Source organism: Megalops cyprinoides, chromosome 5, assembly GCF_013368585.1.
Source record: "Megalops cyprinoides isolate fMegCyp1 chromosome 5, fMegCyp1.pri, whole genome shotgun sequence".
In the NCBI taxonomy this organism is placed as follows: domain Eukaryota; kingdom Metazoa; phylum Chordata; class Actinopteri; order Elopiformes; family Megalopidae; genus Megalops; species Megalops cyprinoides.
In genome coordinates, this window is record NC_050587.1 from 19,818,523 (window position 1) to 19,962,701 (window position 144,179).

At 39.2% G+C, this 144,179-nt stretch overlaps 1 protein-coding gene across 3 annotated transcripts; it reads left to right on the forward strand.

The window, feature by feature from the left end:
* The first annotated feature begins 4,488 nt into the window (after positions 1-4,488).
* edil3b (EGF-like repeats and discoidin I-like domains 3b) lies at positions 4,489-114,036 on the forward strand. Of its 3 annotated transcripts, none has more exons than XM_036529006.1 (11): positions 4,489-4,941; positions 27,965-28,093; positions 36,669-36,698; positions 47,349-47,477; positions 64,027-64,140; positions 72,768-72,949; positions 79,462-79,617; positions 79,989-80,133; positions 80,343-80,527; positions 100,957-101,112; positions 112,893-114,036. In XM_036529006.1, exons 1-11 carry the CDS (start codon positions 4,851-4,853, stop codon positions 113,040-113,042), a joined length of 1,467 nt encoding a protein of 488 aa, XP_036384899.1. In that variant the 5' UTR covers positions 4,489-4,850; the 3' UTR covers positions 113,043-114,036. The 3 variants fall into 3 exon arrangements, with proteins under 3 accessions (XP_036384899.1, XP_036384901.1, XP_036384900.1); XM_036529008.1 differs by having other exon boundaries at positions 27,965-28,039; positions 36,672-36,698; positions 112,893-114,035; XM_036529007.1 differs by having other exon boundaries at positions 27,965-28,039; positions 112,893-114,034.
* Positions 114,037-144,179: the final 30,143 nt, after the last annotated feature.

A 144,179-nucleotide genomic window follows, 5' to 3' on the forward strand; every position in this document is an offset into this window, starting at 1 on the left:
GATGAGTCACCTCCTTGTGTTAGCAAGAACATGTGCTGTATTTATTTATAGCATGCATCCAATGGTATTATTCCTGTCTTATTCCCTTACATAGATAACCAGGCCTTTCAAATTACCAGAAAAATGTTAACTAAGCGTGAAATATTATGAAACATGATTATATAACTTTCATTCAAATGTTCATTTGAGAGTGATTATATAGTTCTGTACCATGGAACATAAGCTAATCACGTTAAGTTAATTCATCATATCAAACTGGAAACAATGCTATATAATGATACAGAACACAAAGCTAAGAACAGATTGCATGCATATGCTAAGTTGAAAGTGCATATTTTCCATTTTAATGGCTGTTAGATTTATTTGAGCTACATGTATGCAATATTACAAAATGAAATTATAGTATGTAATGCTCTTATTGCCATCATGCAAAGGCAAAGGTCAACAAGGTGAGTTAAAACTTCAAGGTTATGATCAGGAGCTCGCAACAGGGCCAGCAGAGTTTAAGTGCTTCAGATATGAATGTTCTAAGTGCCTGGTAGTTGGGTTAAGCATAATCTTTAATTGGTATTGGTCTGAGGAACTGGGTCTTGGTAGATTGATGGAAAAATACATCAATGGCATTCCGCCCCCATTCCCACATGCCCAGTGAAGCATGCCAAAGAGAGGAATATATTTTAATGTTTCCCTCGTCTTCATCCATCCGCAAGCGAGGCTATTCTCTCAGAGGGAGATTTGAAGGAGGGTGTCACTTCCATGGCATCTCCTACATGCATCTTCAGAAGATTTCTCAGACAGCTTTGCTTGTGCTGTGCTCAAGCCATAAAAGCCTGTCCCATTCTCTTATTTAGGCCTTACTTTCCATTTTTACCAGAAAACTTTACTTAATCATGTAGCTTCTGAATATGTGACAGGGCTTCTACACTAATAGGTCAATGTGCAAGATATACATTAATGCCTTAAAAGACACTATCTGACTTCATTTTGCCTCTCAATAAATTATTCACAGCATTCATTGTATATATCAGCTTCTGCTGTGTTTAAGTGACACTTGTATTTGTACTGGAAAAGTGACTCAGATAAAATGTTTCATTGGATGCATTCAAAAAGGACAATTCAATGAGGACAAAATCACCTGCAATGGGCCCTGTATGGGCAAATGAGTTAAGTAAGGTGTCCGCTTCAATGTATTCACTCAGCTGAGCTTGAAGTGAGGAACAGCTGTTGGAACCGTTTCAAACAAACTGATTTGATCTCTGGCAGGTTTTTATTAAAGAACAGCAAGGGAGTAAGTTCTCCATCATTGGCAACCGGTGTCTTCACACATTGAGAAGATGGCTGGGGAGGGAGAGGAAGATTTTTTTCAATATAGCTTCTAAACAACATCTTCTGGTGAGTTCTGTGAGGGAAATGTGCAAAATAAATAAACCCATTATACTTGTCACTTTCAGATTCACACCCATATAAATACATATAATAAAATATACAATATAAAAATATAAAAATATAAAAAATATATAACATATAATACAATATAAAATAGTAATAATAAAAAAGACTTTAAGCGAGACAAGTCTAAATTACAATTTATTTAACTTATTTTATAGCCACTGCATGTTCAGAGGACTGGGATAGCAACACAAGTAAATTGAGAAAGGAGCATTTAGCAAAATACTTTGCACTGACTGAAAGAGATTCACAGGGCCTTGGGAGGGCAGGTAAGAATGAACCCTCTTACTGCAAAGGGACGTGCATATAATGCTCTCTTTGGAATTAATTCAGTGTCTGTTCTTCTAGATTCTTTCATTTACTTTCACATGCCCTCTCTCTTCACCTCGGGCTTTTGTCAAAGTGGTGTTACTTAATGAAAATTGCTAAGGGGAGCCTTGAAATAAATTCAAAACAGCCTGATGAGAGATATGGTACAATAATCTGTGGACAAATGAGATGATATGGGATGGGTGGCTTCCAAAGAAGTCCCCCTGGCAAACACTGAACAGAAGCATTCCCCAGGAACCATTGTAGATAATTGACTAAGAACTTCTGCTGCTATAACCTGAACTATTGGTATTCATTTGAGCTTCTAGTAAAAAGGGACAAAGGCAAAGATGTGTAGATTCACAGATCATTAAATAGCCTGGATGGCTCATGTCATGCTTTTTCTACTCTCACTCCTTCCAGATAAGATAGAGATGTGGCGACCCACTGAAGATACAAACATTAGGAGAAGGGGGTCTTGGTGTACATAGGAAAGGTTGTTTCATGAACATGGTATGAACTGTAAAATGTCAGCTAAAGCTAAAGTCTTTAATGTTTCATGCCTTCCTAACAAATGCATTGGTGTGTCATGGATAAAGAAATGTAGGAACTTTTGTAATATTTGTTACCAACAATCTCAAAGACTCTATGTTTTGTAATTGGTTCAGATCTTTCGTCTTGACAATGCACAAAGGTAATGTGAGAGAGATGCAAATCTGGATCACTGTCCTTTGTCTCATCAAATTGCTTAGAAATGTTCCTATCTAGTTGCATTATTATTGAAATGAAAACGGATATAATTTATTACATTCCAGTTCAGCAAATGCATCAAGAAATGTTAGAACAAGACCTCCTACTGTACCTACGTAGAGCAGGGATGCCAGCGACCCAGCGAATCCAAGGAAATCATCCCTGACATACCAAGAGTGTGAGTCATTACAGTATTTCTGAGAGTAACCACAGTGTTACAGAAAGGCGGTGTGCTGTGAACATCAAATGGTAAAAGCTGCTGCTGTAAAAGTCTGTGGGTCAGTCTCCCTATCTTACAAGTGCAGGGGTCCCTAGTACTCCCTTAAAAATGTCCATGCTCTGGAGTAAAATATCTTCCAGTTTGAAAACAAAAAAGGGAAAAAGAAAGACAAACTCACAAAGGATGATCAGTTTAAATATATAATTCAAATACCACCACTGCACTTCCCAGCACCGGATCTGTTCCCTCATTTTCAAACTATGGCAATATTGAAATTACACATTAGGCTATAGAGCTGGACTAGGGACAGAAGCTTGAGAAAGAAACACAAAAATTATCCAGCTATCTGAAGTAGACATCTAAATACATTTAGTTGCAGGTCTAAATCACTAGGTAGAACAGTGCTGTTTTACCCTTGATAAAGGTACTTAACCTGACTTCTCTCAGAAATGATCAGGATGTTTCAATGGAAAATGAAAACATATGTGTTGTGTCCTTAGACAGTGGCATCTATTAAGAAAAGAACATACCATACATGTAATTTTAAAGGTAAACTGAAGGTACTGCTATGGCAGTCACGTAAAGCAGCCACCTCTTTACGGACCAAAATGCCCGCACCCACTGGTGCAGTGCTCATTGAAGGCTTGTTGGATCTCACATCACGTACAGTAAACCTTTTGCTAAGGTCATATGTCACTTATCATTTTAATGTCAATTGCAAATAATTACGAGCTTGCAATCACAAAGACCGTTACAGCTCAAAGGTCTGATAACGAGACACCTCATCATCTTTGACATTTTTGGCAGAGGATGATATCCTGAGAAATTTGCAAAACAGTGTCAACAATGGACACATGCTGTACACTGTATCACAAAATAGTACAAGTGAGATTTTAGGATGAGAATTTTCAAGACAGAGAAGGCAAATTATTGGGTGGTGACTGGTCAATGTTAGAGCTGGCAAGGTAAACATAATTAGCTTGTTCATTAATACAGCTGTTGACCCCTTGTAATTATTTATGAAAACATACTGTACCTATAATTGGGTTAATTTGGTTATGAAAGAGATTCATCACAAAAAAAAAATAACCTTCACCTTAACACTCTCAAAAGAGTATGAGTCTCCATTTCAATTGCTACAGACCCATTTCCCACTGCTTTTTTTATTATCTTGTTCTTGTGAAAAGGCAGTTTTAAGAATGGATAAGTTTTATGATACCTGCCATCTACGATGTCTTGCTCTGGGGTTTTCACCATCTGTTTGCTGTTTCTGCTAAATTCTTTGGCTTGGAAACAGCCTTTTAATATCCGATTATTTGTTCTTTCGTTGCGAATGAGTCTTTAACCCCTTCTCCCCCACCCACCACCACCCTCCTGCACGCGCACACACACACACACACACATGCACGCACACACACAAGCAAAGCTAAATAGGACTGAGCCATGTCCAAAATCTCAAAGGAAATAAAGCCTAAACACACACCAAACCAAAATGAGCCTTTTACACTGGATAAAGGTTCAAGTATTAAAGTGGTATTAGACAATTGAGTCATTAAAAATTCCACACTTCTCCTCAAGATTCTCCAATTTTTTACACCATTTATTCATCCCTGAAAGGAATGTGACCCCCATTTTATCTTCCAATTGACTTAATGTTCCGTCCATTTCCCCTAAATCCCAGATGGTGTCTCTGAATTAAAGCTGAGTAGATAAGATAATTTAAGCTCCGCCCAGCTATAGATTTAGCGTTGCCTTGTACTGGCAGCACCAGCACGTGTAGGGAGGAGCAGGGGTTATCTCTATCAGTGAGACAGCGCTTTAGTTGCACAGCGCTGTCTGCTGCATACGCTGCCCTGTATGTACACAGCGCGCGGTCTAATCAGGATTTACACGATTCCTCTCTTTATTGCTTTGTGCACCACTGCAGCAAAGGGGAACAGTAGGCATACGAGCAGTATCACTTCTAACAACAGTCAGTGTAGCAGGTAGCGTCCGCATCCCCGGGAAGGACTTACAGAGTGTGTTGAGGAAATACTTACTGCCGTAGAAGCATCGTCGACGAAAGGAAACCGAAAAGTTTCCATCCGTTTGATTTTTTTTATTTGTCTTTATGTGACTGTGGATGAGACACCTACTGTTACATGACAGAATGGGACCGTTACTTGTTTCCCTCGTCCTCTGCATAAGCGTCTCTGTCCCGCAGCACGCGAAAGGTGAGTCGCAAGCAATTGCTGATTTCAGAGATCGTCCTGCGCGCCTTCTACTGCCCTTCTGATTTCTGAAACACTGGAAACCTTACAGTAACAATGACAGGCGGTGTGGATGTGCGTCTTTACAGCATTTATTAAAGATCCTGTGTGATGGGCTACTAATGGGCTACTTATGCAGGCTGGTGCTATCGTGAAATAAACTAGATGCTGTAATTCGTGAGGGTATTTCTTGTTCACTATCGCGCTGCTTCTTTGTTGATTATCGTACCTAATTCATGGATTGCAAAGTTGATTATGTAACAAGATATTGTTTTATCAAAATAAGAAACCCATGCGTATCCCAGGAACACTGTCCGAATGAAGAAAGATCTGAGAAATGCCCGCGTCTCCAATTTCCAAGGATTAAATAGGATTGATGTCGTATTTCGGGGGAAATATTTCTGCAGCCCTTCAATTCAAAATTGGCATAAGTCCATGGGATGTTAGTTCTTCGTTAATGCAAAAGAGGTGATTAATAGTTATAATGATTCCCAGACTTTATCACTCTGTTATAAAATGCATTGCTTTGATAGCAGGTTCCAGTGAATATTCGCTGCATGCGTAGTGCGACGGTGAATAGCTCACTATGCAGTTTATGAATTCCGTTTTTTTTTTTTTTTTGGTTATTTCGCATCTATGAAAATATTTTCAATATAGATCCGCAGTTAAGTGATAGCCAGTTATTTATTCAGTAGTACTTCGGTTCACGCATGTAACCCGAATTAGCCATATGCAGACATTGCAAAGATTTTCGTGTATATTTGGTGTTACTTTTGAACTCCCTTTGCTGACTTGACGCTTCAGCCAGTTATACTCTTACAGATCAATGCGTCTTGTGTTTTTGGAATAATGAAGCGGTAATCCACACGTGCAAATAATTCTGCCAAGTTTCTAGAACACCTACAGTACTATTCAGTGTTATGTTCACAACGGTTCTGACGAATGCAAAGGTAGTTTTATTTTTACCTTCTGCCTGCTCTTACATCCTATATCATAGTTACACATATCACATTTATTTATTTGGGTCCAAAACAATATGTTAAAATGTTGCCATTTTAAAGTGCCACTCCTTAGCACGAGACGTTCATTTAAACACCCTCTACTACAGACGTGCATTCACAAGTATCCAAACCTGTCCTCGTAGCTGCACCAGATATAGTCAGTGCATTGCAACTGGGAGTGCGAGTCATCTCTTGGTGGATCATTGAGCTGGCTTGAGGAACTTGTCCGTTAGTGCCTTGTGTAGCGTACTTTTTAAATATCACGGAAACGTTCCCTGGTTGTAGAGTTGTTTCAAGAGCAGTTTAAAAATTGATGACGTCTACTTAACATCATTTGTGTTTGAGGCTGTAGACATTTAGTCCCCGTTTTGATTCTTTGCTAGGTTCAAAATCACTGTCGACAGTAAAGTGCCGTTCCGTTCTTTTCTGATGAAACATGACCATTTTGATTGATGTAGACTGAACAAGATGCTTGCTGCAAATAAGAGTGATACATCGAAGAAGTTCCAGAAAAAGATATAGAATCCATAAACACTGTTAATTTGTCATTTTATTGATCATTTGTCTGAAATTTAGTTAGATATGGCTCAGGCTTTCAATGTTATCCAAGACGGTCACGGTATTTGGATGTTGAAAGACGAGCTGGCTTTCTGGATGCTGTCTTCACGAGCATGCCTTGTGAGTGCATTTGCTGAATCAAAATGCTGTTTTGTAAAAGTAAATATTGTGATTTAAAAAGTATTCATAAAAATAATTAAATGATATACAAGGGAAAAGAACGATTCTAAACGCCCAGCCAGGTTAATAAAACAGAAAAAAACAAGCTAAACAAATTAGAAAAAATACTGTAAAAGAGACCTGTTTTGGTGAAGATATTGTAGTAATGTTACAAATACAGGGATGTAGTGCTGTTGTCAAATCAAATTATATTTCTATTTGTACCCCAAGAATCTTCTATTTATATAAAGATGATATTCAGCATTCAAATCACATATAATCCATCCTCATGCAGGAGAACATGGGTTATGTATGTTTTGGGGAGATGATGAACTAAAATATACATTGATAGCACTTCACTCTGTTTTGCAGCAGTATTGGTGGTGTGAATCTCTTTGCTTGTGTGTGGGTTTATTGCTTACTGATTGGAGATGATCATAAATTGCAAATTCCAAATCTATTGGCATTTTTTTGCCATTGAGACAGTAAGTAAGTCCTGCCTGTGTATTTTCCCTTAGTTCTCTGGTTGGTGTTGCCTGCTTAGGAGTGCCAGAGGCATTATGAGCTGGGAATGTCTTAATATGCCCTCTGGGTGTAGTCTGGCAGTGTGGACCATAGTGTCAGCACGTGTAGTCACACTCAAGCCTAAATAGTGTTGACTCTGTGCACAGAAACGACACAGTCCTTCCTCTGCACTACAATGACAGCTTGTCAGTGACACTTTAATTGTGCATGACAACAGGAAGTACTTGGAACTTGATGGTTTATGGGTGATCTCAGTTTCAGACCTGCAATTTCATGACTATATGTTTCCTTGCACAATAGACAGCACAACTTGGGTAAGTGGAAGTCAAGTGAGAATAATTATCATGAAGTGCAGTTTAATATAATTTTAATAAGTATTTGACTGTGTTTCTAGATGTCAGCGAACCCATGCTGAGAACCCTAATAGCTCCATATGCTCTAAATGAGTAATCCCTCTCCAATTTGACTGAGAGGCTGTAGGGGAACATTGACAGGGTAAAGTCCCTAAGCGTAGGGCTGTCTGTCAAAAATTAGTGGTTGTCCACAGTAATTGAAATGTGTAAATATGCAAGTAAATACATTTTGCACTTGGATCCCAGTGCTACAGTATATTCATAATCTTGTCACCAGGTTAAATTTAAACAGTGTTCTCAAACATAGGTGAAAACATCGCATCCAGCAATGTTCAGAGTCTTTTCATCTCCACTTCCTCCTAAATACTGCTTAGATTACATTTGGTAACATCAGCCATTACAGGCACCAGTCAACAGTGTCTTGTTCCAAAAGACCAGTAGCAAATAGAATGCTTTCTGTAATATTCCTGTCTCATTCAGATAAAATTACAGTACTCCTCTGTGTGGGTGTGCAATAAATCACTACCAGTTAGACCAATTTTTTTTAACCTATGTCATAGATTTTTCACATTATGACTTATTTCACTTGTTACCTACCCTGTGAGGTAGGTGACTTGACACTGTCTGATGGCTGTGATTTTTGTCTGAATGCAAGGTACGTTGCTCAGAGACAGTGCCTCCACTTTTGAATTCCCTGAGATGGCCGTTCACAGTGCTACATTCTTAACGCTTTTTCACATACGGTCAAACCGGTGTGATTAGAGCACTAGATTGGAAAAATTCTAGCTAACATTAGTTTTGAGGAAACAGTGATTTAACATTAAACAAAGTATAGCAAATGTGGCAGTGAAAACTATGAGAAGCTTAATAAAAAGCTTAATAAAAACATAACGGACCATGTAACATAGCAAGCACGCTACATAGCATTATGTAAGTCATGTATGAAAGGGTTAATGCAATTCTACTTTGTTTTCCTCAGTAACCTGGCAATGAATCATGGTTTACATGTTTGGAATCTTTATTTCTGTAAACTGTACACATCGACACGGAGTGAAGCGTTTACCTGATCCAGCGGGATTCACAAAATGGATGAAAGATAGAATTCCTTGTGTAATTACATTTGAAAACATTTCTGTGAATGTATGAGAAGCAAAGATGAACAGAGAGTGAAGGAGTAAATATAATAAATTCAAGTGTTTACTCTGCCGAGCTGAGCGATTTGTAAATTATGGAACATCTCCATCTCCTTCCCTTGTTTGTTTATACTCAATAATATTAGCTTTAGCTACTAGGCAATTCACCTTGTGAATAAGCTCATTTGTAAATATTGGTAAGGGGAAGATTAAGGAGATTTGTAAGGCTTGTCAGCAATTCTGATGAGGCTGCCTGTGCACAGTGACTCTACAGGTGTATCAGGTGGCAGTGGGCAATGGTTTAGGTTTTATATGAGCTTGCATCTAAAACTGATTTAAACTGATTTAAAATCTTTTCACACCTTTTTGACCATTATCACAGTTTTGTCCCCCTGCACGGCCAAGCAAGGTAATTTACTGATGTGTAGAGAAATGACCAAACTTTACTACACCTTAGTTTTTTTTTAAACCAAACCAAAATCTAATGTGTAGAATGCATTGGTACCAGATTGGGCTGAATATAAATGCTGCCAGTCTGAAGATAGCTAGCATCATTTCTGAGTAGAAAATCAATGCTATTCCACAACTGCTGTTACAAATTATACAAAGTAATATACAGAAAATATGTAATTTAATCTGATTCTGCCTCCTCCTTGGTTCCCTAAAATTATGGGGTGAATTTCCCATTGTGACCCAAGGAGATCACTTTGCATAATAACAACACAATAGCTGGAGTGTGATTAGCTAAAACGGTATTCAACCTGAAGGTTGTGAGCATGGGTAAGGCCATGGATACTCTATTTAAGCATATTTGACTTGTGTTCCCTCTTTCTGTTCTTACTACTGTTAGGTTGGCAGGTATGTCAGATGTTGTTTTGATATAGGGGAGGGTCGCTGACAGAGATTTTGCAGGCCTTTTCTTAAAAAAGTACTGAAAATGTAAGTATATTGCACAGCTATGACTATACTGAGATTGTATTTACTGGGATTTGTATTTATCTCCACCATTCTTCAGCTGTGATTTTGACCTTTGACCTGTGTACCTCTGGCACAACGGGCCCTTCAGTTAATGAACATCCTTTCTCCTTATCTTCAGTGTTTCCCTTTGTGAAGCAGACCTTGCAAAGAGGAACTACTATGTTACAGTTTTCCCACTCAGAATGAAAGCTGAAAAATACAGGATAGATCAGCCAGGCCATAGTTCCCAGAGGATACATAGCTAATATCAGAGATGATATTATCGCTCTTAGTCCTGTTCATTTGTAAGACAATTGTGGAAACAGAGGCAAGGATACTTCATAGTTTCCTTTGTACCACTGGCACATTTATTTTCTTCCTTGATGAAACTGAGCAAATAGTGAACCCCTTGCAAGAACTGTTTGGGTCCACATTAAAGATGGCATTTTTCCTCTTCCCTCCCTCTACAGTTTTAATCTGACAAAAAAGAAGGAAGCTGTTGCCATTTACAGTCATTCAGATATCCCCACAGTCATTGTCAAGTGTATTGAACAGAATGGCAAGTCACATTTATTCAGTCAAAATAGTGTATAACACTTTTTTAATGGAAAGTAATTGTGTCATGTACCCTGTGATGCTGTAATGATGGTGATTTTAACTGTATAATTCAGACCCTTAAAGCTGCATTTCCTTGCTTTTAATATTTGACATATTTATGGACAGAGGTTGTGCAACTGTTTTTTTTTTTTTTTTCTTAGGTCTGTTGTGAAGGTTAATGATAAGCTTGAGGTCATTTGCAAGATGCACAAGACAAATCTATGGCAGTCTGCTCCCCTGCTCTTGACTTTGGCTTTAAATTATATCATTCACAGTTATTGTCAAGGTGGTGTATGTGTTTTTTTTCTCATAGAGGATTTAAGAATCAGTAAATAGGAATTCATCATCCCTTGATGCTTTAATGAAATGCCGTCTCTACTCCTTTGTTATAACTTGACATGGAACACGAGTCTTTGTTGAAGCTATTTAATTGCACTGATATTCTATGAAAGCTGCATTGTTGCGTTGACAGGCTAATTGCCCTATTTGTCTTTGGTGTGAGGTGAGTTAGCTAACTGTCCAAGAAAGTTCGGTTTTGAGTTGGATGAAAAAAAGAGAATTTCTGTACAGTTGGTGATTCTCGTTAAACTGCAGCAACATACAGGAAGCAGCAATTGTCACTGTTTTATGTAGATGAAGTTTATTTTGGAAAATTTTATATGTTCTTAAATGAAAACTGAATATTTGGATTCCATGAGGGCTTCAACGTTTAACACTGAGTCGCTATTATATATAATAGCATTTGCCCCTTGTTTCTTTGGACTTGGGACTAGTAGATCAGAGAAAAGCCTGAAAGTGAAATCAGACACAGGAACTGACCCAGATTAATGCAAATATCCACCCACATCTGCACACACAATGATGACAAATATCAGACATGACACCAAGTGCCAAACATTATGTGTTATTGTAGAGTGCAACAATCAATGTACAGTTATGCATACATGCCACTGCATACGCAATATAAGATTAGATGAATGCTGGAGTGCTATAATAGTAATGATATGGTGCATTGATGTGTCAGGAATCTTCAGGATGTCACTGTTAGACAAGAGGAGAGTCTGGGTGCAGGGAACCAAGCTGCACATCTGAAGAGGTGCGTTTTTTATAGCTAGTGACCCTGCTGTTCTGACTGATATAGGTAGCTTGTTACACCTGCTGGGAGGCAAGAATTGAAAAGAGCCATTTTCTAGGCTTGTAAAAACTGCTATGGAGTGCTGAAAACACTGCTAAGACTGAAGTTAAGGTTGTGGTGCATCTTTTTGGGGTGTGGCCAGTGTAGCATAGTAAGGTACGCTTCATAACAGCACTTTCCACCTTTAAATATTAAGTCAGAAAGAGGACAAATTGTAAACCTGAACTTTTAATTCAAATTAGACAAATTAAATGCTGCATGAAGTGAAGACTGAAAGGGGGCATCAAGGTGGATATGATCAATGCCACAAATTTATTAAAATCAGTCATTCCAGAATCTTTTTGTTTCTCTCTAGGGCAGTTTTTGATTAAAAGTACTTAAAGGCACCATTCTCCCAAAGGCATTTCTTTCAAGATTGGCACTTTCTATTATACACTGAATTATAGGAAGGATGCTTTGAGGCACAGCCCTGAAGACAAAGAGGCTGATAACAAGTTAAAGAGCTTATTTATTTTTTCACTTGTTAGACCTCTGTGGGTCAAACTGAAGATGGATTCAACTTCAGAAAACCAAAGGCAATATGGTTCTGTTCTTTGCAGTTCTACCAGCTGGAAGGTGTATATATAAGATTCACTCAGCATTCTGTCTAATATATTCATTCTGAAGCTTAACAGTGCTCAGCTTGGCAAAGTGTCAATTAGTGAGCTGTCGACCCCAATCTGTGATTATAGCTGGCCTGGAAAATTTTGCCCTCTCATCTCTGTTCCTCTCTGCTTTCCAGTAATGGACAAGCATCTTAAATGTCAAGCTGAAAGCAAGTGAAGTCACAAAATGCAGCCCCCCTACTAAAGGATTCTATCCAGGAAGATAAGCTGTCTCAAAGCCAGTGCTTGGAACCAAGAGGTTGTCAGCTAACACATTAGGTACAACAGGCACAGAAAACAGCCATCATGCTGTTGCACACATTTAGCATTTTCCATAGCTATTTACAGTTCTCTGTTCTTTTTAATGTGAAATGACAAATGCAACCACATGCTATGCCAGTTTGCCTTAACAATAGAGGAGTTTCTGTAGGAGGCTGGTACAGCTTATGTGCGTTCATAATTGGCAGGGCCATACACACAGTGCCAAATGGACAGGAGGTTGGGACCCAAAAACATTATGAAAAATGGCTTCATTGTTGAAGCATGAATTAGTTCTACATTACTACAAACGTAATGAGCATGTCTCCATTTGTTGACAAAAGCACAATTATAAGGTTATAAGGTAAAAATGTATACAGTTATACTGGCACAAGAAACTAAAGTTACCAAAAAGACTACATTTAACAGCAGCAAACTCCTTAACAATGGCACAGATTACACCTATATGAGCCATGCTACTGGTGTTTCATGCAACAGATGTCTGTCCTTCACCCTCCACACGTTGCATATTGTGCCGTTCCTTGTCTCTGTTCAGTGGCCACATTGAGGTACAGTGGTTAAGAAAAGACACAGCAGAACTCATCCCCACCCCCTTTTAAATATTAACTTTTCAGCTAACTATGATTCAGTCTTTATCGATAATGGTTTTTGTTCCCCTGCAGTAAGTTAGCTTCAAATCCCATCATTTTTATATGGCAGTGACTAACTGTGAACTTCCTATCTTAAATCTCTTAAGTCAGCTGTTCAGAAATCACCTCAGCACTTAATTTCACTTCACCTGATTGAGGAGTCTCATTCAGAGCACTTTCACATATACCATAAGAATCTGGATGAGCCTCCATTTGCGGTAGGGAGTGTAGATGCTAGGGATAATGGGAAACCTAAGCAAACTGGAAGTAGGCATGAGAAGATGTATCTTAATTTTGAATTTTGCTAATTCAGAAAATGAAAATGTTTCATGGTCCTGAGAACACACCATAAAATCAGATTTCCATGTGATCTATATCAAAAATGGCAAGAATGTAATATGCAATTTTTATTTCCAAAAACTGCCCGTTAGTCCTCATAAGTGTTGTGACAAAATATACTTTATAAAATTATTGGGTCCTACCATTGTTCCTGTTGGTCAGTTTGTGCTAAAGTATTCACTAGTATACCCCGGCTAAAGGGCACTTTCATACATTGTTTTAGTATCATTGCACATTGACAAAATAAAAATAATAACAGAACTACTCCATATCCCAAAAAGCTAAATTAAGTTACCAAAGATGGAAACATTTACTGTCAGTAAGTCAGTAGAACTTGCAGTAAGCCAGCAACTGAACTTTAGTGTGCAACTTTAATATGAAATATATCTCAAAAACCAGCTTGTTAGCAAGCAAATTCAGCTCCAAATAATATTAGGTTACTTATTTATTTAAGTTACTTCTTATAATAATAAGTTACTATAAGTGTTGAAACAAACTAGGCACTACGTTCATTATTTGTTCCATTTAGTCAATACAACCTATTAATTTCAGTCTCTCTTCTTACTGTATGTAGCTAAGTAGAATTCATCCAATTATGCATCTGTTTTATAAAAGCAGTATGGCACACATATTGGTGGGATCATTCATTATCATGAATATTGCCATGGCTAGTGGTTTTGTATCCGAAGAAAGGACCAAAAAGAAAAATTATTCAATCATGTTATGTTTTTATTTTATTAAAAGCGTGGTTTTGTAATTTACTACCTTGAACTCCACTTCATATTGTATTGTGAGCTTCTTCTTATGCCTAATTGGAAGCATTCTCTTTCCAGCCCTCTTCTGGAGGGGTGCATTGCAATGCAAATCCCATTGCAAACATACTCTGAGCAAGCTGTGTAGTAGCCTACAGTATTCTCCTCCTAGTGGGTGGTGAGTTTACATTTCAGATCCTTATGAAGTAAAAAAAAGTTCCCATGGTTTCAGTGTCCCCAATACCAATGTGTTACTGTTAAAATACAATGTTTTGTGTTTCAGAAAATAGTGTTTGCTAACATAATTCTTGTGAATACGTGTATATGGAAATCTATAGTTCAACATGGAAACTAGGTTTTACACTTTGAGGGCAGCCAGCAAACGTTAATCTGAATCTGCAAAATCAAACACTTTTTTTTTCTCCAACTAAGAGATATATCAGGAGGCATATGGTGAAATCCCTCTCATTCTGTCTGTTCCCAAATTTTAAATGGGACCTAAATAATGACCTTTTTCGCTGAAACACAGATAAATTTTGTGTATTAGTAGGGGTAAATTAAAATTTTGTTCTTTTCAACATTCCCAAATTCAACGTTATTAGAGGAGCTGTATATAATTAAAATGCATTGACTGAAATATTCATCTGATTCTTTAGACAAGGTAGCTAAACAAGATGTCCAACCAAAAAAAGTTTTTGCTAACTGGGGTGGGGTATTCAGTATGGAAAGATGTCTACTGGTTGAAATAATTTTAACACAAATATCCAACTGAAGGTAGCTAAAAAATAAAACATAAAAGGAAATGTTTGTATATGTATTAGAAGCACTGCACAGTAAATCCTTCACAACTTCAGACATGCCTGTTTTCCTTTGAGTGAAGATCTTAACTCATCTTAAATGGAATATCGTTAACACAGATGGTCCTCCATGCTGATAATAAGGTACTCCATTCAAAAGTACAGGCAGGGAGATAAAAAACAGCTGGCTGATGTAACCGGGTATGGTTCTGAAAGAATGGCACACCAACACATATTGCTTTGCGCTCCCTTCAAAATCCCATCATAGTGGAAATATATTTTAAATGTTCTTATCTTATTGTGCAGTTGCTCTGCTTACTCACAGAGTATATACTTGCAGATTCTTTTGCCAGTATGATAATTCGAACCTTTTTTTCTGGGAGGGGAGGTTTTAAGACCGTTGTCTTGAAAGAATTCTTTGAGATCACCTCTTGCCTTCTGAAGTGCACATGTTCTCAGCTGTTAGCATATTTTATGTGTTAAAAGAAAGCGTGATTGTTCTCTTCCCAGATACAAATGTTTGGTTATGCGTCAGTGTTAGGAGCTTATTTTCTTATCGTGCACAACCTGTTCTGGGGTTCTGAATTGCTTCACAGATGTATTGCATCTGAGCACTCTCTCTCTAATTTGCAGAGAGCGGATCAAGGTTCTCCTTTGTCTGCGTGTTGGTGTATTTTAGAGGTGTAAAGTGACTTTGAGACAACAGCCGCCTGCAGTAATGTTTTAAAGCGCTAATTAAAACTATTGTGGTGTCTGCTGGGAGCTGGCTGTGGAGAAGGAAAGGAGGCGCATGGATGGGGTTGGATCTCCATAGCAGTGAGTTCTTTCATTGCCGTGCAAATTCCCACACCTAAGCCGACCTAGTTTGTGATTGTGCAGAAATAAATCACTTTTAACAGCACTAGTCCTTTTCCCTTCACAAACGTTCCCCATGTGATCCCTTGTTAGCTACATGTGCCTTTGTACAGCATAATTAATTATTCATTTGTATAAGCGTGTTCATCCAACCAAAATCTGCTTTAAGGATACATCACTCCTGTAAAATATCTCATCGATACAGACATCTTGATGTCTCAGAGAGAAACTGAAAAAATAATTTTGATGGTTGCTCACTTTCCCTTTATGTGAATGAACTTATCACAGTTGCATGCATATTTGGTTACATGCGTTTTTGAGCTTTTCTCTAGTTAGCCTAGTTAATCCTCTCTGTTTGAACCTGAGTACCAACATTATTCTCATTGTTGTATTGTGTTTTGTAATTCCCTTGCTGATATGTGTTTTCAGCATTCAGTGCTAACCTTATCCTGTTGGCTGAAAGGTATTTTTACAGCATAATGGTGTGTCAATGTTTGCCTGTATAAGTAAGAAAAACATTGCTTAGGGTGTCTGTCCTATGTAAGTTTGCTCCATGTTTTTCCACATTATTTCTTTAAAATGATATTTTAAAAATCAGCTTTCTGTTAAATCTTTAAGTAAAAGAGAAATTTAAAAGTTTAGGGTGGTGCCTTACTTTGCCACTCTTATTGGACTTGTGCTTTTAAGGAAATAGTAGAAATTTATGGAAATCGGTCTCCACTGCAACAGCATTTCCATGACCTTTTGATGGTCCCCCTGTTTAAAAGAGCAGATGTCCCGGCAAGAAAGGAGTACATTGTAAAATGAGTCATGGATGACTTCTGAGACTTTTGGACACCCAGCTTGCTCCCTTAATTCTTTGGAATTTTCTCTTAGATGTTAAGACCATAGTAAAATCCACATAATATACAACTCTGTCTCCAAGGTCTCTGATGCAGTAGCACAGGGGGAAGGTGCGCAAAGAATGTAGAGAGAATGCATTTTCCTAAAATGATGGTTCCTGCACACTGCAGCTCTGTCCAGAGCTACTTATGTCCACACAATTCATAACCCAATGATGCGGCCTGATTAATTTGAACGTTTGAAGCTACGCTGTGTGCAGGCTGTATACAAAGGCTTTGGAATATGATGGGTATCACATTTCCATGCACCACTGGGGATCCTTGAAGTTGTTTTTTGGAGACCAGCATTATGAAAAAGCAGTGCAAATTAAGAGCGTGCTTCCACGCTTAAATACCCAAACTACTCATGCGTGTGTACATCTGCGTACGTCCATTATTATGAATGGGTCTGTTTTAAGCATCATCATTATCAGAGTGAATTTTCAACCCATTATATGATGCAATTGTCATATATTGGAAAATATGTTTCTATAAATGATCTTTAATGCGTTAAAAATCATGTGACAATGAATATGCCAGATGAAGTGAATAGATGGATGATAAAGAAGATAATGTGTCAAATAAAGACAACTTATGTGAAGTTTTCTGATCAGGTGGGTTACAGTGATAAACTAGCTGGTATGGTCTAAAATATATTTTAATAATACTAATTATATGTTAATCTAGTTAGAGTTAGGGGATACCAAAGACCGAACAAAAGCTCATAATTCAAAAACCGTCACAGCGCTCAACAGACAACATTGTGAGAATCTGCACAAGTGTAGATCTGTTTTGATGTATAATTTATGCTTGTAGAGCCAGAATTCATGGAGATACGGCAGTTTGAATTTTTTTGTGTTGTATTTGTATTGTATGAGATATATATGTTTAAATACTGTATATAATATATATAATTTAATATTGTTAATAACTCTGACACTGTACTGTACATAATGGTGTGTATAATATGTATGACTGTTATAGCTTGACATCACTGAAACTGCCATATACTGCCATCTGCCAGTATAAGTATAATTGAACTTCCCTGTGCTAGTGATTCTGAATCTGACAACAGTCTAATGAAAAGTTTAGGTATTTGTAGATGTTTTCTGACAAGAAATAAAAATATTGAAAACTAATTCTGTCAGAGGAATTCTGAGTCAGTGTTTTAGAGAGTCTGAACAGGATTCTGCACATGGTGTTTACCTTGATTGAAGTCATGTGACTTCACTGGGCTAGCTAATGCAGATAATTTGGTGTTGTTTGAATGAGCTGAACTGATCAGGATTTCCTTATCTTTTGTATGTCTTCCTAATTCTGACAATGCTGTACATGTTGGCTCAGCTGTCCGTTTGAAATCATAAATCTTGGTTCCACATCTTGGGAAGGTTTGTTGGCGGACAGTATGCCATGCTTTAATACCTTGTTTAATTGGTGGGGTCTCCATCTTCAGCCGGGCCTCTTGGAACCTTCAAACCAACTTGTGTTGCTGTTCCCAGCTTTGCCAGAGACTGCTCAAGTGAACCCCTTGTGTAATACTTTTAAGTGCTGTCCTTTCCCAAAGGCATGGAAGTGCAGATTTTAACATGCACTCCCACTCGTAGGTTTCGGTCGAATTCAATTTGCTCAGTGACAAACATACATTTGCAGCAGAAGGCAAACAAGACAAACATGTCCCCCTTTGCCAGTGATCTGAAATCCATGCCTTTTAACAGGCGCTAAGGGTGGTTCCAAGGGAAAATAAAAATCTAGGGAAACTGGTCAGATAGATGTGTCTTGCATTTGTAAAGACCATTGGATTGCTTTGTACTGGGTGCCCCCCCATAAAAGCATTTTCCAGTCCTTTTTTTTAAACACTGTTTCTAGTATTTTCATGCACAAAATATGTAAACAACTTAAACAATAATTGTAATGTAAATTATTAGCGCAAATGATTTTCAGAGAATGAACAAAATAGTACTTTGAGACTGATTTCAGCCAGTGATGTTGAATGGAGTAGTCTTGCACCTTTTGTATCTTTTTGTGTTATTGGGTATTGATAGAGCAAGATAATGGGGTCTCACACTTCCCTGTTGCAACCAAATTTTATTTTGGAGGTGTACTCCACAACCCTTCTTCCCCATCCTGAAGCAATGTTAATGGTAAGTTTTAAAGGAGCGTCAAAACATACTTGCTAACACATTTTTTTATTGTTAAAACATCACAGTATAACCTGTATCTTGGTCACGTGCTAAATTCAACAAGGCTCTGCATGTGGTAAAGAGTGAATCCCAGTACTCTATCCTTGCCCTTACATCATTAAATCAAAGTAGTTAGCCTCAGCTTATGATGATGAACTATGCAACCATTTTCTTGTGATGATCCCTTTTTGTGTTTTGGGCAGTGGTAGTGCAGTGGTGTCAGCTTTATGAGTGATTTGGAGGTCAGGTCAGTTTTTTTTTTTATATTTCCTTCAAAGTGAAGATGGTATTTTTGATTTCACATGAAATTCTTTGTCTGTTCAGATTTTTACTCTTAAATGTAGGACCGGGCACTGTTTGTTTGTTTTTTTTTGCATACTACATGGGTCTAAAGTGGCATGCATACTTTGGAAGAGTGTATTGCTTAAATATCACAGTGCTATTGCATATTCCAAAGACAGCTGTTAGGATTATCTTTATGTGCATTCCCTATATTGAAACAATTTCTGAGTGTCTGCCAAATCTCAACAGGCCTCCCATTGTTCAGAATTTTACGTAAACAGGTTATTGAATGAATAGCCAAGTTTGTCTTGTTTACCCCTTTAAATCTTATGTCTTAACCAAATGAAAATTGAGAGCATACCTTTGCTATGAAAGAAATATTGCCAAAGGTAAAAATGTAAAAAAAAAAAAAAAGGTTTGACATTTTTAGTACGGCCTGGAAGGCCCCTCAAAGGTTAATCCTACTTGTCTCAAGGTGCCAGAGATTTTAATACTCTAAGACATCAACTTGCCTTTTCCCAGGGGCTGGGAGCAGTCTCTCTTCTAGTTTTAAGATATTTTCTTTTCTGATTAGATGTTTGCACAATGCTTTTGGTTAGAGTTCCTATGATAGGTTAGTCATATTGAAGCACTGAGTGAGGACATTTTACTGATCACCTGCTCAATATATTCTTTCTCCACTAAAGATTAACATTAAAACAAATCTTAATTCATGATCAGAGTATTAGCAGTGATTGAAGTTAAACATGAGATGTCTTATATACAGACCTCATGTTACCACTAAACATTACATTTACATTTATATTTACATTTACTCATTTAGCAGACGCTTTAATCCAAAGCGACTTACAGTACAAGGAATACATTCAAGCTACAGTATGAAAGGAGGCCTTGTAGTAGGAGCTGTAAGGGATAAAGCAAGACAATGCAAACAGAAAGGTGAATCGATAAGTGCTATAAGATAAAGTGCAACAGAATAAGGTGAGGGTTAGAAATATTAGTATGTTAGGCGAGAAGGTGAGTTTGGAAGAGGTGAGTCTTCAAGAGATTCTTTGAGATAGAGAGGGACGCCCCTGCTCTTATAGCCTTTGGTAGCTCATTCCACCAATGGAGAACTGCCTGCGAAAACTGTCTGGACTGGGCTTGCCTTGTGCATAGGGAAGGCAATGCCAGGCGATGTTCATGCGAGGAACGCAGTGATCGATTGGGAGTATAAGTCATTAAGATGGAGTTCAAGTAGATGGGAGTGGAGCTGGCAAACACTCTATAAGACAGCATTAGTGACTTGAACTTTATATGGGCGGCTACTGGTAGCCAATGGAGCTCGATGAGTAGCGGTGTGACACGAGCCTTTTTGGGTTCGTTAAAAACCAGACATGCCGCTGCGTTCTGGATCATCTGTAAGGGTTTCACGACACATGCTAGTAGGCCAGCGAGGAGAACGTTGCAGTAGTCGAGGCGAGAAATAACCATGGCCTGTACCAAGAGTTGGGTGGCATACTGAGTTAGGTAAGGCCTGATTTTTCGTATGTTGTAGAGCGCAAAGCGGCATGAGTGAGAGATCGCAGCAATATGGTCGCTGAAGGATAGCTGATCATCAGTCATGACACCCAAGTTCCTCACCACCCTAGTTGGGGTGAGAGATTAAGAGTCAGTATTGATTTCAAGATCATGATGGACAGACTGGTTGGCTGGGATGACCAAGAGTTCAGTCGTAGAGAGGTTTAGCTGAAGATGGCGTTCCTTCATCCAAGAGGAGATATCAGCAAGGCAAGCAGTGATCCGAGTCGAGACCGTGGAGTCATCTGGTGGGAGCGATATGGATAGTAGGGTATCGTCAGCATAGCAATGGTATGAGAAACCATGTGAGCGGATAATTGAGCCCAGGGCAGTGGTGTATGTGCAACATACCAAACACTCTCCTGGGGTGTAGTATATTAGTAGTGGTATAGGAATGGGGGCTGCACTGTTTTACTGTATGAACAAAGCACTGTGGATGTGTTAGACCATCTATGGTAGCAGCTCCTTTTTTATCACATGAGAGATATTTGCCTCCGACAAGCTCATCCATCTATGAAATAACGGCTTCAGCTCTAATTGTATTTGTTGTTAATCTGACCTTTAACCTGAGCAGTTATGGGATAGTCATTGACTCTTTTTTGGCTATTAAATAACATCCCTTTTCTGTAACAATGTATACATTCATTTTATTCAATATGCAAAAGACTTTACCAAAACAGCCCTAAATTACATTCACTACTTGCACAAAAATGATTAACATTATCAGGTAAATAGTCTTGAGTCATGAGACACTTCAGCACAGCACCCTTATTTCAAACTAGGAGTTCTGAGCTTTCAAGATACAAATAATATATAAGACTGCTTGATTATATGTCCTGCAGTGTGAAAAGGGCTTCCTAGGAGACCAAACCCAGTTGTTACAGGTACCAGAGAAATGCAACTGTGGGAGCAAATGGTCAGAAAAAAAAAAAAAAAAACTATTTGGAACAGTTTACACATTCATTATATATGCAAAGTAAATAGGTAATGTATTGACCAGCAATACTTATATGGCTTAAATTATAAATGCAACAATTCACTCTTGCCCTAACTGAGAGATATTTTGTGATCTTGCCCTTGCCATGACTGGGAGCTCCTTGGTGACCTCACCCTTGCCCTAGTTCGGAGATTTTTTCTCTCTCACATTCAGGGCTCACTTTTGCCCTGAATGGGAGATCCTATGCAACAGCAAGCTAGCCTTGCCTTTGTGACCTCCCCCTTGACATGGCTGTGAGCTTGACATTATACAAATCTGTCACTAATCGCGCTGAAGCTTGCAAGTCTGTCTGATGCCAGTACACATAACTGGAAGCACATAACAGACCAACAGGATTTTCTACCAAAGATTCCACACAAATACCTTATCAGAATCATATTAAAGACACCCTGCAGAATAAGCAGTTTTGTGTTTTTTTCCCATCCAATAAATTTAGTCTGGTTTCATTTACAATTTCCACTTAATTTATCAGGCTGCTTGCATATTGTTTTGGCTACAGCTCTTTTGGTTTTAGTTCTAAAATTGTTATGCGAGCAAATTTATTTCTAAGTCCAGAAATGTATCATAATGAAGAGAATTTAATTCCTTAATGAACAGTATAGTCTCTTGTGATTAATGTGTGTGGGTGGAATTAATTAATGGACCATCCATTTCTTCACTAAATATATTATATGGTCCATTCTACAAATAGACCAATTAACCCACTGGACTTCACATTATAGAATCACATTATAGAATTATTTTTATGGTAATTGATCATATAAACACACCACAGTATTTATAAGGATATTTAGATGAGAAATTGTTATTGTGTTGCAGTTTTATGGCTGCTGTGAGGGCATCTATGCAGAGACAAAAGTACCACTGTTGAATTATTAACTACAAACTGGACTGGAAATAACTGCTATAACTTAAAATAAAACCCAGAGCATAAAGCATCCAGACTCTCTGACAATACATTTTACTGCTTTGGACACACTGGCCTTTGGACCCTGTCCTTACTTAACTAAGATTATCCATGTGTCCCTGCAGGGATGTACAGTAAGAGACAGTTTGTGTATATGTGTGTGTGTGCGTGTGTGTGTGAATTGTTGTATGATCGTAAAATGTGTTAATAAATAAATAAAATAAATACCCATAATACATCAAGGCATTATGCACTGTAAAGTTGTACATTGCTTGTGGCAGAGAACAAAACATTCTAGGTCTCAGTGTATCCTGGTTAACCGTAATGGAGCAGGAAAAAAATGCTAATTTTGGCTACATACGTCTTATCAGTCTCAGGAGTCTGAAATAGTTTTGGTCACATGATATTACTTGTATAGAGCAGATTTCTGCAGCTTCATTTTTATTTGACCCTTGTATTTGCGAGCATTTTCCAAACAGTTTGAATACTATTACTGACTGAAAAAAAAAAAAAAACTTTCAATACCTGTTCTTAATACACTCTAAGCACCTTAAGGTTTACATCAATCATGTGTGTTTATAGCTAGATGGGGTGATGTCAGGAAATGTATTTCCCTGTCTGCTGTGGTACATCTTGTTCCACCAGATAAAATAGTCAAAAACAGCACATCCTCAGTGGCTTTTAAAGCGGACTGAGAGTGAATACATCTCCCAGAGAGTGGTGAACAGCGTAGGCCAACAGTCAATGATGGCCATGAGATAGGGCTTGACAGCATGGTTCTTTCCTGCTGCAGGCAAGGTAGTTAAAAGGGGAGAGTTGGAAACACTGGAAAAGTCAAGGCCATGAACAACTGTCTAACCACATTTCAACATTTCTTCCATTGTCACACTGGAAAGTGAACAAAATTACTTACTTTTAAAATGATGAATGTACAAACTGTATAATGTACAATAGCAAGTGATTAATCCACTTCCCTCATTTTTACAAGCAGTTTGTGTAAAATGAAGGTATCTATTTCTTGTCTGCACACATTAATGTTGAAAGCTCCAGTGTTACAGTCTTTTGTTAGATAATAATGTGCAACTCATGAAATTCTTCCTTGTAAAAGCACTTGAGAACCCTATGGGTCAGTTCACGTTGAATGAGTTTCATTTAAAATCACACAAAGACCTCACAAGGCACATAAGCATATAAACATGTTTGATTTTCAATGCCTGTATTTTCATGTGTAGCACATTCTCAGAGTGAATTGTATCAACTGAAGAGAAAAGATCATTGCCATCATTCAGAACAAGACTTCTTTTTTATTGGGTGTTTCATACATCATGTAAGCTTAGGTACAAGAGCTAAAGATAAAATGCAGTGTCTTCCCTACATCAAATGTAGATTTTTTTGTAAGTTACATCACTTCTAATTAGATGCTAAAGTGGGTCATACATCAGCTCAGTCTCTGGTATGGCCATTTACAGCCAGCGAACCATAGAGCAGTCCTTCAGTCCTTTAAAACCCTGGGGTGTCCTATAATCAGAGACAGTGCACATTAGCTGTCCTCTGCAAGTCAGCCCAGCATTACACTAGCATGCTTAATATTTCACATAAAGCCCAAAGAGGGTTTAAGAGCACATTTTAAGGACCCATGTTCTTTCAAATGTCCTTTTTTATCTTTAGGTACAAATGAAGTTGCCCATCTTGCCCTTGATAATGTGGCCTTTTTCTCTGTCAAGATTTGACTTAAATACCCCTGCTGGACAGCATGAAAGTTATAATATACCCCTGAATCCTGAATCCTGACTTTACGAAGGTACTCATGTATAACAGAATGCAACATATCTGTTAAATTTTTAGCATTTCAGCTGAAACGTGAAAATACCAATAATAATGGGTCACTGTAAAGCACCATGCTGTTCCGCTGTGCTACATGCCAATGTGATTTTTAAAAAAAAAATGATTTTGTTGCAGAAATGAAGAGACCATTCAGTTTAATGGTAAAAAGGATCTATCAGCTCCCTGTTTCCCTGCAATGCCTTTTTTCTTTATCCTAACCAGACATACTAGATTACCCACTTGACAGTTTTGTTGTAGATACAGAAAAAGCAATGCATTCTTTTAAGGAGTAGCCTGATACATCTTGCTTTGACAACAGATTTGAATCCTTGACTTAAATTAATTCTCAAGTTCTGTATACATGATAGAGAAATTCCGCCCAGAGACAGCTTATCCACAAAGGAAACCAAGCGCTGTTTGTTCCTACCTCATCCACCTAAGGAGTTCCTGTGGCTATTTAAATACAGTCTTTATGTTGAGCAATGCAGGGACAAATCTTTCAGTGTGAAGTGTTGTGTGTCTCTAATATCTAGTGTATCTGAATTTTTTACATTATTATTGTATTCCCCATAGCTGAATTTGCTGGAGCCCTGAATTATAAAAAAAAAATCTGCCTCAGTGTTAAAAGCAGTTGGAGTTGGCTGATGATATCATTGTGTGGACACAGACTGCCTGCCTGCTGTGCTGTGGAGAAGTACCAGAGGGATAGTATGACTCAGAGGGCACATTGATTAGAGTGTTAATAACCCCTTTCTACAGTGGACCTTGGAATGGACATGATGGTTTGGTTTAGGTTCTGGGTGGTTTTATGTTATCTTTTGTTGTTGTTGTTGTGCCACTCCATGTCAGGTCAACCTGCTAGCATCTGCTGCTGGCCTACTTTCAAGCGAGCTGTGGGTGAAGTTGCCAAGCTGCGTAACAGTGTTGCTTCTTCTGGCATTGACATTAACAACTGTGAAGATAAATAAAGAAGGGGTAAAGGAGCACACTGCCGTCACCGATCACAGTAAATAGGCAGAGGTGGAAAGAAGTAAATTGGGGTCCTTTTTTCCTGAAATGCATTCAAGTCCATAGTCATCTCTGTCTGGGCAAATGCCAGCATTTAGTGTGACTCTGTGTGCTCTGGTTTTGGGTAATGCAGTGGAAAAGCAGTCAGGATGTTTTGACCTCAGTTTGTGCCCCTCACTGACCTAAAGACACAGTAATTATAGGCCAGAATTTTCTGAAGTCATCATGATTACAGAGGTTTAATACTTCAACAGGACAGAGCACATCAGGCACTGTGCAATGAGCAGCACATTTGGCAGTCTCAAAGGAAAAGTCACTGAAAATTGATACCAATTGCAGATGCAGGACTTGAATTGGAATTTAGACTTTGAACTGGAGGTGAATTAGAATTTAGACATTTGAAACTTTAATTCTATTAGAATTGTGAACATTGCATACTTTGGAATTAGATTTGGAGTTTTCAGTTTGGAATGGAATTAATGCACTAATAGAATTAATGCACTTTATATTTAAAATTGTGTACTGCCAAATGCATAATGGTTTTAAATATAACTGGGCTGCTTGAAGTAACATTACTTGCACAGTATACTGTAAGTTTAATCAAACAAAATCATTTTTGCTATTAGTTAGTGGCTTCAATCGCAATTTCCTTCTTCCAAATCAGTTTTGTAAAAGGTGTAGTAGGTGTTTGTGGGATCTGCTTATGGGTTTGAGTTCATGGACATAATAGAATTTAAGGAAGAACTGAATTTATCTTGGGGGAACTGAATATTGAATTGGGAATATTTTGTATTTATTTAAATTTGGAATTGAGAGGAATTGAATTGACTCTGAATTAAAACAGCTGGGCTGGAATTGGAATTGAAGTGATGGAATTTACCTGAGAGATAGAACTGAATTGAATTTAATTTTGTGGAAATGAGGATGAAAGGACTGACTGGATATTAGGACTGCTTCAACTAGACTGGCTGTGGCACTCTCTTCACTCTCTTCCTAGTGCTTCCCTTTACACTGCAGTGCCTCCATAATGATTTACTGTTCACAGGGGCGGAGCCGATGGCTCATTGCAGAAGGGGCAAGGACCTGTAGTGGGCCCTTATACAGTCTATTATAGGCTGTATGGAGATGCAAGACAGATCCAAGGGAAAACTTATGGATACAGAATGGCAGAACAGAGAGAAATGTGGATTACAACGAAGTGTGCTATTTCAGCACACCTTATTGCGTGAGACCATTTTTAAATGCCACAGCTCCGTCAGCAGTGACAGCGATGGAAAATAAAACAAGATAGCCAGCGATTGCCTAGTTCCTACTTTGGGACTCGAACAGAGGGTGTCATTTTTCTGCTTGTACACTTACACAATGATACTGTAACTCTGTTGTGTCTCTGCTCATTCAAAATAAATATCGATGCGAGAAACTTAGCTGGGTTCGGTCGAAACCATTACACTCTCAGTCTGACTTTGACTCAGTCTGATTTTTTGTGGCAATCAAGACACAAACAAACTTCATTAAAAATATTCAACTAAACGACAAAAATGCATGTTCAGTCAGATTTGTTCAGTCAGATTGGGCCCAAGATGGGTCCCTTTGTAACTGGAAGAACCATGGGCCCGGGTCAGACGTGCCCCCCCCCCCCCAGCTCACTCTGCTTCCGACTCTACAGTAACAAAGTACTGACAAGGCAAGTTTTAAGGACAGCTCTTTTTGTAATCTGGTTCATAAGAAGTTAAAGCTCCTTAGCAGCTTCAGCATTGACACATGAATTCATTCTGTGGGAATTTTTCTCTGAATAACTGGAGATTCCATTTGGGGTAGTTTTACCCACTGAGGTGTCTTTGGATTTGGATCCACACTCAGGTCTGCATGGTAGAAGGTATTGATGTGTCTAGAAGAGGTTGTTGATAAACCTGTACTGAACAGGTGAATATGAATACAAAAATGCTATGAGTGAATAGTACTCAAGAGTACTATTTTCTCTTAAACCTCACCTCTCACGCTTCTCTGTCTGTGGCTGCATCCTGCTTTGTTTGCTTTATTGATTTATTGTGAATTTTAATGTCCTTTTAATGCTTTTTTCCCTCCAAATTTCTCCCAGTCTGGAATGCCGAAGTGCGTGCTTCAACATGCAGCCCCTTTTATTACTGCAACCATGGATGTCAATGTGGGAGGGCACAGCCAAATGTGTGCTCACCTCCAAACATGTTATTCCATTGCCACATCATTTACATACTGCATTTCTCTTGCCTAGATTGTCAGAAGAAGATACTACATACACATCCTTAACACTTGGGCGCTGGATTTGAACCCAGGCTGTAGTGGTCCACCTTGCAATTATGACAGCAAACCCTTGAACTGGTTGGGCCACTGTTGTGCCCTGCATCCTGCTTTATTAGAGAAAGGGTGTGACTCCTATATATAAGCAAGCTCATGCTGACAAATCACATTAGATGACGGTTGCAAGTTGTGGTAAAATCTTCTGTTCTCTGCTAGTCATGGCATTAAAGGCCACCTCCGTCTTTGTTCATCCTGTGCTGGGTCTCGAAAAAGCTAAATCTAGTGATGCTCTGTGGTGTGTTATTGTGCCACTCAAACACAGCAATTCTCACTGCTCCTCTCCTCTTGTCTTCCACAGGGGAGGTGTGTGAGCCAAACCCATGTGAGAACGGGGGCGCCTGCTTCACGGCGCTAGCCGACGAGGCCTTCTCATGTGAGTGTCGCTCTGGCTTCTCAGGTCCCAAGTGTGCTAGTGTTGTGGAGGTCGGTAAGTGAAACCAAAAAAATAAATAAATAAAAATAGCTCGGATCACAGTGACACCTTCGTGCTGCATGGGTCATGTTTCCTTTGCTCCTTGTTCCCCACGAGCGATGCCCTGGCCTGTCACAGCCTGGGTGAACTCGGCCCCTGTCTGAACCTGGTCCTGTGGTGTTCCCCCTCGCGGTTGGTGTGTCACTTGTGACTGCCTTGCGGTGTGCCTTGTGGTCCTGTGTCTGTGTCAGTCGATGGTCGCGTGAGTGTCAGGCGTGGGGAGGCGGTGGGACAGTAATCGCTCTCCTCTGGGAAGGCGAGAGGCCTACAGGCCTGGTTCCTGTCTGATCATGATGAAGCAGGTGGATGCAGGCAGTGACATATGGCATGCCATCGTGGCCTTGTCAGTTCGCGCCACGTCTCGCCAGCTTGCCGCCCAAATCATGTGCTGCATGACAGCTTGTCCCTGATCCCTGTTTATTCACAAATATCACACGCATAGTTCTGTCAAAAAGAGCAGATTTTCTCTACCTGTTTTTCTCTCTCTCTTGCTCACAAAGATCCATTGCTTGTTGTTTTGATATTTATGAAAAACCAATGGGTTCTCAGACTTAACCACATATGATCAGCTGGATCACATTTGCATGGTCGTGTGATCTCTGTTGGAACAGCAATCCGTTCCATTTCCTGGAATATTCTTGTCTTTGTTGTCTTTGTTGAGTGCTTGAGTGCCCTCAGTCACTCCATCTATGATCTCTGATGGAGGGCAATGGTATAATTTTCTTGATCAAGTGTTACAAAACATGGATACACAACATGTACTGCACATATCCTCTTATATGGATACAAAGAGTTCCATAGAACATTGTTACTATATAAAAAGGAAAAACCTGAAGTGAAGTTTGCATCACTTGATTTTCAAGGTTTGATATTGAATGGATAACAAGTACAGAGATGCATCTATCATTGACAAAGTGAAGAGTAGAAACAAGCTAAACAAGCTTTCTAAGAGGGATGCACACTACTTGAAGATAATATCTTTAAGAAAATAGAAAAAAAGTGCTGAATTTACAACAGAACCGGCAGGAGGCTCAGGTATTGTTGTCCATCCATCAACAGTATGAAGGTCACTTTTTAAATCCGGACTTAAAGCATATGTTGCAATAAGAAAACTTCTGAGAACACGGGCAACAAGGCGAACTAAAAGCCAAAATCATGCACTAAGAAGGTTGAAGATTAATTATGCATTTGAGTATTAAAAAAGCATTTCTTGCATCCCGCAAGTGCATCCATTCTTTGTAGGTGATAATGATTTCAGGTTTTACCTGTGATGATAAAGGGAGAGTTTTTGCCATGAAACCCATTGACTACATGGCTTTGATGGACATTAGATAACAATTGTGAAACCAAAGTGTCAGTGATGCACCCTAAAATGTACATGTATATTGTGTACATTGTGTATATTGTATAAATTGTTACTGTAGCTGGCAAGGCAGGAATACATAGACTTCTCTTTGGGGGAGCAATGGGGGAACCCCCCCCCCCCATGATAAGGAACCATGCAGCTCTCTCCTGTCCATTATTCAATTTGTGCATTGACAACAGCCAGTCCCAAATTTTTATTGTGTCTTGAATTCACAGAGTATGACAGATAGGGGTGGGTCGTCTCCAGGGAATCCTTTATCTGTGCATTTTCCTTTCCTGTACTTTGTGTGCAAACAAATATTGTGTTATCACTGCTATATAATTTTCAATTTTATTCACATTGTGGACACTGCCACATCATACAATATATGATGCACCATCATCCAAGAGACTCTGTGACGAATATGCAGAATTTTAAATTTTTTAATTAAATTGCTTTTATTTCTTGTTTTTGTGTGTGAAGGCAGCGTTTCCCAAACCTCTCCTGGAGGACCCCTTGTCCTCCATTTTTTAGATCTCTCCCAACATAGGTGATTCAATGATCAACTCGTTATAAACTCCTGAAGCTGCTTAATAACAAACTGATCATTTAAATGAGCTGTGTTGGAGCAGGGAGATATCTAAAACATGCAGGACAAGGGGTCCTCCACGAGAGGACTGGGAAACATTGGTGTAGGGTACATGCCGATGCACCAGATGAAATCCCCTGATTGAATGGCCTCTGGGTGGAAACCGTTGATTACCAAAACAGGAGGGGCCCACAGACACATGCCAGGCAGCTTTAATCAATGTGCTGTTAGGTGAAAAATGTCACAGTTGCCGGGCACGGTTAAGGGTCACAGCAGGCCACTTGTAATTAAATCGCATTCTTTAATCACCTGTAAAGTCGCGCAGCCCTGAATGAAAGGTGCATGTGTGTTCAAGGTACAAATCCATTACTTAAATTAATCTTGCCATGGTAAATCGGTAACAAGTTTCAGAGTAGGATGTTTGCGTGAGTTCCACTGTCCTCGTGGACATCCTTTCTGAGGACACCAGTGACAAAGGTAAGGTTGACTTTTCATTGCTTGAGAGAAGGATAATCACTCCATTCATCCCACTAAAAATCTCAGGACAACCGAGCTTCATTCTCTGATGTATTTGAAGCTGTAGTCTTGCGGCAGGTGTTAATCATTTACTAAACAAATCAGTTTCCAGTGAGTGCAATTCACACTGTCATACTGCGCTTCAGGCACAAAAAGAAGAAAGGTTTTCTTTGCTTTACAAGGATTCATTGATTCAAATGATATTGCTCATTTAAACCGGCACTGGGTGGACATATGACCTGTTATTTTAGAGTTGTTCTTGTTGTGAGAATTCACACAAAATTGTCTCTAAAACACCTTCTAAATTTGAACAGAAAATTCCTCTACAGAGGCAGTTTTAATCCAGAATATAACAGAAGATTAATGGAGAGGCAGGACAATAGTGAGTCTTGCAAGTCAAAAGGACACATCTTTGGGACCTTAAAACCACCATAATGTTCCTTTAATTGCAGACCAGAACAAGCATTTTCTCATTAAAAACTGATATGAAAATTGCACATTAATCGTGTAACTTAATAATGTACATTTTAACAAGAAATCTCTTATTAGGTGTTTGCACAGTTACTACAAATACTCTCCCAACAACATTGACTGTAATTTGCTTCCAAATAGAAAGCATATTTGTAAAAATGGCATTGTGTAGGTTACATTTTTGGGTACTCTAATTGTATGTATTGGTGATGCACCACGTTCACCCCAGTTTGCTGCACAAATTCATATTTACTGGCCAATGCAGGCTCTCTGTTTTTATTTATTAATTCCTTTTTTAAGTGCACATATTTTACATTGAAAGTCACACTTATTAAATTAAAAAAATATATCTGCAAACTCCATGACACTCTAAGTATTTCAGGTAGAACACTGTTTAGTACCCTACTACATGTGGCATTACAATGCAGTGTTTGTTTCAACTCATGTTGCTTTCAGGAAACTAAGTTTTTTTTTTTCATTAAGATACAGATGAACATACAGATCAAAATACAGATGATGGAATTTGAAACCCTTTGTATGTGATATGTAGAGTATTCTTTCTCATTAGTGCCACACAGCACAAACACTATGACCACCAAATGAAACACTATTTCTTTCTCTTTTGTCATAAATCTAAAACTTTGAATTGATAATGGTTTTGGGCCATCACAGACAACGCAGGAACATGAGACCACAATTCTGTTTATATTAGGTATTTCTTCTCTCTACAAACCAGGAAGTTCACACAGAAATACAAACAATCCTGCTTAACGGGAAGATCGAATCTGTTACTGTGAGTACATAAAGTATATAAAACTATATATTCTTAGCTGTGTTCTCAGACGGTAGCTCATCAATTTAATATCAGATTCTGAAATTGAGTCAAATGAAACTGAAGTGCTTGGTGGTTCCTTACAGTGCATGCTTCTGAATATTCAAATTGAACAAATATAATATTGATAAAAGTCAACTTCACGGGACATTGTCACAGTAATGTTAGATTATTGTCGTCTGCATCATTCTCTCACAGACTCCCAGGAGTTTTTTAAGACAGGAATTCTCACACAGAAAACCTTGCCACTGCATTAATCCAAAACCTAGCTAATGTCATTATTTTCATTTCCTTTGCTCCATCGCTATGGTGTAGATTTCCTCATATTGACATCTCAAAGAAAAAGGTTGTAGAGGACAGTGTCTGTCATTTATTTAAATGTCAATCGCACATACTGATGTTTTTCACCAATGTGTGTATTGCATCATGCGTTATATTGCATTACTTTCAGGGCAGATATGAGAATGTGTGACAAGGGTGTGACTGAATTGGCAACAGATATATGTGATTGCAGTCCCCTTTGCACTGAGTTTACCAAGGTAGTCCAGAATTACTGCTTTTAAGTGGTCTCTTTATCCCCAGAGGAGAGGAATATTAATATACATGTTTTAAGTAGTTGAAAATTAATAAGTAAGGCACAAGTCAGTTAATTAATTCAGCTGGTCTCAGCAGGGTCACTGGGAAGCCAAGCTGGGAGTTGGCAAGATCTGTTATTTAGTCACACTGACAAAGAAAATGACCACTTACCAAGCTGTCCGTTTACTTAATACCCACGGCATGGAAGGTCTCATTATGCCAGTACAATCCTCCTACGCACAGTGAGTTGATTGATTAGCCCACCACAATTTTAGAGACCAAAATGGAGTCGCATTAGCAGGCAGCAAAATTATGTTACAGAACCTGGGTTGGAAAGGTGCTGTGTGTGGTCATTGATTCCCACCCCAGAAGAAAGGGTTCTTTGGTTATGAAAGACATATGTATTAAGTAGGCAGACGTTTTTAACTTTGAAGGCTCACTTGGTTACAAACAATCTCAAAGGCATCTAAAGTAGAATGCTTAGTCCTTAACATTGAGCTGTGTATTTTAAGCATTCTAGTCTCACATACCATTTTATGTCTACTTTGATTGATTGGATAGATTATTATTGTGTCATTGCATGTCATCATGTGACACTATTGTACCTGTAGCTTTCAGCCCCAAGCTGTACTTGCCCCAAGCTGGTGTTCTCCCACCTCTATCAGCAGTTTTTCAGTGACACTGAGCAAAAAGTAGGTCCAACAATGACTATATTTGGTCATTTTTCAAAATTCTTGGTAATTATGTTTATAATTGGATAAAGTATAAAGTCATAATGAGAAAACTGACCAAGTGATACTTATGCAGAAAATCTGCTTGTGACTGCAGCCTAAAACAAAAAAGCAATATAACAATAATTAAATTATTTGTAAGTTGTTTTCCATTTCATTGCCATTGGCATTCATTACATTAATTTTCAGTACAGCTACTTTTGGGATATTGCAGTCCATTTCTGATTGGTGTTCATTCAAGGGTTAGGCTTTTTAAATGGTTTGGTTCCTTGGAAGTGCTCTCTTCAACACCCCGTCTGCTGTGTCTCCTTGGTAAGCACATTACCCTGCTTGGCCCTGACTGGATGACTCTTGCCTGTGTTTGTCTATCCTGCCAGCTGTCTCATTATGTTGCATGCCTCTTTGGGGTGGTGTTGCTTGGCTACCGTTTCTGCTTTGTTTTCAAACATTGTCTACCTGTTTTCTTTTGTTTTTGTATGATAATATTCCTCTAGAAATGTATCCCACGCATTTTATAGACAAATTCACATGAAACATTTGCGCTTGCATCTGTTGAATTCTGGGAATGGTATTCAATGAGAATCACATCTCTGAAGGCCCCCCTGTTGGTTATTGTGGAGGCATTTCTGTATTTTGCTCCCTATAGCCATTTTACAGTGCCCATATGCATACATTTTATTTTGAGATCATTGGTGCACAGCTTCTCTACAGTGTCCAATATGTGTGTGTATGAGTCACATGGAGACCTTCACTGCTCAGTTAACCTCTGGGTCTTGCAGCTTCTTGTCTCAGACATGTTCAGTACTCATTGATTTTGGTAGTTTTTTGCTGGGATAGAGAAGCCACATGTATTGCCTTGTGTTGAAAAGAGACCACCTGGAATTACTGGCTCATTGTGGCAACATAAATCAACAGAAAGGATTGCATTGTCTCCCATTTCTCCCACACCTTTCCCCATGGTACTTCTTCAGCTGTCATTTATCTTCCTAATCTTTGCTTTCAGGTCACCCGTAGTACTCTGGTAACCCTCTTTTCCCCCACTGTAGACCTGAAATCAGAGTGATTCCATAAGTTCAGGTTCCAGATGGTTTTCCATTGTCTTTTGATTTATTATTACTTATTTATTTTTCTTTTTGGATGAGAAATAACCACAGCCTCACCAGTGCTGGCCTGGTTTGTCAAAAAGTCATTCTTGTTCTCTCTAATAATAACAGCCAGGACATTACAGTGGAAAACCAACCAAGCCTTGCCCTCAAAGCACAAGCAGGTCCTGCATGTCATGATGTAGCACTGTTTCATCCATGGAAAATGGGGGTACCCATGTCTGTCTTTAGTGCTTTCTGAATAACACAGCATTCCTGTTAGTGACAGGAATGCTCTTGCACATCCTATAAGGATTGGTTTGAGTGCCACTGAAATTGGCTGTGCTGATATGTTTGTTTCCATGACTAAATCAGGCAGATGGTCTGACTGCTTTGTCTAATCTCTCTTGAAGCAAAAAGCTATAGTTATATTGTAGTTATATCTTCTAGGAATGATATCCTCCTCTATTGCTCTTGAGATCCCGTAAGTGCCCAACCAGCCTTAACTCAGCAAGATGACCGTCAGAAGGGAGCAAAGGAAAGGAAAAACACAATGATAGTATCAAGGTTGTGAAGTATGAGACATATCAAATGCTGCTGTACACACTGTCTCCCCTCAGCAAACAGGAATTACAAGCTTCAGAAGTTGTGCATTCTGTGGAAGAGGGTATAGACTGAATTTTCCATTCACTGCAGAACATATAAGGGTGTTTTTGTTCTTCTAACATAAACTGTCACCGCTGCAACCTGATGATAAATGTTCATATCATGCACTGTGTAATACTAGCAGTTTTGTTGTGGTTGTTTTGATTCTGTCTCAGCATTCCATCATTCTACCCAAAAAAGTCAGAGAACTACAGCTCTTTCAAACATGTGTTCACAAGTTCACACAGTGAACCTGTCACACATACGTGACCGTCACATGCTTTGCTTACTCTAGTGGCGTTGTGTGTCGAATCTATCCCCTTGTGCGACTTTAATATCTGTTTATGATAAACACGTTTGTCACTATGTAACTGATCAAAAATTCAGCACCATGTTCATATAAAAGGATGAAATAAACAACAGAAAAAACAATTATGGTTTTGACCTTAGTCACTATTTTGCATTATTCATTTGTTGAAGGAAAATCTCCACAATGCTTGTGCTGATTTCTATGCCATTGTTTCATTAATTGTGTGAAGGAGAGCCTTGACCACCTCTACCTTGAATCTAATTGTTAATTCTGGCAATCATTTGTTAATTGTATGCACTTGTGTTAATTTGTGTGGAGTACTGGCCTATTGGGTAACGAGCCACACCCTACTAATGGAAGCTCGATTAAATACAGGTGTGGCTGGGGAGCAGGAGAAGGCTCATTGTGTCCCTGCAGTTGGTGCTTATAGGCTGGTTTCCTTTGTTTTGTTCGTTCTATCTTAGGATAAATTATTGTTTGTTTTAAACTTTTGTTCTTTTTGGGCTCGTTAATGAGAGAGGTGTTGGCCAGTTTCACTACAAAATGTCAGTTTATGTTTTTGATCATGTTATATTATTCAATAACATTTCTTCAATGACTCTTAAGTCATTGAAATTAACATACAAATATGAACTAGCCTTAAGTTATGTTAATAATCGTTAGTAATATATTAATTAATTATAAATAACACAGTAATTATTTTGTTCTAGATTTATTCAGTCGTGACACCAACCCCCCCCCCCAAAAAAAAAAAAAAAACACACACACAAGTGTGTTTAATCAAAGGTATTATGTTGAATGGAATGTATGAAACCAGCTCACAGTGTGGAACATTGGGACTAAAAGGTTTGTGTCCACTGGTCTGTTCTTTCTAGTTAGCCAGTCCCTGCACAGTTTTGCCACTGGATCAATATAGCTGTTCCAGAGATTTGCCATACACAACTCTCAACTGATGATTCCAGTTTTGATAGAGCTCAATGTGAAATACGTATTAATGGCACATCGAAAGGATTTCAATGAATAATTAAAGAGTGAGAATTACTCAATTAGATAATGCAATCGAAATTAGTGTGCTTGAAGAGCAATTTATTGGCACTTCAGTTGTTTCGGTTAAGAGGGTGGGCTTACTGTAATGAAAGCAATATTCTGTATTCCTTGCATGCAGTCAATTGTTCACAAAGTAAACTGATGATATAATGTGGTATAATATATTGTAAACGTGCTCATTCATTTTTATGTACATCTAAATGTAACCCAAGTCACCCCTATGTAATATGTGTTTGTGTAGATGCTGTGATGTTTTAGTCTAGATTGTAGTGCAGACAATTACAATAACTGATCTTTCTCTCCTCTCTCTTCCTCCCACCCTCCCTCCTCCCTCTCTGTCCTTCTTCTCTCTCTCTCTCTCTCTCCCCCTCTCTCTTGTTCCACAGCAGCGGATGGCGAGGATCCTACTTCAGCAGGTGGGTTTTTTTTTTGTAGACCGTGTAATTGCCGTTTCCCCTCATCTCACATCCGCACGCTTTGTTTTACGATTCTGTCATGAATGTAAGCCTGCATTTGCTTTCCAGTCCATGTGTTCCCAGCCTGTTTTCTGAGCCTACTTTAATAAAGTCCTCCCGTTCTTTTCTCCATAATTTTTTTTCTTTATCTTTATCACATTTTACGTTCACTCTGCACAGGCTTTGAAGACTGTGCTAAGGAGGTGACTGTTTTCCTGGTTAACGTTTTTGCATACCAGTGCTGAATATTTCAGAATTGTATGTGGCACTTCAACGGTAGCTCAGCCTTTGCTCACTGGCTGTGGCACAAAGGCCTTTGAAAGTTTTTTGGTTGAGAGGTCCAGCTGAGACCGGTTATTGCTAAATTACCAGTATCCGAGATTAGTATCCCAGTTATTATTTGGAATGAAATTTGGCAGGGGTCATTGTTCAGTGATGAGTGATCAACTTATTTCAGTACTGTAGGTATGTATGTTCATGGTTGTACAGTACATTGTGATCTCCCATTGCTTATCATTCCCAGCGTGCAACAGTCCATCTTTGTGAAGTGTTTCACAGAATCCAGGCTTTATCTCCCCATCTGTAATTCTCAGTTGTATAGGCTCTTGTTGTCCATGAGTGCTGCAGTTGTAGTCAATCATTTCCTTGTACTTTGTTTCCTCAATATTTAGAAATGGCATAGACAGAAAACTGTCTCAAAATCCTCATTGGATGTTCATGTTGTTCATCTGATTGGGCACTGTGTGCTCCCCTTGCAACTGGACTTGTGCATAATGCAGCTCTGCTTCCACTCTACTGTTGCCAACACTATGTGGACTACTACATTTCAAAATATGAATCCATGTACAGAATACTATGATTCATATCAGGTTAATGTGCTCTTGAAGAGTGGCTTATGGAGGATTAAGGTTATATAGTGACACATTAAATTACATTTCATTTTCAGTAGAGAGTGTTCCTTCTTCCGGATGGTCTTTTCTGTAATGGAAGGCACATTTGTCCCAACAAAACCTGTTGTCAATAATTTGCAGAAAGACGTCTGTTCCTCCAAAATTACGCCCAAAATTAGGTAATGGCTTAATTCCAGCCATCCGTGATCATAACAGTTAAAAGATTTAAGCAGTATAGGATTGCTATGTTCCTCTTCACTACCTAATGAATGCTGTGTCACCTGAATGTTGAACGAAATGTAGCCCAGAGTACGACCAAAGAAGTAAATGGAGTATACATAGCATATTTAAAATTATACATGCCACATGGATTTAGGAAAAAGACTGCTTTGTATATTCAAAGAGCACCTCCTAGAAGATTGTCCCATCTTTCACCCTGGTCTCAAGCCTTCCTTCGGGACCTGAAAACACCCATATCTGCACGCGTAAGGCACCTCTACACAGACAGAGATGCTTTTATGTCAGTTACAGGTTGTGAACTCAAAAAAGAGGAGGCAGAAGTTTTCCCTTAAAAGCTACAGCTTCTCTCAGCCTGTTTTCAACTGCATGACTCAATTAACATTTAAGCAATTATTTATCTGAATAATTGGTCGGCATCTTTATTTTCTCTTGTGGTAGCCTTCCTTTTGTTTTATGGAACCATAATGGCATTTGCATATACCCATCTGTGTCCAGATTTATTCTGCCATGTGGATATATTTAATCCATCCCCACGGACAAAACATGTTGACAATGCAAAGATCATTTAATCCATGCATGCATCCCACAGTGTATATTCATAAAAGTACAGATTTTGTTCATTTTAGTTTTTTTCACTAATGTTTTTAGCTTTCCGTTCAGAGATGGTGTGGCATGCGGCTAGATGGTGATTTACCTTTTTAACATTAATAACGTTGCCTAACGGTTTAACTGATTGTGCTAAATTGAACTATGCATTATCATTGAAACGGTCTAACATGACAAGTAGAAAAAGAACACTCCCACATGAGATAAGATCAGAGGAAAGGAAATTGCCTGCCAATTAGTATGAATCATTCAGTTAATTGGCAAGCTTGTTAATCAAGTAAAACAAAAGGAAGCTTGCTGAGAGTAATGGTCAGGTTAAAAGTAAACTTTATGCCACCTTTAAGGTCATGAGCCACTTCCGTTGTAGACAGACCTCCCAAAGGTGCCGTTCTTCAGGTTTAAATCCAGCAACACAGCAAACACTGCAATATAGTGTAAAGGCAGGGAATTGTACAAGCACTATGCCTACAGACTAGATGTAGACTAGATGTACTTTTGATGTTGAAAGAATATCATACAGAAGGTTGTATTCATAAACACTGAATGTGTTTGTGTCATTAGAACTGTCATGTTTGATGTGTATATATGTTATATATCTGATTGTAATGCAGATAGAAAGCAATTGTCAAAAGATAGATAGGTGATTGTGTAGAATATTATTTTGGAAAATGTGTAGTTGTTTCTGAAATTATTTGAATTAATAATCTGCAACTTTTTTGTCTATTTTATATTAGATATGTTTTTAAGCTTAATTAAATACTTAAATGTTTTCAGAGTGAATTCAACAACAATGGATTTTATTCCAGAAAACACAAGAGTCACACTTATTCAATTCCCTGTAAAACAGAAAATTTTTCCACTTATTCATTTCCCATGTAATTAATATTTAATTTATATCCTCTTCTGGCATGGGTGACACTGACAAGTCAGGTCATGTAGTGTTTTAGAAGGTTCCGGCACTTCTGAGTGGGATATCTGACATTACCCTCAAGAGGAGGTCCTTCAGATCTTTTGTTTTGGTTTGGTTGCTTGTGAACTGCTTTCTTGAACTCAAACCACAGATGTTTTATAGGAGTGAGGTCTGGACAGTTTTGAACATTTATTCTGAGAATTATTATTATGAAATATCCATTTTCAGAGAAGTGTGAACTGGTTCCAGGTTAAGCATGGTAGCAAAAAAAGAAAAGCAACCACAAAACATAATAAACCCCTTTCCATATTTGACTTTGGGAATGTTTTTTTTTTCAACATACACTAAGCTTCACCATTTTATGCCAAACATAAAGTTGATGAGCATGTCCTGAAAGCTCAATTATCATTTTTTCTCACCATGACACATGCTTCCAGTTGTCATTCATATGTGGTCTGGCAAATTCAAGTTGCCTAATTTTGTGGGTTTCCTTCAAAACAGGCTTCTTCCCTCCAACCCTCCAGCCTGATTCATGCATGCCAATTTGACAACCTGAAAGTGCTAGTTTGTTTTCCAGCTCTTGCCTTTGGATTTACAGTTTCCTCCTTAACCATTTGTCTTACAGCCTGTGGTAGAAAGATATTCATGAATTCTACTTGTGGGGTTGCCACTGTACCAGTAGTCTTACACTACTGAATAATGTACACAGGTGAAGCAGTATAGTGGAAAGTTGATGATTCAGGTTTTTCTGAATTCCTTATGTATTTAAACTTGTACACATCAATGACCACATGCCCATATGCAGACTACTCCCTTGCCTTACCCATGATAATGAGTTGTTACTGATGAATCTCTTCTCTTTTACCTTGTGTTTAAACCACAGGAAATCAGGATGCCTGTGGATGCCTCTAAATAGTTCCAAAAGCTTCTACTGAACTTCCAATAAGCATAATGTTTGTGCAGATTTGTTTCCTCAGGTTTTATTTTAAAGATCATTTGAAAGTGTGAGTTAATGTGACCCTCGTGTTTTCTGAATTTAAATGAATTAACTGAATTTGCTCCATGTGATACTATTAAGATTAAAGCACAACATATTTAAAGCTTTTAAAGAGAAAAAAGGTTACAGTGTTGTGCTTTTTTTTTGCTTAGGGATACAAATAAATGTAGAGGCAGATATAGCCCAAAATCCTAAATAGCAAAGCTAGACATCTTATGTTTACTATTGCATAACCATGTGTAGACCCTGAATCGGGCTAAATGCAGCTTCCCTCAGACACAAACACATAGACTTTCAGTTGAATTTACCACTCACCATTGATTTCTCTTGGAGATAATAAAAACAGATCAGAAAATTGCCTACCTGAAACATTTGCTTCAGTTATTGCTTTGTAGGCCTGACAAGCATTGCTGAGCCATTACAGATAACAAATAATTGAGGATTGAATACTTCAGTTGCATTTCCGATTTGACACTTCTGCACACAGCATTATAGAGTAAAGGGATTCTCCTGTCCACATATATAGACAGATATAGGACTGTGTTCTTATGAGTGAAATGCTTTCAAGTTCGTTCTTATTTCACCTCTTAAAAGCATGTGCATATCTATCGGACTTGCACTGTAAGCATAGCTGTGCTGAAATGCTTATCTGCGCAGCAGGATAAGGTACAGACAGGTGAATGCTGATAACATTCAGTGATTGATTTCTGTTCCGTCAGACTAGCTGCAGTGCTGAAAATGTACACTTCCACAGGCATTAGAAACCAGGTCTCATTTCTACTGTGCTGAAAGGCGCTGCACAATAGCCCTCTAAAGAGCACTCCTGAGATGCAGATGTGAATTAAGATGCGGCGTTCCGCTAATAACGCAGAAGGCACAGGGGCAAATGCATCCTTCCAATTAGTGGCTGCAGTTGATGTGAGGATTGATGGCAGTGGGAGAGGCCCTTTGTATTGAGTTATCTGCCTATGGTGCATCATTTCACGCATAATACGACTGAATGAGACAATCATAGGAGTGCTCGTTTTTGAATCCTCTGCATTATCGTCGTGTTTCAGTAGGTCTGTATCAGAGAAGCGGAATATCTCACCAATGGCTTATATGGTATATCATGAAAAGGAGCCAAAGTGACTTCTGTCACGTTAGAAAACGTGTTCCAGCATCCCCAATATAACTTTTGAATGCACAGGGCTGGTCGTGTTTGAATCTAATCCACCGTTGGTGGCCTGTCGCAGAGTCAGGGAGCAGCACGCACGTAACGCTTCCTAAGAGCACGCTGCCATTGCAGTGACATTTCCATGCTGTTTCATTACACGTCTGACCGTCTCTTCAAGGTGATATTGGGCTTTATTCAGTTTACCCTCCTCGTTTCAATACTGTCGATGGATTTTATTACTTTTTGATTTATGTGGTCATCTTTCTAACTGAGATAAATGTCAACATGTTCTGGTCTTGATAGAGTAAATCTATTCTATACATGCGTATTATATACTATGCACACACACACGCACACACACACACACAATTTCTCATTCTGTGTTAAGTGCATTTTTTTAAGCATTGAAGTTGAAGTGGAAGCGACCTAAAAACCAGTGGATGAATTCTTCACCAGAATATGCAAAAAATTAACAAAGGTTATTCATTAGGTTTCCAAAAACATCTTAAAATCGCAGTGGAATTGTGGAGAGTTTATTTTGAGATTTTTGTTAAGATCTAAAAAGACTAAGTCATTAAACCATTAGTAGGTCACCCATTCAAATTTTTTTGCATCACACTTGTAATGATGCTTAAAAACAACAGGGTTCCACCAGCCTCTCTCAAATGTAGATTGTTCACAAACTTTAGTAATGAAGGTTTGCGTGGAGGTTGTGTGGAGGAAGCAGAGTCATAACGGCTAACATTTAATTTACTAATTAATCACTGCCTAGAAGACCTTCAATCTGTGCAATTATGGGTATGCCATTTTCTGCACCCTAAATGACACTAGCTGAAGTGTATTCTTCACATAATTACTCATCAGCCAGCGTATCACTGCTGTTTTGTTATTTAATGCGTTAATGAGGGGATTGCCTAAATCCCTGGCTTGCTTTTGTTAGTGAGACAATAAGCCACTTACCGAGGTTTGTCAGTTAACAGCAAATCACCGTTGCTGAAAATCAGCCACCCGCGGCGTTGTTTGTTTTTTTTTTTTTTTTCAAATATTATAGATGTGCAAGATTTACAGTTCACTGATTTCTCAATGTGAGCTGACCTTTTACCGTTTGTGTAGGATCCCTGGAGAGAGGGTTACTGTTGCAAAATGCCCCAAGAGGAAAAAAAAAAAATACTACAACCCAGAGCAACTATGGCACAGTTTCAAGTTTTCAGTCTTTTGACACATTTTCTGTGTGTATGCATGCTCATCCATTGAACTTGTACAAATCCTCTTTTTCACACAAGATAAAACACCTTGAGGGATTTATCTATTTTTGCAGGGAACACCTTTCATACGTTTCATTGGTTTTATCTTTGGCTGTGTGAATGTGATGGAGATGGTGCAGATTGTTCAGCTAAAGCTTGTTGCTGGATAATTTCAAACTCATTAGTCAGGGCTTTGTTAAAGTTTTTACATTTTTGACTCATCTCATGCTGGCCTTGTCATAATCTGCTTTATGTATTTATTATTTCTAGTGTAGAATGAAATGTGTACTCTTTGATAATTTTAAACTGAAATACAGAAATAGAGGTGTCTGGCTACCTTCTTAGCCTGGGCTCCTTTGGAAAAAGAGATTTTAATTTCATAGAACTCTTCCCTTGTTAAATAAAGGTTAAAAGAACAAATAAATAAATACATCTCTCACTTCATAATTCAGTAACAAAGGAGTGCCTGACCTTTACTTCATACCAAACAAATCAATAAGGGACTGGATGCTCATTTCTTTATTAAAAAGCTTTGCATCTGCACATGCGTCCCTGAGAACGCTGTACAAATTTCCAGCACATTAGGTATTGTAGGTATCCTTAGGTATTGTAGGGGAATGTGCTCGTCTTGTCAGTGAGCTATTGTGCCATTATTGCTCATCACATCAAAATGCTCAGCCTGCTGTCACTTTGTCCCTCGGTGTGGAAGCCTCCCGTAATGGAGGAACACAAAGCTGTTACTCTTATTCTAATTAGCGCCAAGACGCTTCTTATTGCACATCGAGACTTGCACACAAATGGCCTGACTTCAAAAGGGTGAAACGGTTCAAGTTCCTGGGGCTGTAATGAATGTTTAATACCATGATTTTTTGCGCAGAATGTCTAGAGCAAGAACATATTTAAGTGCAGCCTATACGCTGTATACATTAAACACTGTATACATTAAAAGGGGTAGATATAATGTCTAAATTTTGAGTAGCTCGTGTTATGCTGCTTGTTGATCTTGTTGATCAGTTTTGCCAGTTTGTCCTTGCAGTGCTGGTTCCAATGCTTCCTTGCCTTGCCATATCCTCCCCAAAAATTCTAGTTTCCCCACGTTGTGGGGAAATGGTAATGTGAATGGTCTTCACATTACCAGTATTACTATAATTACAAATAGCTCTTGATTCCCCTTACACGAGTGCATCTAGCAAGTGCATCATGTAGTGTGCAAGTAGTCAAGTATGTTTTTAGCTGAGAACCTTTGAACTATTGTACGTTCTTAGTAAAACAATACTCAACTCAGTGGGGGAGCTTTAGGCCTCTCATTGGCCAATGCTATATAATGTGGTTTCTAATTTTGCAGATGGAAGGTTGGAAGCATTTCTGAATATCAAAGTGAGCCAGTGGACAATCTAAATGGAAGGTGTATACATAAAGGACTCAATCTGATAAGAAGAATATGTTTTCCAGCACGCATTGGAACAGAACAACTCTTACAACAACTGTTACATTCAGTAAAAAGTACTGTATTCCACAATGTGAAACAGTGTGCATACACACACACGCGCGCGCGCGCACGCAGGCCACGCACGCACACACACACACGCGCACACACACACACACACACACACACAGACACAATGCTTAGTTCTAATAATGTAGTGTAGAGAGGTATGTGACAGCTGTATGAGAATGAAGAACGAAAGAGAAGGCCAGTCTGAAGAAAATATGTTAATATTAATTGAGATAATGCATGTTTTTTCTTGGTGAAAGTAACAATATTAAGGTTCCATGGGTTTTCCTACCCATGATGCAGAATCCCTCATAGTCACGTCATTTCAGCATTGAAAAAGTGAGCTGTAATTGACTGTCACTGCACTGTCTCAGAGCTTATCTTTATTGAATAATCTGTTTTCAACAGGATAGGGCATGCACGTGGTTGACTGTAGCAGAGCATAATTATATTATAAATCTTAGTTACATAAAGTAGTAGTTAAAGTATTATTGGATAATTTGAAATTTTATATGGAATAAAAGTATGAATGTCCCCATCTACAGGATGCCAATTATCAACAAGAAGATATAAACTGATTCTGCAGTCACTTATCAAATAATGCAGAAACCTGAATGCTTTCTGCAGCCTGAAAAATGTTTATCCTTAAATAAGCCTGAATATTGGTAATGTACAGTACAGCAGAAACTGCAGCTCTAGGATAGCCTAGTATACTGCGCGCCTGTCTGTTTGTGTGGACAGTTTCATTTAGACCACTGCCTGAGGCTCATTAGCCCTACCGTGCCACCAGCAGCCTCTAGCATTCAGTGGAAAAGCTCAGGATATCTCTATCTCCGGGGCCGAGCTGTCGACCTCTGTGTATGTCTGTGGAGTGAACAGAACCTGTTCCTCTTAAATAAGATCCCAAAACTCGTTATGCTTGGATTTGTGATTTGATTTGAGTCGTCAGCTGCACAATTATCGGGGCACCGGTGTTACTAGGAGTTAGAGACCCACAATCCCACTGATTCCCGATGAGCTGCTTATCCACATCTCAAGAGGTCCCCATCCTCTTCTGATAGTTCTCCGTCCTTCTCTAATGAAAACGAGTCCTCTTGTTTCTTCCTGTGTATGTTCTTCTTGCTCAGACTGATGATTATGAGCCAGTGCGGACTTTGTCTCAGAGGACCCTGGACATGTTCTTTTATATTTTGTCAGAAATTGCACCACAGTATCTTAACATATTGCTTGTTTAACAGACTAAAACCAGTCACCAACACAAAATATAAATAGTCATATTCAATTTGTCAAATTAATGTATTTGCACATAAAGTACCTACTGCCATTTTTGTATCCTTTAATACAGGGGTCAGCAACCTATCGCTATGAATCTCTCCCTTTAGTGATACCATTGTGTCACTCATAATGGTTACTCACCATTATTATTGACTGAAGTTATAATTTACATTTACTTTTTGTCCTTTAGCAGATGCACTTATTCAGGATGACTGCAAAAATGCTAGTAAAAAGTAGCATGTAGAAACAAAATAGCATGAAATGTTGTATAAGCAAGGATACAACTAATTTAATTAATTGAGGTAGTATAAATAAACTGCTGGTAAACATGGTGGCCATACCATTGAATAGAATGAGGGGTTATATAAATCCCATTACAAGCATGGATGAATGACTGCTATTGTAAATGGTAAACAGTCACAATGAAGCATTTGTTCAGCATTTCAGTGTCACCCCCAAAAAACCTTGTGCATACAAACAAGCATTAAACATTTTGGCAAAAAATCCAGATGCAATCTTGAATGCATAAGCATCCTAGGAAAGCTGGAGAAATGCAGACTAACTGATTTTGGTCTACATGTAATGGCACCTTTTATTTCAGTGTCAGACCCTAATGTGTGTTGTACATCTTTGTAAAATGGTTATACACAGTGTGGTCTTGAAGAAAGTTCGCAGCTATAGAGAGATGAGCGCAGCGGTGCTGTCTGGTCCCATTGTGTGATTCAGCCAGACACATAAGCATCTTAACACACTGAATGTCCTTTACCAGCTGTAGCTACTGACTGGAATTGCAGTCTGACCCAAACTGAATTACTTGAACATAAGGGGTCTAAAAGTTTATATAAGCTTTTCATGTCAGGAGTCTCGTTTTTCCTGTGGAACAAGTTTTTATTGCAATGACCTTTTTCGGGTTATGGCTGCTTTTTAAGTTTTTTGAAAGTTTGGTTATATTTTCGAGTATATTTCAACTAGGAGTTTCTGAGATCCTTGTACAGTGTGTGTCGCTCTTTTCTTCAGTTTTGATGCCAGAGAGAAGTGCTGATTAAGTTTGGTCGGCATCTGGTACAAACACAGAAATAAAAAACCGTTTATCCCGAAATGCTGTGACTCACTGAAGTCCTTACCTGTGCAAAAGGAAGATTTGCACTATTAAAAATCATCATCTTATATCCTTTAAGTCATCAGCTTTTAACATAAATGTCACTGTTTTCTTCTGCTTTGCCTGATTGACGTCTAGTATTTTTAAAACGTTTTTATTTTTAACTGGAAGGCAAAAAACCATAGACTTGCTGCACACAGGGATAGTTAAATGGATGCTGAACAAAGATGAGCTTTACGAGTGCAAGTTGCAAAGAAAGTACCGCACTATTGATTGTGCGTATTTAAGATAAACCGGGCAACTGGCACAACAGTCAGGATGTATTTGTCATAGCACATTTTTATGGCTTATTTCCCAAAGTGGCATACAGTGCACATTTTCCAGAAGGAATCAAAAAACTTAAAAACACCAACTCGTTGGGGAAAAACTGGAATATTATTTCGTGGTCCTGGGATAAGTCAGCTGCTGGATATTCACATATAGAAAATGTGTGGTTTTGTGATAGAATTTTTAGTGTAAATGACTTTTTCCATCAAAGTGTTCTGTGCAGGTTAAATGCGAGCCTTCTAGCTGCTGCTACAGAAAACAGCAAAATGAAACCAACATGCACTGAAGGAGCACCTGCCCTCATTCTGTTGCTCCCCCCTAAACTTACTAGACCTTTACCATATATCACCATTGTTCTCTTGTCGTTTTTAGGACCTTGTCACCCAAACCCCTGCCATAACGGAGGTGTTTGTGAAATTAGTGAGACGTACAGAGGTGACACCTTCATCGGGTATGTGTGCAAGTGCCCTCCTGGCTTCAACGGAATCCGCTGCCAACACAGTAAGTTCATCATTCTTATTGTTGTGCCCTCATTTCGTTTATTATTATGCCATGTTGATAAAATAAGAGGCGTGCAAATATTTCAGAGGATTATAATGTCGGTTTTCGGATTGTCTTGGTGTTGAAGAAGAGCAGGATTCAGTATGAATGGGAGATAATGTTAGGTACTGTAATCACTAAATGAAATGAAAGTAAATTTTTGAATTGTTCTGTCATTTGTCTCACAGGACTGAGACTGTAAACAGGTTCAGCTGTGTGCAAGTGGTGGAATTCATCTGAATTTCGTAGCTGGCTGACAGTTTTGGCATCCATCAAGAGTAGCCATGAAAAATATTGACAAAAGAATGCACCATGCAATGTGCCCTAGACCAGACTGTCTGCAGAGATCAGTAATTGTTTCCATTCTTTTTCCTCAGTGAAAGAAACTCCTGCTTTGTTAGAGCCCGTCTTCACAGCAAGCTACCATTTCCTTACCCCCAGTACATGAAAGACATTTTGACATTATTTGGCTGCCAAAATGCCTGTAGTCTGGCCCTCGCCTGCTGGAACAGACCCATGCCAGCATTACAAAGGAAGAATGATGCTTCCAAGAACCCTGAAATGCTTCCTCTCTCAGGTCAAAACAGGGTTGAATATGCGGGTAAACTCAGAGCTTGACATGTGAATATACATCCCTGTTGCTGAACTGGTTAAGAGATAATCCTAAGAAGGTGTATAAAAAAGCACGCTTGGTCATAGGTACTAAAATATCAATAGAATAAATATGTGTGAAATAATCCTTTGAGGTTGCAAAAATAGCCCATATGAAGTCTTCAGTGTGGTAAAGGAGCTTTCTTTTTGCCATGTTTAATGACATTCGTTCTACATTTTAGTCAGATCTGACCTGGTTAATATGGCAGGTGCTTGATGTATCACAAACTCTGCATGGAAAGAACCCGATGTTCCCTCCAAATTCCAGTGCAGCTTTAGTTTTCATTGCAACAATGTGCGATATCATAAAAACTCTACCAACGACTAAAAGAATATGTTTTGTGTGAGTGTGTGTGCGTGTGTGTGTGTGTGTGTGTGTGTGTGTGTGTGTGTGTGTGTGTGTGTGTGTGTGTGTGTGTGTGTGTGTGTGTGTGTGTGCACGTGTGTGTGTGGTTCATAACTTTACAGGCCCAGTATGGAAATCGATGAATGAACAAGCAAAGTTCACAGCTTCTGTTTCTTTCTGGTGGAGGAGAAATTCTCTAAATGAAAATGAGAAGCACTCTCAGAGCACAGCCACCCAAAGGGCAGGAAATGTGACTTTGTGAATCAGTGTGTTTGGAGTGTGTGACATCGTGACATCCATTTTCAGAGGGTGTCATACTCATCCTGGGCTACTTTGAAGTGCTGTCTGAGTCAATGTTTTATTTTTCCCATCATTCCCTAGGGTACTTGCTTTTTCATGTTACTGTGATTGTTTTTCCCATTCTTTCCTAAGTGTGGGAGAGGTCCCGGAATGAACATCTGACTCGCTACTGTGAGAATATAAAAAAGACAATCATGACCCTGCCATTACAGGTATACCTGCGTACATGGAAAATTCAATAAGGGACACCAGGTGGCATAATTTCAGCAATTACATGATAAAGGTGGTAATTGTCCTTCAAATTACAGCTGTCTGTAGTGGCAGATGCTGACTTTAATTCCCATGCCAGAAGAAGAACAGTAGAAAAGATTCAGGGATGATAATGTCATACTGTGATTAAAAAAAAAAAAAAAAAAAACTTGGTTGAAAATATCTACTGTTCATTACATTCGAAGAATACATACAGTTAAAAGTGGGGATGCTGCTATAACATGGAGCAACAAGAAACCTCTCACATTCAGAGAGTACATAGGACATGATCATTTTTCTTATCTTTCTATCTTTCTTTCTTTGTTGCCGTTTTTTTATTTTGTGTTGCTTTTCATCAGTGCCCTCAATTTCCACTGATACAGAAGCTGCTGGGTGGTGTCCCTCCCTGGGTCTGACACTATAATTAATGCAGTGTTGCCCAAACAGCAGAGCGAAGCTTCAAAGCCTAGCTGTCAGACAGATTGAACAACGGCTCTCCAAATCCAAGGACCTGAGATTAGGGGTAATATCGCCATCTACGTATCTCTGTGCCCGCCTCAGCCGGGCTGACACTCGGTCTAATTTAGTGCATTCTCATCAGCCAGATGTCCAGCTGAGCTTTTGTCAGGGGGATTAGCATCACATAAGATGTCGAACACCGGTGCGTAGCCCCGTGAATCCAAGTGAGTCAGTGACATGCTATTCTTCAACCAAACTGCATTTGCCTCCATTTCTGGAGGAGGCTATATTGTTTTAAGGTACAATAGCTGAATGCTTAAAAGGTTTTTGTATTAAAACCATCTTACAGTATGTCAGAATGGCTTTTGCAGTGGTTAGCATATAGATGTTGTTATGCTTTATCTTTCTTCAGTTATATGTCAAACACCTCAATCAGGTGCTTGACATATAACTGGAATCAAAATTGTGATCGTCTGTTCAATCAAGCGGGTCAATCAATGACAGATTCACCAAAGGCTAACAATATGCAAGTAATTTCTCAGAATTTCTTTTTTGGGTGTTTTAAGAACCTTAACAGCAGATCAAATAATTGTAACATGAAACATCTGACACAATGGCAGCAGCTAAAATAACCATTGTTTTGCCAAGGGGCCAATTCAATCCACTGCAGGGCTGAGCTGCAGTGATACCTTTTAAAAAATCAATAAGGAGGCAGTAGTACTTTTTGTTGAAACTTACACAACATTTATTTCAGTTCTGTTCACAGCAGATTGAAGTTGCCCTCAAGTTCTTCTCAATTGTAGTCAGTGCACAATGGACGGTAATAGATTTTCTGGGAGTCCTTGAAGATATTGTATTTTGCGATCTGTAGTCTTCTTAGGTTAGTTTGATAAAGCACAGTTTTGTTATATGTTTGTTGTGTGCAGGGAGAAAGATAATATAACATTTCCGGTGAAATTTAAGAGCACCACAAAAGTAATTGAAATGTGTGAAAATAAATTTCACATATTTATCACTAAAGATACATACATGATGAACTGCTTGAAGAAAAATGCATTTATTTATTCATTTAATCATTCATTTCATTTTTTGAATGTGCTCATCTTTTTCTGTGTCATGCTGATTCTGTTCTGTCCCATGCCGTAATGTCAGAATGCACCACAAAGGGTGTGAAAAGTCACACAACAGCATAGGATGAATAGAGAATATTTTAATGAGTCTATCCTGTTAGAGGGACACCTTTTTAGCTTTGTGGGGTTTAATGCGAAAAGATGAACACATCTTAACCAATGCAGACAGCACGCCTGATGTTACTGTGTGGTTGAAAGTGATTCCAATTTCCCATATGAGTTACAGAACTGGGTCACAGAGAGGCATAGATTTTCTTATCCCTGCTTGCACCCACTTATTATGTGTTACACTGTATATGGCCTTATTTGTTTGCCTCTATAGGTGAAGCATACTGCATTTTAGTATCAATACTATTATATCATGTGATTAATACTATAGATCATTTACCCACATTTTTGGTGTAGTTGTCCAACGATCTCCAGTAGTTACTTAACGATCTTGAAATAAATATTAAATTTACATTTAGAATTGTGAAACATCCAGAATTCCAGCTGTATCCATTTGAAAAGTTTTATTTACATGTGAAAGTACTCTCAAAAGCAATACAGCAGGTCTTGGCTGATACTTGTGACACTATTGTCCTTGTGTCTCCAAGACGGGGATTCTGTGGAGCACAGGCTATTGTCAGTATTATTCTAAGAAATCTCCACAGCGGTGGTGTCATTATTTAAATGATAAATTGCCGTGTTCCAACCACGCAGTGAGGCGGATTGGCAGACCACTTGATGCGAAAATAGGCAATTATTGTAATGAAGTGTCATGCTGATGATTGCAGTGATTGCCCTGTGGGCACGTGGGCAGAGGGGAGGTGCATGCAGTCTCCTAGAAGCATTGAGCTTTATTTCTGGCTTCTCACAGTGGAGATGGACAGTCTTCCAAAAAGTAGTCTCACACAGGAAGATCAACCTGGCCTGGTAAAACTAGACTGGGACGGAGCACAGGTCTGTCGTCTAGTCTAATCAGCAAAGTCCTTTTTTAGCTGCAATTTTAAGTGAAATTATTTTGAAGACTTGTTTGGGCTTTGAGTGGCTCAACCAGTGAAGGTGTTCGTTGTCTCAAGTGCAAGGTGGAGCACTATGGTCTGAGCTCAATCCCAGCTGTGTCATTAACCAGTCATTGTGGTGGAATAAATTGGCTTGTTCACCCAGGAGTATAAGGGAGGGCAGGTCAGGTTGCCTCACAACTTGCTCAATCGCTTGTTTTGCCAAAGAGATTTCTAGAATGTTAGGATTCCGGTCACACATAGGTATACCACAGCATTGCTGTAAATTGCTATAATTACTAATAATTAAATGTAATTACTAGGTTGGGGTTTAAATTAAGTTTGAATTCACATGTTTTGTAGTATGATGCAAGCAAACCTCTTCTAAACTTTTGGCAGAAATTGTGACAATCCCGTCAGCTTCAGAACCTTATTTGAGAGAATTTCAAAGAGCTTGGTCCTCTGTTGTCAGTTGTTCTCATATTGGGGGGGGGGGGGGGGGGGGGGGGGTCACTCACTCCAATGAGTCCTTCAATATCTTTCTTGAAACTGAAAGATGTGTGAAGAATGGCTGACTTATTTAGGGGAGGACTGCTAATTTAGGCTCTGCTTTTCCATGCCCGTAAGGCAGGCAGGAGTTATTGCAAATGAACAAAAATGTTTCTTGCCAAATTAAAGCCATTTATGTGGGCAGATGTGTGGTTCAGGTTTGGCCATTAATAAAAAACGGTTTCTTTGTATTTGAGTTTCTGGAACCATGGCTTTTTCCCCTCTTACAATGATAAGCAACACTGACTGACTGACCATGTCTGCCATTATGTCTTTGACTTAGTAGATCACAGAATCCAAAACAGCGCAATATTACATGTAAAATAAACAAAATATTACAAGTAGCCGGTATTAGGGGGTGGGGACTGAGGTGGAACTGAGATGCAGTCTGAAGACCTGGGTCTTCAGTCTGCATCAGAAGATGGCCAGTGGTTCTGCTGCCCTGACCCCCATGGAGAGTCCATTCCACCACTAAAGGACCAGTACAGGCAGGGATCGTGTCTGAAAGTGACCCAGTTGGGATGGGACAGTCAGTTGCTTTATGGTTGAAGACTGTATTTATCTAAATCTAGTTATTTGCACATTTTCACAAGGCGTTATAAAGGGAGGGTTAATTTTATTTCTTCTTTGCAGGGTGCAGGGTTGCAGGTACCTCCATTGAAGTCTTTTCTCTCATTAATTTCCCTTCACAAGCAAAAATGACATTCTTCCACACCAAGCACATGGTAGTCAGATGGAGTAAAGTGACTCAGTATACCCTGACTTCTTATTTAAAGGTACAGGTAAAATGAGAGCTAGTTTGAAATTTCTCATCCTGCATATTGTGAGTAACAGACTCCCTGAAGTAAAATTGTAAGCCTTTCCCTGAAGGGTAAAGAGATTTTGTTAGAGGCTAGAATGAAACAATGAAACTAAGCTTCTTATTTGAAAAATGAAGAAAAAGACAAAACAAAATAAACAAACAGAGGACACTATTAAAGATGCAGGAACGTGTTTTGGGAAGAACAAATTATTGAGTGGATGGTTTGATATGGATGCAATAAAAAAGTTAACAGTTAATTGAAAGAGAAGTTAGGTGTTCTTATAGGGTTTACTGTGGGTCACTGCTCATTTGTTTTTGGAGAGCCTGTGGTTTCCTGTCTATAATTTTTTTTTTAACCTTTAGAACTAATCAGAGAAATTTGTCAGAATATTGTTTTCTGGTCTCATGAAAGTTTAATCTTTTTGCTGAACATAGTTCTAGAAAGAAAGTTGTCATTATTTTAATGTCACCTAAAACAGCACACTATCTGGCCTGATACCAATACACCTAGGTTGGGAAGAGGACCATGTGCCTCAAACATTCCCCTGTACTCCACCTGAAAGCCCCACGTATTTTGAATGTGTAGCAAATCATACATAAAATGAAAATAATATATGAAATAAATATATGAAAATAAAAATGCCCCCTTAAACGAGTTAATCACATTTCTGAAATGGGGATCAAGTCCTTATGATAGTATTGTATAGTAAGTGTATAGCCTATGGAAGACTTAACTTCACATAAGAAGTCAACATGGTGCATGCATGCATTTTATTGAAGTAATGCAAACATCTCTTGTCGGAAGGCTGTGAATGTCCATATGGAGAAAATCCACAGGCACCACAGACTAATTAATCAGATGGTACACTCTTCCTTCCATCCATTCTGACATTTATATTCAATGGCATTGGTTTGCATGCATCAGAAAGAGTACTATGTGCCTTCAGCTTGAAAAAATGTATTTGGAGGACCTATGTGTGGATACATGTGTGTGATGTATTAATTATTCTGAGCTGGCTTTAGCTTCGCTCAAAATAGATTCCTAGTTTGCCTGTGTTGAGTATGTGTGCATACTGAAGAGAAAAATCACAGAAAGCATAAATCCCAAAGGTATCAGTCTCTCCTTAGCTCTCAGTTCTACTCCCAATGTTGAAATGTAGACCTATTTACGATCAGCGTATATTGACCTGTAGCCTGTGACCTGTAGCCAATATGCATGTACCAAAACCCTATCTTTAGCAGTTCATAGTATGCATGTAATCATTGAGGTTTATGGCATGCATGTAACCATTGAGGTTTATGGCGTACATGTAATCATTGATGTTTAACTATCTGTGCAGTTACTATGAAATATTTGATGGAACACAAATTTTGGCTTGAACAAATTGCTTTAAGATGTCATATCTGTTGGTGTTATGTCAAAGACCACTTTGTTATCCTTGCCTGTCACGCTTTGATGTGTACTGTACAATGTGTGTCTTTATATGTAGTAGAATGATTCCTTTTTATCAAAAAAAACCTGGAGACCAAAATATTTTTCATGCTATAATAAGATATTCCATCTAATGAAGGCACTTTTAATTGGACTGAATGTAGCTTACAGCAGTAGTGTGATACACCCTGGTTGAGATATGTACAGTACTTATTTTCATTCCCCAGGAGCTGTGCACATAAATTATTCACCATTGTCTTAAGAAAAGTGGCAGTGTGGAAAGCAAGAGGCGTTAGGAATAAGTGTCAGGGCTGTAGATTGATTACTGAGATTCGTACAACATACAGTTGCCAGCAGAATGAAAACAGCCTCATTGACTTGCATCTCAGTTGCAGACATTGTCTGCATTTGTTTGTTTGAGACCGTTGTGAAGAAGTGGCCAATGAAGTGTGTGTGTGTGTGTGTGTGTGTGTGTGTGTGTGTGTGTGTGTGTGTGTGTATGAAAGAGAGAGAGAGAGATAGAGAGAGAGAGAGAGAGACAAAAAGAGAGTGAGAATGACCTAAATGAATGGGATAGTAGATGAAAATATAAAATAAAAGATACCCCTTCATGAAGATGGTCATACTGGCTTTAAATTTTAAAAATTCCTAATTTTCCTGTCAATTTAATGTGCTGAGATAGAGACAGAAACAGAGAGAGAGAGAGAGAGAGAGAGAGAGAGAGAGTCTAGTCTAGCCAGTAGCCATACCATTGTGTAGTCTTCACATGCTTTTTTATAATTAAACAGTACACCTCCAAAGCAGGTTACTACTGGAAGAAGTGTTGCTGTCATGGGCAGCCTTCAGTGTTCGTCAAGCTGACACCAATGCCCAGTGTGCCATTGGAGTGTGTGATTTTTGTGTGAGATACTCTCTGTAAAACCATTATATGGTTAATTATTCTTGCTGGACCTTGCTGGAAGAGTTTCTTGAGCCACACTATACTGATTCTCTTTAGGGAGATGTAGTATAGTTATGCATTATATTAAGCAGACGGATACACATGAGCACACTAAGCAATGACCTCTGGATTTTAAAAAAATAATAATAAAGTTGCAAATATTGTATCATTAAATCCACATTGTCAATTGCATATCTGCTTTTTTATGTGTTCAAGCCATGAATATTGTAATTGAATTTAGATATATGAAGTTGTAGCAAGGCCTGACTGACCTTGAGCAGCAGAGGGAAGGAGGTCAGCTGTATATAACTGTCAGTCTTTGACAACTTATGAATGACTTAATTTCTTAGTGTTTCTTATTGGCTGCAATTAATTTGACAGCAGGGTAAGTGACCTTAAAGATGTTGGCAATGGTGCCAGAACATGACTCAAAGTATGGAACAGGCTGGATTCAAAATGAGTCCTGCTGGTTTTGAATGAGGCCCAAGGACAGAGTCTGCCACAACATTGAGCTTGCCACAATGAAAAAGAATGGGGAATCATGACTAATTTATCCTCTGTCTGTATGAATGATTCACTCTCTTTTTGTCTAGTTATTAACGTATTTAAAGGTTATGTAAGTCTAATTAAATTAAATTCTAATGCCGAATTGCGCATTCCTGGCTTTCACACTTGCATATTGCAAGTTGTTAGGGTCATTTTTTCAGATGTAGGTTTGTATGCTCCTGCCTGAATATGACCATACAGCCTGAATGTGACCATACAGCCTGAATGTATTTTGATCTGATCATGTTTTTTTGTCTGGAATGAGAGTCCTGTTTAATTTTTGAATTGGTCTTGAGTTCATTTCTTCTTCAGCTATTCTGCCTCTCGGATGGCAAAACAAAATTGCTGAAACCAATATATTGTTGCATAACTGATTGAAACAAAAGACATATCTAGTGGAATGTCAAATGTCAGTGGTTGGTACTGGTCTTGGTTAATTCATTACAGTAAGGATCGGGTGAGCCCCTAGGAGGCAGTAGTGATCTAGTTTGTGACACCATAATTTGCAGGGTAGGACAGTTGGTTGCCTGGGCCCGGAGCTCAGAGCTGGGAGTGTGGAGGCAGCAGCGCACAATGGACCGTTTCTTTGCACACAGTCGTACATTGACTCCATGCTGCATATCCAAACCAGCTGGGACATGCTGCCACTGAGCAGGAGCCTCCAAATAAAGATTGACAGCCGTCAAAGCCATTATAAATCCTCTGACCGGCCTAACAGCAGGGCTGCCTGCACTTTAGCCTTGCCGAGGGAAAATACGGCAGACGGGATGACAACGCACACATCATTCGGAACACCGTGCTCTGACAGCCGTCACATTCAAGGTTGAATTCCAAAGGCGGATGCTGAGATGGGTGGATGTCGGGAGGGAAAGGCACAAACTGCCCTTCCTCATGAGAAAGGGGACCAGCAGTTCTCCTTTCCAGTACTCCCACTCCTGTTGGTATGAATATTGGCCATAATTATAATATTACATTCCAATGCATGCTTAACTATGCACTATTATCTATTTGCGAATCTGTAATGACATACAGTTCGGCAGATATGAATTTCAATATGATAAGAGGCATGTTGATGAAGATGTGGGAGTATAGTTCTTTGTCCTAAGAAGGGGTTGCACCTTGCCGTCGCCCAAAGTTGTTGAACTCCCGGTATGGACATTATACACAGGAATGGCAAAAAGGAAGAGATGGGGTTGAGGAGGGATGCTATGAACAGCTGAGATGAAAAGGATGTGGTAAGTATACTTTAGGATGGGACAGGTTTGTTCATTGCATAGGGGATGTCTAAAATTCTCCCATATTTTTGTCTGGAACTCCAGTTTTGCATACTAATTTATATGTTATGTCTTTTTGATAAATAGTGCTGTGCTTATTTTATAATTCTGAGCTTTTTTAGCTTTTGGTTTTTTGAGTTTGAATTGGGATTAAGTGTCTCTTACCCTTTGAATCACATGCAAACCACACCATTTTCAAGGTTACTGTAATTATTTATTTGTATCCATTATTGCTATTTTAATCTAATGAACCTCTAAGTAATTTGATCCCATTTTATGAATTGGAGTAATTAACTTAATTAGTCAGAATACAGCAGAACATCTGTGTATGGTGGCTGAGAAGGGTCATATCCAGGGGAGGTCCCCAGTTCTTGGCTGTTTCTCAAAGTCAAGGATGCTTTCTTGATAGGATGGGTCCTTCTGAGGCTAGGCAAGACTCCTTCCTAGCATTCGGAGAACAGATAATGGCACAGTCTAGAGAGTCTACAGGTGTGCGTCATTGAAAAGATCCTGCCTTCAATTCCGCGACTGTTGTATGTGTGCATAGGATTGTGGGTGCTTTAAGGACACTGAGGATATATGCTATGCATCCTTGAAAATTGAACAAAGGACTCAGTCCTTGGTAGAATTCAAAAGATCCTTGATATCGGAACAGTCCTTCGGCAGGATTCGATGACGTTGCATCCTTGAAATGTAGCCGTTAAGGATCCTTCCTTGACTTTGAGAAACAGCCCCTGTTTCGAAATGTGGTACTGTCCAAGTACTTTATATGTGGCTACAGATTGTTGTGCAATTCTTTCTATATTAGGTGTGGTAGGTCTAATTCAGCATGACTCTAGTTTATTATGTATGAACCTGTGTGGAGATGGATGTAGGTGTAATCTGTGCTTAAAATACATTACAGATATGGGTTGTTGCCAGGGTGATGTATGCGATGAGGTCGCCCTGTGCTCATTGGCTCCCCTGTGTAGGACACTTGTGATGGTGTCTTATTAATGACAGGACATCACCTTCAGAGGTGAGCATTAGCCTGGAGAGATCAACCCTTCCCCTCTCACATGATGTCTGATATGTCAGACTGATGCAGGGGTTCAGCCTTGGCTTTAAATAAACACACAGGTTGACATGCATATGTACAAAAAGCCTTCTGCAAAAGTGTATTTGGTACATATTTGGGCAGAAAGTGTGTGTGTGTGTGTGTGTGTGTGTGCGTGTGCGCGCGTGTGTGTGTGTGAGACATGAATCTAGCTTATGCAAGATGTGCCTTTAATCAGTTCAGCACTCCGTGTCCTCATAAATACATTCTTGAGTTTGCGGAGAGATTCAGGGGAGCGTTGTTTTGAATCCGTGCTCCCTAGGGAACGAGGCGTTTCCTTTGAGAAAGTTCACTGTGGCCTCAGCGTGGCAGAGAAGCAGTGGAATCAAAATTCACGTGTGCATTTCAGTATTATTTCAGCGATAACGTTCTTTTGAACTGACGTTCTTTTGACATTGAGACCCATGGAAGAGCTGGACTGTATCTGCCAAGTGTCTGTCATGGATTGTGGTCCAGAACACAGAACAACTGATGGTATGGGACTCCCTTATATATCAAGTGCTGTGCAGGGAATCACCATGGCTTGAGCACACTAGACAGAAATACATGTCAGTACCCTTCAGTGCCCTAACATACATAATTAATATCTGCTATTTTGCCTTTACTGTATACTGTAGACATCTTTAAATCTCTCATAGTATTTGCATCAGCAAAAATGAAAGAGTGGTGCCTTTAATTTGGGGGGAGCCGGGAATGAAAAGGCGTGTCTTTATTAGATAGATTTATTAGGGGAGCTGGAAGGAGGAGGGGCTATATATTGCAGGGTCAGATTACAAGGCTGATGAAAACACCCCTTGCAGGTAATTTGTTGAGTGGGCCCTATGAAGCCCCTGATCTTTTTTAATGATAATTGCTGCCAGTGAGGCGAGGTGAGCCCAATCATCCGAGGGGCGGGAGTGAAAAGCAGGTTTCTCCTGTCAGTTTCAAGCCCCTCCATCAAAGCTCAAACGTCTTCATGAAGGGTTCAGCTGGCGAAAAAGGACATTTCTCTATTTTCCTTTCTCTCGCTCACATCTCTTTCTTTATCTCTTTCTCCTACATCACCCACAAATCCACGAAAGGGCCTTGCTTTTAGAAAAATGTTATTGAAAGTCTCGCAGCTGAGGGCAACATTTTGAAGAGATTACCTTTCATTCTGCTAATTAATTTGGGGAGTTTACAAATTTGACAGGGCTACAACCTATTAGCACAGATTTATTTTAATTAAGGTCAGCTGAAAGGGCTTTTTGGTGCTCAGACTGACAGGTTAATGAATATTAATTCTACAATACCCCCAAACTTTCAAGAGGAATTATAAATAGAAAAACAGTGTTTTTATTATTTAAAGAGGATGCAGTTAACTGCTGTATCTCCTCATTTTTATTCAGCTGTTGTACTGTAATGTCTAACAATGCAACTTGTTTTCTCCTAATGCCCAGTGAATGTAATTAAATATATTAAAAAAACCTTATTTACTCTTCTCTACATTTTCATCTTGAAGTCAAAACCTGGACAAAGAATCTGATCATCATGGTACATGTTAGTCATTCATGTAGACTTAATTAATAGTTAAAAAAAAAAAAAAAATATATATATATATATATATATATATATATATATATATTAATTTTTTCCACGTCACATTCTTGTCTGCATTGAACTTGTGTGTGCATAGTGTGTCTTCAGTGGGTGAGCTCTCATAATTACACAGCTCAGAGTGAGGAATGACAGTGAGTTCCCAGTTGAATTCGTAAGTGCTCATGAAAATAAGTAGATTCACTGGTCAGCACAGTTCCTGGATGCTCACTCAATCATCCAATCAAATTATTTCACCACGCTCTGAGCACTTCATTCCAAGTGCATCCATGCTCACTTATTGCTTGGAGCACTCCTCAAGCTTACTTATTACTATACTGCTCACTCTTTGCTTCACATGACAGTACATCAAATTCAGTCATGCTCAACACTTTTGATGAGCCTTTCTCTTTGAATGCTGAGCAACATAACTCGCTCACAACTGTATGCTGCTCTGTCTCCTCTGTGATTCATTGTGATTGGGGGCTTGTAGCACAAAAGAAGTTCAATTAACTTGAAAAAGCACAAGTTCAGGGACAAAAGAATGACACTTGCCATTGACAATTCTGCAGTCCAAGAGTTTGATTGATGATTCTTCAAGCTCTACGCACACGTGATCTTTATTATGACCAGCTATTCACTTGTTGCAATCCTTCTGCCCTCTTTACTTCCTTGTCTTGAATGTTCCAGTTGGCAGCAGGAGGTTCTGGTGCTGTCTGTGTTCCTATGCCAGATACGAATATTCTGTTAGACCACACCCACTGGAGAATATTCATAACAAGCCAGAAAATCAGCAATGGCAGAGGCAGAACTTCCAATGGGAAGCGCACAGACCTGAATATCTGGTCCACGTATACAACATACAGAACACCTTTGTACTAGGGACAAACAAATCCCGATTTTACTGTAGATCCACACTGCAGGACCTACAGGAGAGCGTTTGGAGGATCTGTGGAGCGAACAGCCACGGTCGCGTCTGGAAGTGGGCGTTTTGTTTACACGTCCCACAGATGTGACTCATCCCCTCCTCCTGCCCCCTGTGGATTAGCTGCATCTGGGGTAATCCGTTTCCGTGCACTCGGTCTTACTCGCACACTGCTTTCTCTCCTCACCCCGTCCAACTTCCCACTTTCTTGTCTCCGAGGGATGCCTCTGAGAGAAGGCTTTTCAGAAAAGAACAAACCAGTTAGTGCGTTATGGCATGGTCTTTGTGGCATGCCTGATCAGAGAAAATGGTAATGGTGGAATTATTGTTCAAAATAAATAGGAAATCAGTAAATATTAAAGTGAGCTAAAGTACTGGTGATTGAGCTTTAAATGTCCTGCAGACTCTGTTAAACTAAAAGAGTATTGATAAAAACACACTGGTTATTATGCTTAGTATGTTTTCATAGGTGTATGATATGCTGTAGTTGGAGAATGTATTGTAGCAGTGTCAATCATTCAGGAAGTGCATGAGCTCTTTTGCACCAGGGTGCCTACCACACATTAGTTTGGTTGAAAGGGAGTGATATAGTGAACCACTTATGTTAAGGGATAATTAAATTAGTGTTGTCAGGGTCATGGGGTGCCCCCGCATTTTTGCAGCAAGTGCCACTGGATCTTTAAGGATCATAGTGATTCAGGGCCTCAGTTAAGCATGTCATATGAAGCATGGTATTTTTACTGCACATTGTCCCTGAGGCACTGGCTTACAGCATGGTCCAGAGAGACAACTTCCCCCTCCTGGCCCACCAGTAAGACATCTCACAAAAACCTAGTTTTCTCAGGAGGGCTACCAATAAATCCAAACCCCACTTAACTTCAACCATTGGGCAGGTAAAATCTACATAGTGGTAAGGGTTAAAATAAGAAGAAACATAGTTTTTTTTTTCTTCAATATTTTCTCAGCATGAGAAAAATTCTGTGGCTGCTCTTTTTCTCTGACATTATTTAAAAAATATTTTTGTAAGAAAAAGTGTATGAGATAAATTATAAGTGATGGATACTTGATTAAAATGCAGTCACGTTAGTAGCTTTTAAAGACCTCATTAGTCCACTTGACATGTTTATTAATTAAAACTCCCCTCATTTTGATTGTTCGTGCCTCTCACAATTATACAAGGGTGCTCCTACTGATAAGCACTTGTAGACTAACATATACATTGTGTGTGTGTCATTGGGGGATATTTTGTCTTATAGTTCTTTAAAATTTCATTTGCTCTTATGAATCCTTACTGTTAAAACTGCCCAGTCTCAAATGACTTTGCATATTCTTGGTGCACTAGGGACTCCCCAACAAAGTGACAGTCGACTGAAACTGAAATTTTACAGTCTCCTTCCAACACAGGCACTGAAGGATTAGCGGTTAAGGGTTAGGGATATAGTACTGGAAAGACAAAACTCCATCCATTGGTTATATGCATTCGTTGCTGTTATACACAACAAAGTGCCACAACATTAAGAAAAAATGTTATTTGTGCTGTTTGTGGTCTGTTTGTGGTGAGCAACTACTCAACTACTCATTCAGACAAGAAGAATGCTCTCAGCAGTTTAATTGTTTGATTTGTTTATTTTTATTTTGTGACTACTGAAAAACATAAAGCCAAAGCAAAATTGCAAAACAACATATGGTTTATTATGAAGAAATCGCATTTTTGACAGGATGCGTCTATTGTGAAGAAAACATTCTTGCTGACATTCCTCATGTGATAATATATGCAACTAGTTGTGTACTTCTTTTACAAATATATAATGGATTAAATAACAGTTGGCTTTTTTAATCCAAGCTTCTGGTATGAATTTCATATTTCTTCTTATTAATTCTTCACAGCTGCTTTCTGTTGAAAGAGCTGAGTTTATACAGTGGAAAATGTGGTGTCCACACCTTGCTTATGTAGAGCTCCATCTGGTATGTTATGAACCTCTGTCCAGTTAAACACAGCCATCATGTTAACATCTGGACCCAGTCATCCAATCAATAAAATGTCCAGGTACACCTCATACATGTCTTCTGTTTATTTATGTGCATTCTTTTGTGCCTGCTCTAATTTAATATGCCACAAAATTTTTAGCACACAGTTATGCTTGGAGAAAGGTTATAGAACTTGGGGAAGTTGTGGTTTGGGATAAGGTAGGGAAATGAGGCAGCAGTGGGGACAGGGATCCCAGTAGAGGGCACGTGGTTGGCCGAGTTTTTTGCAAGGCATGAAACAGACAGCAGAATTTTTTTGGCTTCTCTCGGTCCAGCGGCTGCTTGATTCTGCTCAGGCGCCCGTAGGAGTGGGGCGGGCACTAACAAACCCTCAGAGTACTGACACGGCCAGGCTGCACGCACGCTCTCGGCTTTCATCGCAGTTCTGAAGTGAAGCGTGGAGTGAACTTGGCCACACATCTTTCGGAGTTTAACTCTCCGGCTGCGGCGCTGAGTGAATGTGTGCAGGAACCATTTGAAGCGTGATATCGAAAGGAAACCACGAGATGTCCCACTGAAGCCTCAGGGGCCTCTGAGGATCCATGGAGGCCATTTGATGAGAAATAATATATGAGGAATCATTAGACCAATGAGTGGAGAGAAAGAGAGAGCTAAGTGCCAAACAGAAACACTTGTTGGTCATTGGAAAAAATTTCAATGATTAATGGAACACAATAATAGAAACGGACATATCCATGAAGCTTTAGTCCATACTTGATTGTGGTGCAGTTACACTGGTGCGATGTTGTAAAACTATTGCACCCAGTGTGTTGAATAGTACATGGTTAGTTGGCCACAGCCTAGGTTTGACCTGTTTTGAAAAATTTAGATTGGCAAAGATGAGGTGTGTGTGCCCATGCGGAACCTACTGTACTCCAGATCCATGGAAGGCAGCTGAAACCTAGTCTACACACAGTTGGCCATGATCATGTGCACCTGAGGCTTTGCTTGCAGTTTCTTTCAAATATTTGACCTTCACCACAGCTTACAGTAGAATTTTTGACATGTTCCCGTGGCTCTACAGGGCACATTCAAAGTTCTGTGAAGTTTAATAAAAAATACATTTGTTGTTCCATTGTAGCTATTTGAAATATCATCTCCACAAATCAAATGCACAGATTTTTCAGTATATCCAAGAGAGGTGGAAAACAATCATCAATAGCGTGTTTTAGTTATTTGTGTCCTGCTAATCCCTGTCACAACATTGCGTAGGTCAACGTATATGCTTTGTTTCCCTGTATTACAGATGTCAACGAATGTGAAAAAGAGCCATGTAAAAATGGAGGAATCTGCACTGACTTGGTTGCCAACTACTCATGTGAATGCCCTGGGGAATTCATGGGAAAGAACTGTCAGTACAGTAAGTATGTCTTTCTTGGCTATTTCTCCCTTGCATATTCTAAGACTACTGTACCCGCTGGTGTTGAAAGGATTTGTTAAGGTTTTTTTTTTTTTTCAAAGGTCCTATTTTGTCGCTATGTCCATCTTTTAGTCTGTCTGTCTCTTTCTGTTCATCTTTCATCAATCTAATTGCACAGAGCCTTTGAGAAATGAGTTGCAGTGGCAATATATGGCTCAGAAGGACACGTGATAGAGCTTCACTCAGCCATGCAGCACTCACAACCTGACGCATGAGAGGGGCAAAGGAATCCTCAGACCTGATTGTGATGCTTCCAGTCACCCTCGGTTCTCCTTCACTCACAGATCCATTTGTTTTGCACAACATGGAGGATAATCGCACTGCATTGTGTGTTGGTGATTCAGCTACGCTTTAATAACCAACCACAGAGGCTTCAGTGGTTTTCAGGGCCACCAACTCTAGCTTTCATTTCAATCTTCTTCATTCCCTACCTGAATGTATTAAATACAATAAATATGGTCTTGAACAGCAGAGTTTTTCATACTGTTCAACCATGCAGTTCCTTATTTTGTTGCAACATTGAACTGAGCTCTGTACAATCTCTATTGCTCGGTTCACTTGCGTGCATGCATGGCATGTTTGTATTTTGTTCTCCATTTCAATATATCATTTCCTGTTGCTCTTACTCACCTATATGGAAGTGCAGATAGTTATTATGCATCTGTTGTACAAAACATCTCTGCTCTGTTAGATCCACTTATACAACTGTTGAACAATAAACAGCTTTAGTGAGATGCAGAACACAGTGGTAAGCTAGAAATGTGAGGCATTAATACAAAAGAGGCAGGTGTGTAACGTCCATGAATCAGACTTATTTGGTGCTCAAAAGCATAGTTTTGTGATTTGTGATTTATTATCAGGTCATTTCCAGTGAATGAGGAAGATTTGACAATTTATATGTTTACAGATTCTGAATAATAATCACAGATTCAAATGACAGTGAAAACAGACATTGAAGAGAAGTGTTACAAAAGCGTCTAAGTAGCTGTGTTGAGTTAAAGAAGACGAAGGGACACACGCGATCCTCTCACATTTAGGTTTGCCCTTAACTTTGACTCGAGTTTTAGCTTTTATTAGTTTTTAATGTGTTTCTTTCTTTTTGAAAAAAAAAGCTTTAGTAAACTTGCAGCCAGTTACAGTGTGTCCATTTTTAGTTACTCCACACTGTGAATACATATTCAATAAGCAATCTAGACATAGAAATAACTACACTCTCCCATTCTTCCCTGTTTGCCGGGTCCTTTATTTTACTGTCATGAATCAAGCACAAATTCACACAATCATTCTCCAAGACAAGTCCAGGATGTAGCTGATGTTATGTTATAGTATAGCTTATAAAAAAGACTAGAGACTACAAATATTCCTATATGCAGCAATAAAGATAACATTTTAAGTATAATGTGTTAAAAATTCACTTGCAGCCTCATCCGGGAGATTCTCTTAATTAAGAAATTTAACTATTTGATTAATTGAAAAAAGTGCATTACCAAACGGATATCACTAGAGATGTAAATACCTGGTGTGATATGCATAACTATGATAAAAGATTATTTGCCATTAGTATGCTGAAGATAGTAACACCTGGAAAGAGCTTCGTATTAGCAGAACATGCTGGTGACCTATGCACCTGGGAGGATAGGGCATAAATATTTTAGAAAAACAGGAGTGCAAAGGTGTACCATGTTATGTTTTGACATTCAGCAGATGGCCTTATCCAACCTGAAGGATTGAAAGTTGCTTCTAATAAAGTCATAACAAAGATGATGCCAATGCATGATGGCAGTTATGTATTTCATAGTCAACCCCATTTATTGGTTATATTTTAACAATTTCAGTAATATATTGGCATCGTAAATAATAAATTACCACAAAGCTGTAATATTAGTCCTTGGGAAAAAATTCTAAGTACTTGTTCCAATTAGAAGTGTGTTGGTAAGTCACACCAAAAAGAGAAGGGCAAAGAGTATGATGATATCTGGATGAGCAGTGCCACAAGGCTGCCAGGGAGCTGCTTTTGACTGCAGTTCTGTTGTCAGTCCCAGAGAACAGACAACTGTTGGCTGAATAATGAATTAATGTAAAACATACCTGATGGCAACCTTTCTCACAAAGCCATGTCGGGATAATTTGATCTGACATTTGCAATCTGCTCACATCTCACTGTCGGGACCTATGACTGGCATAATCATAATAAGCCAACAACAGCCCAGGCAGGAAGCATACAGTATGAAGGCAAATGTGTCACCCAAAGGAAATACAATGATGGTATGTAACACTGATATGCAACATGACACATCTTTGCTCATGTATTGATTGTAACTATCTTATTTAAGGTCCTGGTTAAGCTTACAATATAGCTTCTCTTAAAGGTCAAATTTTAGGCTTATTCATACAATGTGAGCTACATAGAAACAGCAGTAAACAAGATACAGAGAAGTTATTCAGATTTATTGTAAGGTTCTGTGAAACATTTTTTTCATTGTCATTGTTTTTTACTCTGTAAAGGACATACACTGGACCGAGAAAGAATTAAACACTGTAAAAGAAAAAAAGTATACATTTCCAAGGGCAGTCTTCTCTGTGAAGTGAATTAAAATCTTGACACAGATCCATGCAAAAGCTATCACTTTCTATAATTCTGTTACTATCATATTAAAGGCTAGTCCCATGTCTGTAAACAGCTGGAGCTGTTGACAGTTTAAACCTGTGCCATTGACCTTATGTTCATGACAGACACCAGAGAAGTTTTAAAAATCCACACAGAAAAAAATGAAATATTAAATTAATCCTTTTGGCTTCAAACTGTCTTTTGTTGTTTTAATTCCATAGTCTGAATAGGTTTTGTTGAAAAGTTCATTGCAAAGTATCTGATCTGATTTAAAGATATAGATAGCACTTGGAACACAGAATGTTTAGTTTCTGTAACAACCTGTATGGCAAGAGAAGTCAATGCAATTTGGATAGAAGTCACTTTGCTGGTAAACTAATAGTTGCCATTAGTCCTTGCGCACAAATGAACACTTAATGGTGGCATTAACACAGTGTAGTTGGTTGTATAGAAGGAAATGACACCACCCCCTAGTGTGTTTTCTTGACCTACCCTCCACAAAGTTGTTGACAAGTTACTGTCTCTGCTTAAGCTCAGTCATTGTGGACTTTTTTTTAACAACAGTTCGGGGTTCCCATGGAAACAGAGGCCCTTTTTCTCTCTCTTTGCTACTCAGCACATAGAGTGGGCCTAATCTTCCGCTGTGAGGCACAGCAAAAAAACGCTGTATAGCATCGTTGCCCCTTTGCTGAACTGTCACACTTTCTCCATGAGCCCCTGACACAGTGTGTACAGGCTATCCAAGCACACCCCGCACCAGTCTCTCTCTTTCAGTGGTCAGCTGTTGCGTTTTATTTTTATTATTTTCCAATTGTTTCCTTGCTTGTGATGTTTTTCTAGGCCATGGAAACAAGAGTACCATGTTATGGATGAGGGGTGTGTTTCCTGAGCCAGGTGGAAGCTGAGGCTTAAACCCGCAAAATGATGTGGTTTGTAGGTTGTTTCAACAAGAGCAAAATGTACTGTGTGGTCCTGTGATATCTCTGGTGCATTGTAGATCCTGGCCTAATCTAAATGGGTAAATGTTTAGTACTTCTAGTCCTGTCTGGTTGAGAAATTAATTTATCTGTATTTCAAGATACCGTAATGGGTTACATTACAGTGCTGAACATACCGTAAAACTTTAAAACTTTAAAAGCCTCAGTGTTTATTTCCTTAGAACCAAAATTAGCTGAGGTGTGTGGAAGTGACTCACTACTGTTAGAGAAAGGCTTTAATGCCTCATGTTAAAAATGAGGGGAATAATAAATTAAAAAGAGAAATAATGACTGTACTGCTGGTAGGCTTATCCTTTACTGAGAAGAAAGAATGACGTTTCAGTCATTAGAGCAGTTCAGCTCACGCAGCTCATGCTACGCTACTCCTTGTATTTTTTCATCTAAAATAGAACCACACCTCAGTTGTTCTAGCACAAATTCACCAAAAACTGGTAGGTTACCAATTAGTCAAATAAAAGTTTGACTGTTGAGTATTTTTATAACTGTTGTGAGATCATAGTGTGCTGAGTGAGAGAGAGCATGAGCACCCCATCTTTTTTGCTTTGAGTTTTCTGTAATTTGTTTTAGAGATTAGGTGGTGTAACAAGGATGTTGCACTTTTGTGCAAACCGTGTGTCCACCGTTCTTTCACAACAATGTGTCAACAGACTTAGAAAAAAGTAAAATGATCACTTCACAGAGGATGATGGCTTTTAAAACCTTAGCTTGGTCATGTAGGATTTCACCCAGTTTTAAGATCAGAGAGAAGGCCCCATCTCTTTTTCTTTGTATATAGAAAAAGATATAAAGATAAGGCCCTTTAAATATATTTTATAATTTATGCAAGCAGCAACATGTCATTTGTCTATAAGCGTATTTTTTCCAACTTGTTGAAGGTCTTAAGTCTGATACCACGTTGCATTATTATGCAAGCTACTTGTCCACTCCCCTATCACCACAAGAGGTTAGAAGGTAGGGTGAATAAGTGATTATGCAGACTGCTACTTGCAGCTTCTTTGTTGTCAATATTATTAGCCAATACAAAATGATCTACCATAACATCATAAGATTAATCATCACTACCACTACTTGTTGTATTGGCTGTTTCCTAATTGGAGCAAATAAGAATGTAGGTGTAAGATTCAACAATTTTAATATTGGACAGATAAAATCAAAAACTGTTGAAAATTTCAATAAAACAGATACTATCAATAGCCAGCATTACTTCACTACAATGTAGTTTTATCCCTGGCCACTAAAGGGACCCTTGTTAGGGACTGCCTCTTAGGGACTACCCTTTTCATATTCACCAAAGCAATAGTTTGCTCTCGAATATAATATGACTTCATAAAATTGATTTTATCAGGATTATTTAGCTCATGGATCACCACATAAGGCTGCATTCCAATTGGATCATTAAACATGAGGGCCTTGTAATGTTTTCTTTGAGTATATTGCCAGATGTTACCACTGGAATGTGAATCTGCAGAAACTGTAGTGTTTTGCTCTACAACATTGGGACCTGTTGGATTAGCTGAGCATTCTGTGATGGCACTGTCACATCTGTTGCCTTTTCCCCAGTTTTGAATATTGCATGAAGATTAATAATACACTCGAATGCCGTGAAGCAACATCATAAACTGGTGAATCGTTGTTGTCACCATTTCATTGTCAGCTGAAAAAATGGAAGATGTCGATACTTTTTGTATGCTCATATTTTACAGCTGCCAAATGGGATATTTGATTTATTGAATGGTTACGTGTAGATATCACAGTCAGAAGCAGGGGTGGGTTCCTGGTCCTCATTAAATATTTGGGCTTTTTGTGTTCTCATTTGAGTCATTTGTTCTTTTCTGTCGAGCTACCAAAGGCTATAAGAGCAGGGGCGTCCCTCTCTATCTTCAAGAATCTCTTGAAGACTCACCTCTTCCGAACTCACCTTCCCGCCTAACATACTAACATTTCTAACCCTCACCTTATTCTGTTCGACTTTATGTTATAGCACTTATCGGTTCACCTTTCTGTCTGCATTGTCTTGCTTTATCCCTTACAGCTCCCTTAGCACTTCGCGCCTACTACAAGGCCTCCTTTCATACTGTAGCTTGAAAATATTCCTCGTATTGTAAGTCGCTTTGGATAAAAGCGTCTGCTAAATGAGTAAATGTAAAATGTAAATGTAAATGTTGTGTTTTACCACTGGAGCCACAAGCATTAGTCTAACATTACACTGCTCTCATAACATGTATGGGGCAAGGCTTAAAATACAAGTGGTTCCATTAGAAGTTCTTTAGACGGCACTGAGAGAATATACCTTTGGAACAAAATGTCTGGAAAATCATAAACACTATATTGAATCTTCTTGACAAATGACTCCACAATGATCAGCCAAATACCCCTCAAAAATGACACAATCTCAGGAAGTATTTATGCATTTTTGTCCACAATGACCACCTTGCCAAACTGATGCATTGCCATCCAGTATTATGTTTTCTGTGTTTTTACTTTCATATGATTATATAAAAACCCACAATATTGTTACGTGCTCATGGTAACATCACAACTTCACTCGATTCATGTATTTTTGTATACTAGAATAGCATTCTCAGTAATGAGTATGACGAAAACCAACACCTAATTCTGTTACTTCAGTAGTCTGTTTGTCTGCTTTTACTGAAGTGCATTTGTGCTGAGGTTTAAACATTCTCTGTGAGTACTGCATTCATCTCTCATTTGCATGCAAGAGAAAAGCAAAACTACAGCCATAACACCCTGTTTCCCTCTCTTGACAACTGGCTGAGGCTAAGTGGCTATGGGTTTGGTTAGTGCTAGGTAGTGTTGTTAAGACAGTAGGGGACAGGCTTCCATTTAGACAAAGTCAAAACCAATTCCTAGGTGCGCTGACAGTACGCAATTGTTGGTTCAGTTTTTTTTAAATGAGGAAGAAGTAGAAAACCAGTGCCCTGTGCTTTGAGGTGATGCTTCTGTAGAAGACGTCATCTTCTAAATTAGATGTTAAACCAAGACTGTGACTTAACCTGACTAACCCCCACCATAAAGTAAATCTCATTGGCATCCATAACGGGGCGGCAGTATAGCATAGTGGTTAAGGAGCAGGACTCGTAACCAAAAGGTTGCCGGTTCGATCCCTGCTGGGTCACTGCTGCTGTACCCTTGGGCAAGGTACTTAACCCACAGTTGCCTCACTAAATATTCAGCTGTATAAATGGATTACATTGTAACCTATGTAAGTCGCTTTGGATAAAAGCGTCTGCCAAATGAATAAATGTAAATGTAACATAACATAAATGCAATTTAGCATCAAAACCACCACAAATCATCACAGAATCAGCCAAACGTACACCACATTTAATTATATAAGTGAAAATGCAATACAGTGAATGAAAAATGTAACTAAGATCACTATTGATGGATTAACAAGTAGCTGTATCACCAGAGAACATATATTGTGCATACCACATCTTTTATTGTAGAAATTTAATCTGACACTTTATGTAAATTACCTCTTAAATGCTAAGTGTATATGTTTTCTCCAAAAATACAAGATCCTACAGAAAGAATTTATGTATAATAAGGTATCAATTTATATTATATGGTTGTGGTTTGTCAGAATGATTGATTATGGATTCCATAGTCCATATTGGGACTGTCGGTGATTTTGTGTTATAATCTGAATAAATCTCTAATCTTTTATAGCAGTCTATTAAAGCGTAATGTTCAAAGAACCTGCCATATGACATAAAAAGAATCACCATTCCTCAAATGTAAATAAATGTCAAAATGTTCAACTGGATTTCAAACACTGAATAATGGATCAGAAGTACTTTTTTCTCTTTTTTTCCTACAAACTGTCAATATGTGGCAATCTACCTCAATGTAGCGATGAAGGTCAGATCATCAGAGGTCATTTTTAAGCACTCAAGGCAGACTTTTTGAGGAGATTTACATGTGACATTTCTCGCTTTGTTATGCTCTATGCATGTTATTTAGGAGTTTAACAAGACTTTCTTAGAAGGATACTTCTAAGACCTGATTCAATTGTGTGTTTTCACTAAATGAAATCATCCCATTTAAGATCTGCATACTTAGGAGGTCCAAAAATTGCCAACAATCATGACAAGGATCTTTGTCTTTGATTTTGTAAGACTTGCATAGTGACTAATGTGTGCACTGAAAAATGTTGCCTCTGAATGATTTTTAAGGAAGAGAGAGAAGGTTATTTTTTTAATGTTGCTAACACTTTCTAGGGCACACTATTGGATTAGACAGTAATTGGTGTCATGCTTTTTCAGTTTAGAGTGTTTCTAGGGAGGGTATTTAAAGGTGCTGTAATTGTCAACATTTGTGGTGATGCTGTCCAAACATGGTAGTCGGAGCTCCTTGAGGGCAAGCTTTAGAGCCCTTTTTGTTCCTGAAGATGCACAAGAGAAATCCCTGCATCCTTTAGCAGATGCAGGTGACAATGGGGCCCAGGAAGGCTCTCCTATTAAGAATTATAATCAGAATGGATTTTTGGAAAACGAACACAAGGATAATGTTTCGATAGCTGAAAGCAAGGTTGAAGAGTCGATCAATGAAAAGAAGGATGATGCATCTTTGTACGAACATAAGAATGCAATTTCTGTCAGTGAAGACAAGGATTCCATTTCGATCAGTGAAACTAAGGATACAATATCGATGAGTGAAACTCTGCCTGATATATGGGAAGGCGAAACATCCAAAGATTACATATCAGAAGCAGAAACGATCAAAGATAGCAATTCAGAGACCGGGACATTAAAAGAGAGCATCTTTGAGGGTGAAGCCCAGAATGAGGATACTCTGCAAACCAAGACCAAGGAATGCTGCCAATTGGGTACTTTCTATATATGTATGTTCGAGATGTATGTTTATTTGTACTGTGCATGGTAGAATGATTATGTGCTAATCTTCTGTGTGTGTGTGGGTCTTTGTTCTTCTTCCAGAATGTTCCGGACCCTTGGGAATGGAAGGGGGAATTATCTCCAACCAACAGATCACTGCATCATCTACGCATCGAGCGCTGTTTGGGCTGCAGAAATGGTATCCGTACTTCGCCAGGCTGAACAAGAAGGGCCTGGTGAATGCCTGGAGTGCTGCAGAGAACGACAGATGGCCCTGGATTCAGGTACCAGATGGAGACCAGGAAATGGGTGGAAAGAGATAAGGGACAGGCAACATAAGTCAGTACATTTAATAAAACACGAACACCAGGTTTAACTGTGTTTTAACTGATATACATATATGGAGACAACAATGCAAAAGTTCAAGTACCCCAATGATGTTTTGAAACTGTAGAAGTTAAAATACAGGAAATTACTGTGCCACCGTATGTTAACCTTAGTATAGTTTGCAGCATTCAGATCCCTTTACAAGTAAGTCGCCCATACCAAATGTGTTAAATAAAAATAGGTTGGATGTCAAGTTGTATGGATTTAAATGGTAATTTGGTAGTAATATATGTTAATATGTTAAAAAGTGTTTTTATTGGTTTTTGTAGTAACAGCAATGATTTCTTTTTACAGTTAAGATTAATTCCTAGTTTTGGCCCTGCCAGTGTGGCTTAAGTCAACATAGCTGGTTGCTGAGCTAGATGAAAGGATTGAGAACCTTTAGAATGTGCTCAGACACCCTATGGACCGGAACCCCCTTCCTACTATTGAACTGTTTCTACTGTCTCAAATAAAAATCTTATCATCACCCTCTGCGGTTCACCATTTTTAGAAAATGAGTTGCAAAAGTAAAATAAGGAGTGTATATTGCAAAACTCAGGTTTGGAGATGAATTGCATTGCAGGTTTGGATTATCTTGTGATTAGACAGTCGCAGAAGGGGAGATAAAGACTGGAAAAAGACTGGGATTAGTGTCTTGCAGTAACAGGTGCTGGGACTGTTGGTAAGCAGTAATATCACAATCTGCAGCTAGTTAAAATAACATGAGAAATAGCTAGTCTTGGTAATGCTTGTCTGTGTGAGTACAGACACAGCTAGTTGCTTGCTACATTACAACATAACAACAACTATGTGACATTTGGTAATACAGTGTAGAAATGAATGGATATAACAGGTCACTAATGATATTAGACAGCTTCTAGCAGTACACTGCTGTACAACTGCTGTATGGGGAGACATGACAGTTTGTATTGTGTTTATACATGATTAATTGCCTGAATAGTGACTGGAGATGATTATTTTACTGCGTGATTGCTTAAAATGATGATGACAACAACAGTAATAATAAGGCCACTGTCATGAATTGTCAAAATCCTGAAAGGAAAAAAAATAAAGGGACACCACCCTAAATATATTCTCAAGCAATTAACATTTCTTGTAGGTGTAGTTTTACTGATGTTAATTAATGTGACATGGTGCTGTAGTGGCTGGAAAACCTCAAAATCAGAATATCCTTTTATGCATCACTAAATAGTATTTGTCTTTCAGTCAGGTTTAGCAAGACACTAAATTTTTACACATACACCACAATATTGCCCAAATATTTTAAAAGAAAAATATAGACTGTATGCAGAGCAAAACTATTGTTCTGGTTACAAACATTGGACTGAGCAGATACAAGAAACCTATTACTATTTTAAATTGATCTGATCTATTCTGTAGTGGTGTCTGTGAATGCCTTGCCAAATTTTAAGCACTTTCATAAAGAAACCAATGCTTTGGATCCACAGAGCAAAGACTGGCTTTCTTTATTGACCCTTCAAAAAAATCTGACTCATTAAATAGTCAGCCCAGATTGGCTCCAGATTGTCCCCAGCTAATGATAAATTACAATCCCTCCAACACACAAACACTCACATTTGCTAACAGATAACTGTGGAGCTTTCCTGCTTCACTGCTAGATTGTGGTATAACAAATGCGTATAAGAAGTAAGTGTGCTTTGTATGTTTGCATAAGAGCTTGCTACTGGTTAAAACCAGCACGCTTTTCCATAGAATCATTGAAACATTAGCAATTTTGGTCATTCATTACAAAATTACACGCCACCTGTACGATACTGTGACCATGCTAGAAGAAGGGTTGTATTATGCAGCAAGAGGAGGAGAAATGTGTCATTCTGCATGATTCTCTGATTTGTATGTGGACACAAAACTCTTCAAAGCTTTTTGCAAATAAGCACATAAAAAGGCACTTGTCGCTGAAATTCCATCAAGGTCCGTAGGGGAGAGCCTGGTGCTGCTATAATGTTGTTCTCCACGTATTTCACAAGTGCACTGTGCTGTTGCTATCTACACGCACCCAGCTGTGTTCAGCCTGAATGCGGGGCCTGTTTTCATTAAACAGCGCACTGTCTGGTGAGACTTGCAGCCCTCAATGAGTTCAGTAATTAAGATGAAAGGTGGAGAGCATCTGAAATTTTTCTCGCCCCAGTCTAACTTGCACAATGGGTAGAAAGACTTGGGACAATGAGGGGTAAGGCATCAGGGCTGTGGAGCGCCAGGTAACAAAGTGAAGCCGTCTGTGTTGAATACCGTCTCCCCATGCCTGTGCCCCCAGCATGGCTCGAGGCAGAGTTACCCAAGAAGAGAATAAATCACAGTATTTTTTCTTAGCTTTGAATAATAGATCACAGAACTGTTTTTTTCTTGTGTGGCCAGTAACAAAGCAATACGGCTTGTTATTATATTACTTGTGCTTTGGTAAGAATCGTCAGAATGCTGAAAATATGTACATTTTGACATCCCTGAAAACGATGAAAATACGGATCACTAAAGGTGTGTTCTCAGACACGCTGTGATTCGTCAGGCGCCTGAGAGATGCTTGGATGGCGTCAGTGGAGTATTGACTGTCCTCCCATGAGTGCCCACTCTGCTGTAGTGACAAAAGTGCAAAAAACAGCTGTGCGAAAATAGCCGCTGGCTGCGTGCGAGCGTATTGGAGAAGTGCCTCGTCCTGCCTCAGTACTCCTTAGCAAAGCTGGTGGCTGTCCCTTTGGTTGAGATGAGCCTAACATAAAAGTGGAGCTTACAAAATAGGAAACACACATGACCAGTCCTCACCAGTCATGTGGGTGCCATACAAACCAATAACATTTTATTACATTTAAGAATAAAAAAGTAACACATTTAAAGTTGTTACTCAAAGCTGACAACAAAGTATATACACTGGAGTGGCTGTTGTTATTCTATACTATTTTGTGCGGGGAAAAAAAGAATGACCATACTCTAGGGATAATACATTTTACTCCTCTGCTACATGAATCCTCAAACTCTTGCCAGACCCTTGTAGCCATCATGGCATTGCACGGCACGGCAATACCATGTTATTGTGTGTCCATTACAGCAGATGATGGAGGCTGTGACTTATTAATACTTTTATTATCAATTAATTATTAATGCTTCCTTCAATTACCATGAACAAAAAGAAATCCAGTGCACTCTAATACTGAGTTAATTGTTAATACTAACAATTAATCTAATACTAATGTTGATTGAGCCATGGGCTTTCCTGGTGCAGTAAAAAGCATCCATAATCCTGCAAACGCAGGCGTATTATTTTGCATTTGCAAAAAAAAAAAAAGAATTCTTTGTTGAAGTGTTATTAAATTTTCTGACAAAATTCAATTGGGTGACTGCACGCTACATAATGGAGTGAGTATGCACTATATTATTAAACTTGGTGCACAGTTTTCACATGTAAAAAGAACCTTTTCTTGTCACTGAAGGCCATTCCCTTCACTACTTGACCAGTTTCATACAGTTGTATTGTACAGTAAGTACATGTGAATAACAGACAGTAAGAGAGCAGTTGTCACAGCCTAGGACACAGCCTAGCATCCCATAATTTGTCATACATCGTCCAGTCCTGCAGTGCTACCCCACTGGTTTTAGTGATGCATTTCCAATGTTGAGATAGGCTCTGGAACAGGGGAGGGGAGGGGACAAGCTGTTCTGATTGGATCAGCTCACCCGGATTGAGCCAATTAGCGAGAATAAGGTCGCTGGCAAGCGGCAAGACTGATGGCAGGCTTCTGTTGGAGTTGTTGTTCAGATGAATATGGCAGGTTCAATTAGCTGTGGGCACAGAGACACCAGGAAAAGAAGTTCCTCCTCCTAATAAAACATATGCCGCTGTACTGTTGGAAGGGTAGTCAATGTTTTCGGAAAGACCAGGGTACTCTATTTGTGAGAATTGTACATATACAAATCAGCCACATACAGTGATCAAAAACACTGAGAGTGAATTATTTCTATACTACACAGCCTATATTAATCTTCTGCCTCTAAGAATCCGTCTGTTTAATAAAATTATTTTGGGCTCCCTCATAATGCGACCATACTCAACACTCAGTACGGTACTCCATCAAGTGCAAGGATGTGTAATAAGGAAGAAAAAATGCAGTTTAGAATTTGAATGCAGTGAATGTAGTATGTTGCATTAATTACTGTAGCATCTGGCACATAAAATATTTTGAGAAGAAGTTAGTTAAAGCAATTTAGTTAAGTGCTTTCATGGGACATGGGCTTCCCACAAATCAAAAAGGCCATCTTCTTGAGTCTTTCGATAGTTTTCTAATATGCGGCTGGGATTTGGCATCGCACAGTGTAGCCTACGCTATCTAAGATTCTAAAAGACAGAGATTGGCATGAGGGAAGGACTGCACTAAACAAACAGAAACAAACAAAGCCCCTTTGCTTCAGGGGGAACTTGTCTTTGGTTTGTGGACAAGTTTATAATCATACAGTTAATGAAAATTATAGCCTACATATTGGCAGTTATCATGGAGACACTCAAAAAACAATTTAATGCTTGTTGAATTATTATTTTTTGTTTGAAGTAATTTAGTTAAGGACTTTTGACTGTGCTACATTATTGTAGCTTATATAACAGTGGCAATTTGCACTCTTTTTTACCCAATACCTCTCAAAGTCTCAACATGCAAAACTAATCTGGAACTTAAAGTTTCCATTTGAATAATAATAATTGCAATCTGCAAATGATCTCTAGTCTTTAGGTCTCTAGTTTTAGACTGATTTGGTGGAATCATGAATATTAAGGTGGGTTTTTTAGCCAGAAACATGTGATCCTATACTCAAACACTTACATATTGTAAGAGAAAACATATGGTAAGCTAATAAAATAAGGAAATCGTATTGACATATTTCATTTTTTATGAAATCAGATAATTTGATTATGAAGGTCTGCCTTTCCCAATGTGAATTCTTCTATACCATGTTTCTTGTGACATCTGTATGCCCAAAACATCCAGAAACAGGTCCGTGTATTTCTACATTAACAGTTTCCACAAAGAGAAATGAAAGGCTTCATCTTGAGTTCACAAATGTTGCAGCTGTCTCATATTTGGAAATGCCTAGGCTCTACTGAAAATGGAAATATTTGCTGTAACTCACAGATTTGTTAAGTGGGGCATCACAAAACACTCAACTGTTAGAATTAATTGCTTCATTAATGATTAACGAGTTGAAAACAATCAAAGTGCTTCTCTTAGGAGAGCAGACCACTTTCAGTACAGTGAGTCATTATTAAGCACATGAAAAAGTTTTTTTTTCCACCTCAAACCAATATTTTTGAATTTTTTTTACGTTAGAAGCAGATCCACTCTGTAACTGTGCTCATGCACCTCAAAAGATCAAAGTTTGGGCCGAATGTGTCCAATGCACCAACTGCTGTGAAAGCACAGCAGGGTATCATTTATATAAATAATTCAGATCATTTTTAATACATCCTCTTTGTGCCAGCTTTCAACCTCAGTGTCAGCTCCGTCTCCAGCCTGAAGACAGGGGCACTCTCATGGCTGGGAGATGTGCATTTAGGTCCGCATATTTCAGTGGCAATGAGACAAGAAATCTCATTGTTTCGATACAATGCAAGTGAGCAAAAATGTATTTTTTTTTATTTACAGGGTCATTTCCATACGTGACTCAGATATTTTTTTGTTGTTGTTGAGAGTGGCTAGCTCTCCGCTCACCAGCAGCATCTTTGAGAAAAGTGAGGGAAGAACCCATGATAAAATATGGAGACCACAGCGTCTGCTGATCTACCACGGCGGCGGCATTAGGCTGTGGCAAGCTGTCCGCGGTTCATTGCGCTGGAGGAGCTGTCATCCCGCAGCGATTTTAAAAACAATAACTGCCGACCGCAGAGCAGGGTGGCTCTTGCAGAAGGCTAATAAAGCAGCAGTCCCCCCGACCCTCTATGTGAGGAGGGATCCCTGCGTGCTTCCAGGTGCCCTGAGTCAGACTGCAGGTGCTTTAATGCCGCCACCTGTCGCTCTGAAGGTGAGAGAACACTGGTGCACATATGGCGGCTGTCCTCAGTCAAACCCGTCATCATTCTTCCTCAAGAAATCACGCACAGAGGCAGGCATCCCATGCAGTTTTCTCTTATGATCGTTTATTCTCTTTGAAGAGGATGCTGGTGGTTTTGATTGCCTATTTGTACCTGGCGTTTGGAGACGGTCTGAACGCGTGAAGTGTGCCCCTCGGTAACTAAACAAGATGGACGGCCTGCAGTGGAGGTGACACGCGCCCCTCTCTCTAACAATTTGCTTGTCCCTCCCGCCCCTCGCTTGGCCTCCAGACAGCAACACATAGCACCGCACTCACTCATGTCTGCCTATTCATCAACTGCTGATGGAGCAATCGATTGTCTCGTTCCTCCTCGCAGATAAACCTGCAGAGAAGGATGAGGGTAACAGGCCTGATAACGCAGGGTGCCAAGCGCATCGGAAGTCCCGAGTACGTGAAGTCATACAAAGTGGCCTTCAGCGACGACGGCAAGACCTGGAGGACGTACAAAGTCAAGGGCACCGAGGAGGACATGGTAAAACACCTGAAACGTCTCGTCGCCGCTGCTCCCAACAGCGCGGGGAGTGCTTTTTAATTAAATGTCCATGTGAAACGTTCATCTCCCGCCGGCTATCACCCCCATTCTGTTTTTTATTGTTTTTTGGGCTGAATCATTTTGTCATTATGCAATAAATCACCGTGGATGATACTCGGCTTTTCATCATTTCAAGAGGAGTTTTGAGTGCCGTTTTAAGCCTCCTGGCGTGCATAGTATATCCTCCCATATCCTCATAAATTGATGCAGCTGGTTATTGCAGTATTATATAAAAACGTGAATTTTTTAAATGTGTGTTTTTTGGCAGACATCCTCTTGTAATAAATCCCCTTTTTTATGTCTCTCTCAAGGTATTCCGTGGAAATGTTGATAACAACACACCTTCTGCTAACTCTTTCACTCCTCCGATTGAAGCGCAGTACGTGCGGATTTACCCACAAGTCTGCAGAAGACATTGCACCCTTCGCATGGAGCTGTTGGGCTGCGAGCTCACAGGTCAGTAACCAAGGTGGGCGTAGCCTCGTACAGGGTTTGGGGGTGGGGGGTGGAGGGTTCCATTAGGGGGTGCCACGAAGCATGTGAAAAGATATACATGAATCAGAGTATTCAGAGGTGGAAGAGAGATTAGGTGTATGCATGTTTTGCCCCAGTTTATTTCCCAGTAATTTTAAATGATCTTTTTTTCTTTTTGTCCTTTTTCACAGGATGCTCTGAGCCAATGGGGATGAAAACAGGTCACATCCAGGATTATCAGATCACATCATCCAGTGTCTTTCAGACTCTCAACATGGACATGTTCTCCTGGGAACCAGGGAAGGCCCGACTGGACAAGCAGGGCAAGGTCAATGCGTGGACATCTGGACATAATGACCAGTCGCAGTGGCTACAGGTAAGAAGAGTCACTCAGGCTTCTTTTTTGCATTAATTTCAGGGCCACATGACTCAGGACAATGAGAACAGGCAAAGTGAGGAATGAATAGAGACAAAGTCAAGCAGAGCTGCCTAAGTTTGGACTACACAACACAAATCACACAGTTGCTTTAATGAGTGCTTGTTCAAGGACAAACCTATGAGAACATAATCTCTCTGGTCTGTGAAGTCTGTAGATACACTGTACCTTCTTTTTGCAATACTTTCTATTCTTGCAAGATCTGCAGCCTATTTATTTATGTTTATTCTTTACTGGGGGTGTCTCTCAAACATGAATATGCAGTATTTGTGGGGGTGAGTTCTTGGAAATGGCTATAATCAGCAAGTTACCCAGGAGAGGTGAGGTCATTGTCACAATTGTGCCTGACTACAGATAACTTCAGAGGCTGGCATCGGCATAGAATGGGTTTCATCATTGCTCTTACTCTCCTCTTCGTCCTCATGGATCATGCCCTCGTTATCTCTGGCTGCAGCTCAGCGCTTTCAAAACAAGAGAAATGTGTTGTCCCGCTTGTTAAGTGTTCATTACGGTAACTGATAGCCGGGTGCGGTGAAACATCTCCAGACAGTCTTAAAGCAAGCCCCTGAGAGGCCAGAAAGGGCGTATGCCTCTCACACAGCACAAGTTCTATTATCTCTCAATGTGAAATAAACTGGTAAGTAAAAACGCATGGGAGGATAGCAGTATTCTGATAAACGATAGAGTCTCCAGGTAACATTGTGCTGTACCCCCAGCTACAAGAATGTATTAAAGATGTTCCCATTTTTCTTTAATGGACAGTGCTCAAAATATCCTTGCAGAAATTTTGTGTGGAAGATTCCAGTTTATAACAGGATGAGGACTTGGGTAATTGAACAGTGCTTGTCACTGAAATGGTCACAGTTATCCATCCAGTCATCCATCTTAGGTGTTGGGTTTTTCTATGATCATTAACATGTGTATCACTACCAGCACTAGGAAACAATACAGGTAACAACCACCGAGTTCATCCCCTGCTGGAAAATGCCAGTGGTTAACCCCCGTTCATAAAGACTCACAGCCACTGAGTCTTCTGTAGGGATGATTGACTGGAATGCTGAGGGTTTATTGTGGTATGTTTTATTTGGTGATTGTGCAAAGTGCTGTGTAGATTTGTATAAATTGTATAACCCTGCGAAGTTTCTTTTAATTGTCGTACTCTAGTTTTATTATTATTATGTATTATGTGTATGTGTGTATATGTGGTATGAATGCAAAACCCAAAAGAAAAGAAAAACGGCATGTCTTCCTGAGACAGCCTCCCAGCTTGAGTGGGTGCTCACCAGTCTGACGGATGGGAGTGTGCTTGGTAACCTGGGCAGCATGGTCTTCTCAGTCCACAGCTTTGGACTGATGTGGCGCTCTGCTTTGGATCTTTGTTCAAATTTTAAGTGGATTAGCAAAAGAAAAATGAAAGCAAATTGGCATCCACTCCTAAGAGTGTCCAATAGGTGTTAGTGTCCAATGTGAAAGCAAGGCAACCTAGCTAGTGTACAACATGCAGCAGGTTTAAGAAGCCTCTCTAATCATGGTTCCGTACAATACCCATCTCCTTCCAAACCCACTTTACTTTGCTCAAAACAAAATCATCAAAACACAGGAGCCCAAAACATTGATTCCTCTCTCCCTCAGGTTCAATCTACTGCCAAATGTATTTTTACTTCCTCCTGGTACCTCCTTTACTACCCCCCCATGTCACAGTACTAGCAAATTATGTTCAAAATTATTCATGTTATTGAATTGTTTATTTTAAAAACTGCTTATATGATTGTCAATGCTTTCACCCCAATGAGAATTTTTTTTGTTTGTTTTTGATGAGGTGAGAGCAAGGAGATGTCTGGCTTCAAAGTGGAGACCTTGAGTCTCATAATGATTTTCATGTTGTAAATGCCCTGTGTCACTACCCAATCTTCTTGGCTTTCATGAAGCAGTGTGGAAGCATAGTATGAGCTCCCTTTTTTGAGTGAAAACAGAGCTGGCTAGCTAACGTTATCTGGCCAAGTAGGCAATGTTAGCTAACTAGCAGAGAACTCATTTACTTACATGTAACTAGTGAAAGAGTTCACATTTACTTGCTAGATAGTTGTTTGAGACATGTATTGCTAGCAATTTGAAGTTTTTCTATTGTAAATATTGAACATTTCTGTCTAACTGCTGCATGGTAGCTATCATTAATAAATACAGCTGTTTAATTTTACAGTTCTACAGTTTTGGTTGCTCTTCGCATGGTGGTGGTAGAACAACCTAAACGCTTGTGTTCAAATGCACACACACACCAAATATTAGTGAATAGAGTATTCTAAATATAGACATACACAGTTCTGTGATTCCACAAACCTCTTGGCCACCTGCCACAGACCCTAGTTTGAGAACCACTGCTGCAAGGGCTCGCACCACAAAGGGAGACTAAAGTTTTTTCAGAGAAATACAAAATCAGACCCCTTTTCATAGTTGTCTCTGCAGGGAAATATGTCAAGGCCCTCGGGTCTTTTTCCTCTCTCTGCTGTGATTGTACATTAGCGCTGACATGTCTAATGCACTGTCAGATTCCTTGCTTGTGTTCAGATAATTAGGTCCCTTGAACCCCATGTGAGATATCTTTTCTTTATCCCAGCATTTTTTTTAAGAGTAAGGTTTTGACTGCAGGATATTTTAGCAGAAACGAGATGGATGGTTAGCTGTGTCAAGGCATGAAAGTCTGCCATATTGATCTCTGTGGATAAAGTAATACTCCTGCTGCTGCATTGTGCTCAGAATCAGGAGGAAAAATGAGAGCCAAGCATTTAGAAAACAAGTGATGCTGTATTTCCTTGTCAGCTGTATGCTGATTTATCCCATATGTCCTTTCTATCCCCACGCATCCTTCGGATTTAACTGTATCTGTGACCCGTATTTTCTGGTTTTCTGTGTTTCTGTCTAATTTCCCATTGTGGTAAGTTTGACTTAAAATGATCATTAATGTTTTGATCGTTATCATGATAATTAATGCTTTGAAAGCATTTCACATACCACAATATGGTGGAACTTAAATTTAAATTAAATTTGATAGGAATTGAACTGGATTTCCTACATCAGATGAGTCATCAGAATTACTTTCACTGTTCTTTTGAACTCTTTAGCTTCACTTCATTTCATCCTGAGCATGGCCTGCCTATGATTGATTTGTGCTGTGTTTTAAGAGTGCTCTTCCACCTTGCAACTGAATAAGCAATTTTCTCATTATGAGCCTATTGCACATCCCCACCCATCACTCCCCAAAAGTCAATAGTAAATGTGAATATTTGTTCCTTACAGTATATTGCCATTATTTGTTATAATAATAATTCCTCCCTCATTGTTTTCTTCTGGAGTCTTTCCTGTCACATTTAAAGATATATGACATTTCAGTCAGAGCTGAGTCCCTGATTTCAAACAGTACATCTCTAGTATGGGAGCAAGTGATGGATGGAGGACAGATCAGCGCAGTAAATAACAATGCCTGCCACTGTCAAGGTTTGACATTTGTATTATTAGATACACCTTTGGTAAACCAAAACACCTCAGATTACACTTGCAATGTGTTTTATCTCCCAGATATGGTACATCCAAACTGCATCAGAACAAAAGGAAGTGCTTACTGCATGAGTCATTTATTGTGATGGAAAGAACTACACAGTTTGTATTTTGTGGCCAACCTTGCTCCTGCCTCATTCTAGTTTTCATTATATTATGTACACTAATGGTATACAAACAAGATATTTTGCAGTAATTTAATAGTGCCTCCATTGTTGGATTCAGAAGAAGGTACAACCTTTTCCTGTCCCCTCTCTCTACCTCTATTTATACGCAAGGTCCACTTGCAAATATTCTCTATAATTTATCATTGTTGGCTCAGTTATTAAAGAGGCTCTTCGAAAATACCAAATATGACAACAAACTGTATAGTTATAGTAAGCAAAGGTCGGCCGTGCCATTAGTTTGAAACTACTAAGAAAGGCTGCATCAGCTTGTATGTGTTTATAGTTTGGCTCGGCTCCCTTCATCAAGTTTACAGTTAAATTAATTGAAAAACAAACTAATGGAGCTGTCAGATAGGCCCATTATAATTCACAAATATAGATGATGACTGAGGTCAGCCCTTAGAGGAAAAAGTTGGGCTCTGTTCTCTTTGTTTGGTTGTATTGTACAGCAAAGGGCCTGTCTTCTCAACTCTCTCAATGATTGAAGGTTCGCAGCTCTGTTCATTCTGGCACTTTCCACGCGTCCGACGGACGGTGCCTGGAATGCTGACACCACAGATCCCCAGGCCCCCCCAGCACAGAGAACCCGCCTCAATAAACCTGACACAAAGTGTCTCCTAGGCTCTTTCTGTTTATTTGTCTCGCCTGCCTGGGTTTGTCTATTTCGGGCTGACCATTTCCCGTTGTTAGCCTAATTAAGTTTTAAATTACTTTTGCGTTCCTTCTCCTGCCCTCTCTCTTTGCATGAACTCTGCAGTTAATTTGTCTCACGTCCCGCTCCCACTTGCCGGTTTTGCCTTCGCGCGCAGAAATTGCTCAGGCTACAGCCATACTCCCAATTGCTTGGGAACCCCAAGCAATTGGGAGGTTGGGCTGAGGTCACTGTGATCTCCTGTCCATGAAAGCGCCAAACCATCATCTCCTTTATTATTTGTACATTGGGTCGATACTGTGTTATACATAGAACTAGTTCAGAAGTGCTGAAATTTCTGTCAGTAACAACAGAATGAATCATCTTTGAGCAGTGAACTTTTATTTACAGCTTTGACCAACAGAGACAGGAAGCCTAGTTACGTCATAGTTATTCAGCCATGTATTGCATTTGGCACTTAGTTATCTCATAATGCATGGCTGAACTTGAATATCAGGTGCATAAGTAGCATATTCGCCCAGTCTGCCTGTCTACACTTGCTGATAACTTTGAAATATTTTCCTCAGTGGTTTTATCTTGTTTGCTTAAAAAAAATAATGACTGGAGATGGCATGATGTTAGTCTGGTCACACCCTGAGTCACTGCAGTCAGTATTGGAGGTCTTAGAGTTCACAGATACAATTGATGAATCGAGAAGATAAAGGCGATGGGCTCCTCTGGCCAGGAGAGATAAATTGAGACCTGCATTTAGTGAAGATGTTGCACCTGGTGTCTCTCAACCTGTTTTTCACCTTCACAGCTGAAGTTTGGAGACGCTCAAAGTGCTCGTAAGACTATTCTGTTAAAAAAAAAAATCAGCCTTAACTTTTTGTTGGACATACAGATCTAAGAGAAATGTTCATTTGAATTTGCATTCTCATACTTTATTTTCTTTTTAAGTGTTGTTTTTTTTATTGTTATTATACTTGATTTAATGGTCACTAAACCAAAAAAGAACGAGAGAGTTTCATCAGGGTAACATTTCTTTTTTGCATTCAGATTATGCTTATTATTTTATTCTAACGATTTTATTTTTTAATGATTACCACATCCTAGATCTAAGATAATGAAATTACTCTAACGCCATGGTTCTTTTGAGGTTTTCTGCTTTTAGGACTTATATTGTTATTGTGTTATTGTTAGCATGGTTGGCTATTGATTAGTAAAAAAGTCCATCAGCATTCTTTGATCACTGGGTTAGCACTGGTAAAACTGATGTATGACACACAACTACACATTCAGATAAAAGTTATCTTGACTCAATCCTTATCTTCCAAGAGAAGGCTATAAATATGGAAACTGGAATCTAAGTGTTCCAATTGGCCCTGCTGATTGCTTAATTTTGCACAACCACACAACTGAAAGGGTGAGAGCCAGTGAATACTTGTAATATCCCTCTGAATATCCATGCCTGTGCTCTGGCAGGCTTAGCTCTATAAACAAACAGGTTTGGCAAAAATTTCCGCATGCTACACGCACTAGACCTTGAAATATACTTTCAATAACTGTAATTAAAACTTAGAGTTAAAATAGTTAAAATAGGGGAAGCTAGCTACAATTGGGAAAACAGCAAGTTAAACGTTTTTATCCTCCTCCTAGGCTTTTAAATTTTAAATCTTTTTTTGTTTTCTGTTTTTTTTTTGGGAGGGGGGCAGTGGTTGAATTTAAATCTATATAAATGTCTGTGTGGGAAAAAAGGTTGGAATGAATGAAATGAATATCACTTGCAGTTTTTGTTAACAGAAATTCTCTGTAAATCTGTTCTGAGAGAACAACTGTCTCAGCAAATTCTTTTGAATGAAATGAGGCACAGCTCAGTTTTAACAGTTTTGTCAGGGTCTGCCACTGCTGTATTATATGGTCTTGCTCAGAATGCACTGCATTGCCATGACCCTGCATTATTAAAAACGCAGAGAGCCTTTTCAAACAATATAACCCCTGCAACCCTTCTGAGCTCCTGCTACCTAACAGCTACAATAAATTTAGCTGCAAGTCCCCTTTGTGGGCTTAATACCAGTTATATTCAAATTATTAGGCTTTTGTGAGATCACATTTAGACTGTTCCTAGTTCTGGGCAGTACATTGTGAACTCTTAAATAAAAATAACTCTTGACACAAAAACGTTTGAAAAAGGGCTGGTGTTGGTTATCAAACATATGGTGTAGAGAGACGCTTAAGACAATTTATTTAGCCTTAGCCTAGGAGGATTGGAAATAGGAGGATTTCATTGAGGTTTATTAACAAAGTAGATTACAGAAGTTTCTAGTTTCAAGCTGAGTTGTGTCAGCAGAATAAGAGGCCACTGGTTGAAATGATTTAAATGTAAATGTTGCACTGACAGTAAGAAGTATTTTTGCACACAGAATTATTAATGAAGGACTTGTAGTGCAGGCATAAACCCTTGGATCATTCAAGACCACACTTGACACAGTGTGAGATACTCTCTAGACTAAAAGGAAATGATGAGCCTAGATGTTGTGAATGGCTTGTGCACATTAATAACCAGTGCTACATCTACTCTTTTTATGTGGCATCCAGTTTCTCACTCGACAGCTCTGAAGCAAACAGCAATGGGAAAAATATCATCACAAGTATGTGAACAGCCAAGAAAATATCAGTTATTTACTACTTGTAAGACTTATATCTGTTGAAAAACAGTCTCACATTATGTGCTCATGATACTATTGATTGCTATCCAGCAGGTGTCCTTGGCAGAGCAGTTTTTACTTACTGATTAATAATTTGCTATTTCCCACTTTTGGGATTGTGCCAGGGACTGAAAATGGTATGTGTTCAAATGGAGATTGTCAAACCTGTAGAAGCTTCCCTCTCCCCAGCCATCCAGACTCACCCTCCATCCATCCGCCCCATCAATCATTCTCTACCAACTAGGGATGGGACAATAAATCGAAATTCGGTATATCGCAATCCAGAAATATTACAATCCATTTTGTAAGTCAGAAAATGATATTGCGATATTTGCTACTTTGTATTGTAGCCTAATCTTACCCAATGATGTGCTAGTAACTAGTTAGTGCAAGTAGAGCTTTACCTGCATATGTCAAGTTCACTTGTCTCTTGTTGCCCATTCACAACCAAGAGATATCTTTTCATTGTTGCTTTTGGTCCGAGCTAAGTGACATGCACCAATCATGTAAACAATCGAAATATAAGGGTATTGCAATAAGCACTGTTACTTAGGAACACTATATTCAAATTACATGTAAGTACTTATTTTATAAAATGTGTATATTCTGATATTAAACAACATGAATTTGGCACTTACAGAGACGGATCACAAGGGTGGGAGTGGATCAATATTTAATTTTGTGCAAAATAATTTTTAATCGCAAATGCAAGCAAAATTGTCGCACTGTACAGCCCTGATATGCACGCACATACAGTGTGTGAGTGTGAGCTTCCAATTGAACATACAGAATTCAGGCTTTGTGGGACTGTAGTGTGAATTCCAACCTTAGGCTTCTTCTGCTCTTGCATCTTCTCTCCTGTCTTTTGCCTTTTCTCTCCCGTTTTCTGTATTTTGTCATGTTTCCATATTGTTAACACATTATGTAACAACCAAAGCTGCCAAGCATGTTATAGCAGAGGTCTCTGCAAGCTTATATTTTTCAGGACAATTTTATATTTGTGGATAGTTGAGAGATACTGGTTTACATCCACTGGATCAGCCTAAATGTAGACAACTATTATTGAATGTTTATTTTGCTTGTAATTTTTGTTGTATTTATTCATTTATTTGTTGTATTTATGACACTTTTGTCATGCTTCTGATATTTATGAGAATTTCAGTTGTTACTTTGATCTCTTTATGTGTTGTCTAGTAGAGAACTTTATTCAAATGAGAATTTATTTTGTATTTTGTATGGCTAAAAATTAAATATCAATTCTGAATATTCATACTTTGTCACTGAACTGTTATTAGGCTCTATCGAATAGTGGTGATATTGAATCGCGAACCTCATATCGTATATTGAACCGGACCGTGAGATAACTATATTGTCCTATCCCTACTACCAACAGAAGATAAAATATAGGTAAATGTATAAGCACTGTGTCCAGTTATGAAATTGCAAGTGTAGCATACTGTAAATGTAAAGGAAATTTTATCTGAATAACCCATTCTTTGGAATAATGAAATAAGCAAATGAGAATGCTAAGCTGCACTACGAATGTGGAATATTTTGTTCAGCTCTTATTTTCAGGTTATCCTCCATAGCCTAACTGAAAAAAAAAAATGATGCTTGTCTGAATTTGCTTTTGTGTGTTGTGCATCGTGTGGTGTTTACAGCACAGTGGAGCATGTTTGTGAGTCATGGTCAGCTCGTCTCATGGGTGGATGTTCTTCTGCTGGGGCGTGGGGTGAGCTGGGAGAAGCGTTGGAGTTGGAGACTCTGACCCTATTAGAGTTGTAGTTCAAGGTTGTGAGGGTGACCCAGGGTTTAACAGGGGCTGGGTAAATGTGTTTGGCCCGTTTTCCTTGCAGTCCCAGTGCTTCTCCACTGCATCCAGTGCGCTTGTTAGTGGACCAATAAGGGCACATGCAGGCTGTAGGAGGGCTATACAGAATCTCCTCATTACTACCCCATGCTGTGTTATCAGGGGCCAAGGTGAGACTGTACATGTTAAAATAGGAAATCTCGTGGGAGAATCCTGCTGTCTAGAGCACACCATCATTATGGAAATCTTGGTCTTGTAGCTAAGCTATTCAAATTAAACACAGTGGTTAAAAAAATATGCTTATTGTGTCACTAGCCTTTCTTTTTTGATTAGTAGTCAATGCTTTGGCTACTCTTTCTTATGAATTGGGTGGCTGAGCAGATATTATCAGAGATTTTACAATTATTTTTTATACTCCTGGGAATGATGAATAGTGATTAGAATGTATGTGTATGTATAGATTTTTTTTAGCACCTTTTAAGGTTAGGAGTAAAGTCAATTAAAATCCAGATTTAGTTCCCAACAATTGACTGTATATCTACTGGTCCAACCTTGTCACAGTTAGCTTTCATTCTCCAGGCAGATATGCATGATTCATGCTTTTGTGTGATGGACGTTTGGACTGTAGAATTTTGGAACCATTTAAACCATTTAAAATTGCATAATTGTGTCATCACAGAAGAGTGGGGAGCCTTTGTCTCGCATCAGTGCCTCTGTTCTCCTTGTAACAAAGGCCACATAATGGCTTTCCAAGATATTTTATTTAATCCCATGAAACAATTTGTTTTGGCACACAAAAATAATGTGCACAGTACAATATTGCCAGAGGTTTTATTGATATAATCTCTTGAGCAGAAAGCAATGCGAAGAAACAGGGACAAGTAAACAAAAGCAATGATCAGAAACGAGCAAATGTTGAAGTTTTGGTTGAAAGGTTACAGCTTTAATTCTTGTGCTGGAAAACACAAAGAGATGTTTATAGCATCCCCCATGCAGTGCTTTAAAGTAAATATCTGAGGAGTTCTGAAATGAAAAAGTCATCACCTGCAACAATAATTACACAACAATGTAAAAAAAAAAAAGTATTACATTCTAAAAAATAGCTAGTCTGAGAGAGAAAAGAGAAAGTCTGTGAGAAATCACATTTAAGAAATCCAGTCTGCAGTCTACCTTGAAAGCAGTAGTAGCTGATGGCTCTGAAATGTTCACAAGAGGAAACACTCAGTGCCTGCCACGTCAAAAAGTAAACATCACTCTAAAATATTCTGTCAGTGAGGTTATCTGGTTGTGCTGTTGTTTTTGTCTTCTGCCACAGGTGAGGAAAAGGACTGTGAAACATGTGCTGCCTGGAGGTGCTGTCAAATTGTTTTTGGATTTAGCTTGAATTATGGGCACAATAACCTGTCAAACATCTTTGAAGTAGGAAAGGACTGCTTGTAATTGGTCATTCACTTTGCTTCTTTCGTACATGAAAAAAGTGAAGTTGGATGTTGCTGCAAGAGGCACTCTTCCGCAAGTGTGCCGATATTTTGGTATACATTGAAAAATTGCACCATGTGTTTTCCCAATTATAGGAAGTGCACACATGGGCAATAATTAAGAACTGGGCGTCATGCATTTATTGAAAACACAAGGTCATTTTACCCTGAAAGTCTCCTTCTGTGTGTTTACATAATACATTATAACATAAATTACTTAGTGATTACCTTGGCTTTTGGATATTCAGGGCTGAAATTTAAACAGAGTCCAGTAAATTGGTCAGGACAGATGAATTATGTACCCTGTTTAAATGTGTGAGGTGACCTTTCCCGTATTGATTACATTATTGAAAGAGTCACAGTCATAAGTCTAGCAGTAGGTGAAGCTTTAAATAGCACAATAATCAGATACATTTAAGTGAACTTTTGAAGAGTAAAGCTGACTTATATGAAAGCCTGAATATTTGAAAGGCCTTTTTATAAAAGGTTGATCCAGACAAGGCGGTCACAGTGGAGCCACTGGTGCTATCATTTAAAGCCATGCACTGAAATGCAATTCATTAGGTCATTCTGAAAGCTTGAAAGAGCACAATTGGCTGCCACTATTAAACTGAAAGGATTTGGTAATGCATTCTAAAAGCAATTTGCAATGCAAGAACATTGGTGCCTCAGTATTGATTTGATTCAGAGTGTTAGAGAGAAAAAAGAATGTTCATTAAGCATTTTAGCTAGCAGAGATTAAAAACCAGGACTATGTACAAATTCTCTCATTTTCTACAAACCAGTCCTACCCTTAGAATGCCTAGTTAGATAAGTGACTCCAGACAAGTCTTGCTCACCTAATCAAAGTCCTGCTATTGAGGTTGTGCTAAATCAGGCTTTAGACACGAGGTAGGGTGCCCTGCTTTCCCCTAGTGATGCAAGTTGCAGTGTAATTTGTTTGTGCTTTGTACAAAGTGCACATCCTAAAACTCTGGCCTAGAAGCTTGAGAGACACCAAACCCATTTAGACCATCTACAGATTGGTCTGTTTTTGTCAGACGGCAGAATGGGCTCATGAACACTCTAGTGAATAATAATGGTAATTTGGAAACATATTTATTGAAATTTCATTAAACATTATTGGCCAGGTTTCATTTTAATCCAGCACAGTACACTGTTCAATTTAGGCCATTTCCTCTGGCTAAGTCACTGATTCAATTAGCTCCTAAATGAAGTTACTGTAATTACGAAAAACACAGCTGTTTGGGTAATTCATTTGGGTATTGGAGATTTACATTACAATGTATTCACATTCAAAGGTATTTCCTGAAATTCACTGCACCTTTATCCACCAAAAAGGTAGACTGATTATGCTAACATCCACATCCAAAGCTTGATCTCCACGTGTCAGTGTATTCCCTATCTTCTGACGATTGATTAATGAGGCTCCCTTCAGTGCAATCTTTAATCTTTGGCCTGCTGCATACTTATCAAAAATTAAAATCTCAGAATTGTGAGGAACGAGCAGGTTTCATACTACCTTGATTCAAATCCTGAGATTGGTATTCATCTGCTTGGCATGTGTGTGCCTGCATGTGTGTGATAGAGAGAGAGAGAGAGAGAGAGAGAAAATTCTTTATACTGTATGTCTCATACCTTAACTGAATATCAGCTATTGCAACCTGAATCATCTTTGTTCTCATTGCATCTATGCATGCGAGTTGTCTTCAGTCAATGGCGATGGTCAAGTACGATCATGAGACAGTATAAGCCTCTTTAATGTAAGGAGAGAGCCTTTATGAGACTGGGCTTAGGTGAGGGTTCTGAAATTGCATGTCTCTCACCATATAACATACTCTGAACATTGTTGTCTGCTGTCAGATATGATATCACTTTGAGTTTGAATTTTTCAAACTCTGAGATATTTCTGAGAAGCATCCAACATCTGACAGGACAGTGGATTTCAGTGATGCTCTCCTTGCATTGTGGCATTGCTTTTCACTTATTTTGCACTTCATTAATGCATTAAAATTATCTTAGGCTGTGATCACATATGCTGCTTGAAGTTGCACGCATGCCTTTACCATCAGAGGTAATTCTTAGGATTGACTTTTCTCTTCAGATGATTCTGGTGCAGTAAATATAACTGAAACTGAATTCAACCATGGCTGGCATCCATGATGTATTCTACATATTTAGATTGTGTATGTAATGCAGGAAATGGCAGCAAATAAATTGAGTGTGGTTAACACGTTTGTGGTCAAATTGTGAACTGCCATTTGCACCCAGGCAATTTGCCCTGCTTCCTCTTTGACTGGACCTGTAGCATCAGTACATTCTTTATGTGGGCTCATGATTAGCAGCAAAAGAATGCAGGTGAGCTTGAGACTGCGGGACCACACCAAATATCAACCCATCACTTGAGAAGAATCTTTGGGCTTTCATGATACATTTGTTGTATGACAAGAAGGAGCGTCGATTATTAATCTATTCTATGGATGCCATCTTCTTGTGCTCCATGGATTATTTGCAACGGAGTTTGAAACACAGTGTCCACAGATGTCACAGAAAATTTTTGAATTTTTGGTGAGAAGCTTGTACATTGTCTGGCCAACTATTGAAACTTGGATTGAAACTTATAATATTGTGACTAACATCCACATCCAAAACATGGACCAGTGGTATTGAATGAGATCCGATGTTCTACATGCCAGTCCAAGTCTTGAAGTGACCATTAAACTCTTTATATGATATGAAATACTACCATGTGGCCTGGTGTATCTATCTGAAATCCTCTCTGAACATTACAGCACTTCAAAGAGGAATGAAAAAGGGTTCAAAAGAGGGATGGATGTCCTTGCAGGTATAATTCATAATTTAGCGGTAATCGCTGCTCCTCACAGCATTCCTTTCATACATACTTTATCTGAAAATAGAAACATTCAGCTCACCCCACCCTATAGCATATGAGGCACCTGCTGTATTTAACGTAGGAGCATGTTTGCGTTGAACTTACCTGAGCTGATGCAAGTGTTTCCAGATGGGCTGATTTATAATCACCACATGGATATAACTGTAGCATGGTGGTTAGGGAATAGGACTGGTATCACAGAGGTTGGAGGATTAAATCTGAGAACAAAATTGCCACTACTGTGATGGCAGAGACAGGGTCCCTAGTTAGATAGTTAACTAGTAGCTACTGGGGACCAAATGTTAAAATGGATTCCCAAAGAGGCAAAGTAAATTGACCCCCTAATGTCAGAGTGCAATAAGTCGCACAGCTTTTCTACAGTTTTACAGCTGCTTAAGGAGTCACCCTGCCGTTCACACCTAGCCAGAAAGTTCTCTGGTGTTTCTTTATATCAGTAGGCTAAAATAGTTGTCTCCTTGCTAGCTAGCTAACACTCAACCACCTAGCTTGCCTGCTAATTATCCAGCTGGCTGTAGTTACATGTTGTTACATTTGTTTCATGTTTATATTTCTCACATCTACTGAAGCAGTGTGATGTACCCAGGTCAGGCAGATTGGACAGTGAGGATCCTGAGACTTAAGCCCTCCAGTTTAGAACCAGACATCCCCTCACTCATCAGTGACTGTAATAAAAATTGTTCAGCCATATTTTAAAGAAAGTAATAATTCAATAGCATTAATCATTTTGAGTGGAGTTCCTACAGTTACAGAAAACAGAACCTACAAAAGCCATGGTAACCCCAGGACAGGGTCCAGTGAATCACTTTTTACATGCTTTTTATTACAGTTAAACTATGTTGTGTCCAAGGAAGTAGAAATTTAGTTCAGGTAAGTGGATTTTTGAACAACATGCCCAATGGGGAAGGTTATAAAAAACCTTATTGTTGAACCCTGCAGCTTTGTCAGGCAATCAGGTAATATCACACTTAAGGGTACAACAGTAAAGGTTCAAATTTGCAATCATTCTCTGGCACTACACATCTCTGCTGCCCTATGAGACAAAACACTAACATTTTACTAGTCTATTCATTATTTCAACCCATAAGGAAAGCTAAACCCTTTCAGAAGGCTTGCGGGGAAATGAAGTTTGAAAGACCAGAGGTGCAAAACTGCTGTAGAGGGGGATGGTTGCTTGGTAGACTATGCACTGTCTGCACTTTGTGTACAGACTGATTTTTATATCTATTTTAGTTTTAACATAACCACACCATCAATGGCTTTTCCATTTATTTGCTCACCAAAACCACTGGGCATGTTTAAATATTTTTTACAGAAGGTTATTCAAGCAGTTTCTATATGAATAGCACAGGTCAAAACCAGAAGAAAATTAAGATCAACACTTACATTGGGTAAGAGTAGAGTACACATCTTGAACAGAGGTTGTATGATATAATCTATGCTCTGTATTTTGCCCGAACACTTGAGCACTTGATTAAATTAATTAATGGCCTTAATTGTACCAGTTTAACACCTCCTCCAAGTCCTGACATTGCCAGTTCTTTAAACAGAGCTGACATATAGTTACATCAGAGTAACCCTGTAGGACTAGAGACAAGGAACCCTAGTTTGTCTGAAAGTGAGACAGATAACATTGTGATGAGAAATGTTTCCATTTAATATGCGTGTGTGTCATAGTTTAACATGGTCTAGAAAGAAAATGATTTATAATAAATCGTGTGGTTTGTTAGTCTTTCATCACGCATAACAAATCACAGGACACCCTTTCTCTTTAGTAGTGACGGCTCATGACTAACGGACCATACCGAATGAATTTTTTGTGCCTTTGGTGAGGGTTTAACGATGGCAGGACCATTCAGAGGTTGATGGAGCATGGTATGATCACTTTAAGTGTATGGCCGTTTGAACTGTATATGCAGTACAGTCTGTTCACATTTAGTCTCAGCAGAAACTAGGTTGGAGCATGCAATTTGTAGATGAATTTGTAGATCACCATGTCTAGTTATTTCAGATTGGGATTGATTTACTTTGTCCTACTCATATAGTTACCTTCTCCTCCCATCTACAGTCACTTCAGCGGGAGACAGTTACAGTGTTGTACGTGGTATCCATATTATTATTATTATTATTATTTTATTATTATCATCATCATCATCATCATCATCCTTAGAATTAGCATTATCATTAAAAGCACTGTTAACTTTTTATTAGGCTTGTTCTTATTGTTGTGGTTCAATTGTTCATCATTTGTTGAGTTAAACAGTTTTAGTGTCTTGCTATGCAGGAGCAGTGTCCTTTCAAGCTCTATGGCAAGTCCAGTTCTCTAAGCCCTGTGCTTTGCACCTGTCTCCATGCCTTTTTTATGAGTACATGTTCTCACAATAAAACCACAGACCTCTGTGACATTTAATAAGCTATAAGCGGTCTTTTACCAAAATTTACATTTCATTGTTTACATTGTCTATATTACATCAGTTTGTCATTTAGAAGACAATCTCATCCAGAGATGCTTAATAAGAAAGAGAACACATTGTATCTAATAAAGTTCAATAAATTCAATAAATAAATGTTCAATAATTACCTGTGTACTTATGGTATTAAATGTGTGTTTGCATAATGATTACAAAACAGTAATAACTATGTTGTTCTATTAATACATGTGTGATAAATACGAATAACAACACTAAGTGTTAATTGTTATTACAAACATGTACTCTGTGGCTTCAATATGATACCATGAGTAATATAATGTACAGTATTTTAAAAATAATTTTATGGAATGAAAATGCAATATAATGTACAAATTCTGCAGGTAATTTATTCTTCAGGAATTTCTGTGAATGGGCAGTGATTTAATTGGGGGAGAAACAGGGAGGACCATGTCTTCATGCATGGAGAAGCATGGGAGATTAATGGGAGGATTAAATGGCACCGCCATGGGCATTGATAGGTTGCTGCAAGACTTCAAAAGCTTGAATATGCCTGTGTGAAAATGTATTCAGAGCGTGTCACTGTTAAGCACATTCCCCTTTAACGAGCTTATTTCGTCTCGGTTTTGGTTTGGCGTGGAAAGCCAGGGGAATCGTGGGGACAGGGCGTCTTTGACCGTGACCTGTGACAGCAATTACAGAATGCCCTCAGCGGTATAGTGTGAGTTTCAGAGTCGCAGACCTGGATGAGATTACCTGAGCTGTGCATTTTTGAGCGTAATCAAAGTGAAAGCTTTCTGCCCGCTCAATGGTAAGTGCTCTGCAAAAATAGCTGGAGAAGAAGAACAACCCATGACATGGTATATAAAGACATGCTGTCTATACTGTTCTATGGACCCTGATAATTGCAAGTTGTAAATTGTATTGGTTTGGGTTTTCAGCGTATGACTAGGTAGAAATTTAGATGTTATGCAAAACAGATTTTTCCACAAATATGTTATCTTTGTCTACTTCACTTTCTTGATGCCAGAAACCAAAAGCAGGGTATTTGTGAGGGGTGATGTGGGTTTTTAGGAGCCTTCTCCTGATGCTCACATCTCTTTTTTTTTGAAGCTGAGGCAAAGTGTAATGGATCACGAGATATTAAACTGCCGGCAGCAATCTGTTTGTGGTTTGAGGTAGGCCCATCCATAAAAGCAGCGGTGGCTTTCACTTGAAAGCCCTGAGGCACAAAAATCCAGGAGGAAAATCCTGAATGAAGACAGAAAAATCTAACTCTGTCTGTAAGTTCATGAGGAAGGGGAAAAAATATTTTGCAAGGTAAAAATATTTTTGTAAACTACGGTTAGCAGAGAACTTCCCGTTGCCTGTTGCATCATAGATTTGATTTAGCTACTCTTTTTTGCCCCTCAGTCTCACTCTCAGTGAGAATGTGAAACAGGTAAGAAAAAGAAAGCAAATATTTTGAATACATTGTTAAACACATATATGGTAATGTACCAAGGCCATCAGTAGGATTATCAGATCTTAGAAGCTTTACTTTCAGACCAACCCAGTATTTTATTACCAGAATGTGAGGCGCATGACAGCTGTGAATTCCTTATGTTATTAGCTTACATTACATTACCAGTCAATCAAAGCCGATAGAGTCAGCCGTGACTGATGGAAGAGAGGGGAAATCCATCTCTGTCGGGTGGTCGTAATGATCAGCATTTACCTTGCCTCATTGGATAAGGAGCCCTTGCCATTGTTGAAAAGCCTTCATATGTGTCTAGCCTTCATATGCTTCTTGTGTACTTTCTGTGCCCTTTCCTCTCTTTACTTGGAGTTTCTTGACTGCCTTTTCCAGGGCTCAGGGAATGTGTTTCCAGCTTGTCACTTGCCCAATTAGAAATGATAAGACAATTGATTTGTTCTATGCAAACATCAAAGACTGTGGTGCTTCCACCTTTAAGGCACTCTGACTATAATATGGTGCAGATGATTCCAAAGTAACCCGCACTTGTTCATTGGCTTCTTACAACAGGGTCACTGTATGAGGTCGGTTGACCAAGGCATGCGATGAATTGAAGGGCTGTTTTGAGTGCACCATTCATGTTTACTGGTGCAGAGGATGAGGATGTAAACCAGCTGGCAACCTGTGTGACTGATTACATTAATTTCCGTGTTGATAATGTTATGCCACGCAAGACTGTGAGTTTTTTTTTTTTTTTCTAATAATTAGCCTTGGGTCACTAAAGACTTCAAAGCAGCTCTCAGTTGGAAAAAAGTAACATTCTTAAGGGGTGACAGACATGGTATGAACACAGCACAGAAGGGGGTAAAAAGGATGATCAGAGAGGGGAAAAAAATTAAGTTCAAATAAAAGTTAGAGAGTGAAATGCAAGGTAACAACATTAGAGGGGTATGGAAGGGTATTGCAGCGTATGTCACCTCTACCTGCAAAAGCCAGTATGGGGGGGTTAGTTAGCGCTGATGAAGCAAATAAGCTCTTTCCCAAATCTGAGAGGTATGATTTCAAATTGGAACATCAGCAGGTCTTCCCTAACTTCCCCACTGGGGGAGACTGTAACACCGGTGCACCAATCATACTTGCTGTTGATGACATCTGGAATCAGTTAAGGTGCAGTAAAGCTAATAAGGCCCCCGGTGGAGATGGTGTATAGTGTTATCATGGTATATAGAGTTCTCAAGGTCTGTGCTGTACGATATGCTGCACTATATGTTCATGCCCTCACTCTCACGAGCTAAACTCCCACAGGGATGGAGACCTTTTTGCATTATACCAGTTTCTAAAAAGAGATGTGTCCAGACTTTAAATGATTTTAGATCCAGTGCCCACTGACGTCACATATTACAAAGTGTCTTGAGAGAGTGGCTCTACAGCACTGCTTTACATGTTAAATATTGTTTACACTCATTTAGAAACCTCTAAGAGTTGTTTCATTTATAAATGGAACAGCTTTTGAGCGATGTTTTGAAGTGGCTTCTCGAGTGCTTTTAACACCATCTAATCAGATCTTTTGGCTAACAAACGTGATTATGATTATGAATCTGAGTAGTTCTGTCATGGCTTAGATGATGGAGACCCCAATTTTTTAAGGCTCAGCCAGAATATCTCAGAGACTCTTCTTACAGACCCTGCTGCCTCCTAAAGACTTCTGGCTTCTTTTTTGTTTACATTGTACACAGACTGTAAGACATCCTGTCATCTGCAAAAATTCTGTGAATTTTGTCACATTTTTTGCAAAAATTCTGTGAATTTTGTCACATTTTGTGATGATGATCTCCTGGATTTGAAGGACTAATTTTGGGTGAAAGGGACACCCCAGCCATTGAAAATGCATGGGTGGATGGAAGAATGGGTAAAGATGAGATGTAATGTTATTATGTTTGTTCTTAACATTTTAACCTATTATAAGTTAAGTGTTTAACTAAACTTTGCCTTATTTATGATCCTCCAGACCATTTGAGCATAACTAAATTAGTATTAACATATCATTATTCATGTTGATATTATTAAGAATAAAATTAGTTATTTTATGGTCTTAAATTATAACTAAATATAAGTAAATAAAGCTTTGAGAACCTTAATCATATCATGACACACAACTGCACATATACAGACATACACTCTATTCTGCTTAGTTTTCAGTGTGACTCCCAAAGTGAAATACGTTTTGGTGCAAGTGACCAACTTCAAGAGTGTCTAATGACTTCTGAAGTGCTGTAATTGATGTGTGGTGTAATTTGGTCTTTGTCGTTTGCTTTTATTAGCTGAGAGATTGAAACTAAATGTGGTCATTATTCACCGTGCATGCACCTGACTGGTTTTAGATTGTTTAATTTAGATTTGTTTAATTTCATTTTTAAATTTGCTTAATTAATCAAAGCTCACAGCCTGGTAATTTACAGTGCCCAACCTTAATCTTCCTTGCAGAGCTTTCACTTTGATTGATAAAGTTTCTGCCTGAGTTTATTGAGCTTTTATCCTTTATTCCAGCATTTAAATGAAAGATCTGATGTGATTTTGTTCCTGCATCAATGAGAAACATTAAGTCCTCAGTAGAAAAAAAAACAATATTTCCATCTGAAGGAAATAAAGTCACTAGATTTTACTGAAACACAGTCATTAATTATGAGTCATTGAACATATTTGTTTTGTTTTCTTTTTCATGTTTTTGTTGTGCATTTTTTTCTGCCGTCTGTCTCGTCAATGTCTCTCTCTGACAATATGCAAACACAAACATTCATTTATCAGTACTGCAGAAATTATGCAAGTTATATAAATCTCAAATGATATTTGTTCTCAGTAAATTCAACATGTACTTTTTAAAAATAGTAATCATAACAAACCATGAAGTATAAAGCACATTTGTAGTTTCAGGCTTGCCAGCAAATGAGTAATGAAATAGCACCATTTGATGTAATGTAAGCCTCACTGTAAACCCTGAGCCACCTTTAACCTTGATGTTGCTTCTCTGTTAATTGATTGGATGTGTATTTATTGCCACAGGCTGTGGCTAAGCTCCATTGTTTTGTTCAGTATTCTGTGAATAATTGTAACTGCATTTTACACCAAATTTATAGGTTTGTTAATCCTTTGGAGCCATAATGTGCCAGCCTCCCTAGTGTTTACTGTATTTTGTTTCTAGCCTCTTTCTTGCCTTGTATGTTCTACAGGTGGATTTGCTTGTTCCAACCAAAGTGACTGGCATCATCACCCAAGGGGCCAAAGACTTCGGACATGTCCAGTTCGTGGGCTCCTATAAACTGGCCTTCAGCAATGATGGAGAAAGATGGGCTATTTACCAGGATGAAAAAACTAGGAAAGACAAGGTATTACAGTCGTTGTTAGAGCTCTCTGTCACATCAGTGTCTTCCAAATGTAGGCTTGTGTAATTTAATTGTGATCAAGGTTGCATATTGGCATCACGGGATGCATCACCATCTCACATCACTCATTACAGTTGCCATGTAAACATTCAGGAATGTATGATTCCAAAACCTCCTCCCCTTCCCATAAACCTGACGTTTCTGCTTTGTGATTGGTGGTATAAAAAATTGGTGTGACACTTCACTTCACTTCACTTGCTTTGCTATGTTGTTATATTTTGAGGTAGCGTATTCAGTTTCAGGTTATGCACAGGGAAATCCCCTTTATGATTTCAGTGAAATCCTTTTACATACTTTTTGAGGTGTAAATGCAGTGTGACACACTTCACAAGCTGACTGAGTCAAAAGAGTTTTGCTTAGCTTTTCCTCTAAATGTAAACTCAACCTGCCATTCAAAAGAGGGCAAAACAAAAGCCAATGCACACACTTGATCCTTTCTTTCTGTATTTCTTAGTTTTGTGGTTTGTGTTGTTGTTTTTGTTGTTATAGTTGCAAGGATGGTAGAAGGTCGAATGTGTTTATTTAACTGCATAATGCCTTATGAGGAACTGCAGGAATTTAAGCGTTTCAGGGTTTCTCATCCCCTTTCTCTTATTCTCACTCCGTCTGCATGCTAACTTTGTGCATAATGATTTATAGACCACCTAGTGCCACATGCAGCGAAAGCCGTGTAACTGGTAAGGTACCCTGTTTTTGTGGGCACAGCATGTTTTTTATCGGAGGTACAGGGGCTCTTGTGCTGAGGCAGCCCTTAGATTATTTCCAGGCAAGATCTGATAACAATTCACACAATGAGCTTCAACAATACAGTGTGAAATATTTCGTTCAGGCTGTTCAGTAAAAAAATCGTGTCAGTTGACATTTCAAATGTCAGACTTCTGTAATTGAGAGACATCCCGCTACTGGAGAGAAGACTCCCATGTTTAACATCTTATGCTAGGACTGTTGTTTATTCAGAAAGATAAAAACCATCATGACTACACAGTGCGGAGAGAACTCAAAGATACACAGTCAAACATGCATGCTTGGGGTTTGTATCAACATTAAGGTCAGTGAGATCATCAGACCCTTGGTACCTTGAAAGTGTGTGCATAACATTGTCAGGTTGCATTGTCCTCAAAAACACATCCATTGTATATCTCTCCGAGAGGAATAAGCTGCTTTAATAAAAAGCTTCTTCAAGTGCTTTCACTGTCAAGTACAACCATGGATCTACCTTTCTTCTCCTCTGGCTACCCTTACTTAAAAGCCAGGAAAATCGCAGGGTCTGAAAACAGTTATACAGCGCACACTTTTTTGGGCATGTAGTGTCTTTTCGGAGGATGGTAGATCGATGCAAACTTCCCTCTGCCAATAAATTGTCAATCTGGTGAGCCGTGCACCAGCAATTCTCCCATTTTCGATATGCAAATGCTTCGCTTGAGGAGTTTATAATTTCAATGTGCAAGATGATCTTTGGATGTGGGCCACTGCATACAGAGTGTAATTTTCTACTCAGCAATCTCCATTTCGAGGACTGGAATCCTTCCAGAGGCCTGGCAAGGCGGGTGATGTGAAGGTGCGGAAACGACAGCTCTCACAGTTCACTGGGAAATGTCACAACAAACGTGTCTGGAAAGTGTTTGGGAAGTGAAAATTGTCAAGCCTACACAGTCCAATTTCCATCATTGAAAAAGCAAGGGGATGTGGATGAATTTAAACGACGCCTCAGGTAGTTACATGAGAAAATATTGTTCAGGGGAAGCATGGACATTTTAATTCAGCCTTGTATGGAGTATTGACTTTGTGTGTGCATTATAAATTTAAAACTAAAAACTTAGCCTGGTTATTCTCTTCAAAACCATATACGTGCATTTTCCAGAAAACACTCAAATAGAGCTACGTTAACAGCAGAAGAGAATAGACTGATAATTTGTGACTATGATTTTGCCAAATGGCCCAGGGTGCACTTTAAAGCTGTGTAAGCAGCCAGAATAAAATTAGACACAGGACTGCACCAGAGGTCAGGGGCAAAACTGAACAAAACTACAAGCCTGCTTCCAATTGTATAAGTTTGTCATTACTCCTGCCCCCTAGTTGTTGTGTTCATGTTTTTCCCCTCCGTCATTCTGGTCCATGTGCTTGTGTTTACTGTTTTTCCCTGTGTTCCAGCCTTGCCCCACTCTCCACCCTGTTCCTGCCCACCTCATTGCCTCATCATCTCCACCTGCCTGCCTACCCACCTGCTTCCCATTACCTTGTCAGCCCAGCCCTATATCTTCCCTGCTTGTCTCTGTCCCGTTGCTAGTTCATTGCAGTGTTTTCGTGCCTGTTTTGACCCCACCGTTTTTCTGCCTGTGCCCCCGACCTTGTTCCTGCATGCCGCCTTGCCCCGATTGCCTGCCTGCCTGGTTCCTGACCCTGCCTGCTCCTGTTCCTGACCCTGGTTTTGCCCTCGGATTGCCTTCCTGGTCTTGACCCTGCCTGTTTTTGAATCGCGATTTTGTCTGACGATTACAATAAACCCATTTGGAGCCCGAAGCTCCCGTGGTCCGCGTCTGAGTCCTTGCCTGAGCCATGACAAAGTTGCCGTGAAAGCTTTGAGTGCCAGCAAATGAATGAAAGAACCAGACACAAAACCTGCACACTTTAGCTCCAGCTATAGTTTATCCAACGGACCACATAATGGTAGGCAGGAGATTATGTTGCATAGAATGGAGGAGATTTGGGATTGATCCCGGTTGTAGCATCTCTTTGGCTTCCCCATTTATTGTACATTCTTAAAATAATCGAAAGGGTGCTGCTTGTCTGGGTTTGACCAGTCAGCAGGAAATGAGCCCTTCTGTCATGCAAAATCAGAGAAGCAGTGGGGCATGGGATTCTCAAAATCTTACCCAAGGAACGCCTGCCTCCATTGCTAATCTCCCAGAGCACTTCTTCAGGGACCAATGTATTGTCCAGAGCTGATGCTTCTTCAGGAATGTAGCTGATTTGCATTCAAAGATGCACCCAGCTAGACTGGATTAATTAGGTGAGCATTGAGTCTAATGATGAGTGGTAGGAATGTAATGACTACGATGTTGTCAGATTAACCTTAAATAAACACTGCTTCCTCATGAAGTACCATTGGTAAAAGCTGCTGGGGACATGGGTTGGGATGAGAATTTACTATGATGGGGAGTGACCTGCCCCCTGGGGGGATGGAGGGGGTGTACTCATTAGCTGTAGCTTCATCCTCCCTGGTGAAATTGCAAACTGCCCAAGCAATTATGTGTGCATCCCACAAAAACTGTTGGACAAACTATTAAAGCCATTTTAGTAGTCTTGGTAAGTGAAGAGCCAGGATTACTTCCCTGTCCAAAAGCTTAACCAGCATTCATCTCTCAAGCTCTGTGGTGTCCATTGTAATGAGCAACCATAACCCTCCCATTCAAGACATCGATAGCTGAGAAACAAAGCTGCATGAGTCAGCTGGAAGGCATTCTGAAGTGTGAGTGAGCACTTTGTTCAGCAGGTGGCTGGGTTAGAGTTTAGTCCTGCCATTGGCAGCGGCTCAGCCCTGGCGAGATTGCCACGGACATGTTATCAGCATCTGTAGGGCCATGTGCAAATTTATGGTTGCCGAAATAGGAAGACAAATTTTACACTTTCTCATTCCAAGCCGTTGGTTCAGCTAGGGGGACAATATCGTTCTATTTTGCAGTTTCGAGGAATTCTGCCTCCTCCACTGAAGGTGCTGCCAGGCGTGGAATCACGAGAGCTGTTATTTTTCGCAGGCAGGCAGTGCAACATGAGGAAGGTCAGAGCCGACATGCTCCGAGCTTCTGTTTGCTTTGTTTCCGGGTGTCAGGCTTGTTCAGATGAGGAAAAACACAAGGCATTAGACAGATGACAGGCCTGTCCGAGAACAGTAGACAAGTTTCCATTTCTTGATTACCATGCAGCACCTCTTGCGCTGCATGTGTCGAAACCTGCCTCTGAAAATGTCATCTCCAGGAAGACTGCAAAGACAGGCTGATAAAATCTTCCTTCCTAGGTATTATACTTATTAATGATAACAATGCACAAGAAGCCCAGAATGACCCAATCAATCAGGCAGGTGGGGAAATGTAATTAAGGAGGTAGGATGGGTGACAGTGGTGGCGGGAGTGGGGAGGTGGGCTACTGTTTTTTTTTTTTTTTTTTTTTTTTCCAGTAAATGTCACTGTCTGGAAGGACAGCTTTTTTGGCTGGAGAAACTCATCTTTGGTTTTGTGGAGAAAGCCTGACAGCGTGGCTGTGAGAATGCAGGCTACACTGGTTCAGTTTTCCCAGGTAACATCACGATTCATTAGCAGGCAGCCCCATGGTTAACGAGAGGGGAGAGCAGAGGCAGACAACCAGTGGAACGCCACAGTCTACCGCTGCAATGGCGTTAGAGGCCTGACGCATCTACTCCAGGACTATTTTGCTTTCTGCAATGCTAAGCAATGTCTCATGATAAGATTACTTTGAAATCAAACAACATATGCACAGATCAGGCATATGTTATCTGTGCAAGGCCTACCTTGTGGTAATCAATACATACAAAATGCAGTGAATCTGTACCTGTGCATGTAATGAATCTGGACAAATATACATACATACATTTATACATAGATAGACAAGTAAATAAACAAGTAGGACTCTGAGAGCATTGCGTGGGCGTGCAGCCTTCTGTCATTGTGATTCACTCAGAGAAGCTGATATGTGCATCACTGTTGCTGACTTTATCTTCATAGCAGAGCGGCGCAGAGGAATCATCTCTGTCTCTTGGTTTATTATCAGTCCCTGTGTTTTGAATTTTTATCTCTTTATTTTTATCTTCCTTATTTTTCTTCCCGCTCTTGTTTTCCCCGTGTCGCCTCACTCTTCCCAATTTGTCTCAGAAAACAACAGTGACAGGACCTGGATCTCGAGGCTGCAATGGAGAGAAAGACTCCTGTCATATTCCAGTTGTCTCTGACTTCTGTTACCTGCTATGCCTATTTCCCTGTGTGTGTGTGTGTGTGTGTATTTAAGCAGATGCACAGAAGTCTGTGTGTGTCTTCATTTGTAGGTGTCTGTGTGCATCTGTGTGTGTGTGTGTGTGTGTGTGTGTGTGTGTGTTCTCAACGTCATATATCTTTCATATGAAACATGCTTGAGGGATGCCCTTGCAGAAAGTATTTTCTTTGGAGTCACAGAGGTTTCCATGTATCTATTTAATATGAATGATGCTGAAATAGAGGTCATGACAGACGTTTTCTCCTTGTGTGCTCCTGTGAATTTTTTAAAAAATAAGTTATTTCTCAGACGTTTTGGATAATTGTAAGTAAATTAATTGTCCAGCGCTCTTGAAAGGTTGTGTTTCAGTTTATTAATTGAGGCTCATGTCAATGTAATTCTATCCATGGAATAGCTTTTTAAATGGGAGCTGGTGCAATGTGACCTTATTGCTTGGTTATCAAGGTTATTCCTGTAAACCTAAGATTGCAGAAATGTCTAACAATTTGATGGATGAGTGAGCTTGTGCCAGTTGTGCACATCTTGCAGATTACTGTGTGCTTCACTATATAGCTATAAACACATAGTGTGGACTTGTGGAGTAATGACTGGGCCCTCTCTTTATATCTGTAAGGTTGCAGGTTTGAATCATTGACATTGTGCACTTGAGCAATCTCTCTGTGAGAAATAAAAAAAAACACTAAGATTTTCAATCTGAATTGATTGCATGAACTGAAAAATGGTTGTTTCGGTGGGACCTTTGAAAAAATTGGTGAAAGAATTCATTCAGGTGTAGTATGAATAAACTTAATTTAATACAAGCATATCAATGTTAGAGTTAACAAAGAATCAAAATTTCGAAACAACTTCTGCGGCTGCCCCAAGCTATTAAAATAAATATGAAATGATGTTTTATAGAAAATACTGGTTAAAGACGCTTTATCAATGTGTTTTCCTACTATGCAGTAGTTATATTTTTCATTTGTGGTTATGTATCATGCTAAAAAACCACAGATTGAAAGAGACTTTTTGTCTTTGGTCTGCTATTGATGTACAAGATAAAATTAACATGTCTTGCAAAGTATTGATGACAACTGTTGTTGTCTTTAGAAGTTTCAAGACATTGTTTTTTTTTATGATTTAAAGAGGACTGGTGTTTCTGGAGGTTATGAATAAAAAGAACATCAGTAAGACGTGTCAGCTCACTAAAGGCAGATGTTTCTACTGATTCCTCTGTCCTTAAATTAACTTTGTAGTTTTTTTTTTCACTTTTCCATTTTACAAATCCTTTCTAAATTAATTGAGTTGAATTGCCGAAAAACTAATGAAGATAACTTAACGTGAGCAGATAAACAGAGTCCAATTAAAAGTTGAATCGAAAGATCAAATATATAAATTGGTGCAACTGACAAAACAAAGGAGGCCTATCTCTCCTTTCATTGTGCATTTTCTCTTCAAGTAACTGGCTAGATTTCTTTTATGAAGAGACTCAGTTTTCTGTTGTCAAACAATGTCCTCATTTACTTTTTGAATAGGAATTGCACATTAGCAATGTTAGTCAGAGGGGCTTTGATTATCAAGTTTATAGACGTGTTGTGGCTAGACAAATCCTTTCCGTCAAAGACTGCTCCTCAGTGCCCTCACTTCCTGGCATTATTATTATTATCATAATTTGTTCACTTAGCAGACTCATTTGTTCAGCAGACTCCTTCTGGAGAAATTTGGCAGTTTTTGGGGCTCTTTGTTGGCCACGATTTTTTGAAGGAGTCATCAGGTTTGAGTACCACACTCATTACCTGGCCCCTTTCTGCTTCAGTTGGGATTTCAAAATCATGATCCTTTAAAACCAGGCTGATCCTTTACACCAGTTCTTAGCATCCCATAACTGCTGCTCTGTAGTATCTCTTCCAGCTGTAATTATTTTTCCTTTACCATTCACTTCTTGTTACTACCCCGATATGATCTCCATCAACATCCAGCTTTATCTTATATCTCCCTTGCATTAAACCACATGTTACTCTATTCCTTCACAATATGTATAGCTGGCACTGTACTGTTACTGCATTAAATTTTTCCTCACAATGGTGGTGAGGTGGCAGATGTCAAGTCCATTAAGAAACAGAACTGTAAGTACATGCAGGGATGCAGTTAGGAGTCAAAAGGTCTTAGACAGAGAGGAAGATAAAATACAAAGATGAGTGCATAATTTTGTCTTCACCTCCACCACCCACCCACAACTTCCATTTGCGTACTTTGTGACCTCTTAATAAGGCTTGTGGTGGTTTATTAAGCGTGACACACTGATTCCAGACCAGCTCTGACCAGTGCAGCTGCTGCATGCTGATGAAGGTCTGTTAAATCCCTTCTTACGCTCTGTGGGGTTTGGAAGATATGTGGAAGTCAGGGGCTCTAACCCCCTGCCCCCCCCCCCCCCCCTCCTCCACCACCACCACCACCACCACCACTGCCACATGTGCTGTTGGTTTTCTAACATTACTCATTTCAGTGGAAGCCTTGCTGAGCATGATACATACACCAGTCTCTCTAACCCTGCCTAAGGAGTTACAGGGCCCCTTATCAAAATTCACTTGCATCATTTCATTTGTGGTTACAATGATGATAACACTGGCTTTCCCACGATTGCATAATGCATAGGACTTGGGTCAGACCTGTGGCTTGGTCTGCAAGGAAACTGATTGATTCCTGCTCTGGCTGGGGGAAAAAAATGCCAAATGACACATTGGCTGAGTGGGGAAAAAGTTTGGGGAGGTGGCAGTATGTTAGCAAGTAACTTTTTGTAACTTGGCCATTCCCACCCTTGCAAGCAGTGAGCTTTTCTGGCCTCACTTCTCCTTGTTCCTAAATGTTACTGAGGCTTTTGGATTGTTTGTCTTCCTTTGTGGCCTCCTTTCTCAGAAAACACTTGAGATGACCGGAGATCATGCAGAGTGCAGAGCAGTTGGATTTGCGGGTATTATGAAATTTTTCTGATAACTGGAAACATGGACATTACTGCAGTGCTTTTTTGACACACGTTTAAATGCCCTTGAATGTGTCCTCCATTTGACTTTTTAATGGAATTCACAGTCAGATATTTCAAACATAATTCTCTCTCTCTCTCTTTATATACATATATATGTGTGTGTGTGTAGTGTATAATATATAATCTGTGTGTGTGTGTGTGTACATTCATTTAGATAGGAAGATACAACAGTAAAGTAAGTTTGTAGATCATTATCCCTCTAATATGATTTCATACAGCAGCGACCAAGTTTACATTATACGCTATCTGCATTTGATGATTGTCAGTCGGAATCCCTCCAAATCACAGCAGGATTCAGTAAAAGCACTTAACTGTGTGCAACACAAGTGCTACCCTCCAGCAAAAGACAATTGAATGTATATTTTAAACACAGAGAACACCTAAATGATCTGACAGTTTGCTGTGCTGTTGTAAGCAGTCTTTGAAATGCACAAGTGAAGCCTCCAGGCTATTCTGCCTCTTCTTTCCTTGTGTGGAAGTGTGTGGGTTGGGGGAGGGGAGAGTTAGGGACACTCTTGAGGGTAATACTGATTTGTTTTTTACATTCCTTTTTCTTTTTTTTACAATCTTTTTGTGTTTGTTTTTTCCCCCAGTTAGCATTATGATTCATTTGTTGTTTATCAATTTGGGAGTCAAGAGAACTAAGTGGAAGTTATGAAGTGAAGTAAATTATAGAAGAAACAACAAAAGCTTAATTGCATATTTTATGGATTTCATATCACTCTTTTGTTCTTATTTTTGTAATAAAAACACAGTTTTCTCCAGTATTCACAAATTGAAATATCAAGCAATACGAGAATATATGTACATATACATTTAGTGGTAATTAAATCATGTTACAAAAGCCCTTGCTTTTATTGCCTGCAGATGTGAATTTAGAAGACCAATGGCACTAAACATTGTTGGATTTCTGTTGTATTGCATGCTGTTTCCTACCCCATCAGAAATCCATAAATGTACAAGGACCAACCTGCACCAAAATGTTGGGGTGGCTGCACAATACAAAAATTTTGGCTTTTGTGAATAAATTTCTGCAGGCAAACTTTGGTTTATGAGCTGTGTAAGAAAACAAAGTAACCTGAACTCTTTCCCACAGAGTCCACACACACACACACACACACACACACACATGCACACACGCATGCACACACAAACACACTCACACACATATACTAAGCCTTTACCTACTCAGTTTAAACACTGTGTGTGTTTGTGTTTACCTCACCATTGAAGTTAGTGTTTCATTGAGGGTGTCTGGAGAGTTCAATCTCATTGTCATTCTGCAGCTGGGTTGGGCTCTAGTGAAAAACAGGTGATAAGGATCTGATGCAAGTGCTCTCTCTGGTCATGCAAAGAAGGACTGAAAAGATGTCTGTATTCACAACTTGAGGCATGGAAGAGTGAAATACTAAATTGGAGTGTCGTGACAAATTTGCGATGGATTGGGTGAGGCTCTATTTGAGGCTTCCCAGTGTTTGTTCTGTGTGTGTGTGCGTGTGTGTGTATTTGTTGTCGCTCCACAATAAACAGGAGCAATTCAATTAAAGCTGACCTTCTCCATAATCTAAATTTTAACCAGTCGGGCATTGCCAAAGCATCACCTTTTTCAGAGCAGTGGCAAAGCATCCAGTAGCTTGCCAAGCCTGTACCTGAGTAATTAAGCAACAGTCATTTTAGAATGACTTGGTTTCTGTTCCAACCAGTTTGTTTTGCTTTTGCCTTTTTTTACTATAACTACAATAAAGCTGTTGTAAAACAGAGGAGAACTAGTGCCTCAGTTCAGCTTCAAAGGAAAGACATAAGCCCACGACCCTCTTTGAGGCTGCAGAAAGACAACTTAACTGAGGTCCAAATGTCGATAAACTGCCAGACTGTCCCGTCTGAGGAGCATGGGGGGGGGGACCTAATTCTGTCAAATCTTCTTTTCTCCCCACCCAACATTGTGCTCTGAAGATGCAAACTTCAGGCAGTAGAATTCTGGTAGGGATAGCCTGCACATGAAAAGTATGAATATTCTAATACTGTAGAGTGCACGTTTTGGATTGGGGTAGCAACATGCGTGATAATGTAAGGGAAATCATCTGTAATTATTTGTTTGTATGCAAAGTGTTGCATTGGATATTTGATTGAACTTAGACAGCTGCTTATGGGCCATTGTGCATTTTTATTTCCAAATGCTTTTAAATATTTCCTAAAAAGGTTTTCTGCCCATAAATAAATAATACTCAATACAGGATTAGGATTAGATTACTTTAATATCTAACCATATTATGCAGTCGCTAATTCTTTCATCAAAATCTCCTTGGTGGCGAAGACAATACAGCCATCAACACAAGACACACAAACCTAACACATACATTTGCACATCGTCACTTTAGCGACCTACAAGCATTTTTTAAAACCAAGAATTTTATAACAAGCGCTTGAGAATGAGACAGGGTCTGTGAAATATCCATGGCAAACTGTTGGTTCTAACCTTTACATTGCACTCTCTTGTGTTAGCCATTGCACCGATGTGACAGCAGAGGAAATTGAGAGAGAGAAAGCATGTCTCTCCACAGCCGCAGATGAGCCGAAGAGGTCACTAATGTGATTGAGTGGGAAGGAAGGGGGCCAGCTCTGGTGCTCTGATTAATTCCAGTGCATTCCAATTGCTCAAACCCTGACACAAAGCTCTGTTACATGAAACCGTCTTGGCTGTGTGTTTTCATAGACCAACACAAATGTGCTTCATCCTGATGTAACCATTACGATGGACTTGGAACCAAATTCAGTTTAACTGCAAAAAACTTTTTTTACCCATTACATGAACAAATGCATGTCAGTGAAATATGTACATGGTAAAAAATATTTGATTGTTTTCATTATGTCAAGTCAAATCATTCTGTGTTTATATTGATCTGATTCCTGGTTTCATTATGTTGTTTAATGAGTGCTGCTATATATGAATTTTGCAGTGGGTGGTAGTAAACTTTGACCTACCACCCATGCAGAGTACTCTGTGCTTCCTTCACACATGGGTTTCAAACAGAACAAACATAAGGTGAAGCTCTTGCCTAGACTGCGTGTTTGTAGGTGGAAGGGAAAATAGAGACTGATATGTTCACCAATTAGCTGTTTCACTGCATTATTAAAGTGGCAGTAGTAACATAAGCTTCTATGTGATGTGAAACTTGTGCCAGTTTCCAACAGAGATGGCATGTTAAAGTCAGGGGAGTTGCCATTATTTCATTTTTTATTGCTTCATTATAACATTTAATCAAGCTCATTGATTAAAGTTATGTGTGAGGCAGCTATGGAAAATGTGTATGAAATGTGTGTCTGTATTGGTGGGGGAACCCTTTAAGTTTCACTTTGGGAGCATACACTTGTGTACAGAAACAAGGCCAGATACATCTGTAGACTCTGCACTGGCTATTTCTGTCATGGATTTTTTTATTACAAACTCTGCTCTGTACTTGTCTATTTCAGAAGTTCCAGTCAGCGCTCATAATTTTGAACGTGAGGAGTTCAGCGGCTGGAAACTAGGTCTTAGTAACTTAGGGACAGAACTGTCAATGTAAAATGTTCATTGTCCACCATCTCTATTACTAATAATACACTGACTTGGTTGTTTTATTACTATTTATATATAACTTTCTTTGTTTGAATTTTGTGTCCACCATCTGCTTAACTATCCATCTCATATCTTCAACAGATCTTCCAAGGAAACTTTGACAACGAGACACACAGAAAAAATGTGATAGACCCACCCATCTACGCCCGCTTCATCCGGATCCTCCCGTGGTCATGGTACGGTCGGATCACCTTGCGGGCGGAGTTTCTCGGATGCACAGAGGAAGACTGAACACAGCAGTCTGAGTCCCCTGGAACACTGGAATATGGAAGATTTCCCTTAGCATCTCAAGAGAAACTGTGTGAAACCTGTATAAATCTATTGCCAATGGGTTTTTTCAAGAGTACGTGTTGGTTGTGGTTGGCAGGGCTTTAAGTTTTGTATAATGATCTAGACCTGCCCTTATATAATATTTGTCCCTTTTATCTTCGTCCCTACCATTTTTTATTATTGTTATTCTTAAACATTCACATTTGCTTTGTTGTCGTTTTTTATTGGAATGTATTTGTTTAAATCTAGGGCAGGGGTTGGATTTCTCACACTGTGGTTTAAACTTATCACCATGAAAGCTGCAGTTTCACTTTTTAACAAAGACATTAAGTCTGTTTGAAAAGCTTTGACAGCTGTCCATATCTGATTAGAAAGCAAAAGGTGTAAGCTACTATAGAAATGATAACCACTAATATTATGCAATGCATTTGTATTTTTTAATACAACACTTAACAAATATTACTGTCATTCATGTATTTTTTGGGGAAAATTCCCCATAAAATAACAGTTTCAGTAAGAATAATTGCATGGCACACAAATCATGGTATTAACTGCATATTATAGCAAGGTAAAAAAGCTTACAATACACAGAATATCAACAATGTGATTTAGGGGTATATATTTTTAATGTACTTTTTGTTATGTTTTCTGATATACACTTCAAAGGCTTAGACCTAAATGCACTTACTACAATTAACAGAGAAGCTATTGAAAAAGAGACACTGCAGAGAGGTAAATGGTATTATTAGAACTAAGATGTCCTAATACTCTCACCATTGTGTTGTTTTAATTTATTTAAAAGTATGCTGTTGGCCTCATATTCCTATTTTTGCACTGTATTTCATTGATCTTTTTTTTAATAGTGTTGCATGTTGACATTCTGACCATCGGAATCAGTTTGAACTGCTCAGGATAGAAGCCACTTATTTGTACAGTTTTGTTTTTGTTGATTTTTTTTAAAATTGTTTGTTTTACCCATAGTTCTACAATTTGCTGAAGAATAAATTAATTTCTTAATATATTTGAGAACATACCATTCATATCTGAAAGCACTTGAATGAAATGACAATGTAGGAAAATTGGCGATATATAATTATTGTAAATCAAATATATATTACCCTATCAGTTTTTTCATTAAAACTTGTTCCACATTTTTTGAGAGACAGTAGTCACCACATTAACAGCTTTTTTTATCTGTATTTGTTTTGCAAGAAAATAAGCAAAATACATATATACTGCAATTACAGCTTTTCCAAATAACAACTCTGCCTGTATTATGTGAAAAATACCTTGGTGATAAAACAGTGTAATCGAAAGGATGAATTAAACCAGCGGTGTGGGGTATATCCTACCAGACAGCTCATCAGCTCCTGCTGCCACTTAACTGCTACCATGCCTGAAGAGTACCAGCCAGAGTGTGCTAGACCATGGGGTAAAGCATAAATTATATATTTTTTTTTTCCTTACTTATTTTTTTTTTTAATCCATGGTCCCCACCAAGAAAGCCCTTTATGGCAATGTTTTGGTGAAAATTGCAAAAAAGTGCTCACTTTTTGAAAATTCGTAAGTAATTCATAATGAAAAAAAAAATCACACAGCAAAAACAAGTTCAAATGAGGTACTTCAGTGGCAGGGACTATGGGAATGACAATGCTATTGCTCTCGGACTCTGATCTATACTGACCAAAATCCAGGTGATATGATGTCAAATGAGATGTAAATGAGTTTACAACTCTTTGGAAAGAGAAGATCATCCATGTGTTGCACCCTGACAAGGAGAGTGCAGAGTTTACGAAAAAAAAAAAAACAATAATTGTTGAAATATTTTCCAAAGTATCTGTTACTTATATATAGATATCTGTGATAAACTCCATTATGGATTGAATACTAATTCCTCTGGAAATTCATATTTTACAAAAGGTTTTCCCATTTCACTTATGAGTAATATTTACACAGTTTACAGTATTTCCAATGTTTTCTGTTTCTGGAGACGATAGCCGTTATATGACTTGATGTAGTCTTGTTCATCTATTTCCTCATAGATTGTTCTAGAAGGTCCTTTGGCCCAGTAATCTGTAATGGTAATGCCTTTGAGGTCTAAGGAGAACAATTTGATTCATGTGTCAGTTGTGGTGCTCTACTGCCCACATAAATTCATTTTTTAAATATAAATGTATGCATACAGCCATGTTAAGGCAATGAAAGACAAAAATCAGTCTGTGGGCACATGGGTAAAAGTTCAGTGTTGTTTCCAGTAGTTTGCAGTCTTATACTTTGTGTACTGTAACTTGTGATTTCTGTGAGGAAGGCTACTTCTGTGAAGACAGTGAGCTCCGGATGGGCTGTAAGTTTAACTTTTTTTAAATTTTGTGTCTGCATTATCTAAATTCATCTTTCCAAATGTGAATACAAAGTGCTATCTGGCAAAATGTACCAATCATGTGCTGATTTGTCAAAGGTTGTGGAGGGAGACAGCATCGGGATTATATTGTGTATAGATATATGGTTGCTTCAGTGAGAGCTCCTTGGTTTGACAAATAAAAAAATGTCTGTGAATTGTACAGTGTCTTTTTTTTCCTTACATCACAGAGGTTGTACCCTTGTTTCCTTTGTTATACCCTTGTTGTCATTCTTATTGTTAATCTTATCTCCAATGAGAATAATTTCAATTTCGGGATGATTTAATTAAACTGTCTGGTAATAATTTTTTGAGAGGGGGCTTCTTAAAGCCTTCATAAACACTTCATAACACCCTTATAAGCATTGTATAAACATTCACAAAAACCTAAGCCAACAGGCATAGACTGGTGTACTATGTCACCATCCAAATCAAAACTTACATTACTATGACATTATGTCATGTCACTTCTGATAATTAGACACACTGTTTTACAGTCCATGCCAGTTTATGCAGCACTGATGAAGGCTTTATGTTCTTATTCTATGGAAAACTAGCATTCCGATGAGCATAGTTTCCTGTGAAAACATGTTTTCTCCTTTCTGCAGTGGAATGATACAACCAAACCTGTTATTGACACAACTAACAGTTCCTCTCTGCATTTAAGAAAAAAAAATAATTTCAATAAAATGGCTCTACATTACTCAACACAAGGTATGTCCAATTCCCCAACTGCAGACAATAAACCACTCATTTGGAGTATGCAGTTATTATCCACTATGATAAACACCAAGTTCAACACGGGAATGTGTACACCCTCAGTGTAATTTTTTCTTTATATCCTATCAGTACCCCGTCTCAAGAAATGCAGTTATAAAATGGTGTAATTCCAACAATTCATTTTTAGAAGATGATGCTCACAAGGGTTTTTTTTTTGCAAACTCCAATTCACAAAAACAGCCACAGTTGCGCAGTGAAGTCCAGAACCTTTGCTTGGTTCATGTTTTTAGGTAGCACTCTCAGTGGTATAGCAGATGGAAGAATGCCTGGGGGCGGGTTTGAAAATATGTCAGTGTAGTCAAATGCAACAAGGCTGGTTGGGGGCCAAAGCTCACAGCAGCTGAAGCAGAAACTCCAACATTCGAGCCAAAATGGCTGGGGTCCTGCGTATGACTTTTAAATGGCTGTAGCTATTCGTATCATGCCAAAAGTAATGGCCCATCCAGTGCTTGGTTTCCAAACGCTAATGTGTCACTTAAACAGATTTGCGCTCCACCCAATTTCTGCATGCCATCAAGAGGGGCATGGCTGACTTGGCATGCAGAAAGGCAGATTAGTTGAGTCTGAAATGTCATGAGGCATGATAAACAGCAATATGCTGAAAGAATTCGAACCCTTTTTAGGGGAGTGCATATGATATACAAACTATCAAAGTTATTACCGCAGAGATCCAATAAAACCAGATACACAGGAAATACAAAAATACAAAAACATCCAAAAGAAAGGACCTGAAAACTCTTGGCTTTGAAGTGTATTTTGAAGAACTCAAATAAATACTTACAGTTTGCTTTGTGTAAGGGTAAAATTCATTTATTCACCTTTGCTGGGATGTACACAGTATCTTATTTAACCACACATAGAAATCCTGTCTAATGCAGCATGCACCCGTATATTTTACTCAAAGGTAACGGTCAAAAATGTGGATCAAGTCCAAAGTTGGATCAAATTCCAGATGTCAGATAACCACCTTATTTGGTTTTTTTTAAATCCTCAGTGATCCGTGTAATCTATGAGTTACAAACGAAGGTAAAATTGAGTGTAACATGTTTTGACAGCACTCCGTCATCAAGTGTCAGAAACAGTGAGGCTCACATCAGTCTGAGTCAAATCAATCAATCCATTTAATTCAGACATCACAGCTTTTGACAGGAATGACAGCTTGTTGATTTGCACTCATTTTTTTAACATTTCTGTCAAGGTAATGCTAGGAATAAGGAATAAGGACTACTGTACAAATGAGGTGAGGAACTCTTTACAAATTCAATTTACTTTTATAATTTAGTATTTCTCTAAATTTAACCAGCCTACATTGCAAAGAACTATGCACACCTTTGTATTGTCTAAATATTTTCATATTTAAATAAATAGCCTGGGTTTGAGGGATTATTTAAAGCAGCTCACCTACCAGCATTCTATCATTTTGGCACCCTCTCTCTCTTTGACTAATTTTCCTATTAAAATTCTTTCTCTCTTTGTCAGGCTAAGATAGCAATTTGGATGACCCATGAAAACAAAATCCACAGAAGTAGAGAAGTGGATGAAAACGGTACAATATTGAAGATAACCTTCACCAACCAATAGGCTGTCAATGTTTGGGCAGTTCTGAAATGGTGAACAGCTGAAGCCTTTTCAAAAAATGTGTCCTCTGTCATTGTCTTTGTGTGAGCATTTGTTTTCAGGCAGATGTTATTGGGAAAGTTACTGGGAATAAAGCTCTACAAGGGGAAAAAAATCTTCTAACCTTGGATTTAAGGTCAGAAGAGGGGAATGGGAATGGCCTAAATGCGCATCAAAGTGTCCACATTACTCCTGTGTCCAACCAAGTCATAGCACAGCTCGAATTTCATATTTAAAGAATTGCACTGAATTGAAGTAATTTGTTGCTTTGTTTGTGACCAGAGTGTCCCATGTGTTGGGAAAAAGCATGATAAAGCTAATGTTTGAAACTTGAAAAGACAGATAAGATGAGTGAGAGGACTGTGACATTCTGAAATGCCAGATACAGTCACTGTTGATCAAGAAGACATCTGTTCTCTTACCAGACATGAACAGATGCATCTGGCACCATGATTATAGGTAGCATATTGAAAACATTCAACATGTAAGACATCTGCCCCAAATTTAATTATCTCTGCATTAACATTTTAGAATGTCTTTTATCTTATATTCACAACCAAATTCTGAGGGCAACTCAGGGACTAATTAAAAGGCCATTCTGTTCAAGACCTGTTATTTGATATGTTTTATGAAATATAACCTTCATATCAGAGAGTTATTCTGTGGAAAAGCATTTAGCCGAGCATGCCTCCTGACTGCCAATCAAGTAACAGGAAGTCAGGCGGCTTCAAGCCATTGCTGTAAGTTAGGGGGTGAGTGTTGTAAGTTTACCAAAGAAAAAATATTTCAGAACAAATGTGGAACAGTCCCAACCTACTTCCTTCACCTCCACTATTTCTGTCATACATGCTGTTTTGTAGACATCACTGAGTGAGCCACACATACACATTTATTTTTCTTTAGAGACTGTCACTGGTTTAGAAATATTTTACTGAAGGGTCCCAGATAAGAATAGTTTGCTTAAGTGCCCGTTCTGAGTGCCGGCTTGGCCCTACAGCCCATGTGTGATGCCAGCCATGGGAGCCTACAGCAGGGGAGCAAGGATGGGGTTGTTAGAAGGGTTTCCTCATGTCAGCACTCCATGAGTTGCTTAGATGACATCAGTGGAGAGGGTGTTGTAGTTTTTTTTTTTATTAATATTTAAAATGTTCCTAATAATTAACTATTTGTTTTTTCTCTGAATTTTTGTTTGTTGGAAGATCACATTCCAGATGGAAAAAGTCTGACATTTACATTGTTGTTATTTCTTTCTTTACATTTCCAAAACCTGCACCTGCAAGGGTGTGTTGACTTTTTATATCCACTGTACCTATCCTCCAATCAGAGCTTGCTTCCTTGTGGTGCATGGTCAGACCTGTGGTGTGAAATTTATACGTGGCAGGCATTTGAATATATTGGACAATTGAATCCGCTATACCCAGAATTCCTGTACAAGTACAAATGTTGTGTTGTGATGAGACCAGCCTAAAATGGAATTGCCAAATCCCAAATACCAAAAAAGCAAAAAAAAAAAAAAAAAAAAAAAAATCAACTCAGTTAACTAGCCTCATGCTTACAGTTACCATATTGTTTGTTTTCCTGACAAACATGCTGTCAATGCCACATCATTTTTGCAACAATTCTCCACTGAGTAGGCCTTGGTCAATGATCTCAACTAGATAACATGTGTGAGAATCTATTGCAGAAATGGAGGAGAGGCTCAACACCAGCCTGCCAATCTTCTCTAAAGGTCAATCTGATCAACAAGTCTTGAACAGATACCATCTAAGTAGAAGATGTTTATTTCCCTGCTGTAAAAACAAGCAGACAGCAGGTCATTATTCGTATCAAATTCATATTCTGCCTTACTGATATAGCAAACCATCAGACCATGTGAGCTGTGAGCCAGTTGTTTAGATGACGCTTCACTCATCTCAGTGAACTCAGATGGAAAAAAGTCGCCTGAAGGTGAGGGGCTGTCTGAAACAGACCTGCAGAAGGACAAGTTCGATTCAAAAAGGGGGGAAATAGTAAATCTATCTCATTAAGGATTTACTCTTTCAGGGCTGGATCTCATGGGATTGAGTATGGTAAAACACCAAATCTTTGATGTTGAGATGTGTACACCACAGGAATGTTCACAACATCAGTGTAACAAGTCAGGCCATTCACACTACTATTAGCTGTATAGGCAAAAATAGTGTTTACCAACTGCCTTGGGTTTGCCAAGAGAAACAGTTAGTCAGAAAAATTTGGACTTGGCAGGCTCTTGCAAGAGATTCTATATACAGACAAATAAATCCAAGACCTCTTTGAAAACATACACACTGTATCTCTGATGTAGATGCTTAAATTCTTATTAGTTATTTTTTTTTCCTTAAATCCTGTAAAGTCAACCATATAATCAAATATTCATGCCTCACTCAAGTACTCAAGTACAAAGATATAAGAATACAATTATAACCTATAATTATAAGCTCCTTTTACAACCACATACATAGTGCTTAAAAAAAGGATGCAAACATCATTGTGCTTCCTCTTACCTAACTTTAAACATATCAATGATTGTAACAATGATTCATGAACGCAGCATACCCTTGCACCATGCTAATATGCACTCAGTGCCTTGAAACGATCAGTGAGAGAAAGGTTCACTCAAGGTATCGGGTGATAAGTGTAAGATACATGGGATGCACAAAAATCAATTCGGTCTGGACAGGTGGACTATGCGTCATAACATATATACTGTGTGCGTGTGTGTGTGTGTGTGTGCGTGTGTGTGTGTGTGTATCTGTGTGTGTGTGAAACATATACCTTCTACCAATGGAACAAAACAGGAACTGCAACTGTTCACTTTAAAAATGTTTTTGACAAAGCTATTGGCAAACCAGCCTCACCTGTTTAATTAAATACATGTTCGTGTGCCTGTATAAGGGCAATTATTCTTTTGCCTGGATGCCTGGGCCTGCCATAGTATGTCACCAGAGGATGGAGCTAACACTCAGTCCGGTAGGCCCCCTTCACCGCCATTCCCCTTTTGCTGCCACACAATCCTCCTTCAGCTCTGACCAGCAGGGAGGCCCATAAGGATTCCCTCCTGGACAGGGCATCTGCACTGCCCTGCACCTTTTCAGTTCTGTGGAAAACAGGTACTGAGCATTCTGGTAGGTAGCGCTCTCCTGGCATTCGCCAAACCCAGATTTATCCATCAGACTGCCAGGTAGTGAAGTGTGATTCATCACTCCAGGGAACTGCTCCAGAACTACTCCACTGCTCCAGCCGTCGCTTGGCATTGCACATACTGATGTTGGGCTTGTGTGCAGCTCCTTGGCTATGGAAAGCCATTTCATGAAGCTCCCGACACACAGTTCTTGTGCTGATGTTGCAGCCGGAGACAGTTTGGAACTCTGTAGTGAGTGATTCAACAGGGGATAGGCGGTTTCTACGTGCTACGCGCTTCAGCACTCGGTGGCCCTGCTGTGTAGGTTTGTGTGGTCTACCACTTCGTGGCTGAGCTGTTGTTGCTCTAGATGCTTCCATTTGACAATTACTGCACTTACAGTTAACCGGGGCAGATCTAGCAGGGCAGAAATTTCGCGAACTGACTTGTGGCAAAGATAGCATCTTATGACAGTGCCACATTTAAAGTCACTGAGCTCCCCAGTACGACCCATTCTTCCCAGGTTTGTCTATGGAGATTGCATGGCTGTGTGTTTGATTGTATGCACCTGTTAACAATCCGTGTGCCTGAAACACCTGAACTCAATAACTTGGGTGTCCACATACTTTTGGCTGTAAAGTGTAGTTCCATGCACATTTTACACTTAATTACATTTTCTGGGATTCTCCTACCAGCATAGTAAATGTGACAAGAAACAACCAAACACTGATAAACATTTATACATGTAACAAAGGCAAAGTCATTTCCTTATCAAATTGAGCTGATCATGAAACAAAGTTTCCATTTTACTGTAAATTATAAGATCTCACCTAAAATCTGTGAAGGAATGCTCTGCTAGAAAGGCTGAATGTATGCTCTGATGAGATCATTGAATTGAGATCATTGTGTGTGTGTGTGTGTGTGTGTGTGTGTGTGTGTGTGTGTGTGTGCGCGCGCGTGTGTGTGTGTGTATGTGTGTACACGCATTTTAATTTTAGTCTCATGATACTGAAAGCTAGAAAAATTTTGGATCATCTACTTATGATGGTTATATAAATTGGTCTCAGTGAGATCACATGGTCACTTTAGTTGAGGCACTGATTTTTTTTAAGGATTTAATATGCTGAAATGCTGTATGTTATGCATGAGATATCTAATTTATTAAACCTATGACCCACTGAGATACCTATTAACATATCAGTAATAGGATTATTACATTCCTGTTCCGAGAAATAGTGACTCCTGAAAACATTCAATGAATCTTTTTAATACAATAAATACTATTGCATTTCTTGTGTGTGACACTAAGAAATTTGTTGAAAATACACTCCTTGCATTATTGCTGAAAAGCATACCAGATGTTATTATCAAATGACAAAGAACAGTGCACAGATCAAAAGATTAAAGGGCATGTCTCATGGTACCTGTGACTTTGTTCATATGAATCTTATTATCAAAGAGGATTTGATGTCTTTCATTGTGGCAACATAGACGGGCTCACACTCTTCACTGTATAAACCCCTCCATCATGCACTTTATCTATTACATGGCTTTACCTATTCTCTGTCCTCAGGTTTTAAGGTTCAAGTAACACACAAGACTACTACAAAGTCCCCTGCTCTGTACTGCACAGAGTGATAACGTAAAATGCAGTCTCTCTTCACTGTATGCTCTGCCACCATGTAATTGGCGGTTTTGCCCATTATGCTTGGTTTAACAAGAATGCACCTTCACTGAACAAGTTGGTTGATCCTCAAGCCTCATATTAGGTGCAGGCACTTGACATGGTTTGGTAACAATAATTTGTGGCTGCTTGAAAAAAATCCTCACAGCAATTTCTGTATAGGATTTAATATCGGGCGACTTTTTAGACTTGTTTTTAGTCTCTATCAAAATTACACAGATGCTGTCTGTTAAAAGATATGAGCCACATGACGTGCACACAATGCTTGTGTAATGTGCAGTTTACTTCCATGACTACTCCAAGTAAACATACGCCAAACATAATGTTGCTGAAATTACATTCAACAAAATGCAAGAAAATTTAAACTGCATTGCAGTATTTCCATAAGCCCCAAAGATAACCAGTAGATGTAAAAACATTTCAGGCAACTACTGTGACATTTGATCAGGGAAAAAAACAGTTGCATGTACATCCATGCTGTTTTTTGGCAGTCATAACAAACCAACCCTTTCATTAAATGTAACTGTGTGCACAAATACAGAAATGTGTTCTGTAATAAAGGTGGGAGATGTTAAAAAAAACAACCAAATGCTCCCCCACCTCTGCTTACTGAACAGAAGGCTCTGTTGTTTACTTTCAGATGGGCATATATGCAAATTGACTTAGTCAATGTGTTAAAAAGCCTCAGCAAACACTGTCTTAGCCTGACACCAGCAGATGACAAGGTTTTTATTCACAACCAAATATTGCAAGTAAAAAAAAAAAAGACGACGGCTGTAGCAACAACTCACAATGCGATGCTGATCCACTGCATCTTTTCATTTCCATATAGATCACCCTATATGCTCCATTGGTAAAATATCGAGTGCTTGCAGCCTAGTGTTCATGTAGAGCAGAATTAGTGCATGCTTAACAAACAAGTGAGACAAACAGCAAAAAAGAAGATCCATTCAATTCCAATGCTTGGCCCATTAGGGCTAATAACTTTGTGGCTCCAGTGATGTAGCTTGAGGGGCGGTATCTACAGCAACCAAAGGAAGTGTCACAGATTGCGAAGGGAAGTTAGCACCGCTGTCTTGAAGAGCAGCAGCCATGAAACTTGCATGAGATGATTTTCTGCACTGTTCCAGGTGATGTCACAATGGATATGACCGATCAGGCACCTGTCTCCACCATCCCTCTGCAAGATAAGGGAGACAATGCGGAGAGAATGTTCATATCCCCAGCCTCATAAATAATTCATGGCAGAAAACATTTATAAAGCCTGTGTCTAAAAGTCCCTTTGGGGCTTGCCTCAGTTATTGTCCTCCATGTCAACATCTCACAGGGTAAATACGTAGGGAAACTATGTTTGCTGTCTGCTGCAGCAGCTACTTTCATCCTATACTTTTCCTGCCAAGGAAATGGACAGTTTTGTGGCATTTTCAATAACAAACTGAAAGCTCACAGACCAGATCACAAATAGCAAACAGTATACAACTCACTCATTCCAATACAAGTTGAGTCAGTGTGTCATCTTATCCAGTCAGGCGGATAATCCTAGTTATAATACTTGCCACCTCCATTATAAAGCCTATGACAGTTACTCAGAACAAAATCCTTTGTGTATTTTTTCATAGGACAGTTACTTATGTAATAATGTGGGATAGTTACACATAGTCCTCAACCAAGCATATAAACTAAGCATACATGTAAAAAAATATTTTGACTGCTTAATTTGCAATATGCATTGAATGTGCACCGTTGGCCTTGTTTATCTTAAGTAACAGGCTCTTAATTAACACATGAGCCACACACTTGGATTTCATGGAAAACGTTGTGATCTAACATTGCTTTGAGTGCATGCTACAAATTAAGATGACATTGAACAACCATCTCAGAAGAATGACACTTGAAAAACCACTGACTGTATCCCTTGACGAGAATATTCACTGTCAGGGTCTTCACTGAAAACCTGTGCTGATTAACTGTGCCAAAAATAACAACAGAAGACAGGCAGCATCTAAAAGTGATAGGAAAGTATTGCTGGCAGTTTCAAAATTATACATTTCCACTGATATGTTTGATAATATGCTGTACATACAGTATATTGCACAGTATATAAATGGTGTGCTACCTTTGGAGGATACTGCATCCCAACAATTTATTGATTATATTATGATGTGACACAATATTATAATAGAATTGTCCATGAATTGACCACCAAGCCATTTCAAGGGAGAAGGTAATTTTTAAAAAATAAACCTGTAAATTAAACTACGGGAAGTTTCTGGTTTTGAATAAATAGTCATAACCTAAACATCACCTAAATATGACTTGACCTTGGTGAAATCCTCTCATCTACAATATAAGAGTACGTTAATAAAGTAAGGACATTTCCCTTGCTAAAATAAACTATTCTGTTACTCACACCACTGAATAAGTCCTATGGAGTTATTTTTATTGTTTTTTTTTAATCACTGCTCAATGATCACATGATATGTAACATATATGAATATTTCCATTTTGCAGGTACTGGATGCTGGCATTCAAAATAAGAGACTGCTAATGCTGCTAGCAGTAAAATCAACCATGTCTCAGGGAAAAATGTCCCTGAATTTCTTTCCTCAGAGGCTCTGGCGAATGGGTTTGGCCCCGCAAACTGCTGCAGAAGCACAGATAAGGGACACCCACTCACAGACCTCTTAATTAACATAATGGTCTTTTCTGCCTTGAGAAAGTGCAGAAGCTTCTCTGCACAAAACACTAACAAAAGGTGAGCTTAATTGTGTGAGCTGGCAGCTGTGTCGATCAAAAGTTTCTCGCTTGAGCCGTGAGAAACGCCCCTGGGGACCCCATAGCTTTTATGAGCTCATGGGTCTCCAATGAAAAGTCTCTGAGGAAAACATGTGTGTGCTGCAGTGTGTTATCATCCTTATTAAAGACATACTGAACTCTGCACTCTTTTGGCCCCCGTTATACACATCAAGGTGAAGCCAAATGCTCAATAATTCCAGCAAGGGAAGCTTCAGCCAGCGGGAGTGGAGTCGTGGAATACACGTTGTAATGTGGTTTCTGTTACAAAGTCCAGCCGCCCAGCCAGAGGCTGACACGAAGACCATAAATCAGGTGATCGCGTGAGTAGCTGAGTGCTAAGCCTTCAAAAGGGGAGCAGCTTCTACCTAGAAGGAAACACAAGCAGAGAGATACAGAAATACAGAGATCTGATAATGCAAAAGGCAGGTAGCAGGCAGAGGTGATCTGCATGGACATTCCCACACCAATGTGCAAAACTGCTTTCGCCCAGGCTGGGACTGATGTTGTTCAAGGCTGGGAGAATGAATGATATGAATGAATGCTCCAATGTCTCATGTTGAAATGAAACTTTCAGTATGGCATCTTAGCAAACATATCATCTGCCACTATTGGAGGGAATGAAATTTTGCAGTGTAATATTTGAGGCCCTGCAGGGATGACACATTACTGGCCACATGAATGTCTCAATCCACATAAAGGCCCACCTGGAAGCCAAGCAAGTGTTTCTGATTATTATCCCCCTGTTAAACCTGTTTTTCCCTAGTTTGCCTAACAGACATATACATAGTATAGGATATACATTTCTTAGTCTGGAAAGGGTAGACCATTTTTGGTTTGGTCTACTGTGTCATAATGGCTCAGCCTTAGGGTATTGCTTTCCTGTGATAGGCTGACATTTCTGAACCACAGTCCAATCATCAGGGCAAAATTTTTTCTTTTCTTCTTTCCCCCACCCTTGCCCAGATGTGTGTGATTGTGTGTGTGCCCAGATGAAAGGACAATAAGCAGTCTGACATCTCTCGTAAAACACAAGCAGGTAGGGAAGGGTGCCAAGTTTTAACAGCATAACCTTTTTTAGATGGAGATGCCATGAAATGTGACATCATGGTCTAACATAGTTTAATATAGTTATTATTTTTTAACTTGCTTTTTACTATTTCAAAAAAGGAAGCATAAGTTAAGGGAGTGTAAATAGTCTGCTCAAGTGTCACTGGTCTCAGAATGCTTGCAGTCATTTCCCAACTATCCACAAAGTCACACATAGTGCTTTGTGAATACAGACCACAGAGATATAAACAGACAACCGGCACAGCGCAACACAACACAGCACAAGAATTGGAAAATTCTCTCCCGTTTGTGGAAAAATAACAGCTGCCCCAATTTACAATCACTCACACTCGGATGTCAAGAAGTCACTTTGTCTTGGTGGATGCCGTTTCCCCTAACGAACGGACCACACGAGTGCTATTGCCTGCGCTGTCCAGCTCCATCCACCACCGGGTCAAGTGAACAGCAACTATTTTTCTTGCTGTTTACTTATTCAGGGATGAAACGCAACTGGACATGGATGCTTATGGCAATGCAGCCTCGCTTGGTATTGGTTCATTTCGGCAAAGTCATCATGGCAGCTGTGGAACTAGTTGAACCATAGTCTCATGTTGTGTAATCAATTGTGTGTTCTGAAATTGTCTCTAAAAGCACTTTGCATTTAGATATTGCTAGATAATCCAAGGTGTTAAGCTTTTTTCCCCGTATTGTTAACAGATATACACTGCCTTGTGTTTTTACAAACGCGAGTCGAAAACAACTGAATATGAACTACACATGAATATATATTTTTCTTCTTTGAAAGCACATTAAATTGAATTTATGGTATTTAGCTATACAATGAGAGCTACACATCTGCACCAAATTGTGATGATGAGAATATGAATCTTCATAAATCATGAGAAAATGAGTCTTCATTAAATCATTATTAAGCCTTGCCAGATGTCCAGAACTGTCACAAGCACAAATGAATTCTATTGTTTTCTTCATTGCCTGATCCTTTGTACAAGGATGTTGAAATAAAATTATGGCTAAGACATTTGAATCTTTACAACAAATATCACCACCATATCACAACGGAAGCAGTAAAATCCTTTACAAAAATGTACAACAAGTTTAAACAGTAAGGTACAGAAAATGTATACATGTTGTGTGAAAGATTAATGTATGGTTTCTTGAGACATCAGTCAGCCAAACCCTGCTGTCATTTGGCATTGGTTGCTGCAAAGAGAAGCAAGAAAATGTGCAGTGACCATTTCACTCAAATATTAGGGTAGCTTATTACATTCAATAACAAACCTCACCTTTTCAGACTATACCCTGGTTACTTGAATGAAGACTACTCTCTCCTGGTGTTTTAAATCATTTTGCACATGTAAAGCAGCTTTAAGTCAGATTTGTACAGACTATGATTCTTTATAGTAGCACTATAATGTATTTACAGTTATTTGAATGCGTTGCTTGCTTGTTCCTGTTTAAATGTTGATATTCATGTTCCTTATTGTATGCACTGAATATTCTCTAATTTGCTCTTGAGTGTGTGTTAAATTAATAAATGCAAATGTAAGGCAAAACTCATTCATGCAAATATAATGATTATTTGTTAAGCATGACATGAATCATATTCTTGTTCCTGGTTTGAGATTGTGGAGATACAATTTGGAGTTGAAAGGGAAAACTGCGTAGTATTTATAGCTTCAATTCACCTTGGCCTTTATGAAGTACCTTCAGATTTATACTTCAGATTCATACTTGAAATAGCAGGTAGTGGAGAAAACAATACACCTTAAAAGCAATCTACCAGCTGGACTCTCTTCAGTGGTTTTCCAAACTTGTATCTCCTTTAATTGCACACTTCATACTGTATGTTCTCTCTTTCTAAGTTCACTCTGTCAAATGTTGCTGGTCCCCTGAAAGCCCCTGCTTCTCTTTTTGGCGATCATGATATCGAACTTCAATATCTCTGCTAGAACTGTGCAGAGGTCAGGTTCGGTGCTAGACTTTAAATGCCACCTGAAGCAATGGTCCTCTCTGGTTTTTCATCCATCCTCAGCCCAAATAACATTTTCACTCAATCACAATCAATACAACAGCCTCTGATGGAACCCAGGCTGGGGCTTTCTCCTCCAGCAAAACTCCCTGAAATCAAATGTTAGCCTAAGTCTGCATCTTAAGATTTAAAATGTCCCTACATTTTATTATGTGGTCGAACCTTTTATTTATTTATTTATTTATTTATTATTTTACAATTACAGCTTTAAGCTTGAATGTACATGATTTGTTCGGTTTGTCTGAATGGTCTGTTCTCATTCTTCATCCACTCATATATTTAACCCAGGCTCTCTGTGCATTTTTTTAACATTCATTTAATTTGAAAAAAATGTGAATCGTATTTCCATGCACAACCACAGTGCTGTCTTCCTATATCAAGCAAAATGAACTTCACTCTCTTCTTCCCATTTAATGAAAGGCATGCTGTGCTACATTAAGAAATGCATCATTTCAATTAAAGCATATGACTGCACCATGAAGATTGGGAGGAGGAAAACTGGCAGCAGAATGTATCAGGTGACACAGGCTGACTCACCTCAGGCTTAGATCCAGCTGCGTCAATGAACAGCATAAAACCGCTTAAACTGAGCACGTGATTCTGTCTTCTTGGGAACCCTCTCCTTAATTGTGCTCCCATTGTTCTGTATTGTTTACATCACATTTCATTTGCATCAAGCGTTTGAAATGCTTTGCAGTGCACCTCTGAGAATGAAAACAGTTTTTTTTTAATCTAAGTGCATCATCAGAGGTATGTTCAACTATGCAATCTTTGTGCCTTTTTTGTGATGATGGAACAATTGTTTACACTAAATTTGTAACACAATACAAAGTGGGGTGGTTTCATGGCTTATAGCATCAGATATATTTAACAAAGTAGCAACTGCATACTGTCAATACATCTTAACTGGACTTTTAACAGGAGGAGGTGAAAAAATGATGAAAACCCCATGGATATAGAAAAAAGCCAGTTGGGTTGGAAATTCTATCTTTATTACTTGTTTCTCATCGCCATTTCCATATACTTTAAGATAGAACAAGACATTGTACAATTTTTTGGGCTGCTTTGGAACTGGGAAACATCAAAATACTCATGGTATGACAGAAAATAACTGCATTTTCATACATTACACTTCCTTCACACTTACACATCTTACCAGACACCCTTATCCAATGTGACTTAGCTCCATAGCTTTCATCGTGTTTCACCCCTGCATATTTACCAAGGCTATATTTACCCTTTTTTACCAAATTTCAGGGAGTCCTGTCCCCAACAATAAAAATGACCACTATCACTTCCTTTCTGTCTCAGCTGTTCATCTCTCCTCCATCCCCTCTCCCCCCTTATTTTCCCTGTTTTTATGATGTCCACAATGGGGGGGGTCAACAACCTTGGGCCATGTTCAGTTGAAATCCTCTTGTTGGACACCAAATAATATAAAGTACTTCAATACATCAAAATACATCAAATGATACATCAAATGCAACCTTCATGCTTTGATTGTATTGAAATTCTACTGAAAGATGCTGTTGTTCACGACTTTCATTTCAGTATCCCTCAGGAAGGTACTGTGAGGTCACTCCTGGTGTGTTTTCGTGCAAGATTAAAACAAATTTTCTATTTTTGTTTTTTCACAAATATGCCTTTGCTTTAACCCGAAGTAATGAGGCTTCGATTGTGTTTTGTTTCTGGTTAGGCCATTAAAACTGCTAAGCTCATGTCCTCAAGAGGTTAGTCTTCAGTGGCTGTGATTTGACTGAGTAATTGCAGTGGCATTCTTATAGAGTCGCTTTCAAAAATGTTTTAAGTATAAAGTAACAAATATGGTGCTTTTTGTAATGTGAACTGCATGGTTTTCATCCTTATACATAAGATATTGAAGTGAATTTCATCAAAACAAATTACAAACATTCTTAAGACAAATTAGCACAGTTAATAGTCACTTAACAAGCTAACAGTTGTTTACTGTATCACATTTATGCATCTACACCTACATAAGGAACCATGTCTATGGGTGAGGTTTGAGCTCTGGCAAAGGGGCTAATTTGATGTGCATGCTGTACGAGAGATAAGAGACAATGCCAATAAACCACTCTGTTCACGCTGAAAAAGCATGGCTTTTTAGATGCTAAAGACAGTGTCATTAAGCTCATTCCATAATGGTGCTTCACCAGCCCAGTTATCACATAATAAATGAAGTAAGCAGGATGGGGACTTTGGGGTGGATTATTAAGAGGCAGTATTAAGAGGGCTTGTTTAATAATCAACTACAGGCCAGCGTTCAGTCATAAAATCTTAATGAGCAAATCACATGTCCAATATTGAAATTATGTCTTTATATGTCAGTGAATATGCTACTAACAGCTCAAATGGCATACTGTTATATAATCATTTATTTTGAATTAAGGTTGTTTTTTTTTGTTAGCGATCCCAGCTCCCAGAAGACAGAGACGTCACATATTGGTACAGAGGAAGTGGTGTCAGAGCCAGACATTGATGGGTTGATGGATTTCAGGGTTGATGTGAAGATTGGGTGTTATATGAAATGTTTAATATGAATAGTGGCAACGCAAGCGAAATAAATCAAACAGCAACGTGTTATTTACACATGCAAAAACCTTGAAAAGGAGTTTATCAAAAGCAAAGAGGGCTCCTTAGCAAGTTTGAGTGGGACCTTCTGAGGGGCAGGTGAACTAGTGCACTCCGGGCTGTTTTCCCATGTGGGCGATATTAGACAGCTGCCCTTGGGTGTATGGTGTACTGATTGGGACAGGGCACACAGAGCACCCATTACAGCTGCCTCTTGGGCTCTTCTACAGAAGTATAGCCTGGAGCAATCCTGCAGGGCATTCGCACACAAGTGTGTGCGCGTGCGTCTGTGTATGTGTGTCTGTGTCTGTGTGTGTGTGTCTGTGTGTGTATGTATGTGTATGCCAGGGTTTCCGTTAGCTGGTGATTACCGGTTTTTGCTTGGTAAAAATTTATAAAAAACAGATAAATTAGAAACTTGCTGGTCAAAATGTCTGGTAATAATGCTCATACAAAACGTAGCTATACCAAAGGCTATCCCTAAACAGGACATTGGTGTTTTGACAGAGAAATATGCTTATGTATGAGCTGTACCCCGACTGGGCTACACTGGCTAAAGTTGCCTGTGTTCTGCCCGTGTCAAGCGTGCCAGCAGAGAGGGGCTTCTCTCTGCAAAATTGAATCAAGACGGTGCTGCAAAGTCATCTGGAGGAGGAGAGAGTGACGCGGCTTATGCCCATTGCAAGCTGCAAAGACACATTTGACACGTTTGATTTCAAGTCGGCAGCAGACGACTTTGCTGCAATGAAAAAAAGGAGAAAATAAAATGTTACCTGGTAGCCTATAGGCTACATTTCATGCCATGTAGGCCTAGCCTTTTTTTCTTAAACAGGCTACAGATGTTACAGGTTACAGATGTTTCACAATAGCCTACATTTTAGCGGCTAATGTTGAGGTTTTGCGTAATCGTTACTGTTTGTTTTGCGTAATCGTTACTGTTCATTAAATAGTCAAACTGATTTGAGGTTGTTGTCATTCTTTCATCAACCTAGGTGTACATTATATTTGCGTTAGTAACATAGACTGTTATTGAAACGTGACTGGTAAGTTTCAAATTTGTCTGGTAAAATAAATTCTTTCCAGACACTGGATTGGCAAGAAAAAATCCTAGGGGAAACCCTGGTGTGTGCATATGTGAACTTGTATGTATGTATGTGTGTGTGCATGTGTGAGTATGTGTGAGTGAGAAAATGTGCGTGAGTGTGCTTGTGCATGTGCATTTGTGTGTGTGTATATATATGTGTGTGTACACAAGAATGTGAATGCTTTGCTTCCTGCAAAGCCATATAGATTATGCATACCTGTCACCCAGGCTCTACCCAGTCTGCCAACGAGCATCTACTTTTGTATAAAAGGGCCCGCCACCTTGAATTGGCTGGTAACTGTACAGCAGAGAATGCTAAATTGGGAAATGATGACACTGTTTAAATTTGCCTTGCCACTTGCTGCCTAATGGACCAAAGACATTTTTAGACCTAGGCACAATGTTTTCCCTCATGCGAGTGATTTTTGATGTATTGGTGGGGAAGTGAGGAGGGCATTAATAAAACACAGTGGCATGTGTATTTTGTATTGACTGGGCTTTATAAATACCATTACGCTTACATACAAAGAACATGTATCACATTACTCCCCTTGAAGATTTATCAAGTCTACAGTGATGTTGTTTTTTACCTGACTTACATTTCATAGTCATAATTGTATTCACTTGGCTTGTATTTCATAGTTATAATTCTGTTCACTTGGTTTATATTTCATAGTTATAATTCCATTCATCTAGTTTATACTTCATAACTGATGGGTACACATAAAGTCATTTTAAACTTTGCTGGCATTTTTTTTACTAGGCATCTGGGGCTGTTTCATCAATACAAAATGCAACTGGATTATTCTTAAGCAAAGTAAACTTTGTTCATACATACATATGTATATAAATTATATAATATACTGGAATATGCATTTTTGTTGTATATTGTTCTTTTTTTATTGTGTATGTGCTAGAAAGGTTTTGTCAATAGAAAGAAATGTAAATGCGATGAGATCTCAGCATGTGGCTGTCACTACTTTACCCTTCTGAAGAGTCAGTTTTAATCCTGATCCATTGCTGTCGCTTATTTGATGCCACGCACTCTATTAAATGGGGTGGTTTCAGCGGCTGCTGTTAAGCCATGTGGCGGATGCTGTGTCGGCTGGGTCGAGAAGCGACACGGGGAGCGGCACGCCTGACCTCCTCGTCAGAGGAGCTGTTTGATGGCGGTCAGATTGAGGCCTCCCTGTGCCCCCGTCCCTCTCCCTGCCTTGCCCCCCTTTCCTGCCCCCATCCCCCCCCGTGCCCCCTAGCCCCTCATTAAATCTGCAGAAGTGCAGCTGTCTTTTCCCAGCCTCCTCTCCCCCTTCTGCCCAGCAGCATGCCCTGAAACGCTAATAACTGCCAAAAACCCATCAACCTCGCTTTAACGCTGTCTCCCACGCCCTCTCTCTTTTCCCAAGGTCAGGGATAAGGTATGCCGGGGAGTCCGGCGCGGATCACTGCCCGTATCTATAGTGGAATCTTAATTGTATATTTTCAGCTGAGGAATAGGAAATATCTTCAGGGTAAGAAAATCACCTCAGTGGAATGCCGGCATGTGGTCTGTGGAACAGGGCACGGAATACTGCCTCCATGATCATTTCATTCTATTAAGGTATGTCTACATACCACTGGTCTGGAGCACCTGCACAGGCTTCAGAGAAGAGAATGAGGTGATATCAGAGGTGAAATCAGTGCACAATTCTTTCTCATTGCAGGTGTTCCTTTTAACAATATGACCTTTATTTTCTAGAGCACCTAAACATGTTGGATTGCCACCTGTCTAATTTTGCCTCGCCTCAGGCTGACAAAACTTAGTGCCAGCACTGTTCACCTCCAAATGAAAAATTTGGTATCAAGGAAATCAAAAGAAATTGCACACCATGTGGTAGTGTTCTCCTGATAGGATGTGCCTTAGAAAAGTGTTTGCGGAACCAGCGTCAGGAACAACACGGAGATCAAGACGGGATCCTGAGATAGGACAGGCGTCACCAAATTGTCTTCATTATGCTGCGTCTAAGAAAAGGTCACTTTATCTCTAATGCTGTATAACACCCAATGCGTGACTTCTCCACCTTCTAGGCATAATTGGATTTATTCCATCAGAAAAAAAGAAAGAAACTTTTATCCTGTTTTGTGTTTTTCTGTCTCGGCTTGTGCTTTCGCGTTCCAGGAAACGAATTTTGAGAAGGGATTTTCCCATTTCAGAATAGGGTGGAACGGCTCGTGCCTGTTGTGCCGTCTGTACATCTTTAGTCTTGTATCTGGGTTCTGAAACTGGGTCAGTTACGAGTCTGTGACCCAGAATGAAGATGAAGGTGCCATCTCCCACTCGTACGCGTGCGTTAGCGTTGCCATTGTGTCTTGGGGCGACCCGCTCGCTACAGATCATTAACTGGTGGCTGAATCTAGTGTGGGCAGCCTTAAGTGTACAATCATGTGGTGGGATTCAGGATCTTCAGACTGATGCCTGGCAATGAACCAGTTCTGTCTCTTCAGTCAACGCAGTCCTATCTCGCTATCTCCCTGGCTGAGGCATATTGTTGTGTTACCTGTAGGAAAGAAGGATGCCAACACCCACCCCCATCCCCTCAAAAAGACCTGACTAAGACTGACATGAACTGGTCAAAAGAGCCGGGATGACTATATTACTTTTATTACGATCTGAAATGGCAGTGAGGTGAAAAATATTGCTTTTAGCCAGTCTGATGGGGATGGCAGCATGCCAGGTTCGATAGACATGTAATTCCCCACCCGCCAATGTGAATCCATCCGTTATCCCATGTGGTCGGTGTGGCAGGATGCCCTTGCATTGCATGGGCCTTAATGAGATCTTCAAACAATTAGGGCTCGATTTCCAACAGGGCTCACTGATCGAAATCTCAGAAACACACACACACACAAACACATGCAATCCTGCAAGTTAATCCAGGTTCTCTCCAAACCATTCATTAAGTTGAGTGAGTGTGTGCAACCAGCCAATGCACAGTCAATATGTGCTTCCTGCTCTTGGAGAGTGAATTATCCTCACGAATCAACAGCTTTGCAACGTACATTGATGCCCAAATGTAAGGATTACAGATATATGCAGATTGACCAGCAGGATGTGTACAAATTCTTTTCCTACATTGGGGTCATTGAAAATTTGTACAGTGGTTCCCATGAAATGTGTTATTTAAATTTACTTGGGGGAAAAAACATGATTTTGAATAACGACTATTGATTACTGATACCATATGAGCCTGAGGAGAACATGGAATCATACCTTTCATTTATAAGAATGAGTTTATTTTAAACAGTGGTCAGTACTTTGCAACTGAGGAGCATCAGTTTGGGGATGTGGATATACGGATTCTTTAAGCGTAGTGCATGTGTAGATGTCCTTTGAAACAATCTAACATCAGAGCAGCTTATGCCAAATTTAACTTCAAAACGTCTCTTTACAATTAAATGTAGCACCACCTAGAATGATATCACAGTACTTTGATTTATTCTTTGAGCTGAGAAAGCCATCAACTTTTAATCCCGGAAAATCATGGCTCAGGAAGGTGAAAAGATTAATCGCTGTGGAACTGTGAGTGACCCAACTGCAGTGAGAAATCACTAATGTAGTGCCCCATGTCCTACCTGAGCCTTCCCACATGAGACATAAAAAAGCAAAGTAAAAGGCTAGAAAAAAGTAAACAGTGAGCCCAAAGCTTTTATCTTCCTCTGCAGAGAGAATATTATTCTACCCAAGAGTAATTCACGATTTCTGAGAAGTGAAGTGTGCTGCACAATGATAAAAGAACAATGTTTCTCTGCCATATGTCATATGACGTGATGTCTCAGCCTAATGTGTGCATATTACAGGGACTTGCATCTTACTCTTAGAAAAAGAAAAAAATCATCTATATCTATATGGATGGGGGTAATGCTATTGGTTCCATATCATTTAGTTTATGAACAGTAAGGAACTTGGGTTTTCTCAGGCAAAAATGAATCATCACAAAAACAATATTCAACGAACTTGCAGCTTGAGGATGTAAGACAGGTAACTAGGCTGTTCTCTATGTACAACCATTCAACTCCATTCGACATTCAACAACAATTGTACCCCGCTTTGAAAACAGATGCAGCTGGTGGTGAATCATGGTGGAAACTGTCACCTTGATCATTACGATTTTTGAACAGTGTGCACTCCATAGGGTATTCTGTAAGTAGCAAGGGATAAAGATAACTGTAGAGTAGCACTTGCAGTGTCGCAAGCTGGTGAAAAATGAATAAATGAACAAATTCCCATGGCTCATTTTTCTGAAATGCAAGACACCAGAAGAGAGATATTGGATTTCCAAATCAGTGAACACTTCTTAACATGACTTCCACTTCTTAACTATATGAATATTTGCAGCGGAGTTTTCCATGCTGTGAAGAAATAAACAAATTAGTAAAAGGTGCAGGGTTTTCTTTAAGGGATGCACTGTAATTGTTTGTGAAATACCTGCTCTGTAAAATGTCTGCTGCTATATCCTTTTCTGAAGGGCTCATTTTCCATATTTTTAATAAACCTTTTTCAATAAGCAATGAGACTTTACTTGAGACACCACGGGTTGTGCCAGGCCTAAATGTTGAAAAGTTCTGTTCATTCCTTTAATGTTTATAGGGATTTGTTTAGGTGCAAGTTGACTGTCCAAACCCCATCTCCCACCACAAGCAGAAACATTAACAACATAAATCAGTCTTGTGAGGATCATAGACTTGGTGCGTGCTTGGTGTTGGCATGTGATCCTGAACTGAACACTACCTCCAGGCATTTACTTTCAAATACGTATTGACCTCTGCTAGAACAGGTACAATTAATTTCATGCTCTGGTGGAATAAAATTTGAAATGATCCAATTATCGATATGTTTTTAAAGAACATCTGAAGGAGTTCTATAATTTTTCACCATTAGGCATTCTTCTGGAAGAATTTTGCCTACTACATAGTAACCCCCTTGAAAAAACTGCTCTGCCCTGTGTTGTTAGTTTGAGCCTTTCAGACAATAGATACTCAACAGTGACATTCTATGGTGAAAAAGTGTCATGACACCAGGGGTTTACAAGAGGGTCATTAAAGCCACCCGTTATGCACATGTTCACTTGTACATATTGCTAATGTGGCACTGCTCAGAAGCACTGTTTTTGCAATGGTTAATCATTTGCTCTGATCTGGTCACATATTTTAGGGTACTAAAGAACTTGTCACAGGGCTGTTGGCATAAGACTTGAACAATAGCTTCAGGGACCACACTGAACCAGCTAAGACTGACATTTCTGCCAAATGGCCAGACACTAGCCAACCCACCCACCCCACAGCTGCAATGATGGCAGCTGAAATGAGGAAGAGCTGAAAAATCAAATGAACAGCAGAAGCACACACTTATAGGCTAGAAAAATGCACTTATAGTCGGGGGACTATTATAATGAAATCTTTCTTCAGGATATATGTCTCAATTTTGAACCACCTACTGTCACTTCTAGAGATGCATTTTTTCCTTTTTGGAACAGCATGGATTTTTCTTTTTTAATGAAAAATTATTGAAATTATATTGAACATCAGCTGTCAATGTAAATGGATTGGATGCCAGATCCATTGCTTTATCCACTATGCTCTCCTCATTAGTGATTTATGTTGAGTCATTATAATAGTATCACAGGACCCTGACTCCAAAAGCTGGCAGACTTCATCCAGTGAAAAAATAAAAATAATATCCTTGTTTCTGTCTCCCAGCACTCTGTCTTGCAGGATGGAAATAAAACCCCCCCTCTGCCACTCAGAGGCTGGAGGCCACACTCAATAATTCAGGGTCAGAGTGGCATCACCTCAAACGGATCTCACTCTGTCCCTCCCTCAGGGCAACAGAAAAAGAGGAATAGACAGGGGGACGAGTCTATCCACCACAAAGGCTGTAACTCTCATTCTGAATTTAGCTTTATGCAGCAATATGGCAGAGCCATGACAGAGACAGTCTGAAAAGTATGCCTGTTAAGAGGCCATTTTGTATGCACTACAATAACAAAATTGTCCAATGGACATATTCCCATTCTCAGAAATTTTGGCTGTGCATTCAAGAGAAAATGAGCAATAATGCACTCCAAATTATTCAAACTGCCAAGAAAAAGTTGACATTGTTCAGCAGGAGGTATGCCAGCCTAATTATTGCACTTGAAGGAAATCTTGAATGGAAGCAGAGTGGTAGATTGTTTTATTGATTAATAATCAACGAATCAATTAACTATAGAAGAATTGTACACAGCTGATGAATTGGTTGAATAATAAGTAAATAGAGGACAATTTCAGTTTTCTTCCCCGATACAGTACAGCCTTGAAATAACTGTCAGGTTAAATTGATAGCAAATGTTTGTGAAGGTATTGGCCATTGCAGGTATTTCAGGTTACTCAGTAGGGGTCCAGTAAGGGGAGGAGGGATTGGAGAAGGGGGATGTATGGGCATATTATGAGAGACTGAAGCCAAACCAAGCACAAGTGTTGTGAATGAGGAGAAGCAGTCTGCTGTTGCTGGCAGGAAGGCCAGCCAGCATGAAGTTGCAGTGGCCAGGCAGGACACAAGAGCGTGGACCAGGAGCGGGGATTAATTGTTAAAAATAGACAGATTCCTCTTGTAATAATGAAAAACAATCTTCAGGACTAGGTTACTGCTGTGAGTTTAGTTTAACATCACGAAATTCATTCACAAAACATGGCAATCCCTGTAGACTCGTGTGAGTCAGGGCTGGGAGAAGAATGGGAGTTTAATGTCATCAGCATAGCAGTGGTAACAAAAGATTGGAAAAAAAAATAGCAGACTGAAGTGATACAGTATAAAGGTAAAATTGATGAGGATCAAGCACTTAACCCTGAGGGACCCCTTTTGACAGGTTATGAAAGGTCAAGATGGAGCCTCCCCGGGTGATTTGATAAATGTGGCCTCAAACATAGGAAGCAGGCCTGGCTCACCATATTGCCTGAGATGTCAATCCAGCCAATGGTGTATCAAAGGAACCTCATCATCCACTATGTAAAAAGCTACAGACAAATCTAGAGGGGAATGAGTGAAAACATCAAATTGAAGTCCACTCTGATGAGTTTCATGAGACAATTGGAATTGTTAAGAACTACTCGTGTAACATTTTCTGGCATATATATATATATCTATATATATATATATATATATATATATATATATATATATATATATATATATACTGTATATTCTTAGTTTTGTTCTGCAATCCATCTTATTTATTGTGAACAAACTGTTGTGAAGCTTATTTTTTTTTCTATTAGTATGCAGAGAAACTTTGTAAAATCTTTCAAAGCTTGAAAATAAGATTAGCTATCAACTTGAATACATTTCACTATGAATTATATATTTGTGTCTGCAGCATGTTAAAACAGCTATGATAGGTCCAACATTTTTAGAAGAACAGAGTGCTTTAGATATCAGAAAAAAAGCCCAAGGAGACACAATTTCACATTAGACTACTTCAAAAAGGTGTGGAAGTGTCACGAAATCGAAAATACCAATATTGCACATCAACTCCCCAAGAGAGCAGCATCTCCTCAGTGGAAAATAATTCCACCCTTCACTTAGAATAGAGACCAAAATCTGCCATCTGCTGTTAGGTTTTAGAATTGCAATTCTGCCATTCACTTTTTGAATTGTAAGTGAATTGTCTGTATTCATGAAATTCTTGATAATGTTTTGAAATATGCACATGAGCTTGATTGTAATATATGCTTAGATTTTTTTTCCTCCATGGAACAATGAGAAATTCTTTCAGATGCCAATTTCTCGTTAGAAAGATCAAAAGGCCCAACATATGACAGCCTGTAAGGCTGGCACAAGCATGAGACAACAATGCTGTTCCTATGAGACTGATCATTAGATAATGCATATTGAGACTGACTGCAGGATCTGTCAAAGGTCTGCCCATCAAAACTATGCTTGACAAAAAATACTGCAGCGCACATGGACCAATTACGATTACTATTCTCATCTGTGCTACATTTCCAACGGACATACAGTAGTCAATACGTTTCCGTTGTCTGGAAAATGAGGCAAGTTGGAGACATTGACTGTCATGGTATCTGTGAGCTGCCAATCAGTCGCAGCGTCTGGACACAGGCTGCAGGAAGCCAGAGAGCCCAATCGGGGCTAAACAGGAATCCGGGAGCAGGGAGCGTATTGATGTTTCCCTGACGACGAAAGGCCTGAACGTCTGCTCTTATCAAGCCTTCAGGGTCCGATCAGAGTCCTGTCTTTTTAGATAGCCTGTCGCTGGCAGGCCCAGTTATCCTGATGCTCGGGGGTTTGAAGATAAGGCGATGAGAGAGCGGGGGCTGGTTTTCCCTAAGGGGGGTTCTGAGCTCACTTTTCCAGGCCTGAGATCGCTGTGTTTTTACCCAGGGTATGGGGTAGGCGCTGATCCCCAGACTCAGAGGGGAGACCTGTGAGATGGAGGGCTGGCATCTCAGCACTGAGTAACAAAGCTTCTCCCGGAGCACTGGGTCACAGCAAACACAGCCCCTCCATGGAGGTGGGTTTTCTGCTGATGAAAGTGCTGGAGAGAAAAAGAGAAAGAGAGAGAGAGAAAGACATTTCCCAGGGGACTCTCCCAAGCAGCGCCCAGCCTCCTCTTTTCCTGGGGGCCTCAAAGAGCTGTGCGTGTTCCACTGTCGCACACTCAGGGAAAATGCTGTCGGGATCCGTCAATAAACGCCTGCGGCTTCAGACACAGTCAGTGATCACCGATGAACAAAAATAGCATTATCTGCCCTCTAGAACAGGAAAATAAGAGAGAAAATATCTGGTTGTGCCTCATAAGATGATTGGAATGAATGTAATTATTGGTGCTCATAATTTTTTGGTGTAACCAAGGTGTCACATTTGAGCCTTGTTGTGATGCATAAATAAAAAGCAAATACTGCAACAATATGTTGCCTTAGAAAGATACTAGGAAATATTTAAATATTATAGCCTCACTGAAACCATTGTACACATATGTTCATTGTATACATGTAATATATTTACTAAAAAGACCATGCACTGTCAAGGTCAAAAGAAAACTACTGCCTCTGAATAACACCATTTCAAACAAGCTGCTTCTGTCAGTAAGAGTGAGAGCCAGTGGCCATCAGTGTGACTCTGATAGACAGACCCAAGTGTTATATCAATCATATTTGTTCACCTCAGAATCTGCTTATAACAGTAATGTGATATGGAAGCTCCAGGGTTGTGCACTAGCCAGTCAATGAATATTTTAAAGATAAAGAATATGGCTACATTGATCTCAATGTTTATGGTCTGACAAATTGTGCAACCTTGTAGGTCTGGCTGTATGTTAAGAACAACGCATGTGGCATAGCATATTGCTGACAGATTTGGTTGTTATGTTTTCACTCCTATATCATTACAAGGATGCCCTTGACCGAAGATAGGTCACTGGTGTGAAACTGTAATGATTCCCAAAAACTGTTCCAACACTGAGAATGCTTGTAAGTAGATGGCAACCACTGTTACAGTGCCTCTCTTCCTGGTTCTCAAATTTGGTACCTTACAGCTATAGTGTATTATGAAGATCTAGTGTGTTTGCAAGCTACTCATGGTGAAATACTCTAAATTGAAAGAGCTCTAAATGAATCGCGATAAAGGCAAATGCAAACAACTTTCTGGAGATCACATGTATAATGTACCCCTCCAATACAAGCAGTCCACATCTGGGCTTGCTGAGGTGCCCGTTTCCTCTGGCTGGCATTATCCACACAGAAAATATATATATGAGTTTACATATAGCTGCAGTGGCTACCCAGTCTAAGGAGCTGTGGAGAGGCAATACACCCCCTCACAGGGGTTTGTTTGCTAGATCAAAAAGGAAAAAAAAAGAATCACAAGCAAACGAAACCTGTATGACTGCCATGTTGACAGGTTCTGCAGGGTCCAGGATGATATTTATTCTCCGGCATCTTTCAAAAGCAGAGCACGTTTATCTTTCCCCTTTATGACCAACCATCTGTCTTTATTCCTCTGAAGGTCTCCGTCGGGTTTCTCACTCTCGCTCCCAGCAGTAGCCGTAACAAGTATGAACCACACCTCTTATTGGGTCTCGCAGAGACATTGCAGACGGCGGCCGACATCGGCTTGGCCGAGCAAAGGGAAAGCTGATGTTTGAGAGACCCCCACATGTGCCAGGTGCAGAAGTCAGAGCTGTCCATCATGAGGAGTTTGAGAGGGCTGCTGCCTGCAAGAGAGGACCCTGTGGCAGACAGGCAGAGAAAAATGAGAAAAACCTGACCTTTTTACTTCATTAATTAAGCCGTATCAAATCGTTTGCGCACAGTGAGATATTTGATTTTTCTTTTTTCTTGTGGTCATAATTATTGCAAAAGGTACCCTGGAAAGATTATGGATTTTTAGATAGGCCAACCCTTCAGGATAGTGTGTACATGTAAGCTTGTTCAGCCTAGCAGCTGCACACATTGTTTTTGACTTGTCCAAAATGCCCATGTCAACTATTCAGCTGTTCATTTTGGTTACAGTCTCAGCTAGCAATATGGCACACTTCCAATGTCGAATGTTACATTGGTGGTGTAGACCATTTATCAGCGGCGCACATATGCAATGATCACTGACGATGAGAAGGATTATTTGTTGGCTTCAATGGTAAACCACTTTAATTAAATTCTCTGTCAAAGTTACAAAGCCAACGGATGTGTCATATAATTACCACAACTCTGATATGTTTACCATCTAACTTTATTCAAAATGTCCAAAGACAACCCATTATTTGATGATGAATAGTAAATTTCAAAGTGTAGGGTTATCCAGTAAAGGGTAAAGATGCATGTTCATATACAATAATATATGGAAGGCATCACACCCTGTGCATATGGATAACTGAAACTGTGAATTGTGGATTGTGACACATCCTCACCATTCATGCCGGTAATAGTGATCTGATGTATGCCAAGGGAATGGTCCTCGTTCATAGGATGAAAGCCAATCTTCAGGAGATAATTCACTTGTTCCCCAGCACCATTGTTCTTTACAGCAAGGTGTAGATATTGAGTGAAAGGGTGGGAAATCTAGAGAATGTCATGCATTCTACTCATCACTGCAGTATTTGCAATGCTCACAAGTAATTTGTTCTTTTTGATCATTTCATTAAGCTATGTGAATTGATTCACAAATCTGCATGTTTGGCTCTTTCAACTCACTCAGACATTGACCCATATTACATTGACACATATATTATTACATTTATGGGAATATTGTTACATTGCATTACATGCATTTAGCAGACACTCCTATCCAGAGCGACTTCCAGCACAATAGAAAATAACTTTAAATGTGTACTTTAAACGAGCAAAAGTGTCAGACCAGACTAACAACACTCCCAACTTGGTTGCAAGTTAGATAAACTGCTTTTCTGGTTTGCATTCATTGTTTTTTTTTGTTAAAGTCTGACCAAATGCTTTGTAAATATGTTTCACAATATCTGTAAGGTTGCATCAGATTCGATTCCCCCTACAAGATTTGATTCCCACTATGAATCATGGTCCCCCATAAAAGGCATAGTGCAAAACTTTCAGCAGGTCATGGTAGTTGTTCACATGCTTTCCGCAGAAAAGAATGGAACCTGTAATCAGCTCTTACTCATCATTGGTAGAGGTGCTGCATCGTGAGAGGTGCTGCTCTTTCTACGGGTCCCTAAAAGGATCAGACTTTCTGTCTACCAATGTTATTGGTTGTGTTCATTATACAAAAATAACAATATAAGTTGTATCTGTCTGTATACAATACAGAGAAAATGTATTAGTCTGTATGTATCTAATCTGCACTTCATCACAGTCAATTACCTTGTTATGTGTTAAAATAGATTGGCTATAGAGAAGGGTATTTGTACTG

What these genes read in the sequence shown, in the direction of transcription:
- edil3b (XM_036529006.1), top strand. Translation starts at nt 4,851, where the DNA reads ATGAGACACCTACTGTTACATGACAGAATGGGACCGTTACTTGTTTCC. An exon ending in CGGAATCCGCTGCCAACACA is followed by an intron (nt 47,478 to 64,026) that starts GTAAGTTCATCA and finishes CCTGTATTACAG; the next exon opens with ATGTCAACGAATGTGAAAAA. An exon ending in AAAAAACTAGGAAAGACAAG is followed by an intron (nt 101,113 to 112,892) that starts GTATTACAGTCG and finishes TATCTTCAACAG; the next exon opens with ATCTTCCAAGGAAACTTTGA.